We start from the raw sequence: 121,896 nt of genomic DNA on the forward strand, positions 1-121,896 counted from the left end.
AGACCCTGGCAGGAAGCCAAAGACACCTGGAAATTCGACCTTAATTCATGGAGCAAATCGCCAGCCTTATATAAAGAATTACAGGCCACAAAAGTTTAAGTAGCACAGTAGTAGGAATCATAGGGTGAAGGAAAAAAAATTACAGCACTGTACAGGGAGGTTTTGTATGTTGTACAGGGGGGTTTGAAATTCTGTACATGGGGGTCAAGGGTTCTAAGATGGAGGGATTTGGGCGTGCCCCATCCTTCTTCTTTCTTCTCCTTGGCATCCGTGTCCAGGATGATGTTGGCATGTGTGGATTGGTTCATAGTGAAGGTGCACTTGCCAACAAGGGCGAAAAGTATTGGAAATTGAAGGTAAATATCTAATACGTAGTTTTCACTATAAAAGAGACAACCGGCCCGTGGGCGGGGGAGAGTGCCCTTGGCTGTCTTGCTGATCAGACCTCGGCTGGACAGACAGAAAAACTTTGTAGATAAGGAACAATAAACTCAACTGAAGACCAAAAGCAAGAGTCCAGACTCCTTCTTCAAAGTGCGGCCTGCCCAGAACCACCTTTTCCGTGCTGGGGCAGAGACAACTGACAGCTGACCCCGGCAAGTGCTGCCCACACCTCTCCTCCTCTTGCTCCCCCTCACTGCCTCTGAGCAACCCCTTACAGGAACCACAGCATCAAGCCAAAATCTACAATTTCAGGCCTGTTCACCCCTTGCGGAAATAACCCCAGTGAGGGGTCATAGCCCAAGGGCTGGCTCAGGCTTGCACCCTCCCTGCTCCCAGCCACGCTCCAGCAGGGAATGCTCCTGTCCTTCAGCAGGACCAGCGTGGCACTGGCTGGCAGCACCCAGCCTGGGCTCCCTGGCAACTGCCCAGATGGATTTTGGTATGGAGCTGTCCTATCCCCTCCTGTCCTCATTGGTCACAAATCTAAGAAATTCAGTGAAGAAACATGTCCTCGATGTTCCTTCCTGTCTTGGGTAGGCAAGTAGGAGAAAGGTTCCCTGCCCCTTCTTTTTTCCCAGCTAAAAGACAAGTGGGATTTTGGCTTCCCGGTCTTTGCCAGTCAATGTCATTATGGAGCAGGAAAGCAGCTTTCCTAAGGCAGAACATGGGTTTGTGTTGTATTTATGGGGCGCCAGATGAAGGAAGGAATGATGAATCTGACTCCATGTTCTCAGAAGGCTAATTTATTATTTTATGATACTATATTATATTAAAGCATACTAAACTATACTATACTAAAGAATGCAGAAAGGATACTTACAAAATGATAAAAAGATAATAATGAAACTCATGACTCTCTCCAGAGTCCAACACAGCTTGGCCCCAGCTGGCCATTGAGTCAAAACAACTCACAGCAGAACCCAATGAAACAATCACCTGTGGGTAAACAATCTCCAACCACATTCTACATGGGCAAAACACAGGAGAAGCAAATGAGATAATAATTGTTTTCTTTTTTCTCTGAGGCTTCTCAGCTTCCCAGGAGAAAAATCCTGGGCAAAGGGATTTTTCAGAAGATGTGAATGCGACAGGTTTGCTCTCACTATTCAAGCTGACCTGATTTTGAGCTGAGCACGGCACATCTGAGCTGATTTTTGCTGGGATATCTGCCCAAGGGAAGAAGCTGTCTAAGCTAAAGTAGAATGAGGCCTTGGTTTACACATTCAATTCAGTTCAAGCTACTTTTTAATTAATGGTGATTAAAAATTAACAGTGATTGAAATATCAGAAGCTTTTAAATAAAAAACACAATTATATTAAAACTAATAAATATAACTGAAAGATGAACAAGGAAGAATATGAGCTGCATGGCAGACAAGGACCTCTCCAAGTCCAAAATTTCTGTGATGTGATAGTAAGATGGTTTGTGACTAGCGTGTATTTTAAATAAAAGATTCCCCTTTTGTTTTAAAGAGCAATGCTTCTTTAAAGGTGATTCCAGAGTCTCTCACCAGAAATGTGTTTCTTATGAGCTGAATTAATTTTTGCTGACCTTAACGAATAGTCATCAGTCACCCAAAACATGTCCCCCAGAGAATCAAACAGCCAGCAAAACTTCACATAGCTCTAGAATTTATGTGTTTGAAGAATGCATTAAGTATTTCAAACAATTTCTGGGATGTTTTAGACCATAAAGTCTGCTTTCAACTGTCATAGATCATTGGCTCTGCTTTACAAGAAACATTGTTTAACAGGTTTATAACTTGCCTATAAAAATGTGCTCCAGGCTAAAGCCCAGTATAAAAAAGTCTCAGCTAAACGGTCATTTTTTTCATTACAACTCTTTCCTACTTTGTTTAGCTTTTAAGATTAGAGCTGCCTCCAAAAACTCCCCTCTCACTGTAGGATTATCACCAATACTGGGGGTTGATTTATTCTCTAAACTGCAGGGAAGGGAGAGGTAATCCAGATTAAAAAAAAACAAAAACAAAACCAAAAAACCATCAACAAATGAACACCCCAAAAATGCTGGTTTTACACGGTCAAGGTTTTACATTTTCTAGGTAATGTGCTGGAACAAATTCTTAAAAGAGCTGTGACTTAGTGTGCACTTCAGACCATACAAAAAGATGTAAGGTAATTAATGTATTGCCATTTCAGACTGGGGCATCTGTAACAGAGTGTTCCATCATTGCACCTCTGCACTGCTGCAAGTTTGGGGTTCCTCAAGACCTGGAAAAGAACCAGCTAAAGCTGTTTGGTCTGTTCATTTCATCCAATGCAAAGTTTCAGGGTCATCCCAGTGAGCATCGCTTGGGCAAGCTCAGAAGTAATTTAACATTCTCAGAAGCAGAAAACATTCAGCCTAATGATAATCAGTGAAGTCAGGTCCAGGGCAAGCAAAGTTCAGCAACTTGAGCTCATTTTTATGTTCAATTATTTGGCTCATAAAAGCCAAATAGGTGTTAATGCCTAGGGAAGAATAGGAATTATTAATATAAAGTTATATGAAAATCCCATAAAGAGACAGCATTGGGATTTGTTGGGTTTCCACCCTAACAACTGCAGAAGGGATATTGTTGGGAAAAGCAGCCATATGCTTTTCCCCCAGCCTTCACCAGAGTGAGTGAAATTGCTGTATTTTTGCTAAGTTTCCGGACAAGCTGAAGCAGTGGGTACACAGGGTAAGAACACTCAGTGGAGAACTTTTGCATCAGAGATCCTGGGCAGCCCCAGCTATGCTCTGGTTGTAACACCCACATCCACAACCATTTACAGGAGAGCCTTTGGGGCCCTCTGTTCTTTCACTGCCTCATTGTTCTGGGCATACAGGGTAGAGTTACACTTCCTAGAAACATCAGAGATATTGCTTCAGCTTTTAAGACACCCAGAGAAAACTGTCCTATTTCCAGTGGTTATGTAAATACTTCAAGTCCTGATCAGCTTCCTGCCCTAAAAGCCTCACAAGGGTGTTTATGTTTCCTTCAGGATCGTGTGGTCACAGGTGCTGCATGTACAAGCCACTTTTACACCCCTACAGTAGTATTTCCCTGATGTTCACTGCTGGCCCTGAGAGACTTGGCAGCCCATCCACACCAACACCAGGAGCTGGGGGTGTTCAGCCTGGACCAGAAAATGCTCCAGGGAAACCTTGTAATGCCTTCTGGTACTTAAAGGGGCTGCAAGGGAGCTGGAGAGGCACTTTTGAAAAGGGCAGGTGGTGGTAGAACTAGGAGGGATGGCTTCAAACTGAAAGAGGGCAGGGTTGGATTGGGTATTAGGAAGAAATTCTTCCCTGTGTGGGTGGTGAGCCACTGGCACAGGTTGTTCAGAGAAGTCGTGGATGCCCCATCCCTGGAAGTATTCATGGCCAGTTTGGATGGGGCTAATGAAAGGGGGCAGTATATTAGAACTAGATGACCTCTAAAGTCATTCTATGAAACAACTCATTCTATCATGACCCAAATCATTCTATGAAACAACTCTGTGAACCTTTAAGTATTAACTACAAGTGCAGAACAGCAATATGTTTCCATGCATCAGTGACAGTGCTTTTGCCTCACCCAATCAGCAACATTATAGAGACCATTGTGTACATCTTATTTTGCCCAGTATGCTCCAAAAATCCCACAATCAAATCAGAATAATACCACAAAATCCTGTGGGTGGTGTGCAAAGGAAAAAACTTCTTAAAAACTTTCTGTAGAACCAAGCTATATTAACCTGCAAAACATCATTCGTGATGCTCCTTTTACTTTTTATTTAATCACTGAGCTTTAAGCTGATAATTATTCAAATGAACATATCAATTAAAACAATGCATTTGTTATCCATGAGTTGCTAGCCACACACAAATGACAACACTGGTGCTTTCACAAGTGGTCTGTGCCACACCAGGCCGTATCTCAGGATTCACATGAGGAGGCCAACTTTGTCTTTAGGTTTTGAAAAATCACAGAAACAATATTAAGAGTTGAAGCCTACTGAAGTAGGTAAGAAGTTGGGATTTTCAGTGGCAATTCAACTTCATAAGAGTGGAATTTCCTGGTGATTAAGCTTTTTTATGCTAAGTGAGGAGGACATAATTCTAATCACTGGGATGAAGTTACAGCTAAGCCAAAACAGCTCAGCCCCACTGCGGGTGAGAAGCACATATTTGATGGTCTGTCAGAGGGAGTTCTGCAGAGCCACTGCTCCCCCAACAACAGGGCTGAGGGGATGAAGATGCCCAGACTGAAAATACACCCTTTGTGCCTAATTCAGTTTGTAAATCTCATCAGGAAGGGGATACAAGCACAGGCTCTATTTGTACTAACGTGAACTGAAACGTACACTAAAGAAATGACTCATAGGAGAGGCTCAAGGACCTGGGAGAAATTGTAATACTGTGTCTAATTTTGGAAACCCTTCATGATTTGTATCCTCTTTCAATGCCAATGGAAATAATGAATGGTAATAGCAGGTGCACCAGCAAGTCCTGGCAGTTGTGACCTTTAGGAGAGGGAACTGGGATTTACAGATGACAAGATTCATTGCAAACACATCAGACCACACTGAGCTGCTGACTTTCAGGCTCACTAAGGTTTACTGGAATACCCCAGCCCATACACCAATAGTCCAACACCCACAGGCAGGGAAGTTTTACTGACAAACATCCCAGTCTGCAATTTTCACCAGTAATTCCCAAGACCCATCATGTTAACCAATATGATGTAAACTTATAACATTTTTCCTCACGAGACTCATCAGCATTACACATTGCATGTCTAATACTAAGGCATTTTCCTTGCACACAGACATAGTAGAAATATGAACATGATGCACAAGTGGACCACCTGATACCAAAGTCCAGTGCAAGTACAGGCTTCTGGAAAGCAAAATTAATTTAGGCACTAATGGAAGAACTTGCTTTATTTCTGCTTTCCTTTTGAAGGCATTTACCTAACTCACCTGTCCACATCTCTTGTAATTCTCATTTCCTCATAAAAGTGAAAAACGAACCCTGGAGGCATCCCATTTGTGAGTTGAGACATCAGCTTTCACCACACACCTAAAGTATATTTGTGTACCTGCAGATGTACATAAAAAGCAAGCCTTCATTTAGGAATTAGTTATTACCTGCACATAGACATACAGGATGCTGATTGATTTCTGCAAGCAATATGAACAGTAAATTAGGTCTGGACTGGATATGCAATGCAGCACATTGAAGCAGACTTCTCTGAAGCAATTTGAGAACCTTATCTGTCCCCATTTCATTTTAAAACTGTTGTTCTAGCTCTCCTATCTTCATCTCTGGCCTTTCTGGGTCCTGGAGATGGAAACATGCTTCAATTGCTGGGATTTTTTTTTTTTTTGTCCCACAAAGTACTGCATTTTTCTTAACATGTGTGGACATTATGGAAAGAAGATAGATTACAAAAGAGAAATGTCCCCTTTCTGCCTGCCCTCAAATCCCCTTTCTGGTTCCTAAACCCAAAGCAGTTGGACAGCTCCACCTGAGCCAATACATTGTGCTGCTGTTCCTCTGTGTTTGCCACGTATTTGATGCAGTAAATCCTGGGCACTGGCTCCTGACACCCACAGAGGTTAACTGGGAACTCTTCCGTGCTTGTCTGTACACAGTGTTTTTCCAGCACTTGATACCCCAGAGCATCCTTTATGGACTGTACTCTGTGATCCAGTGGGAATTTCTTCACACATTTCCCGAGTAGAGAGAAAACCCAATTCAATAATAATAAAAAAAAGGATTATTTAAGTTTCAGTAGTGAAGTGCCACAGCAAAAAAGTTTTTCTGCCTTCATAATATAACACTCTAATGCTTTATTTACAGCAGAATTTGTTCCAGAGACTAGTGACTAAAATATGCTGTAGGCTAAGGTCATAAATTTTCAGATCTCATCCAATGAGTTTTAAGATGTTATGTACATTAAATTTTTAATTGAAAAGTAACTCAACTGCAATGTCATAACTTGAAAAGTCCAGAAACTTACGAAGGCCAGCTTGCATTCACTTATACTAAAAACATAATATGTATACTATTTTGATACTAAAACCAGAGCACTACATTTTTCTATATATGTCTGAATTTGCCTCCAGTTACTCTCAGACTTCTCTTTTTTTCCAGTTAAGTAAATTCACTCTCCCATTCAAACCTGAAAGAAGTCCCAGAAGAGCATGTAGCCTCTGAACTCCCAGGGCCAGGGGCCTCCCTCTGCCTTTAATACTTTTTGCAGCAGATCCTGGGAGAGCCTGTGTTGATAGATAACTTCATTTGTCACTAGAGTGGCCCATAGGCCTCTAGAACCAAAGTTTTATTAAACAAACATAAAACCCCCATGATTTAATGTTCACATTGATAAGGGATATATTTTTTCTTATATTAAGGCCTTTTAAAGGTAATTTGTACGTGTTTTTCAAAATCCAACTTATATCACCTTGAATATTGAGTAAATATACATGTAACAATAACATATGCTAGCTTTAATCAGCAAAATATTTAATAAACATGGTCCTAACTTTGTTCAATAAGTCTGAAACTGTTTTAATGAATCAAATGTAGAGTTAATCTGAGCCAAACTTTATTCAAGGATTTACAATAATGATAATCTTTGGGTATATAAGAAGCAGAAAATGTTTTTGTTACCTTAAACTGATATTTCCCTGTTTTTGCTCTGTAAAAATATGCAGTGTCATGGCCCCTCAGCTCTAGAGTAGTAAGGAAACATTCCTGTAACAATGCTTCCACAATGGAATTAATAATGCTCAGCATTTAATAATTCCCACCATTTAATAAACAACGGATGACTCTTAATCCTGGTTTGAATGCGCGACAGAAAAATCTCATGGGAGCCCCAGTTTGATGCTGTTCATTAAGGAGCAGAATCTGCTCTCCTTAGAGATGGGTTTGTTCCTCGATGTGTCTCTCTGACTACAGGTGGCCAGGAATAGTCTCTGCACTAACTGTGCTGTGCTGTTTGCACTCAGACACAAAAATAACACTGCTCAGTCCAAGCCAGCATGCAGCTCGTTTATATTTTACCTGAAATCAGCCCCACAAAAACAAAGGAAAGCTGTTCTCCCAGCCCACTTCACCTCCCTTTGCCTTGTTCCATGAGATCAATTGGCAAGTAGGGGTTGCTACAAATACAGACCAGAGCACAACCTTATTTTCTTCCCTTCACAGTAATTCAAAAAACCAAAAAGCTATGGCCCACAAAGGCCTTATTAATTTCCTTTATTGATTGAAATGTAAGACACAAGGTGCCTCACAGCTCCTGAGCTACATAGAAAAATAAGTGTGAGGACCAGCAATGAAAAACACTCAGTAATGAAACAAAAGAAATTATGAAAAGTAAAGCTAGAGATCAATATGCTGCTTTTCTGAAAGACTGTGCTCAGCTTTAAGAACAGAATTGTTTGTGCTGAATATTTGATTAGCCATAGATCACTAAAGAAGGATTCCAGACCATCTGGAGTCTATTCTGTAAGCTGATCTGGAAACCTCTAGCTCAAAAATAGTCCCTGTGTGAAGGCACAAACATACATACCACAACCTCATCAGCAAGTTTCTGGAATATATTTTAGAGAAAAATATGCCATCTTTATCTCCTGGGAAACCTGAGATGAAAAATAAAAGAACCCAAATACCAAAGCACTAGAAACATTGGAGAAGCAAGGCATTGTTTCTTAAAGGACCAACAAGAGGGAGGGTAATACCAAAAAGCCTGATGAGCAGCTTTACTTCTAAACATTGAAAGATGCAATTATTCAACAATGTCAGATAATCACCCAGATGATAAATATACATCTTCTGAGCTTTAACAAGGAGCTTAAAATAAAACTTGCAATATAGCAGAGGAACAGAAGCCCTATTGCACTGGGAGGATACAGAAATTGGAGCATCACACAAACACTGAACAAAAGCTGTCTTAAAATAGAACTTGGAATGATGCCATAGTTAATAGCTATAAATACAGAACATGCTGGTGTGTTAACATGGGTTTTAAATACAGCTTTAATCAGAATGGAAAAGAAAGGCAAGTCTTGACGAAGATTTTGGTCACCATCAGGAGGGCCAAGAAAACTGAAATAATTCTAGACAGTGACTGGTGAAATACTTTTATTTTTATATTTAAATCAGGTTGGGTCAGACTAAAAGGCTTCCTCCCTGTTTCTATACCAATAATAGAACAATTAGCAAGTGCGTACTGGAAGGAGAAACCAGTCTGTGTACAACTCTTGAATTACAGTCAAGTGGTGCAGCATCTCCAAGGGCAAACAGCAAATAATATTCTGGAGGTGGTAGAAGAAAGAGGTCCTTACTAAGCAGTTGACAATCAGCCTGCATAAGAGATCTGTGCCCCTAAGAATCAGGGCAAACCTTTCCAGAGTGTATTTCCTGGATTTTAATAAAGATGGTATCCTGGGAATCTAAAAAACAGGACTGGAATCAGAATTTGGTTCATTTTTACATCTGGAAGGGTTTCCAGGAAGAAAGTGAATGAAAAAGAAAAGCTATAAAATATGAACTGCCTGAGTATTTAAAAAAACCAAGATGCAGTCTGGAGGTCATAAATGTGTCTCCAACCTGGCCATGACTGAGCAATACAATCAGGAAGGGTCTTACCAAAGGGAGCTCCAGGCAAACTTTCCACCCTCTCCTTCCCATCCAGCACAGCCTGTGCTCACAGCAGAGGATCCAGAGATGGGGATGTATTTTCCCATTCTGACAGGGACTCTGCACATGGTGACAGAGTATGTCAAGCATGAAGCACATTTCCCTATAACCCAGGTTTGTTATGAAGTGCAAATGTGGTATTTGGAGCTCAAGAACTGGGAGAACTGCTTCTAGTGAAATCTCGAACAAAAAATGTCAGGAAAATAAAAAGAAACCTATTAAAAAAAAGGAGTCTTAGGTCACTGCCTTCTTGACTCACTTTTGAATCTTGGGAGAAATGGTTTGATAAATTTAGAATTTATGCATCTTTATTACCATTTTAGCAAGGTAAATTGCTATAATCATACGGCTTAAAGATAAAGTAACACTAACAAAACCTGCTAAGACAGTAAAATAGAAAACCTCATAACATTTATCTCAGAGTGATCCCAGACATTTTCTCCAGACATATCTTTTTTTCTATAAATATTTTTTATAGATTTCCTGTAGTTACAATGGATCTGCTTTTGAAAAACCTCCACCTCTGCAGATATGTGTTCTACTCCAAAAGAAAGAAAAATAGAGACTAAAGCTCATCACCCAAGTAACAGAAATGTGAAATGTAGATGTAAAAGTCTGAGATAAACAATACTTGTTTACCCTCGCCTCTCTAGTTTATTTTTTCATTATACAAATCACAAATAAGCAAAGACACTGTGACAAAACCAGCAACTGGGAATGATTTCCAAATACTTCATACTCAGGAACAGCCAATCATTTGACAGAGACCAGGCATAGGATATTTACTTTTTATTCCTACCAGACGAAACTGAGCTTCTACGTAAAACTCTGTCTGTGCTTAGGAAGCTGGAGTGAAAAGATCCCTGCTTTAAAATGATGAATGAAATTTACTCCACTTGTGCATTTAAATATTTTAAATCATCCATTAAGGTATAGTTGAGCACACAAAAATGTCCTTCATTAGGTTCTGTTAAATCTTATCTATTTGCACATGCATCTCTGTGGATTCTGCAGCCCCAACATGCACTAGAAGGAGCAGCAACACTCCCTTTCTCTGTAATAAAAATAATGGACAGGCAGCCAGAAAATAGAGATATTTTCCTCCCATAGCTTCCAGTGATATAAACCACAGAAACAAAGCTCTGGGAGCATCCTCACAGCTCAGAGTATCTTGGTACTTGTATGACAAACTCTGAGGTACATTAGCAATGCTAAACTGCAAGAGGTCCCAGCTTCCTCTGCAGGATGGAACTTGTTACAATGGGAGAACCTCAAATAAGCCAGGTTGTTTGAATCTGAGCATTAAAAAAAACCAGAAAGCTTTTTCAAGAACGTGGGTTTGGAGGGAGAAGCTGCTCCTTTGGAGGGAGTGTGCAGCTGCTCACTTTGGCTGCAAACATCCTGCAAACTAAGGTGTTTTTGTAAAAAATGAAATGACAGTTTGCCCTGGATTGCCAAGCAAACTGAATTCTATTTGCCATCTCTGTGGCAGTTGTCTTCTTCTCAGTGGGCAGTTTTCCTTATCTCTTCCACACCCACTCCTCCCTCCAGGCAGACATCTGCTGGTAACAGGCTGTGGAATGTCACTAATAAGAGCTACAGCATCCCATTGGGAGATGCTCTGCCCATAGGGAGGAGCCAAGCATTCCTACCCGGATATAATCTGAGATTCTGGAATGCCAGCACGGCTTCTCCACTGGATTTCCCAGAGGAACAGCTGGCCCTTCCACTGGATCTTCAGAGGAAGACTGCACCCTTCTACAGGATTCCTGCTCCAACAGAACCACACCTGACACTGCAGGAGGGCTGCAGCCACAATTCCAATGGGACTGCTACCAACACCCTGACCAAGTGGGTGTCAGGCTGTGTTCTGACTCTGTCAGTGTTTTTTTGTTTACTTCATTGTTTATTTTTTAATTTTCTTCCCTAATAAAGAACTGTTATTCCTGCTTCCATATTTTTGCCTGAGAACCCCTTCATTTCAAATTTGTAACAATTTTGAGGGAGGGGGTTTACATTTTTCCATTTCAGGGGAGGCTCCTGCCTTCCTTAGCAGACACCTGTCTTTTCAAACCAAGACACAGCTGTTCTGTGCAATTAGGTCCACACATGTCCTCAGCAGATATGGCATCTGTATTGAATTAAACCTGCTTCCGGATTCTAACAGGTTCCCTTGATGGATGTGCATCTTTCCCTCTCATTTGGCACAGATTTTATCACTCCCAGCAAAGATTTCACTCAGCACTTACAGAGATGCCACAACTTGACAGCTATACAATTTACCCTCCCTAACAGAAGACAAAAGGCACTTATGCCCCATTATCCTCACCAAAGCCTGGCCTGGCCTAAGATTGTAGGAGCATTGAAATTTCTGTTTTGCTGGGGAAAAAAAAAAAAAAAAAAAAAAAATTGACTATGTTTTCCTTCTTTTTAAAAGGATCTTGGTGTTTGATTTAGGGCCCACTCCTCTGCTGTAAGGCAGCTGATGCAGAGCAGCATTAATGACTGGCACAGTGCTTTTCCTCACAGCCATGTCACCAGGGGTCTGTGTGACAAACAGCCCAAGTCCTGAGTGGGACCTTTACAACCAAACAGCAGCAGCAGAGAAAACCAGACCGAGTTCTTCACAGAACGTGGTGATGTGGCTCCAAGTGCCAGTGGAGCAGCTCTCACTTCATCAGCAGAAAATGCAATCCTGTGCTTTTAGCCAGAGGATAGCTCCAGGACTGTGTGTTCAATGGGCTAAATAATTCCAACAGTATTTCTGGTTCATTCTGTACTGAAAAGAACATTCTGGCAGGAGACATCTTCCCAAATCCACTATTCACCTGGATCCCTGAGGCAAAGGTGCATTTCCATTTTCTGTATAACAGCAGGTAATGAATAATCTCCCTCTTCACTCATTAGGCTCACGTATTTTGAAATAATTTTGTATTTTGAAATCAATTTAAATGGAACTGTGAGAGTCTTATAAACAGCTTTTTCCTGTTTCAATGATAGATTAAAAGTGCATTTATCCTGGGAAAACTTTTACTACTCTCATTTAATCTTAGCACTCTCTCAATACACCTTTTTTCCCTTAACATATGATCCAAACCCTACTATACTTAATAGAAGAGGTTTTCATTGACCTCAACAAGCTTTGAATCAGACCTGTAAATTAGAGTCTGACCCCTTTCACATAATTTATGATCTTTACAGCCTATCCCTGCAAAATTAGGACATTGTAGACTCCATGCTTTACGAGTCTTAAAATAACTGCCAACAGATAGTGCAAACTATGCTGTTCATTTCAGGATATCCTTGAACCCTGGTTCTTTGTATAATTTTACTCCAGCTACCCCCTGACCCTGATCAAGCTTCCTCATCACAGCATTCTAGGCCACCTGTCTTGCTGTCAGGTTAGGAAGCTCAGGCATGAGAGAAAAGGAGGAACTGCTTGGCCATCTAATCTCATATTAATAATTTAAAATAGAGTTTTAACAAGCTTTTCTATATGAAAGGAAGCATAAGACGAATGGTTAGCAGCAGTCATCCTTGACTATTATAATATGGAGCATGTTGTTAATCTTTAAATAATATGTACATTCATATCCAGAGAGAAAAAATAGTTTTAAGCAGAACTGGTGTCCCCGAGGACAGGGGACACCCTGTGCCCTCAGATGATAATGACAGCCCTTTAGGGGAAACAAGCTAACAAAACCAAACCAAACCCCCTGTGAATCACCTGGCTCAGCCTTTTCCGCTTTGCAGCTTCCTCTGGCAAGAAGCAAATTCCTCTTCTGCCTGCACTTCCCAGCTACAGTGTTCAGTGCCAAGAGAAAAGGTGTGTGACTGAAGAAACACCACGTCCTGTTTACAGCCAGTCAGTGCCAGATATCTGACTTCAGACAAGAAGAGACAATGTTAAACCACATTCCAGTAACTCACAGGCAATTCTACAATGGCTCATCTTTACTGAATAAAAGGATTACAGCCCGTTGTCACACCTGTAAAGACACTCAGGAAGAGGTGTTCTGATTTAGCAGCATTTTAAACACTCTGCTTGGAGGCCCAAGTGAGTCCACAAACAGGGAGGCAGTGAAAAGTCGAGGGTAGCAAATTCCTGTAAGCATTTCTGCAGTTACAGAGACTGGTACAGCAGCAGGGAGCCTTTATGTCACCCACACCATATCCTCAGACAGATTTGTAGCACTCTCATTCAACCAAACCTTTTACCATTAATATCATGTAGTTCTTCGGGGAAAAGGTAGACAGAGCCAAAAAACTTTTCTAAACTTTTCACAGCTACTGAAAGAGACAAAAAATAATTAACTATTTCTTTTTTGAGAAGCTATTTGACTGGTATATTTAATCATTCTATAGGATCAATTTCTATCAGGAAAATAAAATGCTTCACTGGACCCCAGTTGACACAGTAAAGGAATTCAGGTTTTATTTGTATCTACTTGCAAATTACTGACCAGTCAGGGTGACTTTGTTGTTCTTTCATACTCTGCTTTGCCATAACTGCAGAGATTTTCACTGCTCTGAGCTTCGAAGTTTCCAGAGGGTTGCAGTGAGTTTCCCTATTGGAGGCTCCCTCTCGGTGCCTCTAGGCTTTCTACAATGTTTCCCAACAAATAGATCTGATTTTAATTAGGGGAGGTAAAGAAACAGCCCAGATGCTCTGTAGTCACACAGGTCCCTGGTCAAATCTTGTGTCAGAGTAAAGCCTGTGGCAACAAAACCTTGGCCTCAAGTTGAGCAGCACACGACTAGAATTATACAGAGGGAGTGAAACACTCTGGGTTCACTGGGGTTTGAGATGCAGTTTGATTCCCTGGCAGCTCCTTCAGGTAAAAACACATGTTTACTAAAAACTCCAGAGATACCCTGGATGAATCTTCTTTCAAACATTCTTTATTGTGCCTACTCTTTTGAAAGGGTCTAGTTAAGACAGTCAAAAGTGACCTAGAAGCTGGTGCACCTGTTTAGCACCTGAATAAGTTGGGGTTAATTACAAACATGGGTTAATTACAAACATGTATGACTAACACAAGCACTGTGATAAACTGATGTACTGTTGGAATTCACACAAAAATAATTGCTTAGAGATTTTCTAGAAGTAGAACAAGAGCAGGAGAATCACATTGAAAACAAATGTAGTCAAGTTTTCTAGGCAGTCTTGACAGCTGTCTACTAGTGGGGATTTGCTGCAATGTATGCATGCAATTAATCCACAACTTAACATTTATGCTAGTTTGCGTCTGTTTACAAGTCCTATTTCCTATTCAATTGAGTAGCACGACCCTTTTCTCACATCAGCCAGGGGTATCATTATTAACTGATAACAGCCTCAATTTGCAGATTACTTAAATCCAATGGGGCTATATTTCATTACCATACTGGCTGTAATTCCAAGTCAACATTCATTACTGACATAATTCCATTTTAATGCAGACAACTATGCATTGCTGAGAAGTTATTTATAATGTCCTAAATGTTTTACTATGAAAGAAATGTGCCCTTTTGCCTACGAAAAAGGTAAGAAAAAACCCAGCACCACTGTGTAAACAAATGAAAAGCTGAATTCAGGACTTCCTTGCCTACAATCATGTAGAACACATAATTAAAGAGCTATTGTCCAGACAAAGTTCTATACAGCAAGGAGGTATTCTTTCCCTTACATATCTGCTTCCTCACCATATCAAGAGCATACTTAGCCAAAACCTGCTCTTTTCTTCCCGCTTTCAAGCCCTAAAGAGCCAATTACTGCAGCATGTTATTAATTCATTTCCAACCTGTGCCACACAAACATCTGAGTCAGAACTCATTTTTCCACAGTACCAGGCAACGGGAGCACAGCACATCCTTCCAAAGATCTGTCATAAATTCAATGCTTCTCCAAGTCCAAGTGACACAATATCCTGTGTAAGGAGCAGAAGGACATATGAATTGCTCTTGCATCTGTAAGGACAGCAGAAGATCCCCCCACAATAAACCCAAACTGAACAGCTCTATGAAGTTTACCATTATTTGCAGCTCCATTGCATTTACAGACTGGATGTCCAGCCATTCTGGACAGCTGCCTTCAGCACTAACTTCCTGAAGGAAGTTATATTTCTCCCAGAGATTAAAGTTTGTGCCTTTACCCAGAGTCTGAAATGTGTCCAGCTGTTTTCCAAATTGGATTTTCATCTGTCAGCCTCATTCCAGTCGTAGAACAGATCAACATTATAGTTCATTGCTTCCATTTCTTTCTCTTCCCTGTATGAACAGCTCCTGTTTTCTACCTTTAATTGCATCATTGTGGATTAATGCTCTCCAGCTCAGCTCTCCTTATCTCTCTCTCCAGCAGCAGAAGCTCAAACCTTATCTGGTCAGTCACTCCCACCTGAAAGAGTTATAGAAAGAAGACAGCAAATATAAATACAATGTGCATAATCTGTTTCTAGCAGGCCCTTTTCCAAAAATTCTTTTCAATAAGTAAAGCAAGTGAAGTTGCAGAAGTTTTTCTTATATGGGTCACTGCCCATGAACTATTAGGAAGTAACCCTGGCAATTTACTTTGAATGAGCCTTGGCAAACAGTCAGGAACACAAAAATCTCATAGAATGCCAGAGGCTCTTTTCCATTTCCTGTATTTGGTACATTTCACACCTTCCAGAGGATGCTTATTTAAGCATAAGACATCACCTCAAACTGCTTTATCAGGAGCCAACCATTCAGAGACTGAGACTTTAGTCCCAGAATTCTGCTACCAACAAAGTATAAGCCAGGAATTCTGAACTCAGTAATTCACTCAGTAACAATTTTAACTTCAGCAAATGCTCAAATCCACCAGAATCCAGAGGGGAATTGTCTGCAACTCACCATGGTAACAGTGTACCAAGGCCAGCTATCAAAATTCACCCCTCTCCACTAAATGATTTCTCCTGCAGGAATAAACAGAGTATCAACAACCCCTTCCCCACCTCCCTTTTGATTCTAATACAGATGTCATTACCATGCTTTGGAAATGGTGTGGAGGTAATTTGTCGTATTTTGTTGTTGGGTTTTTTTGGGGTGGTGGATTTTTGTTTGGTTTGTTTTGTTTTTGTGGTTTGTTTTTTTGGTGTTTTTTTTTTTTGTTTGGTTTGTTTTTTTGGGTTTTTTTGTTTGTTTGTTTGTTTTGGGGCTTTTGGGGGTTTTTTTTGGTTTGTTGTTTTTTTTGGGGGGTTTTTAAATATTTTTTTTTCAAATTTTTAATTTTTATTTCTGTACCTAACCAAAACACTGAAGAGCTCTTTGTGCAGCCCCTCTACAGGCCCAGCCAGCTCCCATTAATGCCAACAGAAGCCTTGCAATTGACTTCCAGGGAGAAGAGGAGTTTGTTGTTAAGCACGGTAATATTTGTTTCACCTTCACCCATGTTAACCTCTTAAAAGGTTCATATTTATGGGCAACAGTGTCTGCTCTTCTCAGAGGGGTTTTGCAAAGGCATAGCATTAACCTGTCATTTGATTTTCCACTTGAGCTGGTGTACACACTGAGGCAAAGAGCAGCACTAAGGTGTGTTGGTAATGACTCCCCAGGATAAATCCATGCATATTTTACATTACAGTGCGACCCTTACAGCTTAGGCTCTTATCTTCCCACAAAAGGTGATTTGCATCCAGCTGGTGACCAGGAGATGCACAGGGAGGCTCACACAGGACACCCCCAACATTCCAGTGGCCTCAATGTGGCTTTTGGGTTTATGGCCAAAGCATCCCATTAGCTCACAGCTCTATTTAATACAGCTGTGAGCGTAATCATGTGAGACAAAGGCCATCCTTCAGCAAGGACAGCTGCATAGCATTAGCACTTTGTTCTTACCTGATTCAGAGTTTGATTTTTAGTTCATTTAGTTTGAAATAGGAAGCAAGGAAAACATCTGGGTCTCCTTGTCGGAACCCAGGACATCTCTGGATGCCCTGGATGTCTCAAAGCCCTGGCAGGGGCTCGGAGACCCTGGCAGGAAGCCAAAGACACCTGGAAATTCAATCTTAATTCATATAGCAAATTGCCAACCTTATATAAAGAATTACACATCACAAAAGTTTAAGTAGCACAGTAGTAGGAATCATAGGGTGAAGGGAAAAATTTTGGAGCACTGTACAGGGGGGTTTTGAACCTTGTACAGGGGGTTTGAAATTCTGGACGTGGGGGTCCGGAGTCCCAAGATGGAGGGATTTGGGCGTGCCCTGTTCTTCTTCTTTCTTCTCCTTGGCATCCGTGTTCAGGATGATGTTGGCATGTGTGGATTGGTTCATGGTGAAGGTGCACTTGCCAACAAGAGTGAAAAGTATTGGAAATTCAAGGTAAATATCTAATATGTAGTTTTCACTATAAAAGAGATAACCGGCCCGTGGGCGGGAGAGAGTGTCCTTGGCTGTCTTGCTGATCAGACCTCGGCTGGACAGACAGAAAAACTCTGTAGATGAGGAACAATAAACTCAACTGAAGACCAAAAGCAAGAGTCCAGACTCCTTCTTCAGAGCGTGGCCTGCCCAGAACCACCTTTTCCGTGCTGGGGCAGAGACAAGTGACAGCTGACCCCGGCATCCCCTCACAGTATGCACTACACACCTGCTATGCATTTTTCTGAGTCTTCCTGCTCTGAATCCTCATGTTATCTCCCAGCTTTACCTTATACTTCTGATGTAGTCATTTATTGCAAAAGCATTTCTACGCTATCCTATTTCTTTCTAATGGAACGCCTCAGATAAAAGCAATAAACAGGCTCAAGAATTGAATCTTTTCCTGCATCTCTACAGAGATTGCTGCAAGCTGCACGTTCAAAATGAATTGCAGTGATGCAGTTCAAACATGTTTAAAGTAACAACCTATTCATTCTCAGGTATGGGGGTTTGGTAGGTAAGTGAAATAAAACAACTTCTCTGGTTTGCCAGGGAGCTGGCTGAGAAACATTTGCTTCTTTCCTGACTATAATCCATGTCTTCTGATGGCACTGAAGGAAGCAACTTCTGCCTCCCTGTGATCTCTCTCAGGTGGGCTTTGGTGCTGCTTTGCCCTCCCACCACTTCAGCAGCAGGTGTTCCACACTGATTTCTGCTGTCTGTGCTCTCACACCACACCCCTGTGCACTCCCACAGGATCCAGTAATTTGATCCCAAACTTCTGACAGTGCAGGTTTTAGTTTATGCACCTGCTTCACGTACAATGGGCTCTGCCCTGGTGGCTGCTCATCACTTCCTCAGGTCCTGGGTATCCCTAGTTCCTTTATTCCCTGCTGGTGCCCACCAACGGATCTGACTCACCTAATGGATTTGTGATTTAATAGTTTTCTCTTCCAAATGCATTGCTGCTCAGAAGCACCCTGTGTACATATATTTCACATTAAGAAGGCCCCTCTGGGCCACTTCCCTCTCGCCAGTGACAGCAGTTACCTCCTCACTCTGCCATCAGCCACATTCTTACTTCCCCTACATCTGACAGCTCTTTAGAGAGGAGCTTGCTAATCCTCACATTCCAGGCACTCTTTCCAACAGCAATTACTCTGACTTAAGTTTTGGAAGGGAGACATTTTTGCTGCTGCTGCAGCACAGGCTCTGCTCAGGCTCCAGGTCTCACAGGGTGGCTGCAGGGAGCCAGGGCAGTGTTAGGATTTCATGGCATGCATGAACAAACCCAGCCTTGTGTCCTGTTCAGAGCTCCATGGCACTGCTGGTGTCTCCCATTCATGGTCTCAGCATGCTCCCCAAGCAGGCACAGCTGCACATTAGAAGTTTCTCAGGCCATACCATTTATAATTTTTATAAAGATAATGAATGCAAAGTATAGAAACAGATATAGAACTGCTGAGAGCACAAAAAACCATTGCTTTCCCCCATCTGCCTAAATTACACCATGCTTGAAGGTAGCAACACTGGCAGAGCTGGTATTGCCCTATCAGTGTTCTGCAATCTCCTATCCAACACTCAAATACCACTTCACACTTCAAAAAGTAACTGTGTACTGACACAGACCATTAACAAATTAATAGGACTTCAAGCCATTCATCAACAGTCACACAAACTCTGCTTTAATTAATGAGCCATTCTTACCATTTATGTAATGCTCACTGTCCTTAATGTTCAAACGTCTCAATAGAAGCAGATTTCAGATTAATATTCAAGCAGCTCAAAGCCTTAAATTTGCATATTAATCTTTGCTTTCTAAGTCACATGGAAAGGTATTTGAAAGGCTGGGCTCTGATCCTGTTGAAAAATAAGTGTTAGAATTATTAGATTTTCAACACCTTTTGGCCAATGGTTCTAAGATCACTGATGCTCTTTCTTTTTTCTCCCATGAAAACTCTAGATCCTTCAGTGAGAACTGGGACTTGAAACAGTTTGATTCTATTCCAGGTGCAGCCCTAGGAACTAGATTGAGGGTGTACAGCCTAGAGTGCTACGTAGCAAAGAAATAGTCTAAAACTATTGAGTTTTCAAAACAAGACTTTAAATACATTCGGGGTTAAAGCATAATGTTGATTTTTCTGCTTGTGTGATTGTAGCAGAGACATTTCCTGGCAGAACAGGGGTGCAAATGATGGGAGGGGAACTACCTTGATCCCCCTGGAGAGCCAACCTATGCAGTATTTGTTAAACTGGAGAACAACACCCATTCTCTCCATACATACACACGCAGCAGCTGAAACACACTCACAGCCTGTAATGTATATCTGTAACTCAAAAGATAAAAACCCCTTCAGACATCCCACAGAAATAAAGAATAAATATATTTAGCAGCACTATAGGTTTCACACAGCCAGGCAGCCATGGGGAAGCAGCTGAACTAAGTCCAGGAAGTGAACTTTACTCCATAAAACAGAAGAGCACGGAAAAATTAAGATCCCAACAGGCTCTGCCAGTGTAAACAAGGATGAGAGAGTGGGAGAGAGGAGACAATTCCTTACTCCCCCCAAATCTGCCAACTGCACACCAGATGGCATTGCCAAGCATGGGTGGAAAACATAAACAGGATCATTATATTTCCCATAGGAATAACAGTATGGCATGTTCAGACTCCCATCTTTAGTTCCTAGCAAAGAAACAAACAAACAAATGTAATGATGAAAAAAAAAAAAAAGAATGTGTAGTGGAAAGACAGGAAAAAACCCAAAAGTTTAGCAACTCTTCCTAATCCATTTAAATATTCAAGAACCTCCAAGGGAATCATACAGCTCCTTCCTTGAATACATCAAGATCTATTTTCAAACCCTGTGCTCTTTAGCCTTCTGCTCTACTTCAAAGTTCATTTCATAACTTCAGTTGTCCTGTTTGCAAATTCAGTTGCAGTGGTGAGCTAGCCATGAAAACACTGGGCAGAGCACAGAATCCCAGCTCTGGCATCCTTACTAATGGCTTCGTTTAAGAACATTCAATAGCAGAGAATAGTGGAAATCTATAAACTTTATTATCATCGTTTTTCAAATTAACAAGAGGCATTTCATTGCCATCAGGATTTCACACATGGCTTCCAAACACAAAGTGACAGGACTAAAAATGTTATCTGGAAAAATACTCCAAAAAGGCACCTCAGAAAGCACAGAGTGTTATATAGGAAATATATATAAGAGTTAAACAAAACTCCCCCCTTCCTTCTCAAGAACCTCACTGGCTGCCTTTTTCAGATATCAGTCCAACCCAAATAGCCCCAAACTTTCCCATCATGTCTTCACTACCAGGCCAGGCAGACACAGCTCTCAGCCTGACTTCTTCCCCTGAAGTGGTCAGTTTTATCTTAGTTTTTCATTCTCATTGTTTTATGCTAGCTTTATCTTTAGCTGTGGTGTTGCTTCTCATTTCCTGTTCCCTAAATGAAGAGAAAATTAGGTTCTCAGTGCACATCCCAAATCCTATCTTCTTTCTTTCCTGCCAAAAATAACTCATTTCAGCGAGCTTGCTGGAATCATCACACTACTCAGATTTAGCAAGGCTGTTTTTATAGCCTGTTTAAACAATACATTTGATGGTGTCTCATCTGCAGCTGGTCTCAACCAAACCAGAAATACTCACACAATATTTGATAAGCTACTGTCTCCACAGTTAGAAACATAAACTCTGCAATACACGTGGCATTTCCTTCAAAACCCCTTTCCTGCTCATTTCAAATGCTTAGCAAATACTGTGTTACTCAGCTAAAGTTAGACAACAAGATTTGCAAAAAGCAAGATTTGCTATGAAGGCAGAACACAGTCTTCAAAGACCTTGAAACAAATTTAAAAGAGCTAAGTTGAGTTTTTGGTTCCACCACAGCATTTCTGGTTAGTTTGAAGGTGTATTTCACCTGCAAAGGAACAATCAGAACAGTCCAGTGCCACTGAGCAGCACATTTCAGAACTGAACTAACATGGGAAACACATGGAAATGATTTTCAGGAGCAATGAATGGCTAAAAGCACCACTCTGTACTCCATATAAATATCAAGTGCCTTTTGTCGGGACCCTGCTAGTAAATCCTAACTCAGTATGTTGGCATTAAAACAGAATTTCAGGTTATTATATTGCAAAAGGTATTGGGGATTTCCTTGAGCAATCTCTGAGCTAATGCCATCCATACCTTTCACTGATGCATGTTACTCATCCAAGAGAAATCCTAACGTGCTGCAGTCTTACACCCATTCATTTTTTAGCAAGGGATTAGCATGTCACAGAGGTTGTTACAAGCCTGCATTGTACCATGCACCCAAAAGCTCTGCAGCAACGTTGCTCAAAGCCCTGAAGGCAATTTGTAAGTGAGGGGTATCTGTTTACGTGGAAGTCATTTCAGATACTGCATGGTTTGGGGAGTTTTCAGTTTTCAGAAAAACACAATTAAGGACTTTAGGCTTGCAGCAGCTGTTAGTGCTTGTTTTTAAAACACAGTCAAAGTTTCTGTTTCTCAGTAGATTGTTCTTCCAATCTTACCCCAAATATTCTCCACAAAACCTACTAACTTTAGCTGCTGACAGTGCCATCAATATACATCACTTGTACACGTCTCTCTTCCCCTCTGAGACTGGAATTACAAAAGCTCTTCCTGCATATGTAGCACAGCTCTGTGTCTTGCAGAGAAGTTCTCAGAGCCCACACCTCATTTTGGCTTCAATAATTTTCATCACATAAGCTTGCTGTTGGAAGTGGAAATAACACAGCTTTCCATACTCAGTGCAGGACACAAGCATCCTTTTCTCTTCCAGCTGCTCCTTCTGCTGCAAACACTCCAAGACAGTTCTGCTTTTCAGCTTTTACTCTTGCACAGGGCTTTCAAAGGGAAACAAAGAAACAACTGCCCCCAGAGCATTGAAATGCACATTCTTTTTTCAGCCTACTTATATGAAGTGTTAGGATACTGTCAGGTGTTTTATCTCCATTTTGTTACCTGTGAGAAAATTCATTACAAGTATCTTTCCCTGACAGGTATATTTATAATCCTGGATTTCTGTAACAGCCCAGCCATAGCAATGAAACCATTGCATTCAAATGTGCAGCTCCTATTCCTGTTCCAAGCCTGCTGAGGACCCTCCTGCAAGTTCCTCCCTGCACAGCTTCCACAGAGGCCTGCATGCAATGGAACAAAATAATCTGCTCTTCCCCAGGACTGTATGGAGTCCTCAACACCCTGGATGGATTAGGGGATGTTAACACTTCTCCCAGGTAAATTCACATTTTAAAGACTGAAAGCTTCCTGCATTTCCAGTCCCTTATTCCCATATATTCTGTCCACTCTCCATTACTCGGGATTTCTGCAGAAGCTCCTGTCTTCACTCAGCCTTTCTCCTGGCTTCATTTTTACCTGCAAACTCCTTTACAATTATTAATCTACCTTCCTTTTTATTCAAAGACCCTTCAGCTTCTTCTCCAACATCTCTGAACTCATTGTAGTTCATAATCAGTTTTTTATTTTCTCTTTCCTACATCTTCTTCAACTTCTTATTCCACTATTCAGTGGAATGCGTGCACCTACAATCTTTCACCTGTCAGGCATGATGAACTCTAAATAAATATTTAATATATAATTTTATATCAAATGTATCATTTGTAAGCTTAAATGATGTCTGTTTTTGCAGCTCTGATATAGCAAGGCATGTACCATAACGAAGTTGGTCCATCAGCAAGGCTTGGATCTGCTGTACCATGTAACAGTTCACGTTTCCTGAAAAGGTCTTGCATAGCCCAAAAACCTCTGTTTTGCTTAATTTGTTACAAGTTGTTCCTGAAAAATCACCCCAAAGATCTGAGGACTTACAAAGGGGATTTATTTACATATTCTTCTACATTAACAGCTGAGCATTTTACTTTAATACCACTGTTTTTGGGCTTTATTTCACTCTCCCCCATCTACAAATGGCAGTATATTACCAAAATTCTTCTTAGCAATACTGTGTAAAGCATAACATTTATTAATTTATTGTTAATTTTGTAATTGCTACTTTCCAGACAAGCCAATATAATAGCCAATGCTTGGGACTAAGCAATATGTATTGTAGTTACCATACATATCACCACTTAAAAATTCATATACAGCAAACAGAACAGACACTCATCTCAAACATGCCAGTATAAAATCTCTGCAAACAATAGCTTGTGTTTTCCTGGCATTTTTCAGCTTTAAGTTTATTCCACATCTGTCATAGCAGAAAGTGAAATCTGGCCCAAGGACTACTTCTAATAAATCCTTTACTTTATTAGTTGAAACAATGTAATTCACCATACAGCATATGTTCCTCTAATTATGTTTTTGAGCAAAAGTATTAATGACATTTTGGTCATATGTCTAATTATCCTTCTCAGAGTAAATCTGGGGATTTTTGACACATTTGCATTATAAAATGGTAAGAAACTTTAATTAAAAGTTTGGGATTTCAGTATCTCTTATTTGCAGTAAAATAGAAGCCGAATGCAGACCCATCCAATGATTTTGAGCAGTACTCAGCTACCCCAAATCATTTTTATGATTTTCCAACATTCTAACATTACGTAGAGTTTTGAAGAATCTATTTTCCAATGGTGCACCTTTATCAGGATTTGAACAAACAGAATTTTTAATGTTCACCTCTGTCTATCCTTGTAATTCCAACATAAATCCTTAAAGCATGGAGAAGTAAAGTGGGATGGGAATTTGAAGCAGAAAATTCCACTGGTTTTGAAAAAGAAGTAAATTTTGTAATCTGGTAATAGTCAACGGTGTCTTTGCAAATTCTTTCATGACTGAAGTGAGGTATTGAAAAAGGAAATGCTCCTAATTATTTCTATGTTTCTTCTGACAATTTCTAGTCAATCAACATGGCTTTCAAGAGTCAAGCAACTACCAAGGTATTCTATGAAAATTGCACACATGGATCATAATATAGACTTGGGTTAGTATTCTTCTAGCAATGAAAATACATGCTTTTTTATACTATAAACAAGTTCTATATTCTATAAAGCAAACATTCAGCATTTCCTTAAATAATCTGAGATCTGTGTTGTCCTCTTTACCTGCTTTTGTATTACATCCTCTGAATAGCCAGAGAGAAAAATGATACCTGCCCTTTCTTTTAGTGCTCTGTACTTAGCATATGTGCTAAGTACTAACTTTCAAGTCCTTAAAAATAAGATCTATTTGTTTGTGGGTCAGGTAGACACAAATGCTTCTGGAATTAACACGTGATAAAAGCTGAATCATGGAAGTTTTGCATGTCTTACAAGTGCCAAGGTTAGAAACACCTCATTGTCCTGTGTCTTTCAAGTGTGTTTCCAGCAAGCCCTGAAAACACAGTTAAAGCTAAACATTTTTTAAATGCTTTCTGTAAAAATAAATTGACTTAAACATGAGTGTTAACACTTCTAGGTTAAAAGAAAGAGACCCACAAAGAGGATCACTGCTGATTAAACCAGTGAGACCCACTTATAAGCAGAATTCTCATCCACTAGGAAGAGGAGAAATTAATTTCATGCAGCCTAGTAAAAAATACCTTCTGACTTTTACCAGCATGGGTGGGATGTGAATGTGATCAATAGTGCATTTCACCACAAATAACCTCAATTTTTTCACTTCCTTAAACAATCTCTCAACTTTCTCCTACAGGCTAGCCCTTGAATTATCTTCCTCTTTAAAGCAGGACTTCTTTCAATTTTCTTTAAATGCTGTACTTGTCCTGCTGCCAGGATGAGTGAGGGAGGAGGCTCCTGGGGAATATCACAGGCTTTGTGTGACCAGGAGGTTAGATCCATGCTCTGTCTCTTTTTTAAGCAAGGAGAGGGGGAATGGTGGAGGTGTGCTGACCTGCAGCAGCCAAAACAACCTCCAGTGTTTGAAGCTGCCTTTCTGAAGCTCTCCCACACTGCTGCCTGTGTGTTGCAGTTCAGTCCTCACAACATCTCAGAATGTATGTTAGAGTGGAGACACCAGGCTCCATAAATGAAGATATCAGGTGCATTTCTTTTGTTTCCCTACAATCCATGCTGGGTAGGGAGGAGAGAGCAGAATTCAGCAATCATTATCACCCAAGGACCTGACTTTATTTTCCCAATATCTTTATATCCATGGCCTCCTTCCTTCAGCAATTTTAGAAAATGTGTTCAAAGCCAAAAAAGTAAACAATCTTGATGGTAAGTTTGTTTTTGGGAGGCTGAACTGTGAATTGCTGAAGACGAGGAGAACTGCACCAATAAAAATCCCCAGGTACATTAAAGAACAAATTAAAGACTCTGGTCATGCATCCAGTTTGGTAAAGTTTAAACATATGAATTTTGATATCTCTGAATAGTAAGTCCAACACTTTAAGCTGTTAGAAAGTTATACTTGCAGACTAAACCTGCCCTAATCCTAGAAGTGCAAACAAAGTGACCATCTGTCAGTAAAACCATATCTTAAGCATGGTGGATTTTGAGAAATTTAAAGAAAAGCTAAGAACTTCCTTTTGTGCTCAGCATAAAAGCTTTCAAGAAAATGAAAATACAAGACTTTAAATATTTTCTTGTTAAAGTATTATTGCACATCAGCCAATATTTGAAATAATAACAGTTGCCCTCCAGAATAGCAAAGTACCTCTTCATTACTATAAAAGAGGCATTTTTCCAGGCCGTCATGAAAAATGCTTTCCTGGTCTAAAAATGAAAATGGTCTTGTTAGTGGAATATCTGAAGAAAGTTATAAAACAACCATATGAATTAGAAAGTATTATTCTTCAGCTGACAACTCATGCTGTAAAATCAAAATCAAAACGGTAATTTAAAAAAAAAAAAGTATTTGTAGTCTTGGGAAGCTCAACTTCATTCAAAAAACACAGTGAGGATTCCTGTATTTCCAAGCTTTTTTTACTAATGGGTAAGGCCAGATTGATAAACCCATTTTTAGAATCAGAAACAAAATCAACCTAATTCTTTTAGAAGTTGATCAATGCTGCCCTGAAATAAAACAAAGGTGTTGCCCAGAGTTAACTGAAGGTCAATGCTTCTAATGGCTCAAACAGCAGCTCTTTCATCATTCCTCATTATTTATATAGAGAGGGAAAAATTTTTAAAAACCCATTAAAACCCCAAGTTTAATGACCTTTCTTTTCTACTGTTTTTACGTTCTTACCCTAAAATTCTGACTCAGCTATTGACTTCAGGGAGAGTAGGATCAAGCCTTGAACTAATAAAAGTACTCAGTGGACATGGAGGGAAATATGTGTGAATCTGAAACTAAAATTTCTGTAAAACTAAATTTCTGTAAGATAATTCTGCTTGGTGCATGTGAAACAATCAAATGTTGCTGCTGAAATCTCAGGAATGCAGCTGCAGTATTAACTGGAGTCACAATAGTAATGACATAGTTTCAACACAATTCTTAATTTTCACCATAAACACAGCAGCAAATGAATGAAACCCGTCCAGTCCTGTGCCTGAGGCTGATCTACAAGTTCAGGTAACAAAAATGAGCACAGCTATCAGAGTTTTTTTCACATACTGGATAAAATGGAAATATTCAAATGTCTAGGGCCTGACTGGTGCAGGTGATGTTATTCCCTGAAGTGATGCTGCCATCTTGTGAGGAAAAGGCTTAAATCCACTTTTATTTTCATTCCTGCGATGTACCCACAGTGACTGGAGATCTGGGACACACAGGTCAGGAACTGCCAGGGATGGAAGCTGGACATTTGCTCTCCTGTCGGGGTCGGCTGTCACTTGTCTCTGCCCCAGCACGGAAAAGGTGGTTCTGGGCAGGCCACGCTCTGAAGAAGGAGTCTGGACTCTTGCTTTTGGTCTTCAGTTGTGTTTATTGTTCTTTATTTACAGAGTTTTTTTGTCTGCCCAGCCAAGGTCTGATCAGCAAGACAGCCAAGGGCACTCTCCCCCGCCCACGGGCCGGTTGTCTCTTTTATAGTGAAAACTACATATTAGATATTTACCTTCAATTTCCAATACTTTTCATCCTTGTTGGCAAGTGCACCTTCACCATGAACCAATCCACACATGCCAACATCATCCTGAACACGGATGCCAAGGAGAAGAAAGAAGCTCCCTCCCCAAAACCAGCTCTTAGGACACAGAGTGGAGAGGAAAGGCAACACTGTCCAGGAATTGAGAATTCTTCAAAGCAAGCTCACCCCTGGTGGAGCAGAATATTTAAATTGCAGGGGGACATTCAAAACTAAGGGAACTTGTATTTCAGGTGGAAATTAAAGCAAAGGAACCACAGGCAGTTCATGCTAAAAGTTGCTGAACTCCACTTCCTTTCTTCTAAATTCCAAGAGTGGGAAACCCAAGCAAATTTTTGTAAATGCCTTTTGCATGGGCAGATATTCCATCCATCCAGCAGTCCTTGACATTAGGGATCAAGAACAGCTAAACTGAACAAAGTAATTTCTCGAGTTTTTCACCAAATAACACACCATTGTTCTTCTAATTCTAATATAGTATCTTACATTTTTCTAAATCTCTGTATTCCAATTCTCCATACTCTCATCCAAAGGCACACACACCAGATTTCAAGACAAGTCCTGGGAGCACCTACAGCTGGACAGAATTTCATAGCATGGGCTAAAGAAACACTGACTGCTATTAAATCTAGAGCGAAAATTTCCAACAATGCTTTTACAGCTGAAAATGCCCCTTTAAGTGTTGCATGCACTCAGCATGAATCTATTTTTAAAAAGAAATAAAGTAGCTTCAGTATGATCAAAATATTCTGACTCCATATTTGTGAATGGAGTATTTAAATCTTCTATTTCCACGCTTATAATATGTAATGCAGAAAATACAATTTTATAACATTTCATTTCTTGAAAGCAACTAGACACCATACACCACAGTTTATGTACATCCAGTTTTCACATGGGAGTACAGAGAAATGTCCTAAAATTAATTTTATCAGCACACCTAAAGGTTTACTGTTGCTAGAAAAAAAAATCACCTGCTCTTCCTGGCTGCAAAATCCATGTCTTTGTGCAAGCCCCTCAAAACAGAAACAGCTTTCTGCTATTTGGGTTTAGAGTTGTAGCCATAAGCAGTGACCTCTCTGCTCTCCCAACATGCAAATTTGTTATGTTGCAAGAAGTTATTTTAATAATCCCCCACAGGTGTTACTGAAATGAATCTGTCACTTTGCAGTTGGAGCAGCTGGTGAGGAGACAGTGCCCACCACTGCTGTTAGATTTCGTTCTTGCTCTGACACAGTCTGTTACAGCTCTGGGTCTTCATTTATTCCTTCGGAAAAAGAGTATAAGCCACCATCGTGCCCTGTCTTTGAACAGCACAGCTATTCACACAGAAGTAAAATGTTTTGGTGTCTCTGAAAGAAAGGACTACAGCCTCAATTATCAGACATTTTGGCACTAACCAGTTGCAAACTATGTGTAATGCATTCATTAGCTTGCATCACCACCCCAGCATGCATGGGGTGAGCCAAGAACACCTTTTTCTCTTTGCCTGGCTACCCCAGGCTCTCCAAAGAACAGTTCTTCACTGGGAAACTGTAAACCAGACAATCTGGCCCTACATAATTATAAAATGTTTTTGTTGCTTCACTTAACAGCAAGATCTGCTCTTTGCAATTACTTGGAAGAGGACTGAATCAAGAGATATGTGCTACTGCCTCCTCTGTAAAACACATTGCTTTTATTCACTACAACAATGGCCTGAAATTTTATTTTTAATTCAATATACTTAGTGAATCTGGAGTCTTCAAACCCTACATTCAGTTATTTAATTTGAAATCATAGCCCAAAATAAACTGTGTTAATCAGATATTAGAATATGTTGTACTTCTCCTCCATCTGCAAAACTGTTGTGAATTTGTGGGCAACAGCCTCTGAATGCTTTGGTGCTCCACATGCCCATGTTAATTCCTGTAAATATGAATGTTTCTGGCCTGAGAGGGGAGCAGGTAAGGGGAAAGGGTGATGTGACCCACATTTACAAGCAAAACCTTCTCACTGCATTTCCTGGAACTGGTTACCCAGCTGACAAATGGAGCTTTTTAATTTGCTGGAGTCTGAGAACTCTCTGAAAAAATGGACTCAGGAGATGCACCTACTTCACTTGAAAAGCAACCTTACACTGCCAGCACTCAAGTGTCCCTTCAAAGCTAAGGGGCTTTGGTTTTAATGTGATTTATCTCTGTATCTCACCTCAGAATGTCAGTCTGCCCTCAAGTGTTTTGCCTCTCCTACACACCTGAATTTACTTTGCTGGTTTTAACCTATTAAAATGAAATAAATTTAAAAAAACGAAACAACAAACCAGATGCATTAGAGCTGTGGAATACAGAGCACATGCTTGCAAGGATGGTGTGTACACACTGTTCTTCCTCCAAACCATGAAAAGCCATGAAGCCCACCCAGCAGAGCAAGCGAGGACATCTCCCGAGTCAGCAAACGCCTGGTGGGACTCGGTGGCAGAGTCTGGGGGTCCCTGTGTGCTCACACTCCCTCTACAGCCCTGCCACCCCGACAGCCACAGCCAGCAGCCTCCCACAGGGGCCAGGAACAGCTCTGGTGACGCAGACAACCCAAATTCTGCTCCAGACAATTCCAGAAGTTTGGGAACCAGAACAAAACTAAGAGGTTCTTGAATCCCTGAGCTCCCCTGAGCTGATGAGCTTCCTACAAGAATTCCCATGTCAGAAAAACCTTTTCTTGGCAAGCAGTGAACATTCACAACTCTACCTGAAGTGCGAAGGAGCTGAAAAGACTTAAGGTACTTCCAGAGTGGCAAAATTCTACTTCCCTTTTCTTTTTTCTTTAAAGCCTTTTTCTCCTTTCTTCTTTTGAAGGAGTGTCACTCATGGCTACACGGTCATGGGGAAGATGTACAAAAGTATCTCCAGCTGAGCTGAGCCAAATATCCAACACACCTGCAGGGAGATGATCATTATCAGTACCTGCAGCAATCATGAATATTCAGATTTTAACTGCCTGGGCCTCTTATTCTAAATGGACTTCTTTACAGAAAAGTTCTGTCAGCAAAATTAAAGATCACTTTCTCAAACTTGAGGAGTTCTTACAAAAAACCAAAATAGTTTAGAATGAGAATGTTTCTGAGCATTTTTCAGTAATGCAATTCAGCAACTTAAAATATCCATAGAAGTTAAGATACAGCTCCCTGCTCAGCCAAACCATGACTAAATAGGAGACATCTTGTTCCCTCTGATTCACAGAGTACATCTTGAGAACAGTGTGGTGAAAACTTTTTATGCATTTATTATCTGATGAATTATATGTGATGAAACTGTTTTTAGCTGTTTATACAAGTATGGTAAGGGATGCAGAATTCTAAAAAACTCCAGGATAGTTTTTGGGAAAAAAGATTATTTCCTGAATCAACAGCTAAGAATTCAGACTAATTCAGGGTACAGTTGGCCCTCCCTCAAAAAATGAAACCAAAATACTAAGTGCTTCACCTTGCAGGTATAGTTTAATATATTGCAAACATCAATTAAAGAATGACTACTTACCTAAACTGAGGCTTTAAGAGAAATATTTTCCTTTATAATGTCCAAAATTGTCAATGCTACACAAAACCAATATCACTACTTAAAAGAATATTGTTGTCCAAAATGAGATTTAAGAAAAGCAACAGACATTAAAGGAAACAAAATACAAAGAAAAGTTACCAAAGAAAGACTTTTTTTTAATCGCTAGGCTGCTCAAAAACATTAATTTCTAGAATAAATTATCTTCACCTGAACTATTCATCATACTTAAGCTTGTACTGGATATTAAACGACTTTCTCTTTATTAATTTCTTCTTTGGTTATCATTCCTGGCTGCAGTAATTATTTCTGCACAGCAAATAAACACACAACAATACACACAGTGAAATAATCATAGAGGAGCCAAAAATTAATTAAGCCTTTCACCACAGAAGTAAAGGAAAAAGGAATCCCAAATTACTTGGAATTTTGGGGAATGCAGGATATCACTTGCAGAACATCTCTATAACAGCAGGAAACCTTCAACAAGTGTAACCCATCCAGCAGAAAGTCCAAAAGCCAAAGCAGTGGTGCTGAAATCCTCCTGTGTTTTCTAGAATGATTAACAAGTTCTGGAATAACAAGTTCTTAGGTGAAAAGACAGGGCAAGATTAAGAGAAGGGCAGCCTACCACTGTTCTGCTGGTGCTACACCTTAAATATTTTAAGGAGGTTACATCTGAAGGTGTAAAAAAGAATATAGGAGTGGTGCAGATTGCTAGATGAAGGAGAATCATCACGTTCCCTGCATACAAATGCAATACTGAATTTTACATTAATATAGGGCTTTCTAGAAAATATACAAGCAGCACTAAAGAACTTTATTTAAATAATTGCATTATTTAAATCAAAACCGAGTAGGAATTCTTTTAATGAATAAGAAACTAATTTGCCATAAAAGATTAACAAGACAAGTAAAATATTTTCCTAACACTTATGTTATTTTTGGACTAGTTTTTTTAATAGCCAGAACACTCAGCATTTCTTTGACATACTATGAGCTCCTTTCAATTTGATAGACCCAAATCCAACATTCAGTTCAACCTTCTGCCTCTCTTTTTCTTGTTTCCCAACACAACCAACTGCACAAACAGAGATTTGCTAGGTATTCCTTGAAAACAAATACATTTTAAAAACAGTCTGAATATAACCTACAGTGAGTTATTGTAGGACTTCACAGATGCCCAGGATGAACACATGTCATGGTACCAAGGACAATTCCTACAGTATCAGAAAAAAACAGCACAAAGTTTTTTCTGTAATTCTGACAAAATCCTTCCCTGTTTAGCTGACCTTCTTTCCAATTACAGAACCTAACATTAACATTGAAACATATATGGTTGTTGAGCTTGAGTTATTCAGCTAGAACCTAATTAAACTATTCCCAGCTCAGAAATTAGAAAAAGGTACATTCTTGTAAGACATGCTAACTGGCTGATGTTGTACAATGGAGCACAGAGGTGTCTGGATGTTACTGTGCAGAAGGCTTGGGGAGAACACAGATCTCAGTAAGATAAATCAAACATTCTTTATCTCTGCTAGAGGTGTAATAATTTCAATATAAGGGCACACTTCTTTACAATCCACTCACTACATTCTACTATACTGAAATAAATCAGCCCTAACAACTGCCAGTGAGCCCATGTAAATACATTCCTTGTAGTTTGCTCTGCAGTGGAACACAAAGATGTTTTAGTCTTAATAAACTCCTGCTGGATTTGGGGTTTTTTCACCTGTTTTCTGGCACTGGATTCATGTCTTCTGTTCTGGAAAACTCAGCATCTGAATCACCTTTGACTGTAAAGAAACAAGATTAATGTAGCAGCATCTGATCATAATATTACATATTTATTGCTTGGTGAAATGACGATTTTCCTTTTCCTGTGAAAATACTACACCTGCAGAAAGATGTTTAATCGATCCAAATATTCACATATGCTTAGAAAATACGTGGAAATGTCACCAGTAGCTTCTAGGGAGGAAAGCACTCATAATCATCACTTCTAATTCTGCAGGGCAAACGGAGGCGTGCTCCTGAGTCAGCCTGCAGGTATTTCCCTGCTGGATGAGGAGGAGCCTGAGGCTGAAGAGCTGTGCATGGTCTCTGTTCGCATTGCTCACCCTCTGGCTGAGCAACTTCTCTTCCCCATCTCACTGTCAGGCTGCAAGGACAAACCTGGGCACACATTTCCCTGCTCAAAGAACCTTCAGAAAACTGTGGAACACCTCTGCATCACCGGGGAAGGGAGAGGTGAGGGCAGTGGGCAAGGCTTTCAGCTTCTGTGTGTGTCTGCTCAAGCCAGCTCACTGAGCAACACTGGCAGAAGCAGCTTCTGCCCTTAAAAAGCTCTGCTCTCTGGTAAAAGCACCCCATATTACCCAGTCCCAAGGGTCTGTGACAAGCTCCCTTATCCCGCGGGCTTCCCTCCCTGAATGCAGGGCCTGAGCTCCAAGCTTCCACTCCCAGTCCCGTCAGGCTGGATGACAAAAGAGACACTGTGCTGCTGCACAGCTGTTTATTCCAGTGCCCCTGGCTGCCAGTAAACAACCAACAGAGCCGTCCTTATGCAATTTCCTGTTCTCCTCAAACCTCCCCCTAATTCCACCCCCAAAGCAGCTCCCAGCAGAGCCACAGAGCTCCTGGCTCAAGGTGTCTCACACCTACAGCTGCCTCTGTGTTCCATACATTAGGCTCAGCTTTTCAGCAACAAGACTATTGTGAGATAGAAACGACACAGAGATTGATTTTTTCCACTTGATAAGAGTGTTTTAGTGGTTTTATAATAGATTTTTTTTAATCAAGCTTTCTCAATTATCACTGTCTAGTGCAGTATCAGGAAGTAGCTTTATTGCTTTTGCCTTCTGTCCAATAAAAGCACCTGGGGACATGTTTTGGTTCTTCCCAGAATGTCTTTGGGTACAAAAACAATATAAAAAAGCAGCTGGACAGTGTCCTTGTTCTTTTGAAGATCCTTATTCCTTTTATGATGAGCACCATGGCTATCCATGCATTTTCCCAGGCACACAGATTGCATTTGTAGAGATCACCTTTCATTTTCTCTTTTTCTCACTTTGTCTCTGATTATTTTCCAAACCTTTTGGATTTGCCTTTTACCTTGCCATGTCCATTTCTGGGAAGTCCTTTATCATCACGTTAACCTTCAAATTGACATAACTTAAGCAAGTTTAGTTCCTTCTTCCAGGTTTTACTGGGAGAGCTTAGGAAAAGAGAGAAGTCTTGAAATTATTGTGAAAAAAAAACTAGTATATACAGTAATTTGCAAAATTTGAAGCGTCACAAGTGACATCACGCATGGTAAAGACTAATGTCCACATGCAGCTATGCCATGCTGTTCCCACACTTCCCACACTTGAAATTTCCATATTCTTTTCACGTGCTCTCTGACTATAGGATCCGTGAGCACAAGGAAACATAGCTAATATGTTGTTGGAGCATACTATTAAATTAAAAATGATCTCCCTGCAGACCCTAAGAGATGTGAATCTGTTCACATCAAACCTCTTAGCATAGTGATAAATAATTGTGCTCTCAAGAAAACCTTGATTTGCTGGTTTTTTGAAAGAAATTAAGGCATGTTATAAATTCAAAGAAGAAAAACCATCAAGCTGCAGTTAACATTTCACTAAAGGATTCTAATATCCAACTTCTTCTAATGTACAGATACATCCAGTTTACAGCAGAAGAGATTGCCTGAGTTACTTGCAGTTTTGAAAACCAGAAATTTCCTTCTCTGGGTTCAAAATAGCAGCACTCATCACTACTCTAATTATCTCAGGATTTGTATGCTTGATACAAAACTCTAAGCTCAACTATTCCAGCTGCGACGGTGTGGACTTAGATGGTTGCTAAGTGGAAATAAATAATGCAAATGGGTAAAGGGACTTCCCTTTTAGAAATGTAAGAAAATGCAAAATTCCTAATGAAATGTAAATGGATATTCCAAATCATAAACCTCAGCTATTTCAAAGATTCAAAGGTGCAGCAACACTCAGATACACTGAACATCTCATGTACCTAAACAATAAATTACAGACTGCTGTGATGTACTGAAGCAAACAGGCAAGGGAACAACAGGACTAAACATAACCTTGTATTCAAAATCAAACTTCTCACACTCAAGCCTCAAGGCTTTAGACAGATGAGGCAAGTACTGCAGAAGAAAGTGCCTTGGGTTTGTATTTCATATCTCTCTCTTTAGTTCTGCCTGTAAATGTCCCCCAGCTATTACAGTTTTAACCAGATTTCTTCACTGCATATTAGTACCAAACTAACTCTGGTTGAAACACTACCTTACCTAACTACTGTTTTACAGCACAACAGTGCCCAGAAAAAAGGCATTAAGCAATCCAAGTGAACTGAGTGGCACCATTCTCAGTCATATGATGGATTTTAAATAGCCAGAGCAGCACTAGTAACTATCTGAAATCTCTGTAAATAATCACTTTGATTAAAGATTGCACACAACCACTTTCATTCTTAGTTCTTTCAGTTTTCCCCCTTCCTCAATTAAAAAGAAAAAAAACAGCTAAATATTTCATCCTGTGGTTTAAGCAGCCAAAGGACCAGAATCAGACTAGCAGTGAGGCTTTGAGAATAATTTCTTATGTCATAAATTTATTTCCAAAAATTAAATCACAAAAGCATCTTCAAAACACCTTCATATGAACATTATTTTTGCTCATTTCAACATAGGAATTCTTGGTTTCATTACCTGCTCACGAAAAGCTGCCCTTTCAGTTTTCAAGAGGCACTACAAAAGTGCTGTTACAGCCAAGGACTGTATAAAGGACTCCCCTAAAGATCCTGTTAAATCTACTTTGGCTGTATAGAAATGTGGCAATCAAAGAGGATAAAAGTCCTTGTATGTGGCAGGAACCACCATCTGAGGTTGCCAAGAACTTGGATGCTATCATGAGGCAGTCAGTTAAAGTTTCATTAACCTCTTCATGCCTGAAACGTGTACTACATTAGTGCCATCCTGGGTAAATTCAAATACATGAAAATAAATAGCATGGGGATACAAAAAACAGATTAACAAAAGACAAACTACAGTTTCAGCCTGTCTCTGAAGGAAGAGGCTAAGGAAATAGCCATAAAATAAGGAAGAACAGACTGAAGAATGATCAGGGTTTTAGCAGAAAATTTGCAGTTAGAAAAGTATGTTCTCATCATGCTTTTATTTTTCTTAGAATTCAGAGGCCAGAAGAGATAAAAACCCTAAAAGACAAATACAACTGCTTTGATTATCTTTGTTTATACCTTCGTGGGCAGTAGGGACAATAAGCCTCTGAAAGTCTGAGGCTTGCATTTTCCCATTTGAGAAACCCTCCTAGACGGAAAAAGGACAAATCTGCCATACAGCCCAGATCTGGGATGCAGAGCAGGACAGGAGCTTTATTGTGTCTGCAAGTTTTCTTGTAGGTAAAAACAAACCTAGAACATCAAAAAGTTGCTGGATGACTCTAATCCTAGTAAAGAGCATTCCGTTAGCAAGTCTGGAATTTGGTTTCCTGTAGGTATTTGCATTGCTGGTGGTATCAAAAGCACAGCTCTAGGTGCCTGTAAAAATTTAAAATTGGTCTGAGCTGCTTAACATAAATCTTTTGTTCCCATAAGGAACACAAAGCCAGCACCTATGCAAAGGCACACATTTCCAGCATGGAGGGAGGGCACAGATTAATTCCATATGTAAAGCACTGTGGTAAATATTGCAGTAGCCAGCCTATGATTATATCTCTGGGCCTGGCATTGAGACCCTGCTGATTCATGCACCCCTGCATTCCAAGGATTCACTCTACATGAGTAACCAGCCACCCCCACAACCCCAAGGAGCCCTCTTCCTTTAACAACTGCACAGAAAAGGACGCTCTGCTGAAGACTTAAGACTCAGGAAAGGATTTGGATTCAGTCCAGATTATCTGGAACCCATGTGGACACCTTTGGAAGATGTGCTTACATCCAACAGGCCCAATTAAGAAGGCTGGTTTAAATCACAGGTGAGAGGTAAATGGGTATGCATCTAACTTAAAACAGCCAGCACAATTCATTGCAAAGAAATAACAATATTGAAAGAAATCTATTTCCCATACTAACAGCAAATACAAGATTCCAATTCTGCAGCCAAGCCTTCTAATCTAAATGTTGAAGAAACAACTGCTCTCCAGACACATCTATTCACAAAGGCAATGATGACAAGCAAGAACAGTTATTACAATTTTTTTTTATTATTTATCCCATGTTAGTTCAATCAACAGATAAATTACAAACATTTGAAAGAAAAAGTCCATTAAAAAGAATTAAAATTCAGATACAAGTGACAAAAATTATTGCTTTCACAAATTACATTCTCTCAACACTCTTACCACCCATGCTTTGTCCTACTCTTTCACACAGAAGAGACTCCCAGCACCACGGGATTACTTTATCAGTGCACACCCCACTCTCTGACAACTACTTACACTCAGGGCTGAATACAAACCACAGCAGCCAGGAGCCAGCAGCATTTCCCTGAGTATGACCAAAGCAACACAGGAGCCAGCCTGCTGGGAGATTTCAGAGGGCATTCACCAACGTCAGGATACTCTGTACACAAAGTCCTGCCCTGACTGTGTCCACACTGACATTCCCTGCATTTGTCCTGTGACAACATTCCCCTGCCAGAGCTCCAGTGCTGGCAGCTGCTGTGGACTGGCAGCTGACATTTTAAATGCTATGTAAGACCTCTGGCAGCTCCCTTCGCTGCTGCCAAAGGTAAAGCTACATTAATTAATGCAAGAAAGAGCTCAGCAACCCCCACAGCAGAGTGGCCCTTAAAGCCCCAACGGCTGCAGATGTTCAGGACACAGCACATTGCAAAACAAGGACAAGGTTGAGCTTGGAGAACAACGCAGCAAGCAGCTGGTTTTAGACCAAGCCTCCCACCAGCTATGCACAGAATGCCTAAAAGCTGCTTTAGAAAGGTCTCAGCACAGCCTGCTCCAAGCCCTGGCATGAGGAATGAGGGCAGATGAAAAGCACCTTCCCTCCCCTCAGAGGTCCTAAACCAGCTATAAAATAACCAGGTCCAGCCCAGTACTCTGTGAAATACAAAGTTCCTCCCATCACCAGTGGCAGAAAGTTATCTGAGAGCGCAGTGCAAAGCAGAGAGTGGTGTCAAGCACTGAGAGGAAGCACCCATCAAGCAGCAATGGGGAGATGGTGACAGTGCCTTCCTGCTTCCCAGCCCTGTCCAGTGAAAAGGCTGGCAGGTCTGCACTGCTGGGCACTGCCAAGGCCAAAGGGGGATCACATCAAGATCCTGCTGCAGCTACTGTCCTGGTACTCCATGCCATGGGACTTGAGACATTCAAAAGATGCCTTTTCCTCCCTTATCTCAGGGAGGGGGTGGGGTGGAGCCCAGGCAGCTGCAAATACCTCTTCACACTGATTATCATGACACCTTACAAAGAAAAGTTGAAGAAAACACCTTTCATCCAGGGGAAGGCCACCTAGGAACCTAACTCTGGGAGGATGGAATGTTCTCTATGTGCTAGGGCATGCTGAGGATGGGAAACCACTTCCTGCTTGTCCAAAGAGCTGCAAGCAGCATAATTAGCACTCACTCGGAGTATTAAACGTCACCAGATGCAGTCTGAAGGGTCACTGGGAACCCCTAGTGCAAACCCGAGCTATTAAATTCCCCAGGAGCCAAGGGCAGCTATAAATAAGACCCTGACTGTCCCTACTGAGAGCTCCTGAGAACTGAGGGCATACTGAACCCAGGCACAGGACAGCCTCCTGTTTAGTGCTGCCTTTGTGCTCCAGGCTGACTATGCAACAGCAATTCCTCACATGCAGGAAGTGTTAGCTCAGTGCTTTTAAATACACTGCCTATGTCACAGTGAGCTCTTTTTGAACCTCAAAGTAACTGAACCATGCTGATGACTTAATCATTGTCATGGTATGAATTCAAGGCAGCTCTCCTTCCTTCTTGCTTTCCCATAGGCAAGCCTTTCCTGTGCACAGAGACTCCTCACCCTGCTGCCACCTCCCAGCCTTGGAGAGTTGGATAACATGGGAGCCCACATTCCAGAAAGGATGCATGCACTCCACCAGGCTGCACATTTAAAAAGACAGCAGATTTCCAAGCTGCTGCACGTTTTATATCCAGCAGAGCTAGCCTGGCCCCGTGACCAAACTCCGTGTGAGATCCACTTGGAGCTCACAAACTCCAGCTGATCCCAGCCCGCACCTCTTTCCAAACTCTCACCACACAAAGTGGGAGTTGGCCTGCTACCAAACATATTTCACCCCCAGCGACACCAGGAAGGTTTTGACAAGTGCACCAAGAGGTCAAACACCCTGGCACTGGGTTTTGTTTAGGCTCCTAATGCCAGAAACTGCTCTGTAGTCACAAGCACACAATGCTGAAAATTTTAAGCCAAGCTGGTGAAAGAATTCAGTTTTAATAGAGGAATACATGGAGTTTTGCAGGACCATACAGAGAGTTTTGCCTGGTCCTGCAAAACTCTCTGCAGTATTTCTACTTCTCTTTATAACTGTAACTTGACTTCCAAACTCTTGTGGGAATTCAAACATAAGATTAATGCTATCATGGAAAAGACAACTAACTTCCTAAGCTAGTATCTGAACACCCAGTGTCTCAAAACTAGAGTAATAAAATAATCTTTAACAAAAATGTTAATGAATCTAGGCTGCTGATTTATAATTAATTAAAATAATCCCCTACTGGTTTTGATCAAAAAGATCTTGGCATGAAATACCATGTCAGAGGAGAGAAAAGCACTTGCCTGTTCATAAAGATTATGGCAGAAAACACTGCTTAAGTAATGCAGAACACAACGTTTAGCACTGAACAGAAACAATTTTTTTCCTTAATCTCGTGACATTTAATTTCAAAGGGTTGCTTATTGACCAATTACAACCACAGGAAAATTTCCATAGTATATCTCCCATTTAATGTTTTAATTTTCCATACCATTCTCTAGTGTTTCAAATTAATTCTTTACTTTCTAAAATTCTGCTTCAACATATACACCTGCAGACACAAAAGTCTATATAGGGGTTTTAAAATACATATGTTTTAAAATAAAAATGTTTTATCTTTAAATGAGTGTCTTGATTCAAGTGTTTAACACATTCAAAAACAGTCTAAAATACTAAAATATAAAAGCCTCTTAACAGATGTAGAAGAATTAAAAATAATCAGTGTTCTTTTTTCAAAGACCTTAATTTGCTCTTTAGCCTTTTATTGATCTATTTCATACTTAAGGAGCTAAAATAAAAGAAATTATTATCTAGTAAAAAGGGCATTTAAAGATGCAGGATTCTATAATTTTCTCTTTTTTACTTCTACTGATTCTATTTGTTCTTCCTATTAGTTCTCCCCTCCATCCATATAAGGACTGAACTTACTGATTTTTTTTTAAACTTTCTTTATTGAAAGGACTGGATGGTGCAGGCAGATTTTCAGAGAAACACCCCAAATTTTGATGTGTATCTGGGGAAAAGTTACTTGAGGCTCAAACAGCAAAGTAACCAGCAGTGCAATGACCTGCTGGACTGTGATATCCTGAACTTTCACACACCTCCCCTTCTATCAGCAGATGTGGAATTGCCAAAGATTGGAAAGGGAAGAGGCTGTATTTTCTGAGAGTGCTGACAGTGCAGAAGAGCTCCGAGGGAACACTGCCACTGCTGGCAAACACACAATGCCTGGGACATCTGGGTAAAATGGCAGCAACTCGCCAAGGACCGCAAACTTCAGGTTTACGGGGTTTTGAGGGTTTGGGGATTTTTTGGGTTTTTTAGTTAGCTGGTGGGAAGGAGGTTTTTTGGTGTTTTGTTTTGGGGTTTTTTTGTGGTTTTGTTTGTTGGGTGTTTTTAACAGGACAATACAGGAAAAACCAAGCAAGTTGGTTCTACCTCTGAAACAGGACGTGGATCTCCCACTGACAGCCTATTTGAAAAATCAAAACCAGGTGTTTTCAGAGAAGACATCCCAAATCCATGGCATTAATCTACACAATCCTCTTTCCATAGGCTTTCCATTTCAAAGAGGTAGGCTAACATTGCTTTGGGAAAGAAATCAGTTTACAGCATCTAACTGCACATATGAAGGAGCTAGATGGCAGCACTCCATTTTGTTCTTAGAACTTTCTTCAAAACTTTATTAATTACTTGTCAAATCTTGGGACAAGATTCAGTGACTCCTTACAGAGAAGGAGGAATGATAAGAGCACAATCTTTAAAGAGATATCCCATTCCTACAGACTAATTTACAAGTTCAGCATCCTTTAAAACAGAGGTTTGCTATTTACTTTAGCACACTGACAGCACTTCCATTAATCCAGTGCATACATTAGTGTGACAAGCATTGCACTGACTGAAAACTGACACAATGCAGCACTTGTGACTCTCATTAATGTGTCTCTGAGCAAGTCTGACAAGCAACAGCCCAACAAATTTACCTGTACCTGCAAATCCAGCATCAACTGCAGTCTGAGACATCAGTTCTTCTCCTTCACCCTAACAGCAAGTTAAACCTGTGCTATATTAAATCAGCATTTATGTAAGGCCAGGATTCCCTTCATGAAACTCAAATACTGAATATTCCTCTTTAAGAAGTCTCGCATAAAGAGATTAAATGTTGTAGCATCCACAAATTACAAAAGCTCCTGGAGATTTAATTATTAACTAGAGATTATTACTCCATTAAAGATGTTTTATGCACACATGCTACACTGGATGTTTGCACAGTTTTAAAGGTTGACAGGAGGATCTAACAAAGCATTTCTTAAAAGAACAACTCCTGATTCTTATCTGGCAGGCACATATTTGTGGTAGCTACCTCTTTATTCTAATATAACAATATATTTCAAATAAAGCATTCTGTAGTTTTTTCCCTTGTTATGCACAAACAGCAGAAAAAATAACCTCTAAGAACATCATGTTTTAGAGAGTCAAACGAACTTTCCAAAGTAACATCACTGAAAGCTTCTTGTCCCTGAATTCTGGATTCCTTATAACCCAGAGGAAGAATCCTCCCAGTCTGAGAAGTTTTGTGGGGTGTGTCCCCAGAGTGGGGGGAGAGAGGAAATTACAGCAGGGCAGTCAGTCACACAGAGTTTTGCTTCAGTGGTTGCATCCCTTGCACTGGAAGCTTGGCTCTGCTCTGGCTCTTCAACTCAAGCACCTGCTCGCTGGTCTCCTGGATCTTTGGACACCTCTGGAAAACTGGAGATCACCAGGCAGCTGTGCTCCTTCAAGCAGCTACAGATCCTGACATCACTTCTCACTTATTCTTCTTTTCTCATACCTAGATGCTTACAAAAGCCCCCCTCAAATAAAACCCCAACTAAATCCCAAACCTTTTAATGCACAACACAGCTGATAAGCAGCAGTAAAACACCTCTTTTCAGAATGAAATGAGTTCATTAATTTCATACTGCCTTTCCTATTAAAACCCCCACTATTTTAGATATTTTTCTTCCTCTTGTAGAGGGTTTTGCTCTACAAAACCCCGTGCTAACATGAAGTAACATTAACAGCACAGGACTCTCAGGTTCCTGTCTCAGTACTTTATTTTATCATAATAGAGCTCAAAGGTCTAAGATGAGGGGCTTTCAGGTCCAACATATTTCAAACCCACAGGGCAAGAGCTCCTGTGCCAAAGAACCCTCTGACCTTTACAAGATAAACAACTTGAACCCATTAAGTTATATAATGCAAAACGGGTTAGAAATATACTTAAAAACTGCTTTAAGTTTTTCAATGAGAAGATCTCTGTGCTTAATTCAAGGAGGAAAAATTTAAGAAAAAACAAAACCAAACCACAACAAAGCCAGAAATAGCATTTCCACAGCATACTTGAAAGATGAAAATAAAACCACTGATATGATTTAGAGAAATTACTGTCTTGAAACCTTTTTTTAAAGCATTAATATACCATACAAATAGAAACACTAGTAACATATCCTGATTGTAAAAGCTGCCACTTATCTCTGAGAAAGCAGAGAGGAACCTAAGTTACATACTAAGGAACATAAAAAGGGAGATGAGATCATTCAACTTTATCAAATCTTCAGCAGCCTCCTGTACAATGGGTTTCAAAAATTACCCCAAAACTTCATGGACACAAAACCAAAAACTATCCTCAGTACTGCATTTTTCCACAAGAGGACACTAAAATAATAAGAAAAAGAGTTGTGCAGAAATGTACAGCTACCATATAGCGCTGGTCATTAGCTAGGCAGAATGCTTTTCACTTACAAACTAGTTTGCAGTGAAGTAGACATCAACTACTTTCCTTCTAAGTGTGTGTTTTAGTCATTCTAGTGATTTGGCTTTTAGTGTGTTTCAGGTGGCACAAAAAGCAGATATAATTCAGCTTGTTGTGGACAAAACCCAAAAATTAAGCAACGCCACAGAAAGAGCCTTGCACTCTTGTTTGAAAACGAGCTATCAACCCTGGATTTACAGCGAGCGCACGCTGAACGGCACCGCATGGCTTCAAGGAACAACTTCTGGGCACCAGTCAGGGCCCACATGCCAGCGGGACCAGGCTGTGCTTCCGCGTCCGCTCCAGCCCGGCACCAACACCGTAACGGAGCGAGGGAATCACGCTGAAAAGCGACCCGTGTCCTGCAGCCCGGGGCTCCTCAGGGCCGCGGGGGCAGCGCTGCGAGGGCACGGAGCTCGTGTGGCGGGGCCCGGGGCTCCGAGCGCACCCACGGCCGGCTGCGAACGAGCTCCGAGACCGGCTCTGAGTGCACCCACGGCCGGCTGCGAACGAGCTCCGAGACCGGCTCTCAGTGCGCCCATGGCCGGCTGCGAACGAGCTCCGAGCGCACCCACAGCCGGCCCGGCTCCGAGCCCCGCTCCCTGAACACCCCGGCCGGCCCGGCTCCGAGCCCCGCTCCGAGCGCGCCCTCGGCCGTGTGCCAACGAGCCCCGAAGCGCACCTGGGGCACTGGCCCCGGCTCTCCTCCTACAGCTCCATTTGCGCGGACTCGATGAGCTTAGGAAACAGCTCCGAGTCAGCCAGTCCCCCCCAGGACCGAGCACCACCGTGGCAGGCCCGGCTCCGAGCCCCGCTCCCTGAACACCCCGGCCGGCCCGGCTCCGAGCCCCGCTCCGAGCGCGCCCTCGGCCGTGTGCCAACGAGCCCCGAAGCGCACCTGGGGCACTGGCCCCGGCTCTCCTCCTACAGCTCCATTTGCGCGGACTCGATGAGCTTAGGAAACAGCTCCGAGTCAGCCAGTCCCCCCCAGGACCGAGCACCGCCGTGGCACGTGCAGTCTCTCCCCAGACAGCTCCCACTCCATTTATTCACTCCCTGCTCCCCCGCAGGCCCAGGCGCCCCACGCCGCTCGCCAGGGCAGCATAACGTAACGGGGCAGCCGCGGCGGCGCGGCGCCATTGATAACCCGTCGCGGGGCAGCGCTGGCCCGGCCGCCCACGGAGGTTCCGCGCTGCGGCTCCAACACCGCCCCTCGTGCCCAGCGAGCGCCCGGGGCTCGGCCGGGCCGGCCGCGNGGCCGCGGCCGCGCCGGGGGCCATGAGCGCGGCGGAGCGCGGCGAGCCCGGGGTGGGGCGGCTCTCGCGAGAACCGCGCCGGCGGCCATTTTACCATGGATTGGCGGCGGGGCGGGGCCGCGGCGCTGCCCGCGGGAGCGGAGGAGCTGGAAGCGGAGGAAGAGGAGGAGGAGGTGGAAGAAGAAGAGGAAGAAGAAGAGGAGGAAGAAGAAGAAGAAGAGGAGCAGGAGGAGGAGAAGAAGGGGGAGGATGAGCCGCGGGCGTCCCCCCGCCTCCCGCTGCTACTGACGACGGCGCTCGGTTCAGCCTGCTGCGGGCTCCGCGCCGCGCCACCGGCCATGGTGCCCAGCGAGGAGAACCAGCTCGTCCCCAAAGAGGTGAGGCGGCACATGGAGGCGGCGGGCGGGAGGCCCGGGCAGCGGCGCCGCCCGAGGAAGGAGCGGAGGAGGCCCGGCCCGGCCCGGCCTGGCTCGGCTCCGCTCCCTCCCGGCGCGGCCCGGCGGGCGCGGGCCTGTCTTTGTGCCGGGCCGGGGGTGATGGTGGTGCGCGGCTGAAGGGGCTGGCCAGGGAAGGAGGAGGAGGCTGGGCTGAGCCCGGGCTGCGCAGGGCGGCAGGCTGCACCTGTCCGTGCCGCGGCGTGCCGGAGCCCGCCTGCGCGGCCGGGCCGGGCCGGGCCGGTGTCTCGAGCGGCAGAGCCGGGAGCCGGCCCCGGCAGCCAGGCGGGCTCGGCCGAGGCGCGGCTCCGCGCTCCTGGAGCGGGGCAGAGCGGGCGGCCGTGCCCGCGGTGCCTGCCCGAGGGAACGGGTTGAGCAGCGGCTTGTTTCCTCTCTTCTGGGCCCCTCATCTCTCCCCTGCTGTAGGGAGAAGGGAAAGGCTTGGTTTTGGCCATAGGCTAGAGATAAGAGCCCGAGTGAAAGAGGAAGGCGAAGCCTCTGTCCTGCAGCGATAGGCGAATGACACGTGTCAAGTTGGAGCGATACTGTGCAGAGGAAGGAGTTCGAGTGATGGCGTGAAATGTTTGGAAACAGCTACTGGTAGGGTAGTATCAGCAGAAACTCAGTTTCGTGAGCAGGTATACATTTTGCCAACTTTTCGGACAGTTTTGCAGTTCTGATAAATGACTCCAACCCTTCCCGAAGTTTTCGTCCGACGTCAGTGCTGGTTACGTTTACCTGTTCCGTCCTGTGTTCTTACGGGAAGCTTTGTCGGGCAAGGCCTTCGTTTTCGTGGAGCTTAGCAAAATGAGGTGCTGATCCTTACATGGTATTCTTGAGTAGATCTGGGAAGCAAATAACAGCACTGAATATTAGAAACAATTTTTTGTGCAAGCAATTGTGCATGTAAACACAGGATATATGTAGGAAAAGGGTAACTTTACCTTGTTTACTTTCATAAAATACTGAGGTTTAAAGGACTACATTTTGTCTTTTTACAGGAAAGTGAATCTCCAGAAACTTTAAAAAAGAGATGGAATGTAGTAGCTAATATACTTAAATATTAGCTTTTAACAAAAATCTTCAAAAATATAAAACCAGCATCAGAAGACAGAGTAGCTGATTTACTTAAAGGTTTCGTTTTGGAACCAAAGAAACAGATAATGAATAGTGGCAAGAGAAACATTGTGGCAGTAGCTGTAGTTAAGTGGAATAGACAAGATATTAATAAAAGTAGCTAGCCAAGGCTGTGTCTTTAGTTATATGTATTAATAGTATCCCCCTTGGCTTTAGAGTTGTATTCAGAATATACTTATGATTCAGATGTGTATTTTTAACTGACTCATTGGAGGAGGCTTTTGAATGCACTTTTATCTGCAGGGGGGGAAGTATGGGGAAAGGAAGATGAATATATGTGATTATAGACATGGGTATCTTAAACAAACTGTGAAATCTATAAACTTTGTACATTGATAGTGCTAGCAGGAGGAGTTGTTTTTTCTCAGCAAGTATTGTCAAGTTCTTTGTTGTGTCTCTTTGTGTTTTTAAGGTAAATGAAACTGAACAGAATATTAATGAAATCAAATTGAGAAAGAAAACAGATGAACTATTTGTGTTAAGCCCATCTGGTCATATCTATATATATGTTGTAACAAAGGTTTGTCTTCAACTTTTCCAGTGTTTTTCAGTATATCCTAATTTTTTTTAGTGACAGGGAGTTTTAACAAATGTTACACTGCAGCATTCCCATTAAGTCTTTCTGAGATTCATTAATAGTCCCATTGCAGAGAACACTGAGTTATGGGTAAACAGCATTCTCCAAGTCTCTGAGTTCTCAACAGCCTGCTCCTAAATATTCCTATTATGCCCCTAGGAGCAGTTGGAGGCAAAGCAGATCGTTTGGAGTTTCAGCTGTGCCCTCCAGGGATGGATAGAGGATCACAGTTCATGCTTGTGTCCCTTCCTGGTGGGCTGGGTGGTATCACTCGTGCAGCTCACTGTCTGTGCTGCTTCAGAGATTTCAGCTGGGCTCTGAACCAGCATCTGCTAAAGATGAGCACGCAACCAGATTTGCCTTGGCATTCCAGTGTGAAAGAACGAGCAGAAATGTAATGATGTTTGCTTTAGGCTGGTTTAGGGAATGACTAATCATCCAAAGCAGTGGATGGGAAAGGATTTTGGTTCTTGTCTATGAGTTAGTGATGCCTTGGTAGATAAGTGGTAGGAGGTGTCTCTGACACTACCAGTCTGTGTGTGGTAGAGTGGAAGGATGGGTATTAAGTTGATTAAGAGTCTTCAATTTGTGTTTTTATCCATATTTTGTGTATTAACAGGAGTTCACATTACTGTTTGCAAAGAAGAATTGGTAGGATTTTTTCATTAGGTTTTGTAAGTACTGCTATGTTTTCATGGATACAAAGTGGATACAAAGGTTCGTCTTTATTAGTCTCTTATGACAATTTTCTTTTGGACATTGCATAGCTTCAGCTGCATCTCTGAAGTCCAAGTAATCAGGGCCTTGTTGTTTTCTCTTGCTCATAACTTTGGGACAAAGTTCGTTTTCCTTTGGAAGAGATGTATGAAAGCAGTTTATAATAAACCAGTTTTGGGATTTCTTTTTGCATAAAGATTTTTGCCTGGGCTAGGCAGGTTCTTAGTAAGTTCATTCTTGTGTCCCTACTGCTGCCTAAAGCTTTCCCAGCTGTTCCTGTAGTAGTGTGACCAGTAATTCCTAATGGAAGAATCCCTGTTCACTGCATCTGGGAACCAGTGTGAACTGGTTCCTGTTCCTTTTCCTTCCTTCCTTTTCCTAATGCTCAATTACTTTTGTTTTCTTCACTTATAAGATGAAAAGATTCAATTCAGTGTTCCGTTGTATCCAGTAAACAGAAGACACCGAGTACATTGCTGTATCCTGGTAGCAGAATTTGAGTATATTCTGTAAAAATTGCTGTATTAATAGGTGTGTGTTTTTACCCAGTAACCCTGGGAAGGGAGGGTGAATAGTATGAGTAAGATAAATATGGAAATAAGAAAATGATGCTATCAGAAGGGAAAACATTTCTGTGGCTCTCACTGTTTCTTACAGGAAAAATTGACTTGAAACTTATACCTCAAATAGAAAATAAAACTATTCTTATCAACACAGTTGGTGAGAAAGATGCCTATGTGTGTTTACTGGTAATATAAGTGAACTTTACAAAGATTTATCTTGAAAATCAAGATGCATGAGAACTTAGTGAGTATTGGTCAAAATATGAGAAGTGTGTTCTGCTATGAGGTTTTTGAAGTGTCTGCGCTACTGATTAAATAAATGCTGTGCAGATACTTTTCCAACATGTTCCAGCATGAACTACCTAAAGTACACCTGTCAGAATAAATAAATATATATATGTATTATATGTACTTGCTGCCATTAAATTGAGCAAGGTGGTGTGAGTTCTTTCTCAGCTCACTAATGTGAGTCTTTTCATCCCTACCCTAATGAATCCATTTTAGTCTTCTGCCCTGAACAAATCAAATGTGTCTCTTGATGGATATCATTCTGACTTCCTCATTAGAAGAGTGGGAATCTGATTAAGATATTTTGCAATTCTCTTTGGTAAAGGGATGCTGTTCTTTTCAGTGCTGATGACATCCTTGTGTTTTTCATTCCCATGTATCAAAAGAGTCTACAAGTGCTTACAGCTTGCATAATTTATCAGTTTCTCCTGCTTTCCTTCTTGTTTGCTCCATTAGAAAACATAAAGGAATGAATGTGACAACTAGAGAAACTGACTAATTCATTGACTGAGAAGGTATTTCGGAAATCAAATTTAGGAAACGAACAGAAAATCCACATGGAAGTCCACCAAATAATTTTGTTTCTTGCAAACAGGCACTTTCTGAATGATGTTCATGTAGTTATTGAGTTTGGTGAATAAAGCTTGGAGTAGAATTCAAGTGCTTTCCCTGCATTTTACCAGCTATTGGGCTTCCCAGTTAGTGTTTACTTTCCCTTGCTATCATCTGGGTATTTCATCTGCAGCAGAGAAAGATGATCAGGATAATGAAGTATCAGCACCTCCAGATCATCTGATGAAGTGTTTTTGCCTGAGAAGTACCAGCTGCCTGATGGGCACCACTTGGTACTGGAGCCTCAGACTGTGAATGCTGCTGGTGGAAGTTACTACTCAGGAGAATAATCTGACAGCTAAATAACTAAATGCTTCTTTGTTTTTCCTGCAGTGATACTTTTGAACACCACCACAAACAATAAATGCCATTTTATGTCATTACTGTTTTGTGTGTCACTGGTGATTAAAATTTCAGAATCAAAAGCATCAGTAGTGAAAGTAGAAAACCATAATATTTTTTGGTGCCATTTTCTCTTCTTTTTAAAACCTGTGGATATAATCAAGGCAGCCCTGCATTATAGTTTTAAAATGTTAGTTGTACAAACACACACATACCGATTAAAATTATTATTGTGCTGCCTCTTTTTCTGATAGAATGTAGCAATATCAATATAAGGTTAAAACTTGTGGTGATTTACTGAAATAAACCAGTACCTTGTATTTGTGCTACCTTTGAATGACGTGTTTCAGTCTTGTCAGAATTAAACGGGAGTGGGAGAAGGGTTTTGTTTTAAATCTTCCCCCCCAGTATGTTACAACTGGTACTGTAATGCACTGTATTATGTACAAATGTTCATATATATTCATAAATGTTCATCTGTTCATAAATGTTCACAGCTTCACTCTTTTTGTTGTGTTTGAAAATATGTTGGGTTTTATCTGAGAGAATAAAGGTGAAAGTTACATCTGTAGAAAATGGAGTGATGGAGTTACATGTACATATTCAGCCTTTTTATCCAGTTTGATAAAGTTTTTAATTCCTTTGTGAACATTTAAAGCTGCTATTTTATACTTTGCCCTTTAAGATTTAATGCGGTGTACCTTTGGGTGGGCTGCTATTTAGCATCTTGTTATTTTTCTTGTCTTGAATTAAATATTCGCAAAACAATGCCACTAGTTACTAAAGAACTGATAATTGTGAACTTCTAGTAAGTCACAGAATTTTTTTGTGGAGCTCTGATAGAATAACAATGAACTTGACCACAGTTTTAGCCACTGTGAAATGCTGGGATTTTTATTTTCTTTGGTTTTTGCAATGCTTGGCATGTAGTCAGCTTGCACTGAGCAAATGCTCTTGCACAGCATTGGCAGATGAAATAATTTCTAAAAAGGATGTTGTGCATGTTCTAAAAATACTGAGGGGTGAAATTGGTACAGATCATTTGATTCAATATAATTGTTGAGATTGTGATCACAAGGATGCTTTAGGTGCTTCTAAAAAATGGCAACAGATTATTTTTAGATTGGCATTTCTGTGAATAGCTTAGAGCTGGGTATCGTGCTGCAGTTCAGGTGTAGCTTCTCGATAAGCACATGTGATGAAAGCTGCCTCAGTAACATGAGCAAGTGTGCCTGAATTCCTGAGGATTGGGGAATGCTCTGGTTTTGGAGCTTCAGGAGAAATATGTTTGGTACAGTGTGAAAGTTTTCCCAGTAAATAATGTCTGAACGTGTAAATAGCATTTTCTGAAGTTTGGCAGCGTACTACAGGAGCCAAAGGAATGGAAGGCAGCCATGCTCACTTATTTGTGTGGGTATTGGGTTGAGATCAGCAACAGTGAAGGAAAAGAAAAAATAGCAGGTACAGAAACTCTTATGTAGTGCCTTTTTTTTTTGTTCGTCAGTTTATATATGGAAAAATTGTCTAGGTCCTTTCTCACATAGACATTGTCATCCCTGTTCCTTCTGTGGGGTCCTGTGCAGTCCTGTGTTCTCCCTGGAGCCCTTGGTGGCAGAGTTTATGTCCAAGTGCTTCCATTCTGAGCTGGACCCTTCATTCTGTGCAGAATTCCCGGAGAGCTGCACAAAGAATGCCTGCTAACACACCTCACTGTTCGCTTTCTACCTTTCCTTCCCCAACAGCATCTGGACAGCTTAAAATTAGACAGCTGTTAAAGAATTAAAAACTATGCCTATAGTCCTGTTTTAATGTCTGAACTGTACAGGATTTTCATTTTTTAGCGTCCATGTCTGTTGGTGATTTTGTAGGGAAGTAAACCTTCATTTCAAAATTCTCCGTGAAGAGAAAATTCTTCTGAGTACTGGTTTTGCTCAGACTCTTAATTTGTTTTTATGCTAATGTTGCATTTGTAATTCAATCCAGCAGAAAGTTCTTCAGAATAGGAGCAGCAAAGGAAAATGTTTCCATAAAATTCATACTTGAAGAAATGAAGGGTGAATTCTGCCATTATTCTGCAACTCTCAGTAGGAGACAAATGTTGCAAGTACCGAATAATATATAAAAGTGTAGTAAGTGTCTTGTGTTCTCATATCCCTTTTCTTAGCTTTTATAGGTTTTGTTTTTTAAGGAAAGCCAAGGAGCATGCTGATTAGGAGGGTGGAGGGAAGTTACAAGCAAAGGAAGCTGTATAAAAATGAGGTTGTTTCAGATCTGAGTGTAAAGGTTATACTGTAATAAATGTAGAGAGCCTGGCAGATAAATTGTGAATGTAGAGAACTTCATTGACATTTAATTCTCACAATTGTTTTAGTGTGAGAATTAAAGTTCAATTAAAATTTAAATTGAAGTTAAAACTTTACAAGTTCAACAGTTTGGGCCAGAGGAAAATAGGATCAGCTGAAATTAAAGCTTTTAAGAGTAAGAGAGTGAAATACAACGTCTAGTGAGATAGGTACAGATACTTAAACTATTCTTTGTTACCCCTGAAGAAAACTTTGTTCTTGTGTGATGTGCAGGTATGACCAGGAAATACTTGCACACTTTTGTTATTGACAGCTGCTTTGTTTGACTTTTTTTAAGGGAAGTAATTAATCTTTAATCACCTTAATTTACCATATTTAAAAGACCATAAGGCGATAAGTGTAACAAGACTGGTTCTTCAGGATGTCCTTAGTAAGACATTTTCCAGTCTTACTTTAAATATGAAAAATACCTTCTGTAAAACTGAAAAGTGGATCTTTGGGTCTCTAGTTCATCTCTCCCCAGATGTGTATCCCCTTACACTATATCTTTTTCTATAGTCTTTGGAACAGCCTCCAGCCTTGTACTTATTTCTGGCCCCATCCCAACTTTTTTTGTCATTCTGTTCTTTTGTTAGTGTTTTTTACAAATGACCCGGTAATACACAGCAGTAGGAACAAACTCTCAAAGGGAAACACTAACCTCATAACACACTCTTTATTTCTGAAGCATAGGGTTATTTTTGGACGTGTTTGGAAAGTTGGATATAGTAGACTTTGAAGTGTATATGTATTATAAAAATAATTTGTCCCTGTGCATTTTCCAGGAGTGACAGTTGACAGCTGGCATGCAGCTGATTCAGTGAGGTAGCACTTCCAATTCTTTTTAACTAAAATTTTGTTAATAAGGAAGCATTTCTGAGAACGTGCCTTTGAAAACAATAATAATCTACACAAGACAGAGAAGAGAGTAAAACATACACCCTGTTTTCCAAAGGGAACAAGATCACAGAGGCTCAGTTACAGAACTGATTTTGTACCTCCTCCCTTAATCGGATCATCCCTCATAGGGAGAGCATTTGTAGGGTTCACTTAGCATGGGTGTCCGTGTGGCCCCCCTGGGTTGGCCATGGCCGTGGGTGTCCGTGTGGCCCCCCGGGTTGGCCATGGCCGTGGGTGTCAGTGTGGCACACCTGCCCTCTGGGATCTGCAGCGTTACCACTGCTGTACCCGCAGCAGCTGGCAGACACAGCGAGCTGGGCATGCAGGCAGGAGCAATGGCATTGCCACAGCAGTGACATTTTTTGCTCTTCTAGGCCTTTCCAAAGAGAAGGGGGAGTTACTCCTCTTGTCCTGTGAGCAGCACTGCCATTCACAGACTCAGACCCTACGTAAGGATGGAGGGTCTCATTGCAGTCTCTTAGGATACCACAGAAAGCTGTAGTTATGTCCAGGTGGCATTGGTATTTAGTGATGTAAGCACTATTGCATATAATATATGCATTTAAAATATTGCTACTACTTCTCTGCTGGTACTGTTAACTCCCCTGAAAACTCCCCAGCAAACCAGGAAGGCGGTAAAGGTCCAATTATTAGGAAAATGGTCAGAGTCAGGATGTATATTCTTGAATTTTGATGTATTTTAGGCTGGTTGTGAAGCAGTTTTTTTCCTTACTTATAAAGAGACAGAAGATGTCTGTTTAGTTTCACTAGCTTCACAACATTCTTGTTGGGTTTTGCCTGAAATACTCCAGGTATAATGAAGAATTCAAAGGTGAGGATAAAGTATGTTGTTGAGGTACTCACAAACCTGATACTTTAAAATCAGTCAGATTCAAGATTAAACAATTGTGTTTAAAGGTTGTTCAGAATTTTTTTTTGCTTCAGAAAATGTTCCAACACACAACATATCAAGCTAACAGCTCAAAATTACTCTGTTTAAGACCTTCTGGGATCTGTGTTTTAAAAAGTGTATTCAGTTTGCCACAAGTGTGCTATAAAATAGGTCTTCTTAATTGTTTTGGTTCAGGCGTTTGTAACAGGATTCTAAGTGTACTGTTCTCTCTTTAACTCAGACTGGGCTGCAGCAAAGCGCCTGTGCTGAGTAACAAACATCTCTGTGCTCTGACAGGATTAGTTTAGTAACGTGTATTTCAAAAAGAAGGTGCTTCTTTCCTCTCAAATAAAGCCCGATGTGAGTCCGAGACCACCTGCTCAATGCTTCCTTCATTATGAGGACCTTTATCACCCTGTGTTCACCTGCCAGGGGAGAGACCCTTCTTACCTGGCTGCACCAGGGAAGTTGGCCTCTAAAAAGAGCTTCCTTGGGCTTAGAAAAAAACATGGAGCGTGAGTAGCTCTGCTGGGGGTAAAAGGGGGTGTTGGGTTGTAGGGACTCTCTGGAGTCTGTGGTTCAAAAGCACAGGGTGCAAAGAGGAGAAATGGTGGGAATGGGTGGAAATGATACCGCAGTGCTCACTGAGTGTTCTCCCCTTATTTGCTGTGTGTTGGAAGGCTCTTTGATCTTGCATTTTCTGCAGGAAGCAGTGCTGTCAACATGTATCCAGTGCAGCGTAATGGACTGGACCTCTCGAAATAGGTAGAAGAATGCCTAAATTGTGGTTGTGGGTTCTCAAGGAGCTGATTTGATAGTATTTGGTCATTGCTGAGAGAGAAACATTCAGACACTAACAATGGTTCAGCTGAACAGGAGCTTGTTTCAACTATGTGATTATACTTCAGAAGTAAAAGATGCAGATGCAGACTGCTTGTGTGTCATTGAAGGTCCCAGATTTCACTTATCCTTGTAATTGCTAGAAGTGTGCATCCAGTCATTTACACAGACCAGGAATGTGCACCCTAGAGTTTGCCCAGCAGTGATGTGACTGGCAGTAGTCACTTATGTGCACTTAATAGGGGAGTCTGAAGTTGCTGAAGCTACACTAGGTTTGAGAATTGCTGTTTTAGGCTTAATCATCCAAATAATTCTGTGAATGTGAGCTTGATGTCTGCTGCTTGCTACTGATCTCTTTGTCTTTCCTTTGTACTGCAGTGATTTGTGAGAATTATTTACGGGGTGTGGACATGTAGAGTCTTCTCCAGTGGTGATCCTTTTAAGTCTCAATAGGCCATTAAATTTACTTGGCAGTAAAACCTCACACATCTATTGGTTCAACTCGTGACCTGGAATTTGGAAATATTGGGTAGAATCTGTATGAAGTTTGACCTTAGTTTTAGTTTTTGCTTTCAGTCTCTGGAAGTAATTTTATAAAAATGAAGCTGGAGTTAAAATAGTGAAATGCTGCTATAGAAGTTTAATTAGCTCAGTGATTCAAAGCTGAAAAATAGCAAGCCACATCTAAATGCAGTGTTAAAACCACTGCAGTTGTACATTTGAATATTGTTGTGACAGATCTAGTAACACTCTATTTTTATTGTTCCTTTATTTTCAACAAATACAGAACCTATATGGTCAAAGCAAATGTCTGTCTTGCAGATGGCACTAATAACAATGCTGCCTTTGTATATACAGAAATACAGCTTGAATTGCTTCAGTGCAACAACATGCTTTATGCTCTGCATCTTACAGGTGCAGATCTTTCATGGAAAAAAAGATGAAATACGTTTTAGAAGGTACATGGGGTGTGAGTTTTGTGTAGCATGGCCCTCTAGAATGTCCACCCAGGTCAGACCTGTGTGTTGATTGCATGTTCCTGTTGTAGGCCTGGTCTAATAGTCAGAAATCTTCTACATGCAGTTTTATCATCATCACCTTTCTAGAAATGGAGCAGTGTAAAGGGCCATAGAATGGGGTGGGTTGGGAGGGACCTTTAATATCCTCTAGTTCCACACTCCTGCCATGAGCAAGGACACCTTCCACAAGAGCTGGTCACTCAGGGCCCCATCCAGCCTGGCTGTGAACACTTCCAGGATGGGGCATTTCACAACTTCCCCGGGTGAACTGTGCCAGTGCCTTGCCACCATCATGTAAACAATTCCTTCCATATATCTATGTGCCCTTTCACCTTTCAATGTGAACCTGTTAGTCCTTGTCTTGCCACTACGGTTCCTGCTGAGCAGTTCTCTCTGGCTTCCTTGTGTGCCCTTCAGATACTGCTGCTATGAGGTCTTCGTGCAGCTTGCTCTTCTCCAGGCTGAACAGCCCCAGCTCTGTCAGCCTGTCTTTGTAGAGGAGGTACCCAGACCCCTTATCAACTTCATGTCCCTGCTCTGGACTTGCTCCAGCAGTTCCATGTCCTCCTTACGCTGTGGGCACCAGAAATGTCCCCAGCACTCGGGGTGGGGGCTCATGAGGGCAGAGTGGAGTCCCCTGACCTGCTGGTTGCACTCCATTTGATGCAGCCCAGGATACATTTGGCTTTCTGGGCTGCTAGCTCGCACTGCTGGCTCATAGTAAGTTTTTCATCAGCCATCACCCCCAAGTACTTCTCAGAGCTGCTCTCAATCACCTCTGCACAGCCTCTAGGTGTGTTTGGCATTGCCTCAACTCAGATGTAGGACCTTGCACTTTGCTTTGTTGAACTTCATGAGGTCACACAGCCACACCTCTCCAGCTGTCAGTGTCCCTCAGGATGTCATCTTTTCCATCCAGCATGTTGACAGCACCAACAGCTTATTGTCATCAGCAGACTTGCTGAGGATGCTCTCCATCCCACAGGATTCCCACCCTCAGCAAGGTGGAGTGACTTGGGATGAAAGTGTCAGTGTTTCAATATTTTTTTAAAATTACAGTTAACAGTTGAAATTACAATTTCAAATATTTGTTGACCAAAATATTAGCCTGAGAAGACTTCTGTGCTAAAATAATTGTAGGATGATTTTGTGAATTATAGCCTTAATTAACAGTCTGCATTTGCCTTTTAGGTAATTATGCAGTTGAGGGTCTGCAATTTGTTTTCCTAAGCCACTGGTGACTATGTCACACTTCGGCGAAGTAGCAGCATGGAACTTTGAGTATAAAGCTCTGAGGACTTCTCCCAAGTACTACATAGATGTGCTTGCTACCTGAGTAGTTGCTCTTGCTTCTTACTAGGAAAGGCAGTGATGTGTTTCTGATTTGCCTGTGAATAACGTGTATGTTAATCTGAAAGCCTTGAACTGTGTAGTTAATTGCCTGTTGATTTTGTGAGGTGTAATAAGTAATTGGCTTGGTGCATTCCAGAGTAACTTTTATCAGGGTGAAATTAAGCAAGTGTATAGAAGACCTTTGGTCTCTTAATTGTACCTGAAATACATTTCCATGCTGAGAGGAGCTTTTTTGTAAAATGTAGAATTGCCCTAGTGGTTATCATAAAGTTTATTCAGAGTGTTTGAGTGAACACTTTAATTGAAAAGTAGAGAATGCTGCATTTGAGAGCTGGACACATCCTTGTGATTTCAACAAGGCAGGTGCTGTGTCCTGCACTTGGGTCACAACCCCATGCTTTGCTGCAGGCTTTGGGGAGACTGGCTGGAATGGGGCCCCGTGGAAAAGGACCTGGGGGTGCTCATTGACAGCAGCTGAAGGTAAGGGATTGTTAAGCATTGGAAAGGGCTGCTCAGGGAGGTGGTGGAGTCCCCATCTCTGGAGATGTTCATGAAACAACTGGATGTGGTGCTTTGTGCCCTGGTCTAGTTGACATGGTAATGGTCAGTTAAAGGCTAGACTCAGTGATCATCGAAATCTTTTCCAACCTAAATGGTTTTGTGATTCTGTGACTTGTGATTTGTCTTTTCAGAGAAGCTCTCAGTTATTTCTAAAATTTCTGAACATCATATAAACAGTATAATTTGTAAATCTGATTTGTTTGATCTGTTACATGGAATTTGTTTAGTGAAGTAGCTCTTGAACATCTTACAGCAGACCTTAACTGAAAAAACAAGAACTGAGAACCCAGCACAAGAATATTTTTATAAAATAAGCAATCTGTTGATAGTTCTGTGCAGGTGATACCTGGAGCCTTCCACCTTCCACTGTGTGCACCAAGTCAATAGCACACTACAAAATTACATGTGCCCCTGTGTGTACCAGACTAAGCTTGCCTGTCTCTGGAGAGAAGGAATTCAGGCTGAAGTCAGGGTTTTTTGGAGTCCCTGATTAGGAGGAAAATTGGAAGTCTTAATTAAGTCCTTGACACAGGGTAATGTATTTGATAACAATGAAAATACTACAAACCAGCAGTTTCAGATTTGTGGTTCTGGGACTCCATTAACCTTTGGGTCATTTTAACAAAATGTATATGTCTTTTGATTAAGAGCAGGTAAAACCAGAAGGCAGCAAAACATTTAAATTGTGTGATTTAAATCTGAAATCTCTCAAATCTGAAATTACAGACTGGTGTGTAAAGGAAACTGCTAGACACAGTCTTGTCATATAAAAACTTCCAAATTGGATCTTCAGTACATGAAGAAAAAAATCCTGCCTTATGTGTCATCCTGCTGGGAAATTAAATGCAATAGTCTAATTTGGGCTCTTTTTGTAGGTCATTTGGTGGGGCAAATAGGGCATGTCAGTAAAGATCGTGTCAGTGCTTTTTGTTTTGATAATCCTTACCAAGGGCACAGTTGAAGGAATTTGGAGATCAGTGATGTTTTGAGCATCTTCATTCTCACTTCCTGTTTTTCCTTTCTGGAGAAATACAAAGTGTACCACTTGAGATTCAGAAACTGGTTAATTGGATGTTTAGTTAGAAGACAATTTTGTGCAGTTAATGTTTGTTGTTGAATTTTTGACGATACATCAGAGATACCAGGGCAGGCTTTCTTTAAGAGTGGTAGGAATAAAGTCAGTAACTTAATCTCTTTACTACCTTCAGCTGCGTACTTAAAAATGGGCTCATAATAATAAAACTTCCCTACAGGAAATAATTCAGGTAGAAAAGAACAGTTTCATATGAAACTAGGCAGCTTTATAATTTATAAATACATTAATAAACTGAATTACAGGGTTATATGCTAATTCTACACTTGAACCATTTGAGGTAAAATATTTTCCTATGTCTGTGTCATATTTTAAAGATAATCAAGGAACATGTTAATATGATTCTATATCTTGAATTGTTATTTACATTTTCTTATCCATTCACCTCTTTCTTTATGAGATGTAGTCTGTGTATTATAACTTAACTGACATTGTCTAACACTGCTCCTGTAATAATTTAAATATTAAAATAGGCTATTCCTTCTTGAGTTATTTGGTGAATAGTGTTTCCAAACTCAGTAATGATATTTTTATAGTATAAAGTAAAAGTCAATTTACAACTTTCAGTTATTATGACTTGTTAATTTTGTTTTTATGTACTGTAGGATATGTTTTGGAGTTGCAGACAAAGTATCTTTGCTGAAATGAAGAAGAAGTTTTCACAGGTAGACAGACGAAATCAGCTTTATAAAATGATAACCAAGAAACATAGTAACAGCATGACGCTGTAGCTTCTATTTATTTTAACATAAGCATGAGCTATTGACACTGAACTCGGTGCATGTTCTTGAATACAAAGATGATGTACATATTAAAGTCAGTCTTAATGGTAGCTTCAAACTGAGTTATGTATTGATATGCTTTTACCCTGGTGTGTGAGGCTTTGGCTCTCTGTATCTCTGCATTAAAAAAGGAGTTGTTTTGCTCTTGTAATATATCAGATTATGTAATGGTTTAAATTAATTTCTGTGTTTCTGTTGTGGATTTGGTTTGATAACAGCCTGTCAGAATAGCTGAGGGATCTATCACTGGCCAGTCGTGCTTTTCACGCTATTTCTGTAGTAAAGTAGCCCCAGACAAGGTGTTGGATTGTTGTCTCCTAGTTCAGCTGGTGTGTGTGAATGCTCTTCGTGAGTAGAGTTGGGCTGAGGTTATTTTTGCTTTATCTATTTACTACTAACGCCTTGAAGTGGTGACAGTGTGAATGAATGACAGCTTAATACCCTTTGCTATACTGACCCTGCGTTAAACCAGTTCAGTCTGTCAGAATTACATCTGTGAACAAGGAGAGGATTTGTGTGACGTGCAACATCCAGCAACCCAACCAGCAAATCTTCTGTAATCATCTGTAATTTGTTCCCTTAATGTTATTTCCATCCCTCAGATACTGTGTGCCTAATTATTTCCAGTAGCAACTTTAATGCGAGTCACAACTGATTCACCATCCAGGGTACCAGGAAAAGTGGGAGTGGGAGGAGTTCACTTCCCAGGGAACTCCTGCAGGGAGGAGAGTGTCAGTGTTGGTTTTGTTAAGGCAGTAGCACAAGGAATTGAGTCTCCAGTGGAGAACTGATCATGACATGATTATACATGTCAGCCATCAGGTTACAGCATCAATACAAAATCAGTGTGGGGATAATTACATCCGAATTAACTTCTGTTTTCTGAGATGATCCTGTATGAATAGTAGTAAATGTCTCTTAACCCCCCTGCAGTGTTCTGTAGAGGAGGGTGGGCTCCCACCCAGAGCAAGCCTTTACCATTGCTGAGACACCTGCATGTAGATATGGGTTGATCTTACAGGTTTGTTGGGTCTTCGCTGCTGCTCACCTTCTCAAAGAAAAATAAAAAAAGAAGACCACTGAACAAGCTTTACCTTCTCTTTCCTAACCACACAGTGAAAGTGAGAACGTGCTTCTTCAGAAAAAAAGGAAAAAAAACCCCAAAAAACAACAACAACCAAAAACAAAACAAATAACAAAAACCCCAAACAAACAAAGAAAAAAAAATGCTGTGCTGGGAAATTTCAAGGGAAGAGCCCAAGAAAAGAAATCACTGGTGAAATTTAATTTTAGTCTACTTAAATACAGCCCTGTATGTCTCTGTGGGTGCTGTAGATGAAAGTGAGGATATAATATGTCAAAATTACTTTCACTTCCAAACTCTGTTTTCTTCTTAATGTATAGTTAATGTTTCAGGAATAGTTTTGTGTGTCTTCTTGGAAAGTAATTCGTAAACGTAAAATTCTCCCATAAAGATGAAATGTATGAATTGTTACAGATTTGCTTCAAATAACACTTTGAATCTTTTTGAGCATGCAGTTAATGAAGGCTTCCACACAGGATATTTCATTTGATAAACCTAAAGAAATTGGACTCCAAAGTCTTGAAAAAAATCCCAGTCAAAAGCAAACTAACATCACACAGATTGGGTCAAGGGTGGTTTTATTTGCCTTCCTCTAAGAACTTTTTTGTGACACTGATAGGAATAGATGATGTAGTCAGCTCACATTTTATTCTATCCCTGTGTGAACACTGCCAGCAGATCTTGCAATCCCCTGTAATGAAGGCATGCAGCATCAGCTGGAATGTCTGTGTTCCTTTTCCAAGGGTTTGGTGATGTAAGAGCTCTCAAAAGGGGCTGTACCACTTCGGTGGTGCTCATCTGTGTTGTGAGGCTGGTTGTGTACAAATATGGGGGATTCTACAAAACTGAAGATGTTCAGGTCTTCTTTGTAGTTCTCTGTTCTCTAGAAGCTGCTTGTGATGTGGCTGAGAGTTTGGGCATGAATGTAATTACTGCCATTTGTTGTTCTTATCCACCGAGAATTGTGATAGCACTGCATGTGGATTTTTGCCTTTTTGGATGCTGTGCCTTTAGCCATGGACTGAGATTTGGGCACTCTGGCAATGCATTACTAATGCTTCGGTGTGTTACAGCTTGAAAGGGCTGAGTGCCTGAAGGACTAATTCCTTTTACTTACCTATGAGATGTGTATTTAAATATCAGTTATTCTTGTTCTACAGTTTTGGATAATTAAGATAATTAATTGATTATGCTTAGATTTTTGACTTCCTAGGTTTTTAGTGTTGGAAAATGCTGGGTTTTTTGGCTTACCTGGGTCCAGAAACTTTCATTATTATTCCATTATCACTTTCATCCAAGATCATTGTTCTGATTTCAGATACATTGAAGTTTTTATATAAACACTCTTTACTTTGTCCAGTAGCCATTTGTCAGTGCTAATTTTCTTACTTTGTTCAGGCAGAAAAATATCTCCTGCAACTCATAATCAGGTGGCTTGATTATGAAACTTTTTGTTTAGTGGTCAGCTTCCAGGGTTGCTTGGAGGCCTGCAAATTTTCTGGATTGCATTCCTCAAAGTCACAAAAGGTGTATTCTGCCTCAGCAGGATTTATGATTATGTCAAAGCTGGAAGTGATGATTTAGAAGCCTGTTCCTGATTTTGAAGGAGTCTCCTATGCGGTTGCTGGCTGGAATTCTGCGTGGAACCTGAGTGGTTTCTCTGTCCCCACACTGGAACAAATTCCTTCTTGTTCTATGAAAATGAAGCTTTTTTAATAGATTTTTCAAAACTGGAAGGTTCTTCATTTTCTCATGTTCACTTCAGAAAATAAAGTCCAGTTTTAGGAACCTTAGTTTTTAAAAGTATACTGCATTTTATTGGTGAAGTCTTGTTTTGATTTTTCAGTTAAACTCCTAAATGTTCCTACTTTTTCTCCTGAATTGTTGTGTGCTGTCATTGCAGGCAGAATGTGCTGCTGAGGAGCCCAGGGTGCTGTGCATAATCCAGGACACCACGAATTGCAAGACGGTGAACGAGCGGGTCACCCTGAACCTGCCAGCCTCCACCCCGCTCAGGCGCCTCTTTGAGGACGTGGCTGCCAAAGTGGGCTACGTCACCGGCTCCTTTGATTTGGTGTGGGGCAATGGGGACAGTGTCGCCGACACGGTAGGGCAGCTGAGCTTTCTGCTTCCTCTGCCTAGCCAGCACTTCACAGTACAGAAAACCTCCTTCTGTCTTGCAGGGTGCTGTTTAATTCCTGTTACATTTTGTACTGGGTGCGCCACAGCAGGCTGATGCCACTGTGTTGATTTGGCTGGATTTTAGTCTCAAAGTGTGCTCTTTAATGATACATCTGTTTAATCATTAAACAAAAACTAATATGATCATTCAGATACAATATTAGTTTTTGTTATCAGTATGTATTTTTAATAATAATACCATCAATTTCCTGTAGTCTTGTTTGAGAAATATTTTCTTTTTAGCAGCAGCATGTTGTGTAGTGAGTCCTGATCTTTCTTAGACCTATTTGAATATATTATATTTTTTAAAAATTATTTGTATCACTCCTACGCTTTATTGTAAATCAGTGTTGATTTTAGTTAATATTATTTCTATAGATGCACATAGAAAACTTTCTAAAATTTGTTAAGAAGTAGTCATTAGTTTATTTCAGGTCATGTTTATGCCTGCTGAAAGTAAATTTTTTTTTCTTCTTTTAAAGAAGAAAAGTGTCTGCATGCTATAGAAGACACTGAATAATGTGATGTTCCCAAGAAACTTATGGTGTTTGGCTCCTGAATAGATTAACCAAGTGTTAAGATTAACTAACTGCATTAGAATGTAGTGTTTCTTAAACTGTTCCCAGGTTATTTCAGTACTGATGATGTATGTTTTGTTTACTGGATAATTTTTTATTTTCATGTAGTCTTACTGTGTCAGCTACCACATCAAGCAGTGTACTTGGATGGAATCTGTTAATTGCATATAGATCTGTTTCTAACAAGTGTTGTTTCTGTTGTTTTACTCTTTTTTAGCAGACTCCAATAGATCAGAACAGTGACAAAACCATTCTGGATGCTGGTTTTGAGCCAGGGAAGAAGAACTTTCTGCATTTGACAGACAAGGATGGCGAGCAGCCTCACATAATGCAGGTAAAATCTCCACTCAGCTACATAAGCCAGTGTTGTGGGAGAGGTGTATATTCTTTGTAGTGCTTGTGTAAGATCAGAACATGAAAAAAAACTGGGCTGGGGTATTGCATCCTAAGCTTCTTTGGGAACCTTCTCAACGGACTTTGGCTGTATTTACATCTATGTTCACATTTCTCCTGAGTGGGACCAGTTCCCTTAGTAATGATTTGCTGTCACTGTTCGTGCTCATCGATATTTATGTGATGTTTGCTGCAAGCAATTTTCTAAGGTTATATAATTAATTAATCTTTGACACATTCAGAGCTAAATCTTAACAATACATATTTAATCATATATCCAATCCCTTTCCTCTGGGTGTTGAAAACAATGTTAGGCCTTTCTGGCAGAATTCTCCGAAATGGCAGCCTTGCACTGACAGCAGTGAGCTGCTTCCACATCTATTTTTGTGGAAAAATGAATAAATACATAAATATAAAAGAAGAGTTGGAAGTGTTGCTAGAGGCCGCTGTTTGCCATAACAAATATTTGAAATATTCTGTTTCTCAAATACATGATGCACACAGCTGCAATATACTCAAATCAAAGATTGGATAGACTAGTGATATATTAATATTTATTACTTAGCTCTTGTATCAGCTTAATGGTGGCTTACTTAGCCTTTGTTGTGGAGTTTAATTACCTGAAAAAGGGGAAAAAAACCCCATGTGTAAATAATTGTGCTCAAGATCAGAATTTAAGACTGGTTCTGATAGAGTAATGGAGTGAAATTTGTATGTCTGGAAAAAATCTTATTCTGTATTGCAGTGCAGAAAACTTGAGTCACATGAGATGCTGAATTGCCAACTTGCTTGCTTGTTGTGTCCATTGTAACAGTGTATTTGGTTGTGCAGTGTTCCAAAGGACCTGTCTTTCTGCCAGTGCTAAAGAACAATGTGTCAAGGGCTTGAGAATTTGAAAGGCAGAACTAAAGTTACACTGTGTATCTGCAATGTTGAAAATATTGTGTGATGTACCTAGCAAAACTGGTTTCTTAGCCATGGGAGAAAAGTAGATCTCATAGGTACTTCAGTAAAAATGTGTTGTCTAACTTGTGCTCATGCTGGGTGTGTTTGTGTTTCCAGGAGGAGTCAGGTACAGCAGAGGATGGTGCACAGGAGAGATTTATAGGCCCCCTTCCAAGAGAGGGCTCCATTGGATGTACCCATGACTATGTCAGTCAAAGCTATTCCTACTCTTCAGTCCTGAGCAAATCAGAGACAGGTATTTTGTTCTCTCTTGTAAAGGCAATGCTAGTTTGTAAAAATTTTAGCACATTTTCAAATAGCAGCACCTCCAGATTTTTTTTAATAAATTGCAATTTATTTTAAAAATACCCACATCACTGTTACATTTTTTTTATTCATGGTTTTTATGATATTCTCCCATCACTTTAGAAATGGAAGAACTGTGTTCCATCCTTTCCTTACTTGGAACAGAGTAATTCAGACTCTGCCAGGGTCCTCCTTTGCAGTGTTGGTGTGCTGCTCATCCCTAGTTCATAGCAGGATCAGCAGAGTGCCCAGCTCCAGCTGTCTTCACTCCCAGCTGTGTTCACTCCCAGCTGGATACTGGACGGGCTCCTGCCACTTCTCTCTCTGCTTGGCCTGGGAATTCCTGCCAGGGGCTGCAGGGTTCTCTGCCTCCAGGAGGATTCCCCAGGAGGCTCCTGCATCCCCCAGCCAGCAGACACCCAGGGGAGGGGAGTGCCCGGGGTTCTGGGAGGCTGCTCAGCAGGGCAGGAGGGGACAGCAAATTACAGTGTGGGGAGGGTAAAGGTACAAAGCTGGCACTCGTGTTGCACTACTCACCTGGTTAAGGCTTTTTGGCAAATAAGAAAGTTTATCTACCTTTTTTTCATTTAATAAAACTGAAAAGATGATTTATCTAGTGTAGAGTAATAAATAAAGTACAAATGTTCTGATTCAGTCTCTTCACAGAAAATGCCTGTGTGTGAAGTGTCTTTTCATTACTAGTATGGTACTGAGATTATTTTTTTTTCAAGAATTTTCAGAGTATAAACAGGCACTTTTAATTCCTGTAATATATGATGCTTCAGTATATGCTCCTTGCTTATCAGTTGTTGCTAATATTGGGTATTTTGGTTAAAATCTTAAAATTACAGCTTAGATTAATATAAGTAAATAATTTAATCTTCAGCTAGTAAAAAATGACTGTTTTAGTAGTTCAGTTAGTTTTTTAATTAGTTCTGTAAGGGGGAAGGGTTTAGAATAGTAGTGTTGTGTGAGCACCTGGGATTTTTTTTTTATTTCTGATTTGAAAACAATAATAAAAGCAGTGCAGCTACAAATTATAATAACATTATTACTAGGATATTTTTAGCAGACATAAAGTAATCAGCAAGCTTCAAGATACACAATTGTTTCTTAGAAAATTCTAGTTTATTCTGTAAAATATTTAAATCTGCTATTATTTAGAGTTACGTACATCCCCATAAGTGTAGTATTCAGCCTTAAATATTACTTTTTATTGTGATCAAAAAACTAGCTTCATGTCATTCAGGAGAATTATTTTTGTTATATAAACTATTATTCTCTGTTGTTCTCAGAAATTATAACATTCCCTTCATTTATAGTGTAAATAGCAATAAATGACAACAGACAAATGCAGTTCTTGCACACTATCACAGAATTGTTTTCTTGTCAAGTGTTTTAACTCTTGAATTGATGTGCCATCTTTTTGCATTATTTCCATCTCATTATTCTCATATTTTTAGGTTATGTGGGGCTGGTAAATCAAGCAATGACTTGCTACTTGAACAGCCTTCTGCAAACACTTTTCATGACTCCTGAATTTAGAAATGCATTGTATAAGTGAGTATATAGAATCAAAAAACTTCTTAAATTTGTGCTGGTTCGTATTGGTAGGAGACCCTTTGGAATTTCACCTGTCAAAATTTCCTTGTTTGGACACTGGAAATGATAATGAAAGTCAAGCTGGATAGACTTAGAAATTATATCTGCTTAAAAGCTTCAGCTTTTCAGTAAAATACAAGTTACTGGTTGTGGCATGGACGCTTTTTAAAGAATCTTGAGAACATCAAACTGAAAGTTAAATTTGATGCTAAGTGCAGTTCATGTCTGTACAGTGAATGTCTTCAAATTTTTTGGTTTTATGTTTGTACATTTGAAGAGTATCATTGCCATTTACTGCAGAAATGAAAAGCAACTGCATTTGACTTCTCCCAAGAGACAGAGCTGCAGTTAACCTGTGACATGGCAGAACTGAAACGTAGTAGATGTTGATTTAATGCCTTTATGATTAATGTTTTCAAAGCAGTTTTATTTGTCGAATATCTTGTGTTCCAAATAGGTGGGAATTTGAGGAATCTGAAGAGGATCCTGAGAGGAGTATCCCCTACCAGCTTCAAAGACTGTTTGTTTTACTGCAGACCAGCAAAAAAAGGGCAATTGAAACAACTGACGTTACACGGAGTTTTGGATGGGACAGTAGTGAAGGTAATGTGCAGCTGTTAAACTGCTGTGGTTTGCTTCAGCTGCTGCCTGCTAGGGGCTAAACTGCTGTTCATGGGGGAAATACCAGAATAATTAAGAGTAATGAATAGAATCTACTTTTTCAGTGGAAACAAAATCGCCTACATGGATACTTTTTTGTGCACTGTGTTTGGTTGTTGAAGAAATGGCATTTGTGAGTTTTAGGCTGTTAAAGTAGAAAGCACAAATTTTTGTAATTAAACTGTCATTGCACATGGTAATTGTTTCTAAAAAAGTAATTCTTTATAGGAAACTTGCTTCTCTTTTGAATCACAAGTGTCAAATACCCATGTTGCATTTATGGAATTACCCATATTATTGTCTACTTTAAATCAAGCACTATGTGTGCCTTTTTTACACTTGTGTGCTATAATTTTGCCCCCATAACCTGTTGGTTTTTCCATTACCACATGATAATGAGAAGGTAGAAGTTGGGTTTTGGAGAATCAGCACAAAGTTGGACAGAAATCAGCAGCAGTTTGTTTTATCTATGTAGAGTACATTAGCACTTCTGTATTTTCACATATTCTTGCTTGTGTACACAGTTCTTGTTTATGTATAAACAAAGTGAGCAAGCTGGCTGCTTATTTTTCTTGCTACATTGAGAGGCAGCTGCCTGTGGAATTGAACAGTGAATAGGTAGGAGTGTAGGTACACACTTGAACCAATGAGTAGTTTCTTAGGAAGCATTCTCAGGCTACAGTCAGTATTGGGACTAACAACATCTCCTATTTTAACTAATAATAACTTCAATTTTTAACAGCATGGCAGCAGCATGATGTACAGGAGCTTTGTAGAGTCATGTTTGATGCTTTGGAGCAGAAATGGAAGCAAACGGAGCAGGTAAGCTTGGAAAAACTGTCTTCATTCAGTGATGTAGTATTGTGGGTGTTTGGATTTTCTAATGATTGTAAAAATCATTTGCTAAATTTTAAATATCAGCTTATTGAAAATTTGTCGTAGTTTCCAGTTTTCTGGTTCGGTGCGATAGTTAAGCTACTGTGATGTGTGACTTTCAAGAGTGTGTTGCATCTGTTTTCTTCCCCCAGTTAAAAGTGGAATATTCTGCACTCTGGAATATTATACTCGGTCTTTATTTGATGCACAGAAAGTGATTGTGTAACTCCCACAATAACTTCCTTGCTGTCAGTGTTTATTAGGCTTTATTGTGGCCACTTGAAGCTCAAGCTCTCCCTTCTTAATGCAGGAGAAAGTTAGGAATATATTCCTGGCATGGGATACATTCTGATAAATGGCCACCTTCTTGCAGGCCAGTTTTGGCAAATAGGAGTAATTGGTAAATTGTCTCTGGAAACACAGGAAAGGACTGCAGGGTCAGTCTGCAAGATCAGGCTTGTTTTAAAATTCAGTGCTTTTGTAGTCGCTTAAGACATGACTGTAAAGGACACTGAAACTTCTGTAACATGATTTGAGAAGCTTGATACATGTTTTGGGCAGAGGAAAGTAAGAAATCAGGAGATGGTTGTCCTGCTGGGGAATGGTATTTTAAATGCATAGCCATGCAATTAAGACTTAATTGACAAAAAGGTATTTTCTTATAAAACCAAAGAAATACGATATTGGTCATTTTTAAAAAATCCCTGTTGCTGCATCTGTTTGTTTCAGGCTGATCTTATAAATCAACTGTACCAAGGCAAACTGAAGGACTATGTGAGGTGCCTAGAGTGTGGCTATGAAGGCTGGAGGATCGACACGTACCTGGATATCCCTCTGGTCATCCGGCCCTATGGCTCCAGCCAGGCGTTTGCTAGCGTGGTGTGTACTATTATGGTCCTAATAGTGCATCATACACACATAGAATACATAATGCCCCAGTGGTAGAATTGGTTCCCTGGTAAGTATCATCCTAGATACTCCATCTTGGGGTGTTCGTCTTTGTGCAGTGAACCAGCTAGCAAGTTCTAGAAGATTTTTCTTTTTTTTTGGCTTTTTGGTTTATTTTTTGTTTTGGTTTTTTTTTTCTTTTGCCCTTCAATGAGTCCTACTGGTGCATGTACAAGGGGAGGGGAAATGCAACTTTATTGCCTTAGGGCTGCAGTAATCAGTTATTTTCTTCCTGATAAAGTCTTCAGCATTCACTTGAGAGATTTTTATGAGATTACATAGTTTTATTTGGGTTGGTTTTTTTACTGGCACATCTGCTAAATTTTCATAGTGTTACTGAAAGTGTTAGTGAAAGAACAGAACATTGACATAAATTTTTTACTTTAATTGCCATGTTGTTGCTGTGCTTTTTAAAGGTCACTTAGATACCATATCCTTTTAATTAATTTGATGATGATTCAAAAATTTTGTTCTACATTAATGTTTGTAGTCTCTTTTGCTCCAGCTTTACTGATGCTGGCAAGCATAACTGTTGCTTAGTAAATCTGTGGAAGTTCTTTTGTTTGAGTTTTTCCACCCTGAAAAAAAAAATACTACAGACTGTGAAATTCCACAGTATGCTATGGATGGAGTTGTGAGAAAGAATAAGAATAAATCAAACAAGTCTTTCAGTAAAGGTTATTTTAAACAAACACTTGTGTAATTGGCTTGTTTATTAAACATAAAGTATTTTTCCTTCTGTATTTAGTGTGCTGGCAGTACTTTTAAAGGACTAATAGTCCATAGTTCTTAACAGTAATTCTGTTAAGAATTGTTAGAATTAATTTAAACTGCAGTATAGCTTCAAAGTACTTCACACTTTGTAACTTTAAATACCAATCTTGAGAAGTAGTAAAGGTGAGGGACATTGATCTTGGAAAAAGAATTCAAGTTAGTAACGTCCTTTGAATTCTTTTTAAGATTGCATTAAAATTTTCTGGAACTGTCCAGCTAATTGAAGCTGTCTTAATACAGATTGATGTTTTATACAGGTGGCTTCCCTTTTCACCTTTTAATCCTAATTTCTAGCAGTATTCCCTGACCTAAATTTTATTTGTTGTAATTTTTATTCAATAATTAGATTTTTATGATCTGTTAAAAATAATTAAAACAATTCAGTTCATGTACTTTAATTCTGCATTTAATAATGCATTGTTCGTACGTCTCAAATGGAAAGGTTTTTTCTTTAGTGGACAAGTCTGTGGTGTAATGCTAAAAACAGACTGTCTATTGGTAAAAACAAAACTTGAATGAATGAGGACTGAAAGATCAGATTACTTCTAATAGTATATGATATTCTTCCTTTCAGTCAGCATTTACTGGGTTTACTACATTGAGGAAAGTAGTTTTAAGATTTTTGTTACACAAACTTAACATGGTTGCAACTTGTATCGATGCTTCAATTTTTGAGCTTTTTCAATTCCTATTCTGATTATATTCAGTTGATTCTCCTCCCTGCATATGTATGATCAATAGCAGATGTAATTTTTAGTTCTGTAGTCTTCAGCAGTGGGGAGATATGGAGGATACTTGCTTTTGGAGAAGGGAAAAATCGCCTGTTTCTAAATGGAATTCTCTGAAGGTAGTATCCTCCATTGATCCATAGATGATGTGATTTAGTAGGTGTAGGTGAAGGGGCCTGAGAGATCCAAAACTTCACACATGCGCTAATAGGGCTTATGGAAGGGAATGTAAAACTTTTTGGACCTTGCTAGTCAGCTCCTGAGGGAACTTGCAGCAGGCGACACAACCCAAGATAGGGGATCTAAGGAGGATACTACCTTCAAAGAACTCTAGTTAGAGGTAAGTGATTTTCCATTACTTTCAAATAAGAGGGAATGGATGGATGAGCCTTGAATATGGTTAATCTGTAGAATGCCATTTAACGAGCATTATCCCACTGTTTGACATTGTGTATTACCAAAGAAATGCAGATACTTGAAATGTTGCATTAATTTATATGTGTATTACCTCTCAATGCATTGGGACATTGAAGAACTGGGAAGGATAATGTCATGCTTTCTTTATTTCCTACTTTGAACTAATTCTGAAATTCTTCAGTGTGGTCTTAAGTTTGCATTTGGAATTTTTCTGATTCCCCACTCTATCCCCCAACTCCATGTAGCATAGCTGCAAACTCACTAGGGAAGCTCTGGGGCATTGAGATGTTGTCAGTGTGTGGCTCAAGAAGGTTTCTGGAAAAGCACTTATGTTATCTGCACTGGTCAAGGGTATGGTGTCAAAAAAACCCTGAATCAGGCTTTTCTTGAGGTCAGTAGAAATCCAGACACAAAAACATTTTGCATATTTCAGGGAGCAACAATTCACATTCTGATTTTTGTAGGTACTAGTGTCTTTTTAAATTTAACAGCACTAGGCATAAGGTGAAATGTTTTGGAGTTAAAAAAATATATATTTTGCAAGATGAGCAGTGGAGAGAAAGATGCAACTGGAAACTAGCAGTGATGCTGAAATTATGATACTAACACAGTGAGAGTTGATTTGTAGTACCAGGAAACTAGTAATGATCCAAGTATTCTGGAGGTGTAGCAAATGCAGTTGTGTTTTGTTGAGTATTGTTAGTTTTCAAAATCTTTTGTACCATAGCTTTTCTTTTGAGAGTGTAATTATGTGTACAAGTACTCCTTCTTAGGGCAGCAATTACTTTGAACTTTATGTGAACTTACTTTGTGGTGTCCTTGCCAAACTGATGAAGGCAGAATATGGATGATGTGATAATTCCTTTTTGTTTTTAAGGCTAGGTCAGTAACAACAAGGTCTTGTATTTTTCATTGAATGTACTCTTTGAGCACAGGAAAACTGATGAGCTCTGAAAACTCAGGTTCTCAGAAGGCACTTAGTTTGTAGCTTTTTCCACCAGCAGTTTTGCCTAAATGCCATTTGTTGTGTAAGGCTTCATAGAGGTCCTACTGCTCCTATTCACAGGTTTTAGAAATTTACACATTTACAAATGCTTGCACTATGGCACTTGTCAAAATACTGACTAGATCATAATGCATTTTTATGGAGGGGAAAGTTCTCTGCAGTGCCTCACTTGAGCCATACAATAATTAGGTTGAATTGTTACAGCATATTAGTGTGCTAAGTGATAGAAATCTCAGAATTTTAAAAACTGAATACACTCAGAACTTGGCTGGGCAAGGCTGTGAGGAATATGCTTAAAGTTTGACCTGATTCTAGCAAGAGATTAAGATCAGATGATCTCCAGAAATTTCTTTCAGCCTGTATTGTTCTTTTGATTCTTTCAACTAGAAAGAAGTTTAAATCGCTTTTGTCATCCTAATCTGTAGCTTGATCACTTAGGCTTTATTTTGAAGTGTGTGTGTAGGGGATTTTGGAAATGCTCAGTAACTCCAGGGGTAGAGAACAGCTGCCACTTCGAAGGTAACTCCTAAGGTGACAGTGGCTTCTGGTGGCGCTGCAGGGCAGGGGGTGTGTGCTGTGATAGGCTTGGCAGCTTGGTCCTGGTTTTGCTGAGTAAACTGTCAAAGCAGAGAGCAGTGAACTACTCTAGAGTAGGAATTGTATTAAGAAACCTCCTAATCAGCAGAACTAACCTTGGTGTAAAGATTATGTAAGAGGCAAGAGAGTCAGCCTGGGGAGCAGCAATGGTCATTATCCAAGGATTGAAAAATACATGGCTATATATATAGCTCCAAAGTAATGGAGGTCCCAGGAGCTTCAATCAGGCCTTTCAAAGCACGGCTCACTATGAGTGCTAAGCAGTGAAACCTCAAGAGTATGTAATAATGCTTCATTGCCTTCTCAGGGGTCTAAAGCATCATCACTTCTTGCCTTATGTAAAAATTTGTAGGGTGTTTCCTGGTTAAATTGCACATCACATGAGTGTACATAAGCATTACACAATAATTTATGTCCCATCCTCCATATATTCCCATTTATATTCATGTTGATGCAGGAGCTGCAACATTTTTCTTACACTTCAAATATATTTTTCTTGCCTTAACTGGCATTTGGCTCACAAGAGAGTTCTGTCACAGATTATGATGTCATTATGTGATGTTTTCTAATTCATGTTTTCTGTATCTGCCATTAACTTTTTTGCTTTCACTGAAATAATTGTGAATAATAGTCAAAATACAACAATGCATTTTTTCTGCTTTCTTTTTAAGCAGGTTCTAACTTGTTTGGTCTCTTTTCTTACATTTTAGAATGAGATTCCTCACATTTCAGGACATAATCTTACTAAACACTAGCTGTCTGTGGCCCTGGAGTACAAAGCAACTCAGCCTCTGTAGCATTTAGGAAATACACAGCAGTTCAGTTCAGACTCTAAAAGGTTTTCACATGTCTGGAGAGTCTCTGGCCAAGAGCTGTGATTTCAGGGCTGTTCAAAGGCCCTTCTGGCTGGCTCAAAAATGGGAAATTGAGATGACTGCCTTCTCTTTACAGTTGTTTTATGGAGTTTGGCAGGTCTTTCATTTGTGAATAGTTGTCACCTGGAATACAGTCCATTTTTTAAAAGTCCTTTCTACTAGAATAACAACAGAGCTTTTAGAAAATACTTGCTTTGTTGTTCTTGCTAATTGCCTCCATTCTTGGAAAGAAAGAAGGGAGGAGGGAAGAGCTGGGGGCTTTTGGGAAGAACTTGGCATATCCTTGATTTGTTCCCAAAGTGGGATTTGCCGAACAACACGATTTAGATACCAGTCATAGGTTCTTTGCCAGCCATGGTATGACTGCTGAGTTTACTCTGCCCAGTTTAGCCCCTTCTTACTTATTCAGACTTCAGGGGAACAGCCACAGACCTTCATTAACAGATGATGATTTTAAAAATGTTGTTGCAAGTTGTATTTGTTTTCACCTTCATGGGTAAGCAGAGAACTTCTGGCTTCTGCTTGGAGTTCAGAAACTCAGAGCCTATTGGCTTGCAAGCTGACTGGGTTATAGGTTTTAACTTTGAAAATCTCTGGGTAAAATTCTTCAGTGAACCCATCTCAATACTTATAATGAATTCTGTTTGAACAAGTTTATTCTCAAGTATGTACACCTTAATGTGCAGTGTCATTGCTGCAAATTGTGTTAGGGAGAGGAATAATGATCAGTTTGGTTGTATTTTGAATATTGATTGCTGTAGTGAGGAGCAAAGTAGAAATCATTGAAGTCCTGGGTGTAAGTATCAGTTACAAAATTTGTGGTGTTTTTTGAGCTACCCCAAACTAGGCAGCTGTCAGAAGACAAAATTCCAGTTACTGCTTAGTTGTCTCATAAGGTTTAGCGAGGACACTACTTATGTCTTTATAGGAGATGGCCGTATCTGATTCTCGTTCCTTCAGGAGCAAAACTCAAATACTCTTCCCTCTGTCCTTTCCCCAGCTTTCACTTAAAAATAGGGTCTTCAAATGTAGTTTCCTAAGACCCTTGGTAGAACAGGACTAAGGCTGTCTTTGTGCAGGGCACTGACAAACTGAGTAAACTTTTTTTTACTGCTGTTTCCTCTTTCCCCCTCTAAATAGCAGATTGAATCTTTTGAGAAAAACTCCTTTAGAAATGCAGAAGAACCATCTCAAAATTCTGGGAGAGCAAGGACAAGGCAGGGTTTAAAAAGCTCATTTTCACAGCAGTTGACTTTAAAGACATGACTAAATGTGATGTGCAAGGTAACAGGAGTAAATGTAACTATTGAACCAAAGAGAGTTGGGATTCATCAAATGCTGAACAAGATACAAGTTAACAGTAATTGTGGTTTTGCTGGGTAGAAAGATTGATTTCTGGTCATGTTCACCTGAATATTATGTCTGTCCCAAAGTTTGTCAATCAAATTTTGGTGGTAGATTTAAATTAATTATTTGTATGTGTTTGCAATCTCATGGTAAATTTATACGTGCATAGTAAACACTCTGTAAAAATGGGGTAACATGTTTTTATTCTTAGGAAGAAGCACTGCATGCTTTCATTCAGCCTGAGATCCTTGATGGCCCAAATCAGTACTTCTGTGAGCGATGTAAGAAGAAATGTGATGCAAGAAAGGTAAAGACTGGTCAAATGATTTGCAAAAATTACTTTTAATAAACACCAATCCTGACAACAGGGGCATAATCTTGTCCTTGTTTCATTTAGGGTCTGCGGTTCTTGCACTTCCCGTACCTGCTGACATTACAGCTGAAGAGATTTGACTTTGATTATACCACGATGCACAGAATTAAACTCAACGATCGCATGACTTTTCCAGAGGAGTTGGACATGAGTGTCTTTATTGATGTTGAAGATGAGGTAAAGTATTTGGTTTCAGAGAAAAGCATTTAGCTTCCTTCAAATTTCTCATTCAGAAAATCAAAATTCCAGTCTGATAAACCCATTTAAGTAGCATTATTCATCTACATGAAATGTTCTTTAGCCATGCTAGTGCTGTAATTTGAAGGTTTTAAATCTGTCCATATGGATTTTTTTTTTAGTATTGCAAACAAACATGTTCTCTGTAGTTGGTGTTCCAGCTTCCATAAAAAAGCTGTTTCAGATTTCTTTCATCTTCAATCAACAGATTTAAAGACATGAGTCTCAGGGCTTCTACATATATACTACAATTCCAGAAGGGAAGATTTATCTGAAGCTTGTGTCTGAATCATGTTGGTCATAAAGATGATGTAAATTTTCAAAACTGAATACTGAAGTTAGTCCAGAAATCATTAGTAATGAACTTCTTCCCTCTGAATCACCATGTAGTGTATACTGTAGAAATAAGATTTTTAAATTTTTTTTTTCCCCATCAGTCTTCTGGCTTTTTGCTTTTCGGGTTTTAACCAAAATTCTTGTTGTGCAGTTACGTTCACCAAGAAGTATTTACTGTGCATTTTGCATTGAAGACCAAAGTAATTCCTCTAATTTCATTCCTGAAAACATTTGTTGGCTTGCACTGGTATAAGATAAATACTGCCTGGATATGCATATGGGGTGGCTTTTCTGGCTCTCTGCAAACCCTTGTCTTAGGAAGGATGCCATGTAGAGAATTTGATACCTCTCAGAGCGGGATAAATAACAATGAAGATTGATCTGGGAGAATAGAACTCAGATAAAATTAATGACTGTCAGAAAATCAAAACAATTATCCAGAGGCAAGATGATCAGGTAAGAGATGAGTATACTGAGTGAGCTGCATTCAGTGTTGGTGACACCATTCTGTTAAGCTAGCAGAACACTAATCAGTCTTACTGTAATACCTTGGCTTGGTCCAGTGAGTTGAAATGGAAAAAAAATCTTTGATTGTGATTGAAAATATTTTCAGTCAGTTCTGATCAACAGGGCCACATTACAAGAGATATGTTTTTGGTATCAGACTTCCAGGTACTGAATTGGGATAGCTAGTGCATGGAATAGGCTAGTAACAAATATAACCTTGCCAGGTCTAAAAGCTCCTAATTACTGTTCAGTTGCACACAAAGCCCAGGAATACTGAAGAGGTGGACCGAAGACACCAGCAGAAACAAGTCTGTTCTTGGTGCTGAATTGCAGAGGTCTCTAGTTTTTTGAGGAATTTAATTGCTTCATAGAGTGGATTTTTTCATTTCACACTCTTAGTTCCTGTTCCATGTAGCTTTTAATGTTGTATAATGTTAGTGTGTATGTCTTATTTTTAAGAAGTCTCCTCAGACTGAGAGTTGCACTGATAGTGGAGCTGAAAATGAAGGCAGTTGTCACAGTGATCAGATGAGCAATGATTTTTCTAATGATGATGGAGTTGATGAAGGAATCTGCCTTGAAAGCAATAGTGCAGCAGAGAGGATCTCTAAAGCTGGCAGTGAAAAGGTATGATAGCACTGGGGTGTTAGAAGGGTGGGCAGGAGGCTGGAAGGGGGGACACAGCTGGAAAGGCTGACCTGGATTCACCACCAGGATATTCCATGCCAGATTCCCTGCTGTGCACCATCATGCTCAGCAGGAAAAACTGGGGGCTTTCCAAGGTTGCTGTTGTTCAGAGACTGGCTGGGCATTGCTCTGCTGGGGGGAAGGGGGGGATGTGCTGAGTAATGCCTTTGCATCACTGCATTATTAATTTTTTTTGTGTTTCCTTTATCTATTAAAAAGTTCTCACTTTTGCTTTTCTGGTTTTCTCCACCATCCCTCTTGAGGGGAGTAGTGACTGACTGGCTGGAGGGATGCTTTGTTCTTGACTAGGGTCTACCCACCACAAATTTAAATGATAAAAATATAATTCTGCCATTGAAGGTGAGGTGAGACGTTGGGAGTGTGTGAGTTTATTTGAATTTTCAAAAATTGACATTACAACAAAAGAAAGAATTCAGCTGATTTGGAGGTCACCTGAGATACATAAAGGTCTTCCCAGCTTGTCAGACTGAGAATTGCTAGTGGCTTGTTTTGGCAGCAGACCCTTAAACTGAAGACCTGTTTTGCCTTGTGAGCAGTGGTTTTACTTGTCAACAATACTTGTCTACTAGTATTGTTTGCAATACTAAATCTCCCTTAAACTGAAGACCTGTTTTGCCTTGTGAGCAGTGGTTTTACTTGTGGCCAGCTGTCTAAGGTCTACCAGATTTAGCTGCACAAGAGCATCTTGCAGAGTAGTAGGAGAAGACTGGGAAGTTTTGATCAGTGTTACAGATGAAGCCAAGGGTCCAAATGTTAAATATTCCTTCAGTCATGTTAATATAAAGGAATTAAATAGCAAGTGAGTCCAGGATAGCAGCCATCCTGCTGTGGGACATCAGGGGTGGCAGAGATCTCTGGTAGACTTGGTTGAGTTTTCATTGAAAATTTTGAACTTTATGGTGATGTCTACAATATATGCTTCATGTATTGTTCAGTGAACTCATCTGAAATTAAGCCAGTAGCTTTCATTCAGCCTTGGTAGAAAGCTGTTTGGCTTCAGCTGGTACTCTTGTAAAGTAACAGTTTTAAAGGCTGACTTGCATGTTAATCTGCACATCTGGACCTGCTTGTATTTACCTTGAACCATTTGAGAGGGTTTTTTTGGTACATGTTCTGAATACTGTCAGTCTTAGTTGGAAATGATGAAAAAATTAATTCTAGTCACTTGACTGGAACAAGACCAGAATATTTTAATGTGTCTGTAATGCAAGTGGGACATCCAAGTATTGACAGTAGCTTTGGCCAGTTATTTCATACTACTTGTTCTCAAGGCAGACAAGCTGTCAAGCCAGGCTTTTTGGTTTGGCTGTCTTAATAATGGATGTGGGATGTGCTGAGAACATACAGTGTTTCTTCTACATAGTCCAAAAATATCCTTGTAACACTTCTGAGTCAGTATGGTTCAGTTTTATTTTTTAATTTATGTGCAGCACTGAAGGCATGTGCTTAGTGCCCTGTATTTCCATCCATTTATCTATGAAAAAAAAGTGTATAACATCATGTGTGGAGAGAGGTGATAGCAAATAGACCTAAGCTTTGTAGATACAAACTGCTGAGTAAAGTTTAGCATAGTAGAGTTCTGGTTTTGTTCAGTGCCTATTGCATTAATTAATTTCTGTTACACAAATCCACTCTTTGCCTCAAACTGTTTACATACCTGGGTTTGTGTCCTTATTTTAAAACTTTTTAAAATTACTATTTGCCTAGGTTTTCTTCACTGGATGCATTTCACACCTTTTTCTTCTCTCCACAGAGTTCTTTATTGTATGAGCTCTTTTCTGTCATGGTTCATTCTGGAAGTGCTGCTGGTGGCCATTATTATGCCTGTATAAAATCTTTTAGTGATGATCAGTGGTACAGCTTTAATGATCAGCATGTTAGCAAGGTAAAAATAGTATTTTTAGTTATGTTTTCTACTCATAAGTGGACCAATAAGTTCCTGTTTTGTGATTTTCCACTTAGCTGCCCATAAAACCAGTTTCATTATATGTATTTCAAGTATTTCCTTGATTTCATCATCTCATCCTAATGTCCTGCCATATACATATGTTTCACTCATTAGCTTTACTCATTTCTAGGGGTTTGGAAAGTGTTTATTTATGTATCTGTGTATTTCTGTGTGGTGGGGAAAGGAGTGTTTCTCCTTGGCAGTGATAGTGGGAGGGTTCATAATGAAGCCTTCATTCATGTACAGACCTGGCTGTATTTCAAATTTCTGTACGTGTGAAGAGCATTTCTTGCTTAGAGAAGTGATTATAGATCTGTCACAGTCCAGACTGTGCTGTTAAACCTGTCCAGCTCATGGAGGTGTTCCAGCTATCATCCATAGGTGCTATTGCTATCAGGAACCTATCTTTTTCTCTAAGAAGTTCCTACTTGAAAAACTAAAAAGTATGTTAGCATCCATTGTGAAATGGAGAAGCAAATCACTATGAAATTGTTTTTGGAAGTTAGCAAATAAGCAGAAATATTTTTATAATTGGAATTATTAATATAGTGTGTTGTGTGATGCCATGTTTCCTAGTGAGAATAAATGCATCTCTATTAGTGCAAGTTTCTCAAATAATCATTACATTGATTTTCTGTTAGATAACTCAGGAAGATATTAAGAAAACATATGGAGGATCTTCTGGAAGCAGAGGATATTATTCCAGTGCTTTTGCTAGGTTAGTATTACTGTAATGTTACTTTTCTTTCTGGTAGTGTTTTAGTGTAATGAAATGAATGGCCACGGTGCATGTGCCTAACATGTTACCTTAAAATTATTAGCAGATGCTTCTGATAGTTGTAAGAACTATCCTGACTGCTGTTTCAGATCATTAAAATAATGTGATATTTATTTTTTAAAATCCTTCTTGGTTAGTGTATTACTTAGATATGATACAGCTCCCTACTGAAAGATAAAGAAACCAGAGCAGCTTCTGAAGCCAGTATTGTCTCCTGAGTGATAAATTCAGCTGTCTCTTCTCTTCCCCCAGCTCCACAAATGCTTACATGCTGATATACAGATTGAAAGATCCAACAAGAAATGCAAGTAAGTTTGAAAGCTGTATTTGCAAAAGTTGGGTTTTTTTTAAACTGAAGTGTTGCATGTTGTGGTTTTGTTTGTTGTGATGAAACAATGTCATAAAGTACACTAATCTGCAGAAGTGCAATATTTATTTTATCACAATGTAGATGATATCTTGAGACTTTTATTATCAAGTAATTCACTTTCTGGAAGAGTACTTGCATTTATTGTAAAAACAGGATTAAGTGCAGTCATTAGCTTTAGTGTATTTCTCCACTACTACAAAAGCTTTGCATACTGAATGGAATCAACTGGAATCTTTTGCTACTATCACTTTCTTGTGTTGCTGATAACATAAGCAAGGGAAATAAGAGGCTGACTTCCGTTTAATTAAAATAATGTAAAAGAGAACAGGGCATGGTATAGTGGGAAGTTTGTGTGGAAAAAGAATGGGGTGAAAAGGCAAGAAAGATAACTCAAATATACCTGTAATGCCTAAAGGTGGAAAGGTAATGCCTGCTGTGGGAAAACTGTATTTTTTAAAAACTAATGCTTTGTTTTTACTGGCAGAGTTTCTTGAAGCGCATGAATATCCAGAGCACATTAAACAATTGGTACAGAAAGAGAGAGAATTAGAAGAACAAGAAAAGAGGCAACGTGAAATTGAACGCAACACATGCAAGGTTAGAATTTCTGCTGCACTGAGTAACAATACATTGCTAGTGGGAAATGTTTCTACAGTAAACAGTGTTTTTTACTACAGTACAAGGACTCCTTTGTGATAAATGTTTGCACTAACAATTCTTTTAAATGAATTGCACACCTGTTAGAGAGCTCTACATAGTGCAGGCATCTGTTGGAGGTATTCACCAGACATTTTTGTTGAATTCATGTATTGTATGTGGATTTGAATTGGTATTAAACCCAAAACAACTTATCGCTTATTTTAAGCAAAATTGCTTCCAAAGAATGTGTAATGCTGCACATTGTGTTTTCTACTGTTAAATCTTTTCATATTGTGACTCTTGACTTTGTGCAATGGTATTTCTTAAACTAATTCTAAATAGTTACTTGGCAGAAAGAGCAGAATTTTTCCAACCCTAGATTTAATAGTAACAAACAAAATAGGACCTCTGTGTCTTAGAAGCATGGCAGTCAGCTGCTCTATCTATGAATCAAGTGATTGTTTTATGAGGAAGTTCTCTCATTGCAAAATGTGTAACTCTCTATTGTGAAAAAGGAATTTCACATTCATTGTTCATATGTGCATTTGGCTTTGGAACATTTGCTCACTTGTAGCCTGTGACTACAAGATGTTCTGGTTATAGAAGGTGTACCCTAGCTGGGAGAAAGATTCAGATGCACACATATACCTCGTGTGCCTTTGACATATTCTGTCTGCAGTTGTGTAACCACCTGAAAGGAAACCATGCCACAGCTGAAGCAGAGCTAAAGGTGTATTTCATATTAGGTTGCTTGAATATGGTGTTTTCAACTTAAATGGAAATATATTTGAAAATGCCTTCATGATAAATTTTCTTCCTTTTGTATTTCAAAGATTAAATTATTCTGCATGCATCCTACAAAGCAAATAATGATGGAGAACAAATTGGAAGTTCACAAGGACAGAACACTGAAGGAAGCTGTGGAAATAGCTTACAAGGTATGCCATGTGTAACAGAATAGTTAAATTGTTTGATGTAGTGTTTTCTGCTTAGTGTCTTCAAATTTAAATTTTTAATACTGTGGAGTGTTTGAGAGGGCTTGGCAGTGGGGTTGTTTTGGGGGATGGTTCTTGAGAAGTTCTGTATGATGTGTTTTTTTGTTCTGTTTTTTTTAAAGGTGTTCTAGTTTGCCATTTTTTACTAAGTTTTCTGCCAGTAGCCACCAGCTGATTGCTGATTGGAGTGATGCAGCCTGCCCTTGTAAAAGGCAGTATCTTTCTTTAAAATCAGATCTGGCATACCCTTATTTTAAAATCAGACAGTGAGAGCTGCTGTTAGGCTCACCATGGCCTCAGCAAATTGAAAGACTTCTGAACACTTCTATTGGCATTGCAGTAAAAACCTTGTATTAGATACATAATAACAGAGTTCTTGAGAATCTTCCTGGGTAGCTAATTCAGTAACAGGAGTGAACACCAAGGCATCTGTTGATCTCTGCCTTCCTCAAACAGGTGGGAGCTGAAGACATCAATTTTTGCTCACCTACTTGCACTGTTTGGTTCTTGCTGTGTATGTTTTTGGCTAGGAGAGCACCAACAAGGCACTTAAATATTTGGGATGTGCTAACATCTCCTTGAGATGCACAGAGAGTAATTAGTAGATGTGACTCCCTCAGACCTGTAAGATGCCATCTGGTATAAGTGATAGGCAATGTATTCCTCTGAAAATACTTGTGGGGCCTGTCTTCATGTGCCTCTGTACATACTTTTCTAAATTCCCTCTTCTCTGCATTTTCATGCAGGCTTCTATTTGAATTTGGAAACACGTATATATATTGCATGTATATATGCATATATAACATGTATCTATATTGCAAAATATCTATGATGTGTTTTCTGAAACCACATTGACTGTTGTGAATTCAAGGGATTCCTAGATGTGCGCCCAGTGAGGTATTTCTAGCTTGCAAGTTAAGAACTAAGCTCACAAGTAAGCTGTTACTAATGTTGGGGGGTTCTGTGTGTGCACCTTGTAGTTAATGGATTTAGAAGAGGCTGTTCCCCTGAGCTGCTGTCGCCTTGTCAAATACGATGAGTTCCATGATTACTTGGAGCGCTCCTACGAAGGAGAAGAGGATACCCCAATGGGTTTGTTACTTGGAGGGGTCAAGTCAACCTACATGTTTGACTTACTGTTGGAAACAAGAAGGCCTGACCAAGTTTTCCAGTGCTATAAACCTGGTGGTAAGATATGTAATGACATGTATGCTTTTAGTCTCTCCTTGTCTGTACTGTGTGGTGGCACAAGCACAGAGCTGCAAAACAGCTTCAGTATGAGGTGTTGCAAGAAGAAAACCTAAATTTTACAGTCAATATTCAGAACTACATAATGTGCTGTGCTGCTGACTTGCTTCTAGTTGAGGCAGGTCTAAGGTACTCTAAAATTTGTCAGACTGGAAGGTGTTTTCTTTTTTAGCATTAAATTTGATCAGAATATGTAATTCTGAAATTGGACTGTATTTCAAGTTCTTACTGTTTGTATTTAATGCAGCCCCTTAATCATTACATCAGACAAGTACACGTGTGTTTCCTTTGTTGAATTTTCTCTGTGTATATATGTGCCTTTGTTTTCTTTTTTCTCCTCCCTGCAGAGGTCATGGTAAAGGTTCATGTAGTGGACCTGAAGACTGAATCTGTTGCTCCTCCAATAAGTGTGCGAGCTTATTTAAATCAAACAGTTTCAGAGTTTAAACAACTAATTTCAAAGGTAATTTACAGTCTTTATGGACTTGTATTAAAGAGTTTTCATTCATTGCGACTGTGACATGTGTCATAATTTCCATACCTAAAATGAGAGCCTGCATCTTTTGCAGATCATGCTGTGAATTGTGTCCAGCAGGGTTCAGTTAGATGCTACAGCTGAGTTTGTCCACCTGCTCACTCCTGCTGAAAGCAGCAGGCTGCTTCTTGCTTCCATGCAGAGTTAGTATCTTTAACAACCTCACTGAGAGTCCAGCTGGTGACACAACTAATGAACTCTTACCACACAACTGAACCGAAGTGTAACTTCCATTCAGCTTTAGTATTTGACACCTAACATCCAAAGCTGTCCATGTTCTCCATGCAATCTCTCCTTTTCATCCCAACAGCCACTTGTTACCAAGATGCAGATTGACTTTTACGTGGTTTGAAACCAAGGGATATTACTGCTTCCATTGCATTGGAAGACAGAGATTGCATTTGCTCATTTCTGTGTGGAATTATTCAGTAATTGGTGTAACTTCATAATATTTGTTATAAAATGTGATTCCAGAAATTTGAGTTCAGTGTAAGAATTGTGAACACTGTACAAAACCTGTTGTTCGAGAGTATTTTTAATTTTCAGTTGGTTCATATGTTAAAGACCATTGTCATGAATGATTTTCCAGTTCTCTGCAAAGCCAGGCCATTTTATGCTTCTGACCTTATGGAAAAACTGACACTTGCTACATATTAAAGGGTGGAGGAAAGGCACTGGGACTGAACAGGTTTGGGAGGTTTCCCTCCGTGTTCTCTTTTGCAATTTCAAAGTTGAAAACAAACCTGCTCCTTTCCCAGTGAATAATGCCAGAAATGAAGCACCTTTTTCAGTTTTGAAGGTATGTGTGATGCCCATGTTCTCTCCCTGTCCACGTCCTGTCCCAGGCCACACACCTGCCTGCTGAAACCATGCGGGTGGTGCTGGAGCGGTGCTACAACGACCTGCGTCTGCTGAACGTGTCCAGCAAAACACTGAAAGCTGAAGGCTTTTTCAGAAGCAACAAGGTACATGCTCTGGTTTTTAAATTGTTCATTCCTTGGGTTTATGTTTTTCTGTTGTGTTGTAAAAGGCGTGGAAGTATGTATGGAATTGATAATGGGTAGCTGTCCTGTATTTTGCTCTGTAGTGTGTGGGGTTTCTGTGCCTGGTACAGTGGTGCTGGTGAATACTCCAGGCTATGTATGAAACCAAGTGTACATAGGAGAGAGTGGACTGAGAATCAGACATCTGGCTGTTACTCTGTTCAGATGATGCTGAGCTTAACAGCCCTACAAAGAAGACTGTTAAAAGTCAAGCATACTTAGGGAGCAAAGATTGATATATTGCTATGAAGGCTGCTGGATGTGTTTGGTAAAAATACCTGAACAACTGTACCTGCTCTTAGTATTATTAAACTTCTTAAAAAACAAATACCAAAACTAAAAGCAAGTTTTTGGTGGGTTTCTGTCTTAAATTCAGTAGTTTTCACTATGAAGATTCCCCCTAGACAATTTACATTATTTTTTCAAAAAAGTCTTCTAATAAATATTTCCAATAATAATTGTGTAATGCAGTCAGAAGAAGAGAAACTTAGTACTCAAATAACATTTTAAATGCATACATTGCCCTTTTTTACTGCAGTAGAAATAGCCCATCTTTTAGCACATTTTGTACATTCTCTGTCTCTGATGTTGAAGCTCAATGTGAAATCTTCTTGATGAAGAATGATTAAGGAAGGCTTTGATGGCTCACAGCTGAGCAGTACAGTGGCACTGAGTTGTTATTCAGTTACTTAGAGGCCTTTCAAAATCAGTGTCACTATGACATGGAGCCCTTTGACAAAGGGAAGAGAGACATTTAATTTGCACTATTGCTTGAACATGTATACATTTAAAACTTCCATATGACACTGTACTGGAAAGTAAAGGCACAGTCTGCTGCAGTGGTGGGTCTCATTGCTGCCAAAACAGTGCTGTGTACAGGTGAAGGGTGCACATGAGTGATTTATGAATCCACTTCTGAATGTGTTTCCTGCAGCTGGTCAGTCTGCTTACAGTTCACTCCATTCTTAACATGGTTATGAAAACAAGGAAAAATGAAATAATTATTGTACTACAGACTCCTTGGTCTGTCTTTTTCTAAGCATGTATTTTAATATTTTGATAAAAGGTGATGTTTCTTGATAGAATTATTTCTAATACACATTAGAAATAATGCCATCAAGAAACATGACATTTTATCAAAATGCTCAACCCTGTGTTTGCTGTCGTTGCATTTATTTAAAATAGCACTACATGGTACAACACTTCTTTCCTGTTCAGGTGTTCATTGAAAGCTCAGAGTCTTTGGACCGTCATGCGACATACACAGACTCTCAGCTGTGGAAACTTCTGGATCGCCATGCAAACACCATCAGACTGTACGTTTCATTGCCAGAGCAAGCTCCCGGATCTCAGCTCAGACGGGCACTTTATCAGAAGGCTGGTGGGGGTGCAGGCAACTTGGATGAATCTTGTGAAAGAGTAAAAGGACCTGTAGGTAATATGAAGTCCGTGGAGGCAATTTTGGAAGAAAGCACTGAAAAACTTAAAAGCTTGTCTCTGCAGCAACAGCAGCAGCAGGAGGGAGACAATGGAGACAGCAGCAAAAGCACAGAAGCTAGTGATTTTGAAAACATTGAGTCACCTTTAAATGAAGTAGACTCTTCAGCATCAGCAGAAAACAGAGAACTTGAGAACCAAATTCAGATTTCTGATGCAGAGAACCTGCAGTCCGAGGAGCGGTCTGACTCGGATGTCAATAACGACAGGAGTACGAGTTCAGTGGACAGTGACATCCTCAGCTCCAGCCACAGCAGTGACACTCTGTGCAACGTGGACAATGCCCCCCTCCCCCTGGCCAATGGGCTGGATTCTCACAGCATCACAAGTAGCAGGCGATCAAAAGCCAATCAGGGCAAGAAGGAAACCTGGGACACAGCAGAAGAGGATTCTGGAACAGACAGTGAATATGATGAAAGTGGCAAGAGCAGAGGAGAAGCACAATATATGTACTTTAAATCAGAGCCCTACACTGCAGAGGAGGGTTCAGGAGAAGGGCAAAAATGTATGTATTCTTTCTTAAGTGTCTTAAAATAATTCTGTGGGTTTTACTACTTAATTCATATGCTGTGTATTGAAAAACTTAATTATAATGTCAAATTAAAGCTAATGGAAGTGCAGACAGGATGTGATGTTCAGCAGAAATCTATTTTGATCTTGTAATAAGTGATTACATATTTGAAAAGTGTCTTGCTCTTTTGTTTCTAAGAAAATGAACCTCTACTTAAGTGTGTTGATAGTGTTCCCTGAAGAGCAAGCTGAGTTGTCTTTTAGTGAAAGGATCATAGTTGCATCTGCTGATGATGATTCACCTGTTTCAGAATGCACTTATTTAATGTGGTTGAACCAGCATTTTCTATTATCATTTAAATTAACAAACCTGAAAAGTCTTAGTCATCTGACTGTAAAGAAAATTCAAATATACTTGATATTGACAATTTAATTCACTAACTGAAATACAGTGAGGCATATGGCTGACATGAAAGTGTCCAAACAAGTTCAGTATAAGAGCCTAAGTGGTATATAATTGCCATAAAAATAAATAATTTCAACAGTGCTCTGTACCTGCATGTGCTTTATAACTAACAGAATAATAATAAAAGAATAGCAGGATGTAAGATAAATATTTTGAAAGACAAAGGCTTTCATGTCAATCCAGAAAACTGATTGTAATAGTAATAGATAAGGAAGAATTTCTCACAGAGAAATCGATTTGCATCTGGTAAAGCTTTGCTAAAATTACTCCTTTAGCTTGGAATGGTCTTTCTTTGGGGCCAATTATAAACTGCTTTCATTTATCCCTGTTTTGTTTTGGTTGGTCTAGTTGGATTCAGGAACTACTTGTTTGCAGTAATTTTGATGTTATCATAATACACTACATAAATGATTATCCTGAGGGGAAAGCTTTTATTTATTTTTAGTATCATTCAAATAATTTATTTGTCCACTTCAGTATTCTGAATAGTTTATTCTAGAATGTTGTGATGTTACACAATCATGATATAGTTTGTAGTGTAGTACAAATTGCATGTATTAAGCAACACAATTTCTAAAGGTACTCTAAACTATTCCCTTTGTGTTCCACAATTTCATGTTACTACAATTTTTCCTTAATTACAACATTAGTCCATGAAAAAGTCTCTTAATCTGGATTTGAGCTTGTCTTGTGATACCCTGTGGCCTTCCAGAACACAGAATTTACCTTTTTAATGCTGAAAGCCAGGAAGGAAAATAGAAGGGGTTGGGTGGCTTGTGTCCCACTGGTCCCAGCTCCAGAGCAGTTCCCTGTCCTTTGAGGCAGAGAACGCTGTAGGAGGATTTAGCAGTTGCTCCATGGAATTCTGTCTGTTTTCTTTCTGAACAGACAAGGTACTGCTTTGCTGAATGCATACCAGGGCAGGTTGGAACTGCTGTGTCCCCAGAAATATCTGCCCATAAGCACTTAAAATACAGCAAAGCTTTTGAAGGTTATGATGACATCATTAGATAAAATGTAAATGTAGCCATGAACCATAATTCAGGCTTTTCAGTACTGTTTTGCTGCAAGTGCTAACTCTGAATACATGGAAATTGTACGTGAGAGTGGTTTGGTTTTTTTTTGTTTGTAGCAAGGTGTTTCATACCATTTTTATCTTTATTTTTGCTCAGGGCTGATGGTGCATGTTGATAAAAGAATTACACTGTCTGCCTTCAAGCAACATTTGGAGCCTTTTGTTGGAGTTCCATCTTCTCACTTCAAAGTCTTTAGAGTCTATGCCAGCAATCAAGAGTTTGAGAGTGTTCGGCTGAATGAGACCCTTTCGTCATTTTCTGATGATAATAAGGTTATTTAGAAGTTATTTTGAATCATTGAAAGTATATTGGTACAATATAGATAAAGTTAATTTACAACAAGTGAAATAATTATTTTGGTCTTGGTAGCATGTTACAGAACACAATTCTGATTTGGATACCAGTTCTAACAGATACTCCTTTTGCATTCTAGATAACTATTAGACTTGGAAGAGCCCTTAAGAAGGGTGAATACAGAGTTAAAGTCTATCAGCTCTTGGTAAATGAGCCTGAGGTAAGGCATTGAATGTTTCAAGGCTGAGTCATGAAAATATTAATATGTGCCTTGGCCAAGGTTTTGCTTTGAAATCGTGGAAAAAAATGAAACTCCTTTTCTTCATATTTCTCTGCAAGGGATTTAGAAGGGAAGTTTGAGATTATTTCTGTTCCAAGTAAGCAGTTGGAATGTGATTTACACTATCTCTCAAGTGTCTTTATTTCTGTAGTATAAATGGAGTATATGGGAATTGTTTCTTTGTTTCCCTTAAATGTGTGACAGTCATGTAGCATTCTCTCTGAAGAAGAAACTCTGAAGAAGTGTTTACTTTTGGCTGTGGTTTTCAGTGGTGCTGAACTGATGTAATTCATCCCATTCATGTGCTGCAGGTAGTGCTTGTCAGGGAGGCTGTCTGGGTAATGGTCCCCTCTGCATAAGGCAAGCCTGAAACAAAAGTGCCTCTCTTGCACTAAAGCAGCTCATAAGCTTGTTACATCTGCTGGGACATGAAAAATGCAGAAGTGGTTATATAGACTGTAGACTGGATAGATTGCAGTCTTTAGAAGTTGACTTTTTATGCACTTTAATTTTATTTTTTGGACAAAACTGCAGAATATGTATTAATAATGGATAAGAGACTAAGCTGAACTGCTAAAGCAGGGAATAAGATCAATTTAAAAGCATCTTCCATGGATGGAGCTGTTTGTGATTATGAAAGCCAAGAAAGTGGCATTTTTATGATGATGTGGCTTATTTAATTTGAAAGCTCCTTTGCCATTGTGTGGAATGTGAATGTAATGGTAGCAGTTAGCAGCACAGCACAGGCAGTCAGAGGGCTGGAGTGCCCTGCCAAAGGGCTGCTGCTGCACTAATTAGTTACACCCCATTTTAATTAATTCATTGCCTGCCTTGTTAACAAGAAGCCTACTGATCTTTTTGCCAGGTGGATGGGACTGGTCACAAAGCATAAACAGAGGTACAGTTTTCTGTTCCAGTAGAATTCTGTGGTTTATTTTTTTTTATTTATGTTCACAGCCGTGCAAGTTTCTTCTGGATGCAGTTTTTGCTAAAGGAATGACTGTCCGACAGTCCAAAGAGGAACTGCTTCCTCAGCTTCGAGAACAATGTGGCCTAGACTTGACAATTGACAGGTAACCCTGATGAAATATCATTTTAAAATGTGTTTGGGGATTTCTTTCCTCTTGTGGAGAAAGAAAGTAATGAAAGAAGCAGAAATAAATTGCTGTGGTCTTTGAAGCAGTTTGTGAATACAAACACTAATTCAGCAATTCTTGGTGTTCGTCTCACACAGAATGAATTCTATAGGGGATAATATTTACACAGAATTGCCTGTGTGCAACATGTCTGCAGCTTTAGATCTCTCTAATGATGATTTCCTTCAGGAAGGGGAACATTAAGTGAATCAGTTCTTAAAAGAGCCACCTGCTCTCTACATGCAAGCCCAGCACTGCAGCAAACTGCTTGTGCAGCATCATCGTGTGTGTGTGTACAGCACTGATCTGGGCTGTCTGCCCTGTACCATGTTTGGGTAATCCCTAATTAGGAAACAGGTTTTTTTCCTTTAAATCCCTATGTATTTCCTGCATTGAACAAGTGGAATACAGACGTGTTTCCCTTGTGTTATTGAATGATTCAGCACTAAGCTAGCAGTGACGCTCTGCTGTCAGGACTGTTTCTGAACATTAAACTTGTTCCTGTTAAACTTCACCAAGAATCAATGAGTTGCAGTATTTCAGTTTTGTCAGGAAATACTCAGTTTTGATCTCTGGCAGTGTTAAGTGCTCATGAGCAGATAGAAACTCACTGGGGTTTTTTGTGATATATTTTAGGTTTCGCCTACGAAAGAAAACCTGGAAGAATCCAGGCACTGTGTTTCTGGATTATCATATCTATGAAGAAGATATCAATATTTCCAGCAACTGGGAGGTCTTCTTAGAAATACTTGATGGTAATGATTTCTTTTTAAATTAGTATTTGGTGATGACTAGGTAGCTGAAATATGTGCATGCAGATGCATGCATATAATTTAAGTTGGCACAACAGCTCAGTCTTTTAGTAGTTTTCAGACAGGATTGAAAAATAATTCTATGATGAAGGAATTTGGAACCGAAATTTCTGTTCATCAAAACAATTTTGAAATCAAATATTAGAGAGCAGAATGTTTCTGAAATTCTGCTTAGCTGTCATTTAAATTATGCCATTTCTTAAGCATTCCTTTGCATATATACTTAAAATTTTGATTCTGAATTTAAAAGTGTAATTTAAGGGTAAGAAAAGTAGGCCATGCTCTTTGGCCTCTAGATTAACAGATACTGCAGTTAATGTATAGATGAGGAACGTGAATTCCATTCACTCAGGAAATTTCTTCCTAAGCATACCTGCTTTAAGAAGTCTCACTTAGCTGTTAGTCAAGTATTTTGGGAGTTGTGTTCAATTCTGGTATTTTCAGTTTTAACAAAATTATGCCAGTGAAAGTATCAAAATTTGAAATGAAAGTGGGAGATTGAGAAAGCCTGCAGATTCCTATGGACATAAGTATCAGCTCCTGCTGCAGTTCAAACTTTACAGTTCAACATTTTTATTAGATTTAGATAAATGCTGTACTGTTTCTGTAGTGAGTAGGTCTTGGAGATACAGCTTTAGACACTGCAGCCCACCTAACTCACAGGCAGATTGTAGATTACAGGGCTTCCAAGTGTTCTGCAAGAGTTTCACACAAAACAAGCTTGTCACGTGAGACATAAATGTCGAAGCCTCATGTTCTGCATGCTCGATGATAAAATTATAGACTAATTTAAAAAAAATCAGCCCTTGGATATCACTTCTGCTTATCTAATTGTAATATAAACAGTACTGTTCTGTCAGCCAGAGACAGCTCTGAAACCTGGAACAAGGTATAAAAAGGCTGGAGGCAGCACATACTAAAACTCTTGAAGGTGGTGGGTGGAAACAAGATTTCAGTAACAAGTGTGGAGTTGGTGAGGGAAATCTAGAAGTTAAAAGGGAAAAGCTTATTTTGGTAAAGGAGGTGAAGCACATGAATAGATAGCAGATAGCTGAGGAAGGTCTCGTGCCGATGCTGGATCTGGAGTCAGCCTCTGGTTAGGTGGATAGATCTGCCATGGATAACTGAGCTGGGTGTTATGGAAAACTGTGCCTTATGGCTTCAAGGAGATTCTGCCCATGAAAAATTCATTTATAGGAGCTGATAACAGAAAGCTTCAACTAAATCATAGTCCTTTCCTCTTTCCCTTTTTTACAAGTGAACTGCTTGCAGAACACTGGGTTACTTAATTTGTGCATGTATCTCTAGGGCAGTCTTCCATATTAGAGTATCTTTAAGTTATGGACAAACCCTAATTTAAAATAGGATATTTTGCAATGTTAATACAAAAAATTTCTCTTTCTTTGCTAGGAGTAGAAAAGATGAAGTCCATGTCACAACTTGCTGTTTTATCGAGACGATGGAGGCCATCAGAGATGAAATTAGATTCTTTCCAGGAAGTGGTACTAGAAAGCAGCAGTGTTGAAGAATTAAAAGAGAAGGTAAAATGTGTAATACAATCCAAGTTTCTTGTGATGACCAAGAGCCTTATTGATGTTCTCCAGTGGGAAGCACAGGGACGTCATAGCTCCATAAACTTGTTGCATGGTGGTTATTTTTCTCCAGGACCTGATAATGTATTCCATCCCATTACCAAACCACATGAATTGTCAATTTATTTCTTAGTTTCACATAATGGTCTGGTCTGAAAGTATTCAAGTGAATACATGCAAAAAAAGAAGTCACATCTTGAAGTTTAAGGAGCTTAATAGTACCTTTGTCCCTTTTCATCAAAAAACACATATGAAAGAAAAGCTGAGCTGTTGCCTCTTGGTGTTTTTTCAAGCTAATGTTTTGTTATTCCAAAATACCAAACCTTTCAGCCTCCTCATATTTGAATTTGACAGCTGTTGCTGAGGGATGGCATTGCTGTATCAAGTAGGCTGAACTATGTTTTGGTTGGAAAGAAGTATGGCTGTGGTATGGTTTGGTTTTGGTATGGCTGTGGTATGGCCAGGATGCTCTAACAGGTAAGCAGACCTGTCACAGCAGACCTGTGTCATCCCAGCAGAAATCTGGAGTAGGAATGTCTCCTGTTGAGGCTGTTTCCAGTGTATCACAGAGTACCATGCTTGGAGAAATGTTTATTTATACGTGGCAATACCCAGTTGTTAGGAGGCCACCTTGGATGTTGAGGCCAGTAAACATGCTGGTGTCAGTGACCCTGAGAATTCATAAACGAGGGGTGTTAGTTCACAGGCTGGGTTTGTGTTGTACACAGGTTAAGCTATGGGCTGCTTCCTGCATTCCTCAGGTGGAAATGAAGTCATGACTACAGGTTCTTGCATGCAGTCAAGAATTCCTCCTCACTTGTGCCTTGAGAAAGAGTTGGCTGCCTTTGTTTTCTTGCCTTAAGAATTGATGTGCAGGGAGAAATTTTATTTCTTAAAGTTGTGATAGGAAGTGCAGGTGTGTGGAGGTGGGTCCTAGTCATGCATATTTTCCAGCTGTGCCTGCTCCCAGATTGACTGGATAACACCTTCCATGTCACACAGGGTTCACCGTGAGACACTTGGTCTCTTTGTATCTTGGAACTTGAATGTTATTAATTAATTGTTTCTATGAACTTTTTTTTGTCTCCTCTTCAGTATTAAGAGAAGTGTGATGAAATGCTGTCACAGCAAGCGTCACTTGTGACACACACTGGTAACTTCAGAAATGTTAAGAATGTGTACTTGTCACTTTAATTTTGTACATTGGAGGACTTGAAGATAATTCGACTTTTAGATTTGGCAGTTATTCACTTCATGTAGACACTTTGTAATGTTGCTTTGGAATAGTATTAAATCCACCATTTCTCTTCACAGCTAAGTGAAATAAGTGGAATACCCTTAGAAAACATTGAATTTGCAAAGGTAAGTAAGATTTTATGTTTTTTTACCTTTTAATGGCACAGATGTGTGATTATGAGTTGTATTGTATTCACTAAGTAATTACTTTTTTCAGGGTAGAGGAACCTTTCCCTGCGACATTTCCATACTAGAGATTCATCAAGACTTGGACTGGAATCCGAAAGTATCTACATTGAATGTCTGGCCCCTGTACATTTGTGATGATGGTGCAGTAATATTTTATAGGTATGTATTTCATTACAGTATAATAAACAACACAAAAAATCCCTGTGGTTAACATTTGTGGGGTGATGTAATGGACAGGAACATAAAACACCTTTTGTTACCTTAAAGAAAAGGTTTGAAACATTCAGCTGAAACATTTGTGCTGCTCAGCTTCCTAAAAGCCTGAATATTAATTAAGGTTAAGAAAACAAGCACTGCATCTTTTTACTCAATCCTCCCTCCTGAACCACTGAAATCAAAGCTAGTTGCTATGCTTGAGTGTGGTTTTGGATTTAATTTCTTAAAATAGAACCATATCCCATGTGAGTTAGTGAGAGTCTTGCTGCAGATTTTGGAGAGCAAGGATTTTATTGTCTGAGTTTACTCCTTTGAGAAATTAGTACGGATTCTTTTTTAAAAGCCTGTTATGCTCAAAATTCTGTTAGTGTGGGAAATGTTGATCAGCTGGTGGCAGTAGCGTGGGGCAGGAGCTGAGGACTGAGAGCTTGAATATTGTCATTTCTCCTCAACTTGGTGGGGCAACCTGATGGACACATTGCTGTGGCAGTTTGCATAATTGCATGTGAGCTGGGGAGAAACAGCTGGTTAATGATGTGCTGGTCCTGATGAAAGTGACTCGGGAGAACATCTGGTGAGGACTTGCTGGCACACTGCTTCCAGCTGTTGGCACTGAGACCAAAAGCAGAGCAGAGCTGTGGTTGTCTGTAAGGAATAGGAGTAAGAGAGGTGGAGGAGTATGGGCTTGTTTCTTGCCCTGGTTTGTAGTCAGGCAGAACACGGAATGTTTCTGCTGGAAAAGCAGGTTTAGACACATTGCTTGTTCCTGCAAAATGAACCAATCCCTGAGAAGTATTATGCTTAGTTGTGGTTTTTACTAAGTTGCTCCAAGCCGAAAAAAAGCAGAAGTCTCCTTGTGGTTACTGTATTGATCTGAATTTAAACATATGTTTATGTTTTAGGGATAAAACTGAAGACTTAATGGAATTAACAGATGAGCAAAGAAATGAACTGATGAAAAAAGAAAGCAGCAGACTCCAGAAAACTGGACACCGGGTAACCTACTCTCCCCGTAAAGAAAAAGCACTAAAAATTTATCTGGATGGAGCACCAAATAAAGATTTGACTCAAGACTGATACTTGCTATAGCATTTTCCCTGGGGAATTTTTTTTGTTTCCAATCAAAAGGTTCACTACTACTGTGTAGTGCCATTACGGCAGGACATTCATTAGGTGTAACGCGCTGACACCAGCACAGCCGGGCGGTGCCGGCCGCAGGCAGGGCCCCGCTGGGCGCTGTGGGACTTGGAATCATGTTGTGCACTATAGTCAAATGTACTGTAAAGCTAAAAGGGATGTGCAAATAAAAGATTAGAACTCAAAAGTGGGCGGGGAGGGAAACGAGTGGAAATTGTTGAGGACGGTGTGCACATAGTAGCTAGTGAAACTAGCCTCCAACAGGATACTCATAGCTTAATAATAAAAGCTGTGCAAAGGCCATGAAAGAATCCTTTTCTCTGTTTGTTTCACTGATACACGCATTACCTCATCAGAGAGTCTGGAGTAAATATTAACAGATTGGTTCTAGGAAAGCAGCGGGGAAGGGCCGGGCGTGGGAGTGCTGCAAGTGTCAGGTTTTAGAATATTCTTCCATAAAACAGGGGGTCTGAGAGGTGTCTGCAGGAAGGTGCTGGCAGGCCTTGTTTGTTTGCAAAGTGCTGTTGTAAGGTAAAGTGGTTTTTAATAGGTTACCGATGAGCAGCTCTAGTGTATTGCATTCAATGTGTAAATAAAATCTGCCCTATCCATTTACCAGAACCTGCAGTTCAGCTATTTACCATGCTATTCTTTACACATATCAACATTCATTGTGTACATTTGGAAGTATAGTTGCCTATTTAAATTTGTATTCATTTTATGTTTGACGATGCTGGGTACTTTAGGGTTGTACTTCCCCTTGTTAATGAAGTTTTTGTTCTGTTCTGCTACTTTTTGTACATTTTGTTTTCAAGACTATTACAAGTTTGCATCTTCTCCACCTGCTGAAAGTCAGTTTATTTTTTCCCGGAGTTGATTCCATAGCTGTATGTAGTCAAATATTGGGGCAACCTCTTAACACCTCAATGTACGAGCTCGGTAGTTCAGGCTGTGGTGCAGAGACTGATGCAGTCAACATGATTTCATTGCAAAGCCTAGGAACAGCAATTTTTTGCTTTGGTCCATAAAGATCAATAGAGAACAATTCTCCATAGTTTTTGGAAAAACCACCTAATTTATAACAATCAAAAGATTTTGGTAAACTTTTTCATGCCAGATGCTGTTTACAACAATGAACATGCCAATAAAACATTTGTTCATTCTGTTGTGTTCTTTAATCATTAAATGCTGTGTTTTTTATTAAAAATACTATGGAATTGTTTCATGGAAATACAGACTTCCCCAAGGCAGTGCTGGAATTGCAAGGCTGTGTGTTTGTGTGTATGTACACACCCCCCTCTACGTTCAGAGTGTTGTTTTATAGCCTGGCTGCTGCTCCTCTTTACATTCACAGCAATTTTTTCTTCAACTGTGGGTTTCCTTTTCCAGGTCTGAATTTCTCACCAGTGAAACCTCCAAGTTCCAAGTATGACTGACAGCTAAATTCTGCTTCAGAGGGAAAGGGGTGTTCAGTAACAGAACCTTGAGTTCTTCCTTGCATGCTGGCAACCTAAAAATGCTGAGGAATCTGGCAGCTTGAGAAGCAGGCACTGCACAGAGGCATTCCCTCGTTATTCCTCCTCCCACTGTCCTGTGCTGCCTCTTGGCTGATGTGTGTGAGGTTGGAAGTGGGTGCAAAGGGAGCAGAGAGGGAAATACCATCCCCTAGGTAGGGTACTTCATTGAACTGCCACTTACCACAGATAGAGACTGCTAAAGCATCCTTAGATCTTCTGGAAGAGAAATGAATCGTGAATTTTCCTCACACTAGGGTATTTGGAAAGGCAGAAATGTAGAGATTAAATCCGGGGATGGCAGCACCAAGAACTTGAGAATACTGTCCTTAAGAGGGCAGTATTTACAGAGAGTTAACTGCTCTCATGGATATGTTTTTAAATAGGAAAGTAAGAGTGGCATTTAATTCCTTCTCTTTGTATAGATGAGGCTGTCTAAAGCACATTTATTTTATTTGGGATAGAAAGGGAGGGTAGACCCAGTGAACTCTTAGAGACGATGTCTGTGTGTGTGTGTTGGTGTGAGAATGGGTTGTAGAATCCATAAACCAAAACTAAGATTGTTTTGAACAATGAAATATTATCCTCCCTGTTTATAGCAATAATGGCTATTAATTCTGGTACCCAAGGAATTTATTGAAAAGCCTTCTTACACCAGAAGTGGGGAAAGGTGTGCAGGTTGGTAGCACAGTCTTACACCTGCTCTTGTTATTGGTGGTCTGCTGTTCCTAACTAGACACGAGCAATTGGGATTATTTGGGAAGAAGCACCATGAGAAGTTCCTTGGCTGGAACCTCACATCTTGTTTAACCATGTGCAAGAACAGATGGTGAAATCTATCAGAAAACCATTAATAGTGGAGGAGCCATGGTACCAAACTGGTGAGACAGCTGGTAGCTGGGGAGTTTGGGGGGTCAGATTTTACTCTTAGCTTGCTATTGATTTTTTAAATCAATGACCTTTTAAGATGGTAAAAATAATCACTTCTATAGTTACTAGCAACTTAAAATGATTTATGCTTGTGCGTATTTTTTAATGAGTACAAGTACGAAGAAGTTTATTTCTGACATACAAGAGGAAAGTACAAATCCAGAGGAGCACTCCTATGGTTCCCATTTGGCAGAAGGTTTGAAGGCAGGGACTGAATGAATTCCACAGTAGCATGAATTCCACAGGGACATGCAGGTTTGGTGCACAGAGAAGAATGCTCCTTGAAGACCTTCTTTATTGCACTTCTATCCAGTAGTGTGTGTTCAGGATTCATACAAGCAAGATGCTAAACAAAAAAAAATCTAGAAATAACTAACTAAACCGGGTGCTTTGGGTTTTAGATTTCATCTCCCAAAACCAGCTCTTGAGCTGACTCAGGCTCAAGTTTCAAACCTGCTTGGTCCTCCAGGCTTTCTAATTCTCTGCGCACTTCCTGGATGACACTGCTCTCCTCATAATCAGAGAGGAGATCTTGAGGGATCAGGCTGAGAAAGGGCATCTCATCCATGACTAAGGGATCTTCTTTTTCAGTGCGCTGCGTTTCATTGGCAGACAGCTGACACACAGATGTAGTGCTGTGGCTGTTGGGGAAAGGCACATCTGGTCACACAGTACAGCAGTTTGTGTTCTGCTACTCTGTGAAATTCTCCATTCCCTCCATATGAAAACATGCTAAATGCACAATGCATCTACCCTAGCTGGCTTCACAAGCACCTGATTCTTCCATGCTTGACAGCTGGTGAGTTATAAATGTGATTTCCACAAACAGAAATCCTAACAGCACAAAATGTTTGATCCTGGTAAACAAGAGCAGTGTTTACCTCAAAATAAACAGGTAACAAGAAAAAAGTCACTTGAATCTTCAAATTCAGATAGAAACTTCTGGACAGTTCAGCTATGTTCACACCCCAATTAATTTCTGTGTTTCTGTATCCTCATCTGAAACATTTTTCTTACTAGACCTGATATTTGCTGACAGACCTTCCCTGAGGTTAATGGTGCAGTAACAAAAATTTTGGTGCTGATAGGATGGGATCAGCTCTGCTTGCTTCTTTAGATGACATTTATGAAACAAAATGTTACCCAATTCCTTTTCATGCATGAAAAAACATAGAGTTGGACAGAGAAGAGAGAAATATTAATCTGCATCTCTATCCCAGCTATGATGCCTTGTTGGAAGTTAATATGGTGCTGGAAGTGTAGGAGAAAACTTGGAGAGTTTATTTCACAGAAAACATTGGTTTTCTAAAAATGCTTTTAGCAAAACTGAGATGATCTCACTTTCTGAAAAAGAAGTTGCTGACAATACAAATAACTCCTTTTAAAGAAATATTAAAAGCATGACCTATGAAAAGTTTGTATTAAAATTCCTGTAACATATCTTACTTTCTAAAACAAGCAAAAATCTGACAGAAGCCCAGTCTCACATAGAGAGTTGGTGGACAGGGACTGTATGCAGAGAATTGGAATGATGCATTTCAACAGCTGGTAGCACTGACTGATTAAAAAGCAGTACCAGCCTCATTAATTCACACACTTAATTCACACTGGATTAATGTGTTGCCAAACTCAATTAGGCACATCTGTGTGGGACAAAGCAAAAGGTTTCAATGTTACTGATGAGAAAAACTGTCAAAACTTTTTCTAGCCAGGCAGAACCTGCGAGTTCTGTAGCTATTTAGCACAGAAACAGGCCCCTCTAAAGTGCCAAGCAACTTGTTTGCCCAGCTTTGTGCTCACCTCTGAGGCTGGCAGCTCAAGCCACTGGCACAGGGGCACTGCTCCAGCACTCCATCGGGCTCCAGGTCCCAGGTGATGAGGTTGAGAAGTCTGTTTGAAGGATCATGGCAGGGCTCACCTTCCTCAGGTAAGGGTGTGCACACAGGAAACAGAAGCTCTGCAGGCCAAGAGAAAGGCATTTTAGGAGAAGTCCTTAGCTGTCTGCTAAACTGGGGTGACCCCATGTTTAATTCTGCATGCAAGATATAAAAAGACAGGCTCGACCTCTTTTCAAGTTCCCTTACGTGACAGGGAGCCATAACCATGTTTTTTCCACCAAGTGGGAGTGAGACATTTGAAGTTCATCCTTAATGAGCAAGATCAGCTTGACTCAGAGACTGCTGTCAAGGCAGTACAGCACAGCTCCATCCCTTGGAGATTCCAAACTCTTGTAATCCCAAGAAAACTAACATTACAGGGAATCCTTTGCAATGAGTAGCACTAATGGTCTGAAATCTGAATAGAGACATCTCTATCTTGAACTCTGTTATTTTTTTCTATTTCTTTGCAGAGGCTGCAAATACAGGGCAACTGTTAGAAACTAATGAGATCACAAAAACTACAACTGAGATATTTATTTTATCAGTTCTGCTGTGGGCAAAGCTGTCTGATGGCATCTGGGCCTCGGCACCCTCATTTCTACACAGGGCTGAATTTCAGCCTGTGTAAGAAATTATTAAGAAGGCTGTGTCCTTTGGGTTTCCTCATGTCAGTAGCTCCTAGTCTCAGTCTGGAATTCAGCTCTTCCAGATGTTCCTAGAAAACCTCCCTTCTTCCTCTTGTCTTCAGTCACTTCATATGGCAGGATGAAACATGAGAAGAATTCAAACTCTAAGTTTTTAAATCAGATTTGGTCAAAACCCACATATATGTGTATGCATGCAGAGACACATGTGCTTTAATGTACATGACCTATCAGTTCCCAGTTTCAAAACATTATATACTGAGCAGCAAATACTCCACAGTTTGCTACAGTTTTATATAAAAATGCACATCTTTATTAGAACAATCATTTGCAACTCTCTAGTGATGGAGAAAGGCCTTGAGGTTAGGCCTAACCTGAAAAACCCTGCCCTGCTAAAGCAGACAGCCACGGGGAATAAAAATTCATTGCTATTAATCAATAGCACTGTTTTATGTTCTAACAAGTGTGTTCTATCAATATTCATCAATATTCTTACCTACTGAGATATATATATATATAAATTTTTTCTCAATAACTATGTATTTTGTTCCTTCCTAACCAAACTTACTTAGCACTGAAGGTCCACTATGTAATACTCAACATCAACATGGGGAAGCTGAGCAGATCCTCTTCACTTTTAAATGGTGCTGGAGCTTTCTCCTTTGTTTTCTTGGAATGCCCTGCAGCCTGATCCAGCAGCAGGATGGAAAGTGGGACAGGCCCAACCCAAGGTGTGCTCTGGCTCACAGCAAGGAAAAAAGCTAGGGAAGTGTGTACCTGGTGTAGGGAGCTGGCTGGAATTGTGTCCTGTCACTACTAAAATAACTGTGATAAATTAATTAAATAATAAATTAAAAATAAAGAAATAAAATGAGAAATAAAATAAATAAATAGATTTTAAAAGTGAATAAAATAATAAAGAAATACAATTTAAAAATAAACAAATAAATAAATAAAGAATAAAGTAAGTAAACTGTGATAAATGCAGTGAGAGCTGGTGGGTATAAAAGAGCACAAGAAACTGGACCCAAATCAAACAGGATTGGGGACTGATCCTTGTCCTCTGTGCTCCCTCCTGCAAATGAAGTTTCCCATTCCCATGTGGACTGACAACATGATCTGGGACATCATTCCTCAGTGTATCTGGCTGCCTGGTCACCACTGCATGGTGTGATGCCCTGGAAGGCCCACATGAAACTCGGAGTATGAAATGTATCTGCAGCCTGATTCTGATGGGCTGCTTGCTGAGAGGAAGGAGAAGCCACTTTCAGCCAGCTCATTAACTTCTTCTGCACATTTGTAATTCTATCATTTTTGCTCAATTGTGTGTAAATTTGACACAGAACTCCCCTTTAGAAATGTGCATTTTTGTGCTTCTGCTGCTGGCCTCATCTCTAGTGTGCAACAGGCTTTGCTTTCACCAGCATGCATCCCATCAGGCTGTTTCTCACTCCTAATTCTATCAAAGTTTTCTTCTTTCAGTGCATTCCACAGGCCAAGGGATAACAACCTGCTGATTCTGCAGAGATTTAACCACTTCCCCCGGGCTAAAAAGAGCCAAATACCAAGGCTCCTGCAGGCTGAGATGACAGGACAGAGCCCAGTTACCTTTGTGAAAAGCACAGCACGTCCCAGGGTTGCAGTCGTGCTGGGTCTCACAGATGGTGCCGTTCTCCCCTCTGGAAGAGGATCTCCTGCACTGGCCCCACACGCAGAGCTGCTCCCCACAGCACTCCACATCCCGTGAGCAGGGCTGCCAAGGGCAAAGGCATGGGATAAACCTGGCACTTCAGCACTCAGCACACGGCACCTCACACAGCTGCGCTCAGAACTGGGCCCTGGGCCTGAGCACCACAGTGAGTACTTTAAATAGATCTCATATTGCCACTGTTTAAGCAGAACTGCTCAATTTCTCAACTGAAGCACACCTGGAACTACTGCCAGACAGGAACCTCCACAGCAGAGTAGCAGCACTCCATCCAGCCTGGCCTTGGCACTGCCAGGGATCCAGGGGCAGCCCCAGCTGCTCTGGGCACCCTGTGCCAGGGCCTGCCCACCCTGCCAGGTGACAATTCCTGCCCAATACCCCATCCATCCCTGCTCTCTTACAATTTACAGCCATTCCCCCTTATCTGTCACTACATGCACCTGCAAAATGTCCCTCTCCAGCTCTCTTGTAGCCCCTTTAGGTACTGAAATGCTGCTCTAAGCTCTCCCCAGGCTCCTCTCTTCTGCAGTCAAGGGAAACAAAAAATTAATAAATGAAATGTCATCAATGGAGAGCATTACTGATTTTTTTCCCATTGTCAAATGAAGTCAGGAATTTACAATTTTTTCAGAAGAATTGTTTTCAAAGAGCAAAGCAAAAAAAAAAAGTCTTACTAAAATCTGTTTTTCAGTTGTAATAAGAACCAGACCTCATTGGTAACCAAGAATCTTTGAAAAAAATCTCTCTGAAAAAAATCTCTTTGTGAATTTCTAGCTAAAGGTTGCTTTGTATGACAATTGCCCAGTGTTTCAACTACACACGCCTAAGAAATCAACGTAATAAAAGCCATGTGTGTCACTTTGTTTCCTTTTTTAGGTAGTCTGATTCACAGTCTTAAATAGTCCTAGCAGGTCAGCATTTCTGCAGCTTTTTCCCGTCTGTGTAAAGCCCCATCTGGGCAGCCACACAAAACCTGTATTTCTTTTCCAGTGGATCCCACAGGAAGTGCTTAACACAGGGCAAAGAGCAGGACTACACTGGCACTACTAAGACCTGCTAATTAAAGAGAAAAATGCTCTGTAGCTGTCAAGGTTCTAGGTCAGGGAATTGATCCCACCTCCTTCAGCCAGAGCTCACTTTCCAACACAAGAGTAGCTAGGATCCAGTTTTTACTTTCTTTATCCTACAAGTGTTCTGCTGAGAACTGAAAAGGTGGGGAGGGGGATAGGTGTTGGGCCATCACAATCTTGATTTTTAATTACTTTCTATTAACAGGAAATTTTGTTACCCTCATGCAGAAAGCTTTGAAGCTTCTTTCCTGTCAATTTTGACTTGCTGACATTAGCAACAATAAATTCCTGAGTTTCTAAAGATCACATGAAATCCCATCTCATTCAGTACTTACTGTGTGCTGGGGCTTGCAGAGCTGACATTTGTATTCCAAGGTGGAGAACTGGCAATACTTCCCTGGTTCACAGTCTTCATCAATGATACACTCCTGGAGGAAAGGATAAAAGAGTGATTTACCAAAAAAGCTCTTCATTGATTATATTTCTTATTTGGGAATCAAGACAAGAAGCTTGCTGGGGTTCTTTGTTCAATCACAGCTCTGTAACAGACCAGTGCCCTCTCCCTGGCTTATCTAAACCCTCTGGCCTCAAATTGCTGGGTGGCTTCACTTCCTGAGCCCCTGGCAGTGAGGAGAACACAGAGAGTGAGAGTGATATATTTTTGCATCCTCATGTCCGGTTCACAGGGAGGGGGTGTTTTCCCATCTAATGGTTACCTCTCAAAAACTGTGTGATTAACCCTCTTCTCTATTTTTTTTCCTCCAGGATTATGGAAACAATTTAGTCAACAAAAGAATAACTCATAGCACTGTTCCGAGTCACCTGTTTGTGACCTGTCCAGCACTGGTTTGTACCACTCTTAGTGAAAAGGAAAAAGGAAAAAAAGAAAAAGGGATTACACAAAAATCCCTGAATTCTCTGAAGTAAGCACTTGACTGCTCTTTGGCAGACACTAATCTCACTTGCTGAAGCAAATCACCTGTGCAACCTCTACTGAAAGTTCCCACTAAGCTTCTCCTTTTCTTCAGAGCTCTTCCAGATTCAGCCTTTTGGGGGGTTCTTGCCATGTGAGAGGCAAGGCTGCTCTGCAGGAATCAGCCTTGTCTAAGTTACCCATTCTGGCCACCTCAGATGTTTTCCAACAGTTTACTACGTTCATTTATGTGCAAATTCACAGAATCACTGGGGTGGAAGAGACCTTCAAGATCATCGAGTCCAACCCAGCCCCAACACCTCAACTAAGCCCTGGCACCCAGTGCCACATCCAGGCTTTGTTAAACACTCCCAGGGATGGTGACTCCACCACCTCCCTGGGCAGCCATTCCAGAGCTTTATCACCCTTCCTGTAAAAAACTTTTTCCTAATATCAAACCTGTATTTCCCTTGACACAACTTGAGACTGTTTGATTACTCAGAACACAGAATAGAAGATAAACAGTCTGGGGCCTGACTCTTTTCCAGTCCACAACTCAACATTCAGGTTATGTGTTTATAATTCAGAAGGAGTAATTTTAGCTGTTTGAAGGAATTAGTATAACCAGGTCTATGCTGCTATAAATTATTGCAATGTTTTTCTACTTCATTATCCCAATACTGTGTGTGGTTGGGTTTTTTTGGTGGTGGTTTTTGTTGTTGTTGTTTGTTTGTTTGTTTGTTTTCTTTTCTGTTGCTACATAATCAGGTGGACCAAAATGCAAACATCCAAATGCTATGCAGTATGTTGGAGGTTTTGTGGCTCCAAGTGAGCAGCCAGCCTCCTCTCTTCAGCAGCTATGCCCTTCTAGGCCAGCTTTGTGTTTGTTGCTTTGTCAGCTGCTTTTATGAATGCCCTGTATAAACCATACCCAGAACAGACTGTTTCACTCCTGTTCCATCCCCTTTCAGGCAAACAACCAGGTCTCACTGTAGTCAGGTTTTCCACTGTCCTTCTCTACAAAGGAGAAACCTTGCCATGATTGCTCTAAGCTCATGGAATAATTCTAGCTCTAAAACACCTAACACTAAAGCTGCAATTCTCCAGCTGCTGCTTTCTCCTGAATTAATGAGTCCCACACCAAAAAACTTTTTCCCCTTACTGAATTGCGTCCCACCACTTCAGACATTCAGTTTTATGAGAGTTTCCAGTCAAGGAAAAAAAATCCCTTTGTGGTTTTCTTTCTGGCATGGCAAAGGCACTTCATGTGTGCTCTGTGAAGTTGTGTGCCACACTCCACACCAATTTACCCCACCCAGACACCCAGAGTTAATGCAGAGCTCAGTTGTGCTTACATGCAGATGTGTGACCATATCCTCTTTTAATTATTTATTTTTCCTTATTTAATCAGGCAAGGACCTTTTCTGATTCAGCTACCTTTAGATAGAATAGTTGCTGGACAAGGAGCAAATCTGAACTCCTTCATCAGCTGCAGCAGATTCTGAACAATCCATTTTTTCCTGGAATTGCAAAACTAAATTATCTCTCAGAATATTTTGTCATTGCATGAGCAACTGGGTAAACTGAGAGAGGGAGTGCTGGCTTCTGATGTGCAGCAGAACATACAAGTTGGGCAGACAACTTACAGACAGAATTAGGCACATGATAATGATGTACATCTCTCTGAAATCCAGTTTGGTGTACTAACAGTTAATGCTGTGGCAAAGGAATAGGCTGTTTGGGAGTAATACAGAGTGGAAGCAGCACTGCCTATTTATTAATGGGTGTACTGGGACCCACCAACAACAGAGGCCAGGATGGAGAATCCCATGCCATGTACCTGTAAGGGCACACTCAGCATTCTGTGGATTCTTATTATAATATTGTTCTCTGCAGTGAATATCCTGCAGCACCTGGAAGCTATTTGGGCACTACGATCTGTTCCAAAATCAACAGGGGAAAAAAAAAAAACAAACAAACAAAAAAATCCACCAAAAAAATGAAAATCATGGAAAAGGTTCCTAAGTCGTCTCAAACAATTGCTGCTGAAAGAAACTTATGGTTTCTTGTCTTGGGTAGATCATGTCAAAGATTATTTCTTTCCTAAAGAAAGGTCAGTGTCCATTTTATTTGAAAATAAAGCAGTAAGTGATGTTGGTGATAGCTGAACGTGGCAGCTCGCAGACACTGAAACTGGGGCAGGTCTGAGTGTGCAGGCCAGAGCTGCTGGGACAAGCTTTGACAGGAACACTTTCTCTCAGGCCCTTGCACACACGTGGGAAGGCACAAAATAAAATAATTTTCTCTGTGTGATGTACCAACCTGCAGCACTGGGCTGGAAGGTGCTGCAGGCAGCTCTGCAGACTGGGCTGGCTGCTGGACTGCATCCACCCCACCCCGGGGTGGATCACATCACCCTCTGCCCACACCAAGGAGGATCAACAGGGACGAGCCAAGAATTTCTCATTTCAAGTCATGAAAGCAGGACACAAAGGCCAGAGTTAACCAGCTTTCATACAGAAACCCACTGTCTTTGGCAGTGTCCATATGGCTTCTGTGCCTCACTATGGCAGTACATTTAATGCTGTTTTGCTGGTGATACAGTATGTACTGAAATAACACTCATTTTGCTTTGATCTTATCCCCCTTAATTCTTAATTAAAACCCTAATTGTAGACTAAAAAATATTCTGATGATGTCTAACCTTCAAAACTGACTCATTGATTTTAAATTCACAACTGGCATTTGATTTGTCCATTCCCTCTCCCCACTCACACTCACCCTGCCTCCACATGCTCAGAAAGTTCTTCAAAGATAACTTTAAACAAAGCTCTTCACTATTCATTTCTTCAGCTAATATTTGTCAGGGACTGTCTTGAGTGAGACTTTCTCTCCTGGGATCTTTACTCTTTAGTTTAGAACCCAAGAAAGCAGAGGAAGGCGTGACCATGACTTAATATGTTTCTGTGGTTCTCTGGCATGGGAACACTGAGAATCAAGCAAGAGAACCCCTTTTCCCCTCCCAGTGTAATCTACATGGCTCAGTTTGCTGGCTTACTGTGATCCAGGTAAAGTTTGTGCCTATAAACTTCTGCAGGAGCTGAGGAGAGAGGCAGGATTGTTTTCTGCACAGCTGGTAAGCCAAAACAGCCCTTCCAAAGCGTTCATTCCTAACCCTCCATGTGTTTCAGGTGCCCAAGCCATGAAGTGTAGAGGCAATAATCAATAATTTTGGAGAGCTGAAGAAGTTCTGCCATCAGAAACACAACACAGGAAGCAATGCCACTAGAGTAATTGTGGCAATTAGAAAATGAGTTTTAGTAACAACCTTGGAAACGCATGGGAGCACCCTCTCACTGTATTTCAGGACAACTGTCCTCCAAAAGCTTCTCTGAACAAAAGCCCCTTTACATGTTTATTAAATATATAAATACAAAGCAATTCCTTTTTCAAAAACCTACAACTCAGGAAAAACTGAGTGTTAGCCTCCATAAACCACAGCTACAGATCCTTCCCAAACATGCCAGAGCTCACCCAACTGCACCCGTGAGACAGCAACAATTCCAGCTGTGGCTGCAGTGCCATGTTCACAGTGGAACTGACATCTCTCAGAGGTGAGTCCTTCGAAGAGTTAACATTTCTGTGTTTACAAATCCCCTTCCAGGTTTTGTTTCAATTTCTGCAAGTTGTTTCACGCAGGGCTGCTCTCCATTACTGCAGCAGATGGCAAAAAACTGCTGAGTAGTAAGGAAAAAAAAGAAGCATAAAACCTGTTTTATATCCTACATGTATTTTAAAAAAGGCAGAATTACATATAATGGAATATTGTTTTATGAAAATTACTACCTTAATTTGAAATGCAGTAGCATTCCGGTTCCTAATCTCTCAGTTGTCTAGACAGGGCACATAATACATTTGTCTTTAATGAGATATGTATTCATTTGCCTTGAAATACCTCAAAACCTCTGTAATACTTTCCAGCAGTGCAAGTCTCTCACTGCTGTCCTGCCAAGCACACAACACTCATAAAACTAGGAACTTCTGTAAAAAAACAGACGTCCTAAAAAGAGCAGACATCAGCTGCAAGCTGTGTTGGGGGTCAGTGCCGTGGGGAAAGCCAGCTCTTTGGGTGGCTGCTCAACAGGAATGTGACTGCTGAGCTCAAAACCAATAAACAACAGAAAACAAGTCCCTAGGCTTTGTCTTGAACTTCCCCATAGAGCTAATCTCATCCGATTCCTTCTCCCCCATTTCCCAGAAACATTTTATTTGGAAAAACTTCATTGCGGGTTCTCCACATGACACAATATAAATGGAGGCAAAATATGTCTACATGACATAACTGAAAGTGGCCTGAAGGCACTTGAGCTTGGCTTTAGGTACCCAAAACAACACAGCCACGTTAGCCTTAACATGCTGTCAAAAAGGGAATTATTGAGGCAGGCTGTGATCCCCAATAAACTGCCCACCACCAGTGTAAGAACTGCATCCCTTTCTACACTACCTGCTTATTCCCACCACACAAACAGCGATCCTGTCACTGATCAGACCCTTATGCAGCTAATGCTCAATGTCAAAAGAGGAAAAAAATAAAATATAAAATATAATCTTATCCACAGCTTCAAGGAATTTACTCCAATGAAAGAAGAAACTACAACCCAGAGAAACAAAGCCAAAACATTCCTGGCAAATGCCTCAGAATAGTGAGAAAAATGGTGCCTAGGTGCTCTCAGATCATGCTCTGTTCACTCTTGGCCAAAATCTCTATGAATGCCTTGTAATAGTTTAATAGCAGGTCACTCTGCAGAAGCAGCCACTTAATTTTCTTCCCTCACCTTTTTTCCCTCAGTAATAACAAACTGATCTTGGCAGGACTACCAGCTTCTGCAAATGCTCTCGTGTAGGAAACACAGAGCCAAGTACTCATTTCAATCTATTTTGCAATGGTATCAAAGAGGGCACATGAGAACTATCCTAATTTAGTAGAAAACCCTCATAAATCATATATTGGTCAGGTAATTAACTTAGTCTGGAAACTAAGAGCTATATAACATGGAAAGAAGAAAAGGACTGTGTCTATGTGTGTGTATATATATATATATTTATGTGTATGTGAGGTCAAAATACATGTTTATAAATAAAGTTTTCCTAATGAGTTTGCAATTAATGGTCCTAACTGAGAAATGCATCTATCTGTGGATCTGTTGATGGGAGAACAACAACTCTTTGATAACCAGGAGATGTGTCTAAACACTCGTGGTGTGAGAGACCCTGGGTTTTATTCCAAATGTCCTGAGCTCCAGCAGCAGTTGTGAAGCCACTGTGGGGCTGTGCCACAAAGCTCTGAAGTGCCATTATCTGTGAGCAGCAGTGACCACACAGAACACAGCTTTGAGGCAGTGATGCTCCCCAGGAGCTGAGTTTGAATGCAGGCTGCTCTTGTCTCTGCAACTGGCAGCTAAAAAGTCTCTGTGATTCACTACTGAACTATGGCAGTTTTGCAAATCTGTAAAAGCAAAACAACGCAGACTAGCTGTACACAGTGAGGATGTGAAACAGCTGGATGAAAAGAAAAGCCTTTGAAAACAAGATTTCTGTACTTAATAGCTGCTGGCTAATCTTCACCACCAAATTAAGTGTAGCACACTGAGAGTAAGATGTTGACCTGTGCCCCATCCCTCACCGAACTGATTTCAAATCCTGAATCTTATGGGCTTTGTTCCTTTATAATAAACTTTTTTTTGTAGTCTACAGTTTCAACAGACTTACTAATTCTGTTTAAGGTAGCAGCCAAAGATAATAATACTGGAACAGAAGTACATTGGTAAGGATCCACATTCAATGGATTTTTCCCATGTCAGAGCTGACAGTGTAGGAGACTGCTTTTACTATAGAAGAAATGGAATAGTTTATTTTATGAGCCGTAGATGGAAGAAGAAGGGGTTTGAATTACATAAACAACAGTGAAATAAATCATCTCCAGCACACAAGGATTTTGGGAACACGAGATCCATGTCTGCCTAAGGATGAAATAGGCATTTGGGTCATAGGTGTTGACTCTTTGAAGCTTTGTCAAGACCTCCTCTTTGGGGCAATTGTTGGAATTACAAAAGAGCCTCTTTTATTTTATTATTCCCTTAATTTAATTTTCCATCTGAAATCATGTGCCTAGAGGATATCAACAACATGAGATGATGACTGTTCATGAATATTCATTCCATTTCCTAAACAAACACAAATGAGAAAGAAACAAAAAACATTTCTTGTGCACAAGAGTCTTCAGCACACTCTTTTTGTCCTTCCAAAAGGAATGTAAGAATATGAATGTATTGCAGATTTCCACCATGTATGAAGTCCAAGACAAACACCTACCAGGGGACCAAAACTTTCCATTGCTGACAGATTTCCTGGACCCAGGAAAACCACTAAGGCTCCCCTTTGCCTGACACCATGATGTCAAACTCTCTACATGTCCTAAGATACTGCTTCTCCCCCTGGACTTTCTAAGGGAAGAAGTTTGAGGGATTCCTCATGTGATATAAATTCAGAAGGAGGCTCTGAGTCATTTCCACACAGAATAACAAGTAAACAGATCCAGAACTCACACCCCACCCTGTGTGCCTTTAGTACAATCATGCTGCATAATAATATATAAGACTGGAAGAGAGAAGGGGACTTGTTATGAAGGTGAGGATCAGCTCAGGTAGGATAGGGGAGGGGGGCCCTCTGTGTAAGCTGCAGACGTGAAGAATCACGAGATGGAATCACCAGTGTGGTGTCCCTCAGTGCTATCAGTGACTCAGCCTCTCACAGGCCAGCCAGACACTCACTCCACAAAAGAAGCCAAAATGCTCTTTGTGAATCACATGGGAGGACAAAGTCGAGACTCATTCAGCTGACACAGAAATTCATTTCTTGAGGCACTGCATTTCAAACCACTATTCTACAGAGCTTCCTTCCTTCCTTCCTTCCTTCCTTCCTTCCTTCCTTCCTTCCTTCCTTCCTCCCTCCCCCCCTCCCTCGCTCCCTCCCTTCCCTTTCATGAAACACAACTAAACAGAAACAACTTCAATTCACCACTTTCCCTCAATGTCCATGGTTTAGCTTAATAAATCATAGTGCAAAACACCATCAAGCTGGACTGGTAGCATCTCACACCTCTTACTCACTCCACACAAATGCACAGAAGGCTGAGCAATCACCCATCACATTCATTCTCTCTCCTCCTTCTCACTGGTATAAAACCAGTATCATTCTACAGATTTTATAGAATCTAACCCTCCTCAAGTCCAGGCAAAGATTACATAAGACTTAGCCTCATCGTTTATGGAACCATGCTATTGGGCCACAGCAAATTCTGCCACCTTACCTATGACAACACAGATGTAAGCAGCTTTAACCCATCTATCTGCATCCTCTGTATCAAGCTCAACCATTCCAGGATTGTAACAGATGCAAATAAAAGATTTTTTAAAAATACCTCTGCAATACATCCAGTGCTGTAGCCTGTATTTCCTAAAGCCTTAGCTACTGTCACCCTTACAACTCAGCTGTTGTTACCCTTCCAGCTAAGGCTTGCTGCTTAATTAGATAACATGGTTTCAGTTAAAATCTCAAATAAGCAGCTGCTGGAGACAATGGATTAAGTCATGTAATCAGAACCAGTGGAAAATAATTTCTCATTTGCCTTAAAGCTTTTCCTCTCATGATTAATTTGCTACATGTGTATGGCAAGGGGAAAGAAACACTGGTGAGGAACCTTCAATAAAGAAATCATGGTTTCTGTTTTCTGTGAGTCAGGGAAACAAAACTATGTAGTACTAACAGATATTCCAAAAGTCTTCATTAGCCAATCCAGTCTATGCCTGTGTTTAGAATTGTTAAGAAATTTGCCAGATCCTCATGTGCTGTAATGTGGTATTTCTATTCCAGCTAAACCCCAAAGAAAAAGAATATTTTTATCAGGTTGCCTGAAGAGTCACCTCACCGTTTTTCTCTCCCTGGACTGTTATCCTTTGAGTGGTTAAATACTGAATAGAGAAAGCTCTTCTGGAGATAGATTTCTCCTCACCAAAAATGCCCTGTCACTGTAATACAGTGACAATGCCTATACACGACTTAAATCAAAATCAAATTCAAAATAAAATCAAAATTCAAATAAAAAGTAACCTTTTGCTGTTGCATCAGATTGCTTGCCTGGAAATCTAAGCCACCATTTAAGAGGGAAAAAAAAGGAAAAAAAAAAAAGTGATACTGATCTGTGTTCTCTCACCATGGCTGGTTGTGTTTTCAGACAGAACACCTGCCTGGCTTGCCTCACCTCCCAGCAAAAGGCACCTATATATCACTAGATCACAAATTGCCACCAGCCCACATAAAAGATTCACTTTTCTGAATGGATGTTACCATAAAGAGAAGAAAACCCCAAACATTTCTCCTAGAATAAACAGATCGATCTAGGAGCGGCAGAAAGCAAGATCAGTAATGGTGATTTGTTTTTGTATCTCCATTGGACATGATCTATAAAATGCAATTGCACAGCCTTGGATCCCCAAACTCAGCATGTTGTGAGTGGGAAAACTGAACCAAACCCAGGGAAAAGGCAAACACCCTCCCTCTGACTCGCACTGCTCCCTTACCACGGCTTGCTGGCAGAGGAGTTGTGGCAAGCGGCGTGCAAACAAGGGAGAAGCAGGAACCTTCACTCCTCCCTGTACATGGAAAGCTTCAGACAAGGCAGGACTTATTCCCACAACCAACAAGAATGCTGAGAGCTTCAGAAGGGGTGCATGGACCCTGGTGAAGCACTGGCTGGAGAGGGAGTTTTGTACCCTTCAGGAGAACTCACTGGTTTACCAACCTTCTCCCACCAACCATGCCCAGAACATTGAATCAGCTCTAGGCACTGCCACTGTATTACAGTGACAGGGCATTCCTGGTGAGGAGAAATCTATCACAAGAAGAGTTTTTTCTCTTCAGTATTTAGCAACTCAAAGGATAACAGTCCAGGGAGAGAAAAACAGTGAGGTGACTCTTCAGGCAACCTGGTAAAAATATTCTTTTTCTTTGGGGTCTAGCTGGAACAGAAATACCACATTACAGCACATGAGGATCTGGCACATTTCTTAAGAAGTCTAAATACAGGCATAGATTGGATTGGCTAATGAAAACTTTTGGAATATCTGTTAGTACTACATAGTTTTGTTTCCTTGACTCGACAGAAAACATACCAACTTAAACTAAAGTAGACTAACAGAAAATATGAGAGAAATCCTAGTCACTCTTTTAGCACTTTTTTTTCATTACTAACCAAGCAAATTTACTAAAGTTACCTACACTGCTTCAGACTCCCACTGATATAAAGGAGAGCAGGATTTGATACCTTTAACTAGGTATCAAATTTTTATCATTATTTGATACTAGGTATCAAATTATTATCATTACAATTTAACTAGGAGTAGCCCCTTGTTTCTCCTGCCCCTGGTAAGGTCTGGCAGCTGCTCCCACTGCTTTTTTGCTCAGGGTCAGTGAGCCCCAGATCTGAGTGAGTGGGAACTGAGTCTCACTGCTCACACCGTGGCCTCTGCACCCTGCAGGGTCACACAAGCCCCTGATGTCTGTGCTCACTGTCCACTCCTGCTGCTCTGTGTGCACCCACAGCTTCCCACACAGCCTTCCCAGAGAGAAAACCAGCCCAGGGTGGACCAAGCCTAGCAAACCAAGATGTGGACCCTGAGGAGTGTGTCAGGCAGCTGGTAATTACAGGGATTTCCCACCTTCCTCCTCGGAGAAGTTTCTTTGTCCAGGATCAGACTTGACACTTGTATTTCAAACTCCTCCTGTCAGGTCTTTCCATTCACTGAGGCTAATATTCAGATTGGTTTTTGGCCATAGCCCAGTGAACATCAGATGACTGTCTAAACCACTGGGTTTAGATACTCTGTGACTGGCAATAAGGCCATCCCCTCATCCATGACCTAAATTAAATCTCTTAATAGCTTTTGCATCGCTAAGGAGCATTTGCTGCTTATGGAGTTATCTGTGAAGTCTCACAGATATGCACACAGTCCATCACTCCCTTCATAAAAAAATAAGTCCTTCTCTACAACAAGATTCACAGCCTGAAAACACTCCAGATTAATAAGAGCAACTCAGAATGTTAATTGAACAATTCTTCTCATCTTTAGCTAAATCCTCTTTCTCTTTTGCATCCTCCTCCACATCATTTTCTAATCTAACAAACACAGGCTACTTGTCCCCATGAACACTTGCCCCAAAGCTTCATATTCTACATTGCCAAGACCAAAACTGGAAAGGAAACCAAAAAAGAGGGTTCAGTAAAACATTAGGAATTGGCTAAAGATGTCTAACCACGCCTATTTGAGGAGCCATGGTTCTCCAAAACAAGTACAATTTGCCTTATCTGCTCCTCCACCAAAGATTACCTAAAGGGTGGGTGCTGTGCAGAACAGAACTGCACTGGCCCAATGATTAATGGAGCAGAGCAGGCTGGACAGCTAACAGAAAAGCAGACTTAGAGTACTAGGGAATTAAATTATTAAGTATACAAAACCTACCAGATTTAGATATTACGTGATTTTTGGCTAGACAGAGACCTGGATTTCAACCCAGGAATGCACTTAGTGTGTCTATTGATAGTTTAAGGTTGTTGAGTGCAAGTCACCAGGGACTAAAGGTTCTGTGAAAAAAGCAACAAAAAAACTGGATCCAAATGTAGGACTGCGCAAAACAAGGGTCCTCCCTGAGATTTTAGGGAGCAGAAGTCAACACCAAGATGCTGCATTTTCAAACTTCGGCCTTTGACTCCTCTCCTGCAGTGCTGCTGATGGAAAAATTGCAATTTCCATTCCATCGATTTTCCTTCTCAATTTCCAAAGCTTCCTTTCTACAGAGCACTGGTAGGAACTCCTCTCCCTGGAGCAGTAAGAGCCTCAAAGAGAGCAGCTCCAGTACATGTGGCTGAGAACATGGTTGGTGAAATCATACACAAGGTGCCCAAAGAGAAACCAAGTGGTTACTTTGGCAGCTCTGGCTATCAGCAGGGAACTGGAAGCTTGAAGAGTTGCAGCTCAACCATTTAAAACACTGGTTTTCTCTAGAAAAGGGGGAAATAGAACTGTTTTCCTTCTTTTTAGTACTTTCCTGCTAGAGTAGATAAAGGCTGACAAAAGGTTTAAATGAGGCTGTTATGGAAGGGATGCCATCTGTCCTGTCTGTACAGACAAACCAGAACCTGCCAGGTCAGCCTGTAAAAGCTGTTTCACAGTGACACCTCCCTGCCCCGAGCTCCAGGAGTGCAAACAGCAGCCTTCATCATGGAAATGGAGGCCTGGGCATCCCAGGGTCTCCTTCTAACAACGTGCTGGTGTTTAAATCCCTGAGGCAGCAGCTGCTGTGTTTGCAGCAGGTGTGGCCCCAGTACAAGTGTGCACACAGGCACTCCCTGCCTGGTGGAGGAACAGCAAGCAACCTGCACAGAACCACACCGAGGGCAGCTCTAAACACCCTCCCACAAAGAAACTTTGACCTGTGCTGTGTAACCACAGAGGAGGCACAGCCCTGCCCTCAAGAGCCTCTGCCACCAGGGGCAAGCAAATAATCTGCTCCACAGTGCCAAAGTGAAATGAGAAATGCATTATATTCTTCCAGTTCCCTGGTTCACTCTCCCTAGACACCAGCATCATTAAAAATCTCTTTAAAAAAGAGAACTGAAAGCTAACAGATATACATCTATTGAAATTTGAAAAAAAAAATAACAACCTGCAAACAAACCCACAAAAAGAGGTATTGCTTTTTTAAATTATTTATCATATTCCTAGAGAGAAGAAAAAAGCTCAGAATTAGCTTTGAATTAGAAGAGAGAGCTTATAACAGAATAGAGAGTAAATTACTGCTCTGAACAGAAGTGAGAAGAAATGTAACTGATCTTTCTGTAGCAAACCTTACCAGTACCAGTTTTGCTTCCTTTTATTTTTCATCCTTGCTTTTCCTTGGTCAGGCTAATATATCACACCTGAAATAGGCCTAGCCAACAGGCTAGAAAAGGTTTTGATTTTCATAGGATAATGAGGAATGCTGTTATTTTTTGCAGTGCTCTTGAACTTTTGACTGGAAATACTTTATTAACTTTCAAGCTACCCAATGCTCCCTGAAGAAGCAAATTACAGAGTATTTGAGACTTAAATCCAGGAACAAATGGATGTCAAACCCTCCACAGACTTTATGCCCATCCAGCTATCTCTTGCCTGTGTTTGGCCTCTATAAAGACACAAGCCTGCTGGATTGAAGCCTGACATCCACAGGGGTGACTGCCAGCCCTCAGTGACATCTGAGAAAGTGAATGTGAGTCTGGGAATGTACATGGGGCCTCCCAGTAATGCAGTGCCTCTGAGGAACTGGATTGCATTGCCAGAAATGGCAACGAGCCCAACTCCACTTCTGGAGACTCCAAACACCCCTGGCCACAAAAGCACTGTCAAAGGAACCACCACTAACAAAGAGCAGTCTGAGGAGAATGCTGCTGTGATGCAGAGCCAGGGGGTAACAGTCTGAAAGGAAAAGTCTGTGTGTGGAGGATTTTCCCTGTGTTTCTCTAATACCTGCACTTTATGTACGTGTACAAGCTTATGTACATTTATTTACATGCTCTGCTTGTGTATGTATTGGTACCTGCTTCAGGAGCACAAGCACTGTGATTTAAAATGCAGGCACAACCTGCTTTCCATCAAGCTGCTTCTCCAGTGCTGGATTTCTCATTCCAGCCAATAAGTGGATTTATTATTGTAATGAAGACACTTCTTTGCCTTCTTGTGAGGCTCTTGTGTCATCTCTCAAAGCCCAAAAACATCACATGAAAAGCTTCCAGTGACTTCAGAGGCTTATAACTCAGCACAGAAAATAAATATAAAATGAAGGTTCCAGTTATCACAAATTACTGCAGTAATGATTTACACAGAGTTTAAATTTCAGAGCACGTGGTTTGTGACAGTGCTTGGAAAATCCTTCTTTCTACCAACCAAATTTGTAAAGAGCAGGAGCTGTGGGAATCCCTAACTTGCATAAGTTAAGGCTATAAACTGAGCCCACAGAACCAGTGGAATCACTCTTCCACCACCTGTGTGAAGCCTGTGGCCTGGAGAGTGACCAGAACATGTCACAATGTCACACAAAACTTCAGGTATGAAAATTTGTATACATAAAAGTGATCTAAGGGCCCAGTGCAAAGTTTTCTGTAACTCATTTCCCAATACTTTTACCTTAAGTTTACACACCTAAGCAACAGTGCCTTCTAATTTGGACAAAGTTTTTCTTCTACTTCACAGATCTCTCCACAGCACCACTTCTTTCCTTGCTGTAACCCAAATCTTCCAATTCTTAATTGCATTACTCCTACAATATTTCTTTGCCCTTGTAATAGCAAAATTGATTCATATTCCTCCTTCATGTCTAAAGTTTGAAAGCATTTTCAGATTTACTCCTTTTAGGCATCTCTTAGTCACATTAATTTCAGGCTCTCCTTTAACAAGGGCCAAGTACATCTGGAGGCTGCTTTTCCTCTGAGTTGGCAACCTCTAAATAAGGTGTTTGTACCATGGGCATGCTGAAAGTTCAGAATGAGTGTGAGGGGGAAAATAAGCATTAACAGCTCTGCTCTGCTCCTGCAGCCTGCAGGAAGGTGCTGGTGAACAAGGGGTGCAGGATGGAAGTGAGGAGGAGCTGGCAGGACCAGCTCTGGTTGTTCTTGCTTCAGAGCCACACCAAGGCTGACAAAAATCTGTATTCAGCCTTCACATCCTTCAGCTGGAGCTCTGAGCACTGGATGAGCTCTGGATGCAGCACTGGCTTGGTCAGTGAGGCAAACTTCCAGATGGAGAATGCAGCTGTACCTTGATATATGAAGCTTATAAGGAACTTTGTATGAAACCTGGAGAAAGTTAATCTAGAAATAATTTTTACAGCTGTGAGAATGATTAGACACCACAGGCAAGCCAAATACATTATGAAACATCACTAGTGTTGCTATATTCTTCCAGTTCCTTGGTTCACTCTCCCTAGACACCAGATTAAAAATCTCTTTCAAAAAAGAGAACTGAAAGCTAATAGATATACTTCTATTAACATTAAAAAAAAACCGCAAACAAACCCGCAAAAAGAGGTATTGCTTTTTAAAATTATTTATCATATTACTAGAAAGAAGAAAAAAGTGTTGTGTTACAGTGCTAAGAAGGTTAAAAAGTTTGCCTTTGTACACTGGGTTTGAAGATGATCACATTTGCTTGGGAAAAAAAAACAACGTTTAGATTGTCTTAGTTATGCATAATCTCATTATTAAAAAGCACTGTGTGGGATGTTAATACTTTGTATAGAATCAGATGTAGTTTAGAATAGTTACAATTTATTTTATACCTTGAGTTTTCACTTAAGCTACAAGCTTTGGAAAATAGTTAAAAAGAAAAAAGGTGAAGTTGCTTGTGTGTGCTATATTTTGCTACTTGCCATTTTCAAGCTTAAATAGCAGTTTAAAAACATGAGCTTGCAAGAGGGAAAACTTTAGAAAAGGGGCACTAATTGCAGGTTCTGTATCCCTTAAAATCGGAACTACTGACATAATTTTTCCATAATTACATCTAAAAAATAATTTCCATAATTCCATTTATAAAAGAGTTACAGAGTTGCTTCTGTGAAAGAACTGGAGGTAAGTTCTTCTAAAAAAAGCCAGGGTATGTTGAAGTAAATCAAATCACAAACTATTAGTCAGATGAAGGCAGCCATCAGAGGAAACCTGGCAAGCCCAGACTTAGTAAGAGCACAAAAAAGAATCCATTTTGGTAAGACTATAACCAAAGAAAACCCAATTTTTTTAAGCAGTGGTATGTGCTGAATTTCTCATGTGATTGCTGATGTTTAACAAATGTACCTGTGCTTGCAAGACTCATGTAAAGAATATTCTTGATCTTTTAAACTCCCCTGAGAGTCTTTAAACAAGGCGAGAGGGATTTATTGTCCCATCTCTCTCCCTTTTCCTCAAAGTGGCATTTCATAACCAGCTGTCCATCACTGTGTTATGCTTGAAGAGCAAACAGAGCCATATGTCGTCCCAAAGATTCCTCATAAATGAATGATTTGGGGTTATTTTCAACTGTTAAAATCGATGAAGCAATATTTTAATGGAAGACAAGATCACTGTTATGCTAAGGATTTATCTACACTCACTGGAAATGGCTGTGTAACTATCTTTGCTATTCAACATTTACATTTGACAGACAAATTGGAGAGTCAAACATGTCCAATAACCACAACACTGGAACTCCATTTCCAAGTCATAAAATTCCGAAGTTAAACTAATTAAAATCACAAACATTTTTGACTGCTTACCCTAATAGTTTTGCGTGTTTCAAAACATTCCAAAATTTTGTTAAGGTGAGCTCTGTCACAGCCTTCTGAACAAGGAACCCAAAGTTTTGTTTGATTTTCAAAAGGAAAGAAACGTGCTCACTTACATGATTCCTTTTGTTTTCTCCATCTCTTATGGATGTAATAACTGTCTCAGAAAAAACTGTTGATCCAGTTTTGTTATCTGTAACCTGACACCAGAAAAGAACAAAATATCAAGCTACAGTTTTTATTAGTCCTTTGTTACTCTCAATCCTACATCCTGCAATAATTAACCCGCTCCCACCCACTCTTTTCTTCCCATTTTGCTGTCACTCTTAATAAATCATAATCTGAGGGGGAAAGCAGATGACAGAGCTACCTTCTTGTCTATTTAAAATGACACTGTAAAGGAGCCAACTGAGCAGGAGATGGTTGGGTTTTCTTTCCCCACGTAATAGCTGTAGCTGCACCCTATTTTTAGCAGGCCCTTTTTCAAAATAAATTGTTACTTCACACTAACTTTTCATGACAGGTGTCCTTAACAACGCCAAGCACAGAAGACCCAATCAAACCCCAAAGTAATTATCATCAGGAAAATTTTAACTCCAAATTATTTTGTGAATAAACACGTAAAACTGGGCTGGGGGTGGGAGGGGGAGGTTTGAAGAAAATGTGTTTAAGAATGGAGAGCTCACCATATACAAGTTTTCTCATACCTTATCAATTTCTTGATGGGTCTGAACAGTTCTGTTGCCCACTCTGGTTTCCGTGTTGGACTCGTTATGGTAGTTGGGAGGCAAGTCCTCAAAGCTGACTTCTGACAGCTTTCTTGCCCCTTCCTCTTCAGCTTCCATCTGCCCAGTGAAAAAAACATACTGAAAACAACTGAAAATTAGCAGAAATGTCACAAAAAGGACCAAGCCACGCTTCCTGTGCAGTGACAGACACTACCTGCTCCAGACACTGCCTGCAGCTGCTCTTTTCATGGGCCAGAAAAACAGGGCTGAGCTAAACCCTTGAGCTCTGGGCTGCTGAAGCCAAAGTCAGTCCCTGTGGGGGAAAAAGTGCACAGGCCAGTGGCAATTTGGTATCTGCACAGGCTGGTGTCAGTCGAGAGCCCAGCTTTCTGCTCTTCACAGAAAACCACTGAAAACTTGAGGCAGACTTTCCATTCTGACAAAGAAGAGAAAATATCCTCATAAGAGGGAAAAACAAAAGCCCCTTGGAGTTACCAGAGGCAGCCCTGTGGCTGAGGGTGCACACATCCAGAATTTAATTCCCTGTTTCAGTTCCGGCTGTCTTTGTGGGATGAAGAAGGGTGTGAATCTTGTAAACAGCCAAGAATAAATTGTGTCCTTTTATTTGCAACCACCCTAACAGAGCTGGAGGCAAAAGCTCAACCAGGATGAACACTAGGACTTTTCCCAAGACAAAATCTCTCCTTCTGGTGTCTCTGTTTATTTTAAATAACAGCTGCAAATCTTTCTAAGTGCAAACCATTTATCTCCTAAGACTCTGCTCAAACAATTCACACTTTGCACTGCATGCAGGCAGCAATCCAGAACTGACTACAGAAAAACAGGCAGGAATTCTGATTACACCCTTAAGCATCTTTGCAGCATTGTAAAGAATGGTTTGTCTCAATGCATTTGCAGTCTAAATCAAGTGGATAACAGTGGCAGATTTCAGAAACCATCCAGAAGACAGGAAAAGGTCCGAAATCATTTAATTATAGTAAACCAAGGTCGGTTTCTGCAGCAGGCTGTCAGTTACAGGTTTTTGTAGACTAAGTATTTTTGAATGAGAGGAAAAGAGAACTTGAAAGGAAGATGCTTAAAAGGTAGGGGAAAGAAAAGCACGCAAGAAAGGGGAGTGCAGAGACAAGGTGTTTTGACAACCATATGAGACAATGGCTTGGGGTCCGAACTCAGTTTCTGGCTTTGAAACGGATCCTGGGCAATCCTGGGCCAGCAGTTTGAGACCAAGACACGCAATTACACCACAAGCAAGCTGCTTCTCCGCACATTCTCAGGACGCTTACAGCCCTGAATCCCGGCTCGGGATGCCCTGAGCTCCTGCGGCACAAAGACGCTCCCGTACCTCTTCCCTGCGCTCCTCCCCCGCCACGCACCGTCCCTTCCTCGCTCCGGGCTCCAGCCGCACGCTGGCCCGGCCCATGCCGGGATGCGCACCGGGCGAGCCCCGAGGGCGGGCGGGCACCGGCGCTCCGGCTCCTCCGGGCTGCCCCCGGTACGGCAGCAGAGAGCCCCCCGCGCCCCCTCACCTCCTGCACGGCGTTGCGCAGCTTGTGCTGCGTGTCCTCCATCAGCGCCTCCACCTCCCGCAGCATCTCGCCCAGGCTGGCCGCCCGCCGCCGCCCGCCGCCCGCCGCGGGCCCGCACAGCGCGGCCACCAGCGCGGCCACCAGCGCCCAGCGCCGCATCCCGCTGGCCCTCGGCTCCCCGCTGGCCCCGCTGTCTCTCGGCTTCCCGCTGTCCCTCAGTTCCCCGCCGGCCCCGCTGCCTCTCGGCGCTGCCGCTGTCCCTCAGCGCAGGCGGGCGGGCCCGGCCCGGGCGGGCGGAGCCGCAGGCCCCGCCGGAGCCCCCGCCCTGCGAGCGGGGAGCAGGCAGAGAGAGGTGCTGAGGGGAAGGAGCAGGGCGAGCTTCCCCTTCAGAGCCGAGACTTTCTTCCTCCCGTTGGTAGGAAGGGGACGGTGCGAGCTGCGTGGCAGCTCCGTCGTGTGCTTTGCTTTCCAGCGAAGGCTCTCAAGAGATGCTCTCGCCTCACGACCTGCATCGGGCTGGCCAGCACCCCGCTCTGACTAATTGCCTTCAATTTTTTTTCTAAAAAACATTCAGGCAATATCACCTTTTTTTATCTCTGTGTGTCTTCCCCATTTTCCACGTCGTTTTTCCTCCTTGTGCTGTGCCCCAAGAATTTCACGGACACTTTTTGCTGCAGCCAGCTCACAGCTCCAGGACAGCACTGGTGTGCCGGGATAGAACTGGCCTATAAGTCTCATTTTATTGTGGAGCCTGCGTGAGAGGTAATGGTGGGTAAACTATGAAAGTCCTGAAGATTTCCTGCAAGTGCATTATTACAATAATCACCAGTATAAAGCCAGTGCTCCTGGCAGGCTAGGGCAGCTTCAGGCAGGTCTGAGTGCCAGCAGACATGCAGCAGAGCTGGGGATGTCCCTGCGTCCCCACAGGGAAGCCCTTCCCTCCATCTCCCAGCCACCACACATTATGTGCCACAGAAGGTCTTGTTCTGAACACACCATCAATCTCAGCTTACTGGTACA

At 40.6% G+C, this 121,896-nt stretch overlaps 2 protein-coding genes across 6 annotated transcripts; one reads left to right on the plus strand and one right to left on the minus strand.

Annotated features, from left to right (window-relative positions):
- The first annotated feature begins 44,684 nt into the window (after nt 1–44,684).
- On the plus strand, nt 44,685–95,715 carry USP47 (ubiquitin specific peptidase 47). 4 transcript variants are annotated; one of them, XM_039725169.1, is made up of 29 exons: nt 44,685–44,987; nt 58,886–58,945; nt 62,050–62,253; nt 63,123–63,239; nt 64,361–64,499; nt 66,013–66,109; nt 66,609–66,754; nt 67,554–67,633; nt 68,417–68,566; nt 74,591–74,686; nt 74,777–74,929; nt 76,295–76,459; nt 78,294–78,425; nt 79,130–79,206; nt 79,519–79,574; nt 80,121–80,233; nt 81,109–81,213; nt 82,251–82,458; nt 82,866–82,981; nt 83,899–84,018; nt 85,315–86,098; nt 87,742–87,917; nt 88,079–88,159; nt 89,177–89,292; nt 89,992–90,110; nt 91,578–91,708; nt 93,074–93,121; nt 93,213–93,343; nt 94,303–95,715. In XM_039725169.1, the coding sequence occupies exons 1-29, from the start codon at nt 44,706–44,708 to the stop codon at nt 94,475–94,477; spliced, it is 4,377 nt and encodes a 1,458-aa protein (XP_039581103.1). In that variant the 5' UTR covers nt 44,685–44,705; the 3' UTR covers nt 94,478–95,715. The 4 variants fall into 4 exon arrangements, with proteins under 4 accessions (XP_039581103.1, XP_039581101.1, XP_039581102.1 ...); XM_039725167.1 differs by having other exon boundaries at nt 44,688–44,987; nt 76,292–76,459; XM_039725168.1 differs by having other exon boundaries at nt 44,688–44,987; nt 63,126–63,239; nt 76,292–76,459.
- A 981-nt stretch (nt 95,716–96,696) lies between these two features.
- On the minus strand, nt 96,697–121,267 carry DKK3 (dickkopf WNT signaling pathway inhibitor 3). Of its 2 annotated transcripts, XM_039725172.1 has the most exons (8): nt 120,877–121,267; nt 119,309–119,446; nt 118,718–118,801; nt 102,619–102,711; nt 101,114–101,258; nt 98,782–98,938; nt 97,435–97,622; nt 96,697–97,327 (listed from the first exon to the last, which is right to left on the minus strand). In XM_039725172.1, exons 1-8 carry the CDS (start codon nt 121,033–121,035, stop codon nt 97,305–97,307), a joined length of 987 nt encoding a protein of 328 aa, XP_039581106.1. In that variant the 5' UTR covers nt 121,036–121,267; the 3' UTR covers nt 96,697–97,304. The 2 variants fall into 2 exon arrangements, with proteins under 2 accessions (XP_039581106.1, XP_039581105.1); XM_039725171.1 differs by having other exon boundaries at nt 97,080–97,622.
- Nucleotides 121,268–121,896: the final 629 nt, after the last annotated feature.

The sequence above is a fragment of the Passer montanus genome, unplaced genomic scaffold (genome assembly GCF_014805655.1).
Source record: "Passer montanus isolate IOZ18808 unplaced genomic scaffold, ASM1480565v1 scaffold54, whole genome shotgun sequence".
In the NCBI taxonomy this organism is placed as follows: Eukaryota; Metazoa; Chordata; class Aves; order Passeriformes; family Passeridae; genus Passer; species Passer montanus.

Coding starts and splice junctions, on each gene's coding strand:
- USP47 (XM_039725167.1), top strand. CDS start 44,706: ATGGATTGGCGGCGGGGCGGGGCCGCGGCGCTGCCCGCGGGAGCGGAG. Junction 74,687..74,776: donor AGAAATGTGATGCAAGAAAG/GTAAAGACTGGT, acceptor TGTTTCATTTAG/GGTCTGCGGTTCTTGCACTT. Junction 81,214..82,250: donor CTGTGGAAATAGCTTACAAG/GTATGCCATGTG, acceptor TGCACCTTGTAG/TTAATGGATTTAGAAGAGGC.
- DKK3 (XM_039725171.1), bottom strand. CDS start 121,035: ATGCGGCGCTGGGCGCTGGTGGCCGCGCTGGTGGCCGCGCTGTGCGGG. Junction 119,447..120,876: donor TGCGCAACGCCGTGCAGGAG/GTGAGGGGGCGC, acceptor TTCACTGGGCAG/ATGGAAGCTGAAGAGGAAGG. Junction 97,623..98,781: donor TTGAGCTGCCAGCCTCAGAG/GTGAGCACAAAG, acceptor TTTCCCCAACAG/CCACAGCACTACATCTGTGT.